The 141,286-nt window shown below is 40.9% G+C and overlaps 2 protein-coding genes across 4 annotated transcripts; one reads left to right on the forward strand and one right to left on the reverse strand.

The window, feature by feature from the left end:
* Nucleotides 1–17,109: 17,109 nt before the first annotated feature.
* Nucleotides 17,110–91,353, forward strand: SESN3 (sestrin 3). 3 transcript variants are annotated; one of them, XM_063305882.1, is made up of 10 exons: nt 17,110–17,294; nt 55,934–55,999; nt 60,264–60,461; nt 61,461–61,643; nt 63,076–63,309; nt 68,863–69,001; nt 71,773–71,891; nt 72,457–72,647; nt 81,629–81,773; nt 82,879–91,353. In XM_063305882.1, the coding sequence occupies exons 1-10, from the start codon at nt 17,172–17,174 to the stop codon at nt 82,963–82,965; spliced, it is 1,485 nt and encodes a 494-aa protein (XP_063161952.1). In that variant the 5' UTR covers nt 17,110–17,171; the 3' UTR covers nt 82,966–91,353. The 3 variants fall into 3 exon arrangements, with proteins under 3 accessions (XP_063161952.1, XP_063161953.1, XP_063161954.1); XM_063305883.1 differs by having other exon boundaries at nt 71,791–71,891; XM_063305884.1 differs by having other exon boundaries at nt 71,803–71,891.
* Nucleotides 91,354–101,265: 9,912 nt separating this feature from the next.
* On the reverse strand, nt 101,266–114,377 carry ENDOD1 (endonuclease domain containing 1). Its single transcript, XM_063305871.1, has 2 exons — nt 113,723–114,377; nt 101,266–103,855 (listed from the first exon to the last, which is right to left on the reverse strand). The coding sequence occupies exons 1-2, from the start codon at nt 114,023–114,025 to the stop codon at nt 102,743–102,745; spliced, it is 1,416 nt and encodes a 471-aa protein (XP_063161941.1). The 5' UTR covers nt 114,026–114,377; the 3' UTR covers nt 101,266–102,742.
* Nucleotides 114,378–141,286: the final 26,909 nt, after the last annotated feature.

Below are 141,286 nucleotides of genomic sequence, written 5' to 3' on the forward strand. Positions count from 1 at the left end.
AAAAGCAGCATGAACACGGAACTGCTATGCCATACGATTAATTTTTTTTTTCTGAATGTTAAGACTTATGTTATTGCTTGTCTTCTTGTTTCTATGCTTCAGTGAACCAGTTTCTCAGTCACTGATCCACTGTTGCAAGACAGGGACTGAGACAGAAACTGGGGCAACGAGAGGGATCTTGTGTGAAGCCCTTCACAACAAGACACAAACAACGGAGCAAGAATTACACCAACTTCCATAAGATGTTTTTAATGAGTTGGAGGAACGTACAAAAACTTGGAAAGTGTGAAGTGCAATTTCCAGGCTTCGTTCAGTGAGTTTGCTAAGGCAGAGTCTCTGAACCATCTGAATCTCTTCTTCCTGTTTTTTTTCCCCCAGCCTGGACTGAGCTATCATTTAGGATGTAAGCTACTAATAATCTCTTTTCTTATCTTTTGGCTGTTTGTGTCTAACATTCCTCCTGTTACTTTTCCAGCCTCCCATCAATCTCTCACTTCGGGTTAGCTGTTGGCGTGCATAGAGAGTTAAGGCTGAAACTGGCCTATGAAAATGGGGAAGTTGCAGTGAACCATTTGCTGAACCTCTGTAGATCACCAGCAGTCTGCAAACCACACTCTGAGAATCATTGCATCTGCGTGAGACAAGAAGCAGAATCCAGAAAGGGGGTTATGCAGAAAACAGTATTTTCTTTTTTAAAAAAATTAAGGGTTTTTAAGAAAAGAAGAATAAGATTTAAAAGGCCCAAAAGGAAAAGGAAGCACACGAGTGGATAAACAAGAAATTTACAAGCACCACAGAATTAGGTTAAAGTTTTCAATATTTCATTTATCAGTTTTAAATAAATTTCAAAAACTACGAATCATTGTTAAAATCCAATGAACATGAAAATATCAGCAGCAATAATCAGTGTAGTATAAATCATAAAATGAGATTAAGAATTCAGACTTTTCAATCTGAGCAATTGAGGACTTCATGTTTAGAGAAACCCAAATTCAGAGAACAAGACTTTCTTGACACCAGGAACTCTCCTCCGTATCCATACAATTTTATACTACATGACTGAAAACAGTCATCATCAAGTGTCCCAGTATTAAAATAGTACATACCCCTTATTCTAGCCCAATCCAACAATGAGGTCTTTTGTAGGCCATCTAGTCCAATACCCTGTTCAGAGCATGGGGATTAAATGGGGCTGTTCTCCCCTGAAAATTCCTGAAATTCTGGGAATTATAATCCCAACAAATTTGGAGGGCTTCAGGTTGTAGAAGGTTATTCTATAGCTTGGATTTAATGGGTTTACAGTGATGGTCTTAAATGATAATGAAGGTCATTTCACCTCCTTCCTATTGAGTAAGGCCCTGGACATTTATCTGCCTTAGCACTCTGCACTCCTGGTTCCACCAAAACTTACAAAGATAGGCAACTCACAAGAATTGGCTTTGCAAATAAGATCAATCTATTGAAACACAAAAACCTATTTTTGCTTTCCTGGAGACATTTCAGTATAGACTCATGATAACCCTCAGCATTGATCTAGCCATAATTTATAGAACATACAGCTCATCAACATTTTTAAAGAACATGGAAATGGAGTCATTCTATCCTCAGTTTCATAATGAGCTTACCAAGATTGTGGTTACGTAGAAATAAAATAAAAGAAGAAAGCAATGGTTTTGAACAGAGTTTCTTTATTATCTGATGCAAAGTCAATCTTGCAGAGAAAGTCTTCATGCAAATGTTATCTAGTACGCTGGCCAGAGACTTCCTGTCCCTGCAGCAAGTGCAAAGGAAGTGTAGAGATCCCTCTTTGCAATTTACAAAGCTGCTGCTGAGTTTGCTAGGAAACAGCTTAAGAAAATCTCAACAATATCAGATGTACTCTTCCTTCTGATTGGTTACTTTCCTGTACAACTGACATCATCTTGTTACCAGGCGAAAAACATCTGAAGCTCAAGCTTTGATGATGTTGCACAATGAGTTGGCTGAGGAATGCCAAAAAAAAAAAAGCCAAGTTGTCATGTGGCAGAGAGGTTAGAAGTTAGTCAATGAAAAGCACTTTTTAAACCTGTAGTTTAATATTAGCAGATCATTAGTACATGATCAGGAATTGGGGCATAATTAGGGGTTTTCTTGTTCATCAGGAAAGGAGATACACAGTTGGCGCCATGATGTGGCCCTGAGGAATTTTATCGAGATTGTTTGTTTGTCCATCCGGGATTTTATATTTTATATTTATATTTTTTATGATGCACTTGTTTTTATGAGTTTAATCTATTGTTATTTTAACTGAATTGTAAACCGCCCAGAGTCGCTTGGTGAGATGGGCGGTGAAGAAATGTGGGAAATAAATAAATAAATAAAATTCACACATCGGATGAGTTGGACTATAAATCCATAATCCCTGCAAGGTGGGCCAAGAAGTTTGGGATTATGAATATTGTAGTTTACACCCCCATTTGGAGATCAGTGTGTTGCCAAAGAGATAAACTATAGTGAATTAAAATATACTATCAGTGTGATAATTGCTAAATGAACTTTGGGGAATACTTCACATACTTCAAAATTAACCCCTGCATATGCAGAAATGCTCAAATTATTTACTTTATTCATATACCACCATATGGTACATGGATTCATAATACGATACACTAAAAACCAAAACAGTTACAACAGCAATACAGAAATAATAATCTTGAATTATCAAAACCTTTCATTAAATAATAATAATAGTAATGTGCACTAATTACAGATCTTAATTAAATGTCCTTCTGAACAGCTCAGTCATTTAAGGTTTTTTAAAGGTCAGGAGGGATGAAGCTATCTGGATTTCTGGTGAAAGGCTATTCCACGAGGCAGATTCTAGTCCTGAGAAACAAAATGATCTTGCTTCCCCCCCGCCTTCTTACATGGAAAACCTTCAGAATCCCAATCTGAGATAAGTGCACTGGATTGGTAGGATCTCCTTGAACTAGATCAGTGTTTCTCAACCTTGGCAACTTTAAGAGGTGTGGACTTCATTCTGAGAGTTGAAGTCCACACCTCTTAAAGTTGCCAAGGCTGAGAAACACTGTTATAGAGATGCCACTGGAGCAGAGAAGAAAAAAAAATGTTTCTGGACAAAGGGTTATTCAGTTATGCTGGGAGTTAACTTCAGTCTCTTGTTTTCCCATTCAAATCCTTACAATCTCCCAATGGCAGGCTAGGACTTCTATTGTACCACTGGCTAGGCCCACAAAATATATTTGGGTGTCTTCAGCATATCAAAGATCTCTTCCCCCCCAAAACCAATTGATTATTTCTCCCACCGGCTTCATAGAAATGTTAAGAAACCACCTTGTGGCACCCACATTGGAATGGCTGACCGGACCAGTAGACCTCTCTTATCCCACTACCACCAATTGGAGCCATTAACTCTGGTAAGAGTACAATCTCTGAAAAATGGTGTCTCCATCTCCCAGCTTGTGCAGGCACCTCACAAGGATACCATGGTCAGTGGTACTGAATGCCGAGATCTAAGGGAACCAGAAGGGATGCACTTGCCCCAACCAGGTCCCACCTCAGGACATTGACTAGCACAACCAATGCAGTTTCCATCCCATATCCTTGTCTGAACTCTTTGGAGCTGAAAAGCACCAAAGAGGATTTGAATTGGCAACTAACCTCAGACAAATTAGAGAATTATCTGACCATAGCCATGGACTACCAATCATGTTCTTTATTTTCAGATCATCATGCACCTGTTCTGCAGTGAAGATTAGATCTCGCCTATTGACAGGCATCAAGCTACAGATTACTTGGGACAAGCCCATGATTGCCACCTGTTGCCATCAAACATCCTTAGAGGATTATTACTAACCTCCCTGCCTTGCAAAACCCAGGAGAGCAGATCTCCTCAACAGTAACACTGTCACCCTTGCTCAACCAGGTTTTGCTAATCGAGGCTCACCCATGACATTCTGGATGAACATGGTCTTATTACAGACCAATCCAGCATTGACCAGCAGCAATGGTCACTGAGATTAAGACCTTCTGTAATTTTATAACCCAGCCCCAGAATGAGAGTACTGGACCAGAAATAGACATTGGCACCAAATTGCAGATCTCCTTTCCCCTGGAACTGCCTGCCCAGAACCTCATATTTTTCCTATCCATCATGAAAGATCCTTCTCTTATGACTCCACCAGATCTTATGAATTTGCCTATCTTAATTTGCACCAGACAAAGCTGTTTCCACACCTAATCCCAATCCTCTATTTTTCCCCCTCCCATTGCCTTACCTCAACCTCACTTTGCACTTATCTGGAAGGGCTGATCTTCTGCCTACCAGTCACTGGAACATGTCTGTCCCACATACAGTCTACACATTCACATTACTGTCCCGCCAGGAAGCTCCATTTCATAAGCAGGCTGCCCAAGATAGTTTGGCACTTCTTTGTCAGTTTTAGATCGTGAGCCTAGAGGCAAAAAAATTATCTTTATTTTTAATAGTGCATGTCTCTGGGGAATTAAAGGTGCTTCTGAAAAAAAATTATTGCTATAGCTGTCATTGAAAGCTATTTCTGTGTTCAGTCTTCCACACCTCATAATGGGCATCAGTTAGCTGCACTCACTTGCTTCCCTGGCTGAGTATCCAATGCTTTGAAAAATAAATACAAATAATAAACTGTGTACCTATATTTAGAACATCTTGTAATCATCAGAAATCAAGACTGACTTAAAGAACCATAACAACAACAACAATTACAAGCAATACTGAATTTTTCATATAGATTTCAAAATTCAACCATGGAACCAAACAGTCTTATCAAAAGTTCTGTTGTTGTTGTTATGGTTCTTCAAGTCAGTCTTGATTTCTGATTATTACAAGTCTAGAATGATTGGTCTTACTAGATAACCTCTTATGCCATTTTCAGAGCTGGGGAGATTACAAAACCATTTTGTGATATTTTATCGTTGTTAACTTTTAATTCCACTGATATAGATTTATCGTAGAAGCTGTCATTGTGTTCACACAACAGAGAGAATCAGAAACAAGTCAATGCAGATTTTAGTTTCTCATATGTTCAGCTCTGCTATGTTCAGCATCTCATATGAACCTAGAGAATCAGGATTCTTGACCAATCAGGATTGGCCAACCATGGGTATGTGATTTGTGTAAACATAGCTAGTTAGGTTTATAGTCTGCCTTTCTTCCAGGAGCATAAAGTGGCTTATATTTAGATCTCCTTTAATTCTGAGTCCACAATATCTTTAACAATTAGAGAACCAGTGTGTAAATGAGGGAGGGAAGGAAAGAAGGAAGAAAGAAAGGAAGGGAGATCCAATGGTGCCGAACAATTTCCCCTTGCTCAGTGGAAGGTAGTCAGTTTACAGAACTTGAAGGTATTGGAGGAAATAGATTATCTGGACCCTTTTCAGATCCTTTTCAATAATTGTTTCAGACTAGGATTTCACCTGTCAATGACCTTTGGTGGGATCAGAATTGGGGTGATATATTCATCCTACCCCTTCTTGATCCCTCAGCAGCTTTTGGTATCATTGCTCAAGGTATCAAGGTTCTGGACTGGCTTTGAGGGTTAGAAGTGGAAGACACAGTATTGCAGTGGTTCTCTTCCTTCCTTTGAAGCCAGGTCCAGTAAGTGTTGGTGGGGAGGAGAGATCTAGCCCAAGCCAAAAAGGACAAACAGGAAGAAAATAAAGAATTTCAGAGAGCTGTTAGCAGGTACAAGAAACAGTGCTACCACTTATATAAAGATGATGATGGAAACCGACACAGAAAAATAAGAAAAGTCTTCCAAAAACTCTCCAAACGCACAAGGAGGTTCCAACCTGAAATTGGGACACTAAAATAGATAATGATTCAAAGAAAATCAAAGGTAGAAAAAGTATACGGATACTCAGATACTCAGATCTAGTGATATGTCTATACCTTTAAAGATCAGAAGTGTGCAGGCAATAATTTTCCCTGTGATACTTTGTAGAAATAAAAGTTGACCTTTGAAGGAGCAGGTTATGAAGAATATTGACACAGATTCCAACTGTAATGGGTACACCACTGGAACGCCTGAAAGGCGTTCTCTCATCCTGGAGAAAGTCTATCTTTGTGTTGCTAAAGTTAACGCTGATGGCACATAATTATTAAAAAGCTACCCAGGGTCACTATTTGCAAACAGGGTAACTATATAATTTAAATTTAAAAATAAAGTCTGTGGTTCTATTTTTATTTCAATAATTTTATTTATTTACAGCCAAAAGGCCCAGAAAACAAGTCACAAGCAGAATCTAAAATTTGGCATTAGATAAAACGGTCTAACAAGTAAAATATTTGATCAATATTACATAACACATTTAAAACTCCAACTGATTGAAGTGTTACTAAAAGCTTTGTTTTTTTAGCCATAGTTAAAAATCTGGCTGTTGCCTCTGTAATTTTAGGATTTTTATCTGCAAGTAAAATTTTAACACACTCAGAAATATCTCTTCCTGGTTTTTATTTTAAAAAAGGCCAGATAACATCCTGCTGAAGACTTTTATAAAATTCAAAATACAATAAAATATGATCCACCATCTCAAGATCAATACCATTACAGGGACAAAATCTTTGAGAGATGGGGATTTTTTGAAATCTACCATAAAGCATATTTGATGGCAACACATTTAATCTGGCTTTTGAAAAGGCTGTTTTGTATTAATTAAATATAAACTATTAAGATTTTTATGGAGCTGAAAAGTATATCTGTAATTAATTCCAAAAGCTACAGGTGAACATGGAACTTTGGCTTTAGCCATTAATTCCTGTACTGAATTACCCCATAATCTTTGTTTAATACAATGAAATGCTGATGTCATACCCCTGGAAAATAAATGATCAGGAACAATGCCAATCTGACTAATCTTTTGGTTCACCTGTTTAAAACCACATATCTATAAAAGATTCATGTGGGATTTCCTGAAGCAACCCTTCCTTGTTTTTTAAAATGTGTATTTGCATCCAAAACTGAACAGTGCTTAGCCAAGCCTTTGTTTTCAAAGGGCACTGCCCAGTTTCCAGGAGAAGAATAGAGTTTGGAACACAACTTTGAACACTTAAAAGAAATATTTAAAAATTCACCTGCAGTTGGGCTGTTTTATTATTGGCAAAGGTAATCCAAATTGGAGGTCCATATAAAATTTGAGATGCAATTTTTGCATTAAAAACCTGTATTGCTGCAGGAACAAATCTCCCTCCTTTTGAATAAAAATACTGAAGCAAGGCCATCACAGTACATTTTGCTTTCAGAAGTATTATCTTGCAATGATGTTGCCAGGATACAGCATGATTAAATAAAATGCCCAAATAACTAAAATTCTCCACTTGTGTTATTGCATGATCTTGAATTTTCCAGTTGCACTTTCTAACTTTTTTTTTCAAAAACCAAAATTTTATTTTATCATAGTTGATTTGTAATTGATTTTCTTGGCAATACTTATTAGTGCCTTAAGTAGGCATTTCAAACCTAATCCAGAACGTGAAAGAAGAACAGTGTCATCTGCATATAACAAAGCACAAATTTTCCTTTTGGCTAATGGTGGCCAGCGGCCAACAACCTGAAATAATATTTTCTCCAGATCATTGACATAGGTATCAAATAGTGTAGGGGCCAGAATACGACCTTGTCTCACACCCTTGTTCATTATTATTATGTTTGTTTTTCAAATTTCACCACCGTTCATCTCACTCAAAGAGTGACTGGGCAGTTTACAATAAAACTGGAATATATAAAGATTAAAATGCAATAAAAACAATATTCTTAAAAACAAATATAAATTCCCAGATAGAGATGTTAAAAAGTTCCTAAGTTGAATTCATTTAATTCATAGGAGTCTCTTCAAGGCACTAACCACCCCCAGGATTCATTACCCTTCCTCATGCCCCAAGCAAGATGGCAGAGCCAGGTCTTCACCCCTTATATCACCTGCAAGTAAACCTTTTCTGTTGCATCTAACTTGCATTATACTATCTTGATATAGTGCCAGTATTAAATATGTGAGATGCCTGTCATGGACCAAACTCACTAATTTAGCCCAGAGTTTTTTCCCATTAACAGAATCAAAAGTGGCCTTAACATCTATAAAAGCAGCAAATAATTTGCCTTTCAGGAAAATAGAATATCTTCCTGCTAGGTAAGCTAATACAAAACACTGATCAATCGTTGATCAGCCTTTTCTAAAAGCAGCCTGAGTATTTGTTAAAACAAAGTGTTTCTCAAGGTAAGAGGTAAATTTTTCATTTAAACATCTTGCATAAAGTTTTCCCAGGACTGACAACAAACTAATTGGCCTATTATTGAGAGGGTATTCCATTTCTCCCTTCTAATATAGGGGAACTGTTATAGACCTATTCCAGCCTGAAGGGATTAAACCAGAACTATCCATTGCAGTAAATATGGCTGCTAATAAAGGGCCCCACCAAACTAGATTTTGTTTAAGAAGTTCAGTGGGTATATTATCCTAGCCAGGAGCCTTACCAGATTTTACTTTTGAAACAAGGTCAACAATCTCTTCCTGCCACACTGGTTACAACTATGGAAAGGTAAGTAACTTTGATCTAAGGTTGTTTGCTATGCTTACAATAGGCTGCCCCTGCTCCATTATTTGAAATATTTTTTCCAAGTCTTAGATGGTATACAGCAATCTGGGACTGAGGGAGCAGTGAAAGCCCTGGAAATTAAATTCCAAAAGGTTTTAGAGTTTTTGTAGAGAAAAGCATTTATTAATAATGATCAGGAATCTCTCTCTGCTTTCTGTTTCTTCTGGCATATTAGTATCTTATAATTTTTCTTCAATTCATAATATTTCAAAGGGGGCTGTTGTAAACTAGACTTTCTGTATGCTAAATATAAAGCTCTTAATTTCTTTTAGCAGTGGCACAATCCATATCAAACCAGCTGGAAGTAATACTCCCAAGTATTTCTTTGATTTGATGCAGTAAATGCTCCAGATACTATGGACATACAGTTTCTGATGAGAAAAAAATACTGTGTTGGAACCAGAGAGGCAAAAGCGAAAGTGAGTAGATTCACAAACTGGTATCTGAATTTCTGTCTGGAAATACCTAACACACATATGTCATTCTGCAAAATATTAAAGACAGTGTACAGCCTACTGCAAACCATGGAGAATTTGGGCTTGAACATGCTTTTTGGCTATCTAAGGATCAACAAATGGAGAAACAATTATCTTAGTGTAAAGAATTTGATGCCCATAAGCTAAAAGAGAGAATTCACTGAAATAAAAACAAACAATAGAATTACAAGCATAAGACAAACTTTCCCCAGCCAAGATGCCAGTTGTGTGGATTGTGTGGAAATCCAGTTGTGTGGATTTCAGTTCCCAGAATTCTTAACAAAGACTATTCAGGCTGGAGAAATCTGGGAATTTAAATCCACACATTTGGAAGGCAGCCAAGTTGGGCAGATTAGGTTAGACTGAAACTCTCATCAAGTCTCACCACTGGCCTGCTGTCTAGAACATGTAGGCAGTGGGTGACTGAATGGGGTCACATGTTGACCACTTATGCACTAAAACAGGACAATAACCTTCTCCAACAGTCAGTCTCCCAAGGCAGGCTTGTATGGAAATGTCTGCTGCCTGGGATTCTGGCTGCTCTCTGTTGGACAGCATCATATAACTTCCAGCCTGTGAAAGGAATCTGAATGTCTTTCAGCTACAGGAAGTTTCATTTGCACAAAATTAATTAGAAGGTTCTCTGGCTGTAAAACAGCTTGGCATGCTGAAATTAGGAATTGTGACTCAGCACACACCCCATCCCTGAATTTGGAGTAATCTAAAAGATTTCTAAAGCTGCTGCACTAGCATTGCCAGATATTTTAGAGCAATCGTTGCCCCATTGCCAAGATGGGTTGCTTAAGAATGGAACATGATTGATTGGGATTGTTCAAGGTCTCCCTGAATTATTTACAATGGCAAGAGACTCATTAATTTTATATGTTGTTCCAGAACAGATGTAAGGAAAAATGCATAGTCTTGATAATTGTATTTTGTAGCTTAATTGTACTAACGTTAAGCTTATCTGACACAATTCTGCCATTTTCTAGATTATATTGTAATTGTATTTTATATAGGAGGCTGTGGGGGCCTGGATGGGGAACACAGGCTTCAGCTGAACCCAGGTAAGACGGAGTGGCTGTGGGTTAATGGCTCCTCTGTATCCAGGAAATTGTCATCTTTAGTTCTGGATGGGGTTGCACTGCCCCAGACAGACCCAGTGCAGAACCTGGGGGTTCTCCTGGACTCACAGCTCCTGCTCAAAGAGCAGGAGGCAGCCATGGCCAGGGGACCCTTTGCCAAACTTCATGTTGTGCACCAGTTACGCCCTTTCCTGGATCAGAGTCCCTCCAGTCAGCTACTCATGCCCTGGTCATCTCCCATATAGACTATTGTAATGCGCTCTACATGCGGCTACCCTTGAAGAGTATCCGGAAGCTACAGCTGGTCCAGAATGCAGCCGCGCGGGCTATCTTTGGTGCCCCAGAAGGGCACATGTAATATCTTTACTGTGCAAGCTGCATTGGGTGCCAGTTTGCTTCTGGGTTGAATCCAAGGTGTTGGTTATCACCTTTAAACCCCACACGGATGGGGCCAGGTTACCTGAGGGACCACCTCTTCCCTGTTACATCTACCCATCCCACCCAATCATGCAGAGAGGGCATGCTGTGGACCCCGTAGGTAAGGGAACTCCATCTGGCGGGGTCCAGGAGGCAGGCCTTCTCTGCAGTAGCTCCTGCCCTCTGGAACATCCTACCCCCAGAGGTGAGGTGAGCCCCATTGCTCCTGGCTTCCGGAGGAGTCTGAAGACCTGGCTCTGCCACCTGGCTTGGGGCGGGGAGGGGAATAGTCATGCCTGGGGATGGCTAGTGCCCTAAAGTGCCCTCCCACGCAAGGACTGAATTAGATCATAGCCATCTGGACTTCATTTTTATCTATATTTATTAGTTACTTGTAATTGTATGTTATCTAGTGTATTTTTATATATTGTAATTATATTATGTATCTATTGTTTTATCGATTATTTTGTTGTAAACTGCCCAGAGTCCCCCTGGTGGGAGACGATGGGTGGTGACAAATTTGATTGATAAATAAATAAATAAATAAATGTTCACTGAGATATTTGTGAACATGACTTCATCTGTGAATATTCCATTTCATTCATTTCCATTAGTCTCATTTTTCTGTTCTTATATTTCAAAGCAAATAGTATAAAATATGTTTTTGCTTCTTGCTCTGTTTCTAGGGGCAGGGAAGAAGTGAAGATATCAACAGATTCCTTAAGTTTTTAAAAAGCCTTGAGCATCTCCTTACTGGTTCAAGGAAGTTTGGGGAATGGAGGGTGGGGTAGGGGATAGTAGCAAAAAATGGTATCAGTTTCCCTATATTTGAAAGGAAGTCTGTCCAAACAATATCTTTAGTCCCTAAACTATTCCATTTAAAAGATCAGATGCAATTTAAAATACTTGTGTAAGCATTTCTCTGTCTCTCCTGATAACAAGGCCTCATGGACAGTTTCATCATTTTAACTTGGTTTAACTTCTCTGTTCTTGCTGAAAACAAAATGAGTCAGGGAAGGGAGGCAGTAAGATTACTCTTACTGGCCCGATTTTTAATTTCTTAGCAAGAGGTTGAAATCCAATCAAAATAAAGCAGAGCATTCAAGTTACCATTTTCCTACTCTTCCCTAGATGAAATTTCAGCAATCCTGCAACACTCCAATACTGCCACCCTCTAATACAGCCTTTCTCAACCTTTTGACCCTGGAGGAACACTTGAAATATTTTTCAGGTCTCAAGGCACCCCTGCACATTCAGGCTCAAATAGAGGCCAGAAGTTACAAAATTGTTGTATTTGTTTCATGGGTAGGCCTGAATATATGCATTAATCATGTTCTTAAACTAAAAATAGAGAACGAACCTGACCTCTTTAATGTGAAGTTGCCTGAATCTGAAATAAATTTTTAAATAAATTATGATCTCCCAGGGAACCCCTAGTGACCTCTCATGGAACCCTGATGGAGAAATCCTGTTATAATATGATAAATGAATTTGTGTAAACCTCCTCATGAATAAACCTAAAAAATATATACATAATAGAAACTGCTGCATTTGGCAGAAAGTTTTGTTAGATGTCCAGACCTGCTGGTTTAGTCATCTCTCAATCCAGTCCGCACAGAGTATGAAAACTCCTAATTTTGGGTAGAGAGTCCATAGAACCAAGTACAGCAAAGTTGGTAGGTTGATGACTGTAGCCGCAGCACCATCTATCAAGACATCAATCTGAAAAATGTTTTAGCTTTTCAGACCCCAATTAACTTGGCAAATAAGGTGTTGACAAGTGCTCCAAACCAACAGTATAGTGAATAGCTGCCTCCCATAGAAGTGATTGGTTCTATCCAGGAAGCAAGCAAGACACAGCATTGTTTAAATCAGCCCTAATAGAAGCTCTAAGAGCAGGCTTGAATTTCAAAAGCTACTTATTGACTGCTGAAAGGAAAAACAGGAATCTCAAACAGGCAAAGGTGTGTCTGGGAGAGATAAATTTAAATTGGGTGAGCCTGTGAAGGTCAAAATTTTATTGTGCCCTCTTTGACATTTAAATGAAGTGAAAGTCAGAAGAGAAGGACTTTCATCCTGAACGTTGTTAGAAGCTGGTTCTCACTTTCTCCTGCATGGGAATGTCAAATAATACTTCCCTTTTCTATATTTCTTTTCTGTCCAGCTTCACAAAAAGGAATGAGACAGAAGTGCAGGGCAGAACAACCAGCAAAACACATTCTTGTTTGGGGGAAGGCAGCTCATTCTGCCTTAATTTGACAGATTCTACCGTACTGAGTTGTTGTTGTTTTTCTTCCACGTTACTTGATTTGCAAGATTTAAAGCATGACTGAGTGCGCATAGGGAACAAAGTAAAAGAACTCTTAACATCCAGGTCATAATATATTGTTATCCACTTCCAAATGCCTCAGTCTTGATTGGTAGGAAAGCCTTTTCTACCTTATTAGTAACCCACTCCATTGCATCCCTGATGGAATAGAAAAGGCTGGGATCAATAGGAAAGTGAGCAGTTGTGAGAAAATGCCTTTTGGCTTGTGTTGCTACAGCAAACATCCTATTTCTTTCTTGGGATCATTTCCATCCCACCTTCCAGCACTGTAAGTCCAACAAGGCAAGTAACAAAAAACTAGAAACAAAATCAACTCACCAAAATCCACACAATCAATCTGTAAGTAGAATCTTCTTCATAGGCCCCTTTGTGTCTTACCACCAAGGCTGTAATCTAGACTAGACTCAATGAGACTACACAGGAAGACTTTTTCTACCCTTTAACTCACCCACTCAATAACATCCTCTAAGGCAGTGTTTCTTAACCTTAGCAACTTTAAGATGTGTGGACTTTGACTCCCAGCATGCTGGCTGGAGAATTCTGGGAGTTGAAGTTCAAACATCTTGACAAGGTTGAGAAACACTGTCCTAAGGAATGGAAAAGGCTGGAATCAATAGGTAAGTGGGCAGTTGTGAATTAGCTCTGTTGGTCCTGCCCATCAGAGGACAGATAATGGTTACAGATGATTACAGATTCTTCCCAGATCAAAACCCAATTTCAGGTCTTACCAAATCTGGGGATGAATTGCAACAGAAATTCAAACAGAGGGAAGATAACATTCTTTTGATATTTTACACTGTGACTATCCCATCCAGGAGGTATTGTAAGTTGGCTCTCAGCATTGAAAAACAAGTCCCCATCAGCTTTGTCCTAATTATATCTTCTAACTGCATTAGCACAGAGACCAGCTACTCTGACTCAGCATTTTTCACTAACCCGACAACCTGAGGCAAACAGACCTCACATACACTCTCCAACTTTTTCAACTTCCCCAGAGCGAATATCTAATCTCATGCTGCCTTGCAGCACAGCTGTCTTGTTTCTACATGTGCAAGCAAGCTATGCTGTAGCTGTGGCTATTAATTCCTTTATTCTTTTGCCAAAGGCAATTGCTGTTCCTGAAGAAGTAACACCAGGCTCACTCATGCGGTGCATGGGATATTCTCCAAACTGCTCCCTAAATTTATTTCTCTGTTAATCTCTGTCTTTTCACCAATTAACTTTATGATAGGGCTGGACTTTCCATATTCCACAAATTAAATATTTTTTGTTCTAGGGGATGTTAACTCTTGCAGTGGGAGTGGTTTTAAAGTTATAGAAGGAAGTATGAATAACCAGGGATTACCATGAATGCCTCTGCAGGGAGGCAAAGGCTGCGAGAACAGGCAAGGAAGTGAATTTTTTTATTTTCAACTGGATTTCTTTGAGGGAGTTGTTTTTTTCTTTGCATGTGTTTAACTATATCAAGCCTGTTTAGGTTTATACCACAGTTTTTATGTATGTCCTGCCTCAGAACAACGGGGAAAAAGAACTTTAATGGCACATTTGGAGGGAGCTGTAGCAGTGGACACAAAACTGGATTTAGAGAGATGCAAATTGCCGACTTCTATTATAGACACTCTTTTGCGCTATTTCTTGCCGCTTTCTCATTTAACTTTAGGCAGGGGAGAAAGGATTTGCAAGCAGGAAATAATGGGTCATTTTCTTCTTCTTTTTTGAAGCTGTTTTTCATGGGGCACCTATGCAGCTGCATAGCTGTGAATAGCCACATGCTATTTCGAGTCTGTAATCCTGAACACCCTGTACAAACGTGTAGCTGGTTATCAGACTGAAAATGAGAACCACTTCATTTGTAGTGCTCTACTAGGACTTAGGGGAAGTACATAAAAGATCAAACACTCATGACCTTTTAAACTCACTATAACTGCCATCATAGGTATTGTTCTGGTACTTGACTGAGTGATAACCACAGTGGATGCTGTATTTATGCCTTTTGAACACCCACTGCATTTGGGAAAAATACCTGTGCAGCAAGAACCTCAGAAACAAAAAGGAATCTAGCGTAGAAGATGTGCACCCAACTGAACTTTCCTTTTAGCTGACTTTACACCTTAATTAGCCTTTGCAACCGCACAGTTGATGATGAGGTCTTGAAGAACAGAGTACATAAAACTGCCTGATTCTACAAGCTCCTGCATGTTCCCATGGCCATGCCACAGCTGGAGAGTTTGAATTGGTGAGCTTCATCAGGCAATATCCCACCTGTATTCTAAAGTGGTACAGTCCAGAAAGCAGCAAGCAGACTGTAAAGCATCACCCAGACCAACTGCTACTGCTTCTTCACCAGGCAAAAAACCTTTCCACAAAAATGAGATTTATGCCATTGTGATATTAATGCAAGAGTTGCATCATGTATACCGATGCTCTTTTGATGTGTCATCCAATGCACTCCTGGCACCCACAGTGGATTTATGCTGAGGCTGTGCTGCCAAGGAAATGTATGTTCTCTCTTCTGTACCCCAGTATGTTTTGGGCTAAATTAGTCTTTCAGGACACAGCACTTGTGAATCTCAGCTTTGTTCAGTGGCAACTGGATTCTCAGTCTCTCGGTTTTGTGTGATGTCACTGTTCCCCCTTGTTTCCTCCTGCTAGCCAGCACTGCTAACGGCAGTGATTGGGTTAAGCCCACTCAGTTGAGCCCAGTCTTTGTGATCAGAAAAGCCATGTCATTGTCTGTCTCCTCTCCTGCATTACAGGGTTCCTGTTTTTGTTTTTCTCAAGAGACGTGGGGAATTTCCCCATTAGTTGCTTTGAGTTCACCTCCTTTTACTTGAGCAAACATGCTTGAGCACTTTAAAGGTAGGAGAGACTGTGGAATCATCCTAAATCGTTGCATTCTTCCCGGATTTCAATGGCTTCAGTAAAGCCACAGTTAAAAAAAAAAAGCCCTCTAAATAATCCTTCTTGAAAGGCTTGGGCTTGTGCTTCTGTAACAAACATCCTACTCTATTTCTTTCTTGGGATCATTTTCAACCCACCCTTCAGCACTGCAAGTCCAACACAGCAGGCAACAAAAAAAATTAAAAACAAAATAAACTCACCCAAATCCACCTGTAAGTGGAATCTTCTTCATGGGGCTTCTTGCATTCAATGAGCCATCCAGATTGCAATCTCTTACCAATTTAGCTGCACGCCATGAGACAAATCACTAAGTATTTGTATATTATACTCAACCATAAGGTGGTTTGTTTTGCTTTAGTTTAGTGTGCTGTGTTGTAGCTTGTAAACCGTGGTTTATAGCTTTGTTTGTTGTGTGAATCAATCAATGCTGTTTGTTAAAGTTAAGTGTACTGTGGCTTAGCACACTGTGAACCCAGGCATAGGGCTGTAACTTGCGTTTTGTATCGCAAGCACCAAGCCAGAAAGCTTTTCACAACCTAGTGTCCTCTAGTTGCATCGGACTACAACTCTCATTAACCAAAGCTAGCCAGGCTGAGTTAACTGGGAATAAGGGCAGTTGGAGTCTGAAGCACCTGGACGTATTGTGGAAGAATGGAACAAAGCATTGCACAATCCCTCCCCCACGCCCCCCCAAAAAGATTTGGCTTCAACAATTTTCCGCTCCCATTTTTGGAAGCAGCTAAAGCAAGGATGATGCATGCCTCACAGTTCCACGGCTTTGCTTTAGGATTCCGACAGTTCCGTAAAAAGCTTTGCTTTTCCTCCTTTCTCCCGGGAGCGGCAAAAAGGGGGCGTAACCGCCTCGTGCGCGCGCTGTCCCCGGTCCCCTTGACAGAAGCGCCTGCGATTGGTGGAAGTAAGCCCAGCCTCCTAGCCTCCAGCTGGACGTGCGCCTTCCCTTCGCCCCGCCCCCTTCCTCGGCGTCTCCGCCCCTCACTCGGAGACTGCCCGGAGATGAGGACGGGAGAGCGCCGCGTCGATTGGCTCGCGCTCCGCCAGCGTTGCCACTGGCCGGTCGGGCAGGGAGGGGGCGTGGCCGGGGCGCGGCGATTGGCCGCGGCAGAGGGGTGTGCGCGAGGGGATGGAAGCCGCTGTTCCTGGGCTGGGGAAGCCGAGCGGCGCTGGAAGGGGCGGGGGAGGGGGCGGCGGCCGGAGGCGCTTCTGCTTGGGCTGCTGCCGCCGCCGCCGCCGCCGCCGCCGCCGGGCTCTGAAGACAAGCGGACGCTGAGCCCGCCGCCGCCGCTTCCCTCTTTCCCCCGCTCGGCCGCTGCACCATGAACAGAGGCAGCGGCGCCACGTCGTGCCCTCCGACGGTCCCCGGCGACGGCCACAGCAGCGGGCACGGGCGCAGCGAGTGCCGCCGGGTCTGTAGCAACTGCCGGAAAGTCCTGAGGCAGGTGGGTCTGCCCTCTCTCCCCGCCACGCCGGGGGGCTGCCCCGCCTGGGGCTTGGCTGCTCTTGCCGGTGCCCCTCCGGAGGCGCCGGACGACAGCTTCCCTCATCCACGGCACCGGCTGGGGATGACGGATTCGGCGCCTCTGGGGGGATCCGGCCGAGGAAAGGCTGAGGGAAGGCGGTCTGGCTGCTTCGCTCCGGCCACACCTCCTCGGAAGGTCTGTGATGGGGTGAGCTGGGTATAAATCTGCTTCTCAAAAAAATAACCGGTGGGTTTTTTTGTTTTTTTGTTTTTGTATCTTGGGTTGTGCATTGATTTCTTCAAAAATCTATAAATAGATGCACACAAACATATATATATATATATATATATATAAAATTTATTACAAATGCTTCTATGCTGCTTCATTCAGATACACACACACACATGAGAAATATATCTATACAGAGAGAGAGATACATATATTAGCTTGCTAGGTATAATTTTTTATGGCAATAAATGTACACTCACGCATTTACCTGTATATCTTCCCACAGTACAGGGACATAAAATAAGACACAGGTAATATAAACACCTAGTAATTTTGCATCAAATTATGTGCTGATTGCATGCTGTGCAAATTATCCATACTGTATTGTTAATGTTATGTATCTTGCATCCCCATTGTGCCTTTCCTGTATGTGGTGTTTCTGGTTTTGCCTTTTCCCAAAATGTGTTCCAGGGGTTTACTATTAAGACCTAACCCATTTAAAGGAAAAGAGTTTTTGATGATGCATAAGAAAAACAGCCATGAATAAAATTGTGCATGGTGCTCAGGAACAAATATCGTAGATAATCATGTTCATTAAAATCAGAACCTGAGTGGAGAAGAATTTTGTTTAATCATCTCTCAGTGATAACTTCATATCCAGCTAGAATATAGGGCTTTCTGTAAATAAATATGGATGTAGGAATTGAGTCTTTGTGAATGCTAGTAATCCTTATGCTAGTAATCTTTATTCTGCAGTAAAATACCAAAATAAATAATGGATAAATAAGTGTTAACACTGCAATGCTGTCTGCACTTCCATCACTGAAAGATAAACGATATTTGTTGTGTCATAGGTCCAAATGCCAAAACAGCAGATTCATGATCTGCAGGTTTTTGTGATCGTACTGTGATTCATTTAATAACTTAGAATCAGCCTTCACCAACCTAGTGCCCTCCAGATAGACCACAGTTTCTGTTATTGCCTGATACGGACTAAGATGGGGAAGGCTGTATTGAAAATTGTCAATACATATCTATATATGTATCATCTAGTATTATAAGCACTTATAAATCCCACCAATTTCAGTGGGAGACTTAACTGACATGTATTCATTTTTTTAAATAACTATGTATAATTTTTGTATTGCTGCATTTATTTTGTTTTCTACACTATTGCTTTTCTTCTGATTATTTCAACTCTGCCCTGTTTCCCCGGAGGTTCAAGACCTTGAAAAGATTCAGAACAAATACTGTGACAAAGTTCTGTTTTGTTTGGATTGTGTATTCCCCTTTCAAAGCTTTGACTCTATAGATACTGTCTCCTACTATCAATTTATCCCTAGCACATATACATATGTATGTGTATGTATGGGCATTTCACTATATTCTTCTCACCTTGGCCTTCTTTCTTCACTATATACTTATTGCTAATGAATATGCTTTGAGAAAATACTAAGGTGTTGCTTGTGATAAAACTTTTAACAAAGGACACTAAAGGACTGATATAATTTTCAGTATTGATTGTTCCTATCTTATCTATTAGAGTAATAAAATCCCTTCTAATAGAAGAATAAAATTGAAAAAGTAAGGAATGACTGTGTAGTGAGGTTGGTACAATCAGACTGTCCTCCTAAATATTGTTTTCAACAGAGGTCTTGGAGAATGTTTGTGTTGCTGACTGGTTATGCTCCACCAATGTTTTGTGATACCTTTGTTGTGTTGAGATATACAATTTAAGCGTACATTCCTTACCCCCTGCATGTCATTGGCTGGGTACATACATTACACTAGACCACAACAATGCAAACCATATTATAGCTTAGCTTGTTGTCTGAACCATCATATAGTATATGAATTGAGTTGTGTGTTCAGTAAACCATAGTTAAGGAGACTGTGGCTTAGTTGATGTATAAATATGGTTATTGTATTAATGGCAGTAAAGGTGACTTTTTCCACTTCCTGTGCCCAAATTAATGCACTATAATTATTGCAGAAAATCTATCTATGTGGTCGCTAAGAGTTAACACTGACTTGATGGCATATAATCAAATCATTTTATTAAAAACTTCTAGACTGTAATTGATTGGACGATCTATGCATACTGCCTAGATTTGTGTTTTTATGTAATCATAGAAACAGAAATCTAGGCAGTATGCATAGATTTGTCTTACCCAATCAATATAACTTGCCCTGAATTTAAATGGATCCATTATTTTAAATGTCTGGAAGGGATTAACTGTAAATTGTAAATGCCTCAAGAGACATTTCCCATTTTTTTCCAAAGAAAAAGGGTCAGAAGACATGCCTGTAATTGTCCATGTAGATGGTACATAAAGACTTATTTTAATTTGCATTTTGAAACTATCAGTCTGGTTCAAACAGTGGGCTAAGCCACAATGTGATTGGTTTTTACTTAGCATGGTTATATGATCCCAGTCACTAATGCCTTGGAAACCATGGTTTATGTCAGTGTGTTTTATGAATCAAGCCAATTCAGTAAACTTTGGTAAACCTTGGTAAACAAAATCATGTCTAAGCATAGCAGGCCTCAAAATTTTGGGGATGGTGGTCACAGCTGGAATTTCAAGAACATGGTGGGCATTCTTCCAGAGTAACTGCTTGTGAGTAGGGTTTTCTGTTCATAAAATGACTGCAGAAGGAGACATAAACCATTGTAAGTCACTGATTTAACAAACACCTTGCTACCTCACAGCAGGATCATCTATATGGCTCCTGCTATATGCAACATTTATGCTTTTCCAGCAGGTTTGTATACCTGCATCAAATCACTGGACTGTATCCTTCAACATGTTTCTGGGGTACAAAGGCATTTTTATAAGTAAAAATCATGACAGAGATTGACACTTTGTTTTCAGTATGTAAGCTTTTTATTTTTTGTAAAACAATTTACGTAGGAAGGGAGCCTGGTGGGTGCCATGGAGGGGAACTGTGAGCCTAGCGTGATGGTTTGAATCATTGTGTGCACCCATGTGCAAATTTATTCAGAAGAATGCCTTATTTGGATTGCAGTCTTTTGTGTGACAGAATATATATTGACGAGAAGCGAACACTATGTACTCACCTTGAGCTCCTGAACAAGGCAGGATATAAATCAAATAAATAAACAAAATACACTTTCATTGTTTTACCAAGTTAAGCCGAGGTAGAAGTCCTTGCAACTGCATCAGCACTGTATTCCATTAATTGGCAATAGCAGTTAATATGTTACAGTAATTAAAATGTGGGTTGTAGATAGAAGAAACTGGTTCAAACTTTGTTCAGCAATGAAATTCATTAGTGAATCTTGGCCTTCCTTTCTTTTAATTAAGCCTATTTTCCACTTCTCTGTGGAAAAAAGGCAGGGTGAAAACAGTGTTAAAAACTAACATTCAGGAAGAAAAGAACCCTGGCTGTGTATGCTGGCTTGTAAACTGGCATGAAGTTGAAGCTCTCCAATTAAACTCCTGTGGGGACTTTAGCTTAACACAAGTCAGAATCTAGGCCAAGTAATGACTGGGCACACAAGGGGAAGGGATAAGGAGGAGTACTTGACTGTAATGCTCGTTCCCAGCTCCTTAAGTGTAGTTTATAAACCTGTGGACAATCACCCAAACTCTGCTAATATCTGCTTTTACCCTTGGAGAAAACCAAACTTCTTATAGTGTATTCTTAACCATATTAACATCCTAGTCATCCATAGTTTAGCAATATTCTGATCAGTTTATCTCTTAGTGCGTGTGGCTAATTGAATGCATTAGCTGATGTTTTTTATTTGTCTAGTGCAAATGAATTAAAACTGCTGAGCTGGGCAAAAGCATCAACTTACAGCAAAAGTTTTGTTTGCCTTTGTTCTGCTCTGTGTGTGTCTGTGTGTGTGTGTGTGAGAGAGAGAGAGAGAGAGAGAGAACCCCAAGTCTCGCTTTGGCAACCTCTTTCTAATTATATTTTTGCACCATGATTTCTCTCGTAAATACGAAGAAACACGTAAGTCAGTGAGCTCAAATATTTGTGCTCTTTGTCCCAAAGCTGTTTTTCTTTTTTCCTTCCTCTGTGAGGCCAAGTGCCAGTCAAAGTTGTTTTTCAAGCCATGAAATCGTAGAATTCTCTCTTCCGTTCTCCCAAAGGGTTTGGCTCTGGAAAACAGGCATGGGGGTAGGGATAAAGCATTAAAAAAGAAAAAAAGAGCTGTGAGTGCTTTAGATTCGTAGAAACTGTATTCTATGCTAACAAATGTATGTGTTTGCTGCGTGTATGTGTTTCTAGCTCTTCACACACTCCTGAACTCTTGGATCATATTACACATCATACTTGATCTCCCCCCCCCCTTCTCTGTTGTAACTTGTGAGAAGTTTCATGGACTTGAGAAGCACAGAAAAATACAGCTGAATTCCTACCTTGGCTGAGCTCTCCCTTCAATAGAGGTCTCCTGGCTTGAATGAACTCCACCTCACAGAGGATGGAATGGAACTGTGAATCAGGTAGTCCCTGATTCAGATTTCATCTTAGAAATCAGTGTGCAGATCAGGGTAGGAAACTTGAACTATTGCTGAACTAGAAATTCCTGCATTCTCCAGTAGTGGCTAATACTTTGTGGGAGTTGTAGTTCATAAATATCTCAGTGCCACAATTTGCCTATTCCAGTGTAGATGTTCTTCAACACTTCCCCACATGAGCCAACCTGCATAATGATAATGAGCATGGAGGCATCCTATGAAAAATAAGTAGCAGTGCTGTTTCAGCATTTTGTCTTCTATTTCTGTGGAAAGTTTTATGGTACATAAATTTTGGTTCCCAGTCAAGAAACTTGGCAGGGGGAGGGGACGCTGTAGGATCATAACAAGGATCAAGACCACCACAAGAAACTATTGTTTCTAGAACCCATTGTGGAAGCTTAGAACTAAAACAATATTTTCAAACTGGCTTATAATGTGAATTACATATTCATTGTTGCTGCTTGTCAAGGTAAAATTCTCTGCATGTTTATTTGAGAGAAAGCCTTGCATACCCTAAGAATTTTGTAAAACTGCAAGCATTTTTCTCAGGAGTGTTATAGAACTGGTTTGCCATTGCCTTGTTTCAGATTTTTTTTTTTTAATTCCCCAGGTTAGCCAATATTCCTGGAATTCCAGGTGATCCTCCACGCATGTACTAACCAGGACCAACCTGCTTAATTTCTGAGATTAGACTTCTGCTTGAATCAGGCAGGGGAAATCTATGGCCTTCCAGGTGTTGCTAAAGTAAGTTTTTTAGCAGCCCCAGCCGATGTGGCCACTGATAAAACATACAAAGAGTTATAATATGGGGGACCAGATTCTCCATCATGGCCTAAATATACTTGAATCAAACATATGCTATTAGCCAAGTTTATAATTACCTTTGCAGCTTTCAGATAGCCATTACCCTCTTTCACTGTTTCATGAGGGAACTTTAGAAATATTATCCTTACCAAGATTATTTTGAATTTAAGGGCAGGCCAACTGCATCCATAGATTATCAGATCTAAAATTTACCAGTCCAATCCTGGTAATCTTTTAAAACATAGAATATATGAAATATTTGCATAAATTAGAGATAGGGTCAATCTCTACAACAGCAGACATTATAGGCTGCCCTGTCTTCCAGCTGAATTGATCAGCATTGCTTTAAACCATACCTTATGAACTTAGGGTTAGTCTTTGTTTGCCTTTTCTTGTTTCTGAAAAGCTTTATTAGATGTTTTAAAAAAGACAAGCAAACAGTAAATAAGATATTTTTAAATTTAAATTATTTTATTGGCATTATTTTTACTTCCCTTCTATTAGCAAGGAAGATATGGCAAGAAAGTAAAATGTAAAGAATACTTTTTCCCAGATTTGGGAAGTCTAATGGTAAATATCCTAAGAAGGAAAAGGCTAAAAATGTCTTGGTTAGGAAGAACTGCTATGGTAAAAATAAATATTTTGCCAGGGCTGAAGCTTCTTATATCCAAACATTCTAATAAAAAATTGAAGGCAAGATATTAAACAAGTGGCAGAGACAACTAACTTTATATGGTCTAATAAAAGGCTGAGGATCAAGTTTTTTTACAAGGCTAGAACAAACGAGGTGGACTGGCAGTACCAAATTTTAACTATTAGCAAGATAGCTGCTTAACTTGGGCTACATCTGGATTAAATCTCTTTAGGGCTAGATTGCTTTTATTGAGGGAGCAGGACTCCCAAATGGTTTACACAAATAACTTTGTGCAAAGAAATATGACCAGTGGAAAGACAATAACTCATACAGAGTGCAAGATCTAATTAATAAGGAAAAGATGAAATCTTTTGAAATTCTTTCTTTGGAGTGATCAGAATCACCACACTGGTTTCAATATCTCCAAATAAACAGTATAGTTCTAAATGAATTACAAATGTGTTAGTAGACATAGACTTGTTATGTTTAACATACTAATATGTCTCTCTTTCTGGAAACATTTATGGGGTTGTCAGAATCTAGCTGTGGCAGCAATCCCCAGTATTTTTAGCAGCAACAGTAGAACCTAGCAGGACATAATGCAAAGAAGAACTGTTTCCTAAATTATTGGGGACTAGAGCACATAGTTGACTCTGGATGATCTCAAAAAATTGTTTAGAGCTGGACATGTTTAATATTTAGTAGAAGACCAACAGAAAGTACCAAGGGCAGTAGGCTAGACTGGAAAGTCATAAAACCATCCTGGGTGAAGACAATGGCAAGCCACTTCAGTACTGTTGCCAAGTAAATCATATGGACATATCTATAAATATGCACCCAGGGAGTTGAGGTCATCTCAGAGGAGAATTTACCTATACAGCTGTTGCTGCTACTGTTATCTTAACAAAAGCTGTATCATCCACACTTTATCAGCTTTTACATGTGGACCATCAGAGGAACAAATGGGGATTCTTGCTGAATGGCTAGTGAGTTACCAGAGTATAGGTTTACCTGTCAAGTATTTCCAGTTGCCTTGATTGTTGACTTCGAAAAAGTTGCTCATTTCTTTGGTCCCCATCTGTACAATAGTAATAATCATGTCTTGCCTCACAGGGCTGTTGTGAGCATTAAAAAGTGATGATACATCTGTGTTCACCTAGTACTTTAAGGATAGGCAGGCTATAAATCTAATTAGTGAAATGAGTGTATTTGCTTCGTAAAGTAAGTTATGAAGACTGGGACAGACATCAGGCGACACTCATTCTAATAAGGTAATGTTTGGCTCCTGCCCAAAGTTAACTTAATTGTATTAAAATATATTTTTGGCCAATGGGATTTGTATATCATCTAGTATATCATTAGTACCATATGTCTATTTGGTCATGTTGTTATTTAGAATTACTCCATGTATAATTTTAGCAGTCATTGGTTTCCCATTTGGACATTACTTGTGGACTAATGCTGTCCATGAAAACTTCAGGGTAGATGGAAGAGTAAAGTACACTGTGTGCACAGTTATTAGGCAAGTGAATATTTTGACCGTATCATCATTTTTATGCATATTTTCCACCTCCAAGCTGTATAAACCTGAATGCTTATTGGATATAAGCATATCAGGTGATGTGTATTTGTGTGATGAGGAAGGGTGTGGCCTAAGGAGATCAACACCCTATATCAAGGTGTGCATAATTATTAGGCAGCTTCTTTTCCTCAGGCAAAATGGGCCAAAAAAGAGATTTAACTGACTCTGAAAAGTCAAAAATTGTAAAAAGTCTTTCAGAGGGATGCAGCACTCTTGAAATTGCTAAGATATTGGGGTGTGACCACAGTACCATCAAACGTTTTGTTGCAAATAGTCAACAGGGTCGCAAGAAACGTGTTGAGAAAAAAAGACGCAAATTAACTGCCAAAGATTTGAGAAGAATCAAACGTGAAGCTACCAGGAACCCATTATCCTCCAGTGCTGTCATATTCCAGAACTGCAACCTACCTGGAGTGCCCAGAAGTACAAGGTGTTCAGTGCTCAGAGACATGACCAAGGTAAGGAAGGCTGAAACTCGACCACCACTGAACAAGACTCATAAGTTGAAACGGCAAGACTGGGCCAAGAAATATCTGAAGACAGATTTTTCGAAGGTTTTATGGACTGATGAGATGAGAGTGACTCTTGATGGACCAGATGGATGGGCCTGTGGCTGGATCAGTAATGGGCACAGAGCTGCACTTCGACTCAGACGCCAGCAAGTGGGCAGGTGGGGTACTGGTATGGGCTGGTATTATTAAAGATGAGCTAGTTGGACCTTTTCGGGTTGAAGATGGACTCAAAATCAACTCCCAAACCTACTGCCAGTTTTTGGAAGACACTTCCTTCAAGCAGTGGTACAGGAAAAAGTCTGCATCTTTCAAGAAGACCATGATGTTTATGCAGGACAATGTTCCATCGCATGCATCGAAGTACTCCACTGCGTGGCTAGCCAGTAAAGGCCTCAAAGATGAAAGAATAATGACATGGCCCCCTTCCTCACCTGACCTAAACCCTATTGAGAACTTGTGGGCCCTTCTCAAACGGGAGATTTACGCTGAAGGAAAACAGTACACCTCTCTGAACAGTGTCTGGGAGGCTGTGGTTGCTGCTGAACAAAAAGTTGATCGTCAACAGATCAAGAAACTGACAGACTCCATGAATGGACAGCTTATGACTGTTATTGCAAAGAAGGGTGGCTATATTGGTCACTAATTTTTTGTTTGAAATGTCAAAAATGTTTATTTGTAAATTTTGAGTTGTTTGTTTATTATTCTCACTTTAACAGATGAAAGTAAATGAGTGAGATGGGGGAATTTTTGTTTTTCGTTTAGTGGCATAATAATTCTGCACACTAATAGTTGCCCAATAATTGTGCACACATAGATATGCTCCTAAGAAAGCCAAAACCTCACTTTTACTTCCTTAAATATTCAGGTTTGAGGTTTATTAACATTTTGGACTGAGCGAGAGCACTGTAGTTGTTCAATAATGAAATTCATCCTCAAAAATACAACTTGCCTAATAATTGTGCACGCAGTGTATATAGGTAGTAACTTTAGATTCTGGATTTTATAATCTCATAGTGGTCCTTTTCAGATGGTAGTATATCTCAACATGTGGTAAGCCAAACCTACTGTGTTTGGGTGGGATTCTGGATGTCTTCCCTAAAGTTCCTATCTCATAGCCCACTGTGTGTTGCATAAGTTATAAATCTGGAACAAATTATTCATAGCTATGCTGCATTGCCAACTTGATTTCTATGGTTCTCATACTCCATCTAGAATACTTCCAAGTTCCAGAAGCGGGGTAAGTGAGTTTATATATTACATAAATGTTCCACTGTGTATGCATATACAAAATGGAAGCTATAGTCTTGTGCCTCTAATCAGTATACCTCATTAGAGCATAGTTGTGTTTATGACACTACTTTCTCACATTCATACTTCATATTTTTTGCTGAAAAGTGTTAGGTATGTATCTTAAATGTGATATGAACAACTCCCATTTCCACCTTCCCCCATTTCCACCTTCCAAGGCAGACAGAGAATAAGCAATGGATAGTTGTTTTATTTAACTTTCTCACTCCTGGGAAAGTTGAGGTTCTCCATTCTTCTAATCTTGCCATTCTAGTCCAAGGGTAACCAGTGTTTACCTTGTAGCTTGTAATTCTTATTCTATCACTTTTCTCATTTTTTTTCCCCCAACAGTCCAGAGTCCTTCAATCCTTGTAGGGCACTGAATCATTTTTTTTCTAGCAAAATTCTCCAGTAAGAAGTTTTATTGAAGCAACAGGGCATATTCTCTTCAATGTCTGTGGAAAATGGATAGTCTTCTTCAGTATTGACCAGCAGTGGTAGGTGACTGCATGGCTTCAAACAATGAAGTCATCTTAGGCCACCATCAGTTTGCCAGGATGTTGTCTAACCAAGTAAAGTTGTTCTTGCCAAGAACTGAACAATTTTTAAAAATCAAGTAGGTATTGTGGGAGAGAGATACTGGCATCCTTTTATTTTTCAAGAGGCATTTTGAGTGGTTGATCAAGTAAGCTAAGAAATTCCATCATGTTTAACTGATTAAATGTCTGTTAAGAGAAGGCTGTGGTTTTGAGGAGGATTTTAAGAATGCTGCCAAATATTTTACAGTGTAGCCTTCATACCTGACTTGAAGGAATCATGATATATTTTGTTTTAGGAGTGTTTCTGTTATAGAACTTAGCTTAAATGTTCAAGTATTCACCACTAATTTGCTGCTTGTTTTCATGTTGCATCTCTGCCAAAACATTTTATGACAGCTGTAACTAGAAAATTGTTTGTGAAAGTAGCCAGAATGATTTTTTAAAAGCTATTAAAATAGATGTGGCACCCTTGTTTAATTGAGCATGTGGGTGAAAGTGAAACTATAAGAAAATAATAAATGAAAGGGTAATCAGTGGTGCAGATGTAAAGCCCCTTTATATAGAGTGGGTAGGTGTTCTAGAGTTTACCCGTCTTGATTCCCTCAGTGTTTCTAAAATCATAAAATAGGGTTATTTGGGCCACTACATCAGCTGGCTATCCTGGTTCTGTTTATACATATGTAATGAGCTTGAAAGTCAGAAATGCTTCTATTGTTGAACTGCTGCTATTGTTAGGAAGATTTTCATAGCGTTTAACTAGTCTTTCTTTTTTACCTTAATTCTGTTATTTGTTTCCTCTTCCTTCTGTTTGTTTTCATTTCCTTACCCTTGAACACTCCCATTGCTCTTCTCTGAACCTGTTCTAGTTTATTTGAATCCTTAAAGTGTGGTCTGACCAATGCAAAATAAAGTGGAACTCTTTCTTCCCATGATTTAGAAACTATGTTCAGGTCCTGCAGCTGAAAACTGCGTTTCTCCATTTGACAGCCAAACTCATATTCAGCTTCTGATCACCTATAACTCCAAGATCCTTTTTCACACATATTGTTACCAAGCTGGATATCCCACATTCTATATTTGTGCATTTGATTTCTCTTTCTTGCATGAAAACATTTACATTGGTCTCTATTAAATTTCATTTCAGTCCAGTTTTCTAAGCTATCAGGATTTCATTTTTCATTTTTGTCTTTGATACTATGAGCATTTGCACCCAAAGCATGCCTTCTGTTTCACCCAAGTCAATAATGAAAATGTGGAAGAATACAAAATCCTGTGGCACCATAGCTGATATTTTTTTCCAGCTTTATGAGGAACCATAGATTATCATCCTCTATGATTTCCAGGACTTCTGTAAATCTGCTGTGTAGGCATTCCATGGAGCCCATACTTAACTAGGTTGCTAATCAAAATGTCATGATGTATTTTGTCAGATAGCCTGCTGAAAACAAGATATGTTACATCTACAGTATTTCCACTATCTACTGATGAAGTATCTGAACAAAATATGATGTAATAATAATTGGACAAAATATATCTTTGCCAATCTCTGGGAATTACTGAATTGTGTTCCGGGTATTTACAGATCAATTACCTTACATTCTGCTCTAGAATATTTCAATGTGAGACTGACTTGTCTGTTTTTCCTTAGATTTTTCTTTTCCATTTTTGGAAATAACAGTATTTACTCCCCTTCAGAGTCTAGTACTTTGTCCTTTTTCCAGAATTCCTCAAAGGTGCTGACTGTCAGCTAGTTCTATTTCAGTACTCCGGAATATAATCTAGCTACCCTAGGAGATTTTATCTATAGGAATTCCTTGATCTTTCTATCAGGCTTGGGCTAGAATTCTGCAATTTCAACCGATTTTCTGCAGTTGTTCAATAGAATATACAGTATAACCTCTTCTCAGTGAAGACTGAGGCCAAAAGAGAAGTTGAATAAGTCAGCTTTTTCAATGTTACCTGTTGTTATTTTCTGAACTTTACTGAGCAACGGGCATAATGTTTCCTTTCCCTTCCTTTTGAACATGCCCCAAGAAATACTTTTTATAAGCATCTTCCACAAGATATAGCTTTCCTGATACCATCTAGAATCTTGGGACTTGGGCAGTTACTGTAAATATGTGTAATAAATAAATATATAAATAAAAATAAAATGTCTACAAATCTGGGGTACTTGTATGTCCTATTCCTTGGTGACCTGCTTTTCTTCCCACTTTTTTCCACTGAGTATTTAGAATCAAGTCTTTATTGCAGTCAGTGACCAAATCATATCTAATTTCAAAGAACAATTGAATTAAATAAACTAAAGTATTACAAATGAAAATAAGAAATAAACTGTAGTCAAGTAGTAGGTGTCAGTTGGCCCGTATTTCCACTGCATGTTTGAATAGACTTATCATGTATCAGTCTTTTGATCAGATTTTATATCTAACACACTAAAATAAAAGCTTTTCTCAAGTTTTCTTATTTGGAATGGTTTGAGAAATCCACATTTACATCGCTGTAAGATCTGCATAAAAAGAAAAATCTGGCAGTATTTCATATTCTGAATGTGGCACCCTGTGTTGGGTAATGTCTAAAACAGGTGTACATTCAGAAAGCTGTGTGCATATGCATCCTGTTGCATCTTAAAGATAAGCATGCGGTGCTGTTTGTTACCACAGCCACAATGCAGTCACATAGCTGGGATAGACCAGAATTGAAGACAAAAAACAGATAGAGGGTGACAACCCTCCTACCTCTGGACTAACAGCATCTGTCTTTGGAACATGTCTCTCATCCCACATAGATTTGAATAATAATGACTTGTTGTAACCATACCATTCATCTCCCAATGTGCTTACACTATTTGCTTGGATACGTTTATTTCACTCCCCTCTGGCAAGGGGAGATGGAATTCTCCATAAATTTGCCACATATAGCTTCTGATTTTTTCTAGATTTCAGTATTAAATGAAACTTTGGGAAACCAGTGAGAAGGGAGTTGCCATGGAAAAACCGTATGTAAAAGTCAATGAGCACATGTGTAAATATATGCCAACTTTCTGTTAAATAATAACTTAGTTAATGCTAAACATAAATATGAACATATTAACTGTACAGTTACTCTCTAGAAGGAATCAGTGCAGTCGAACATGTAGGTTACCCATTGTGTAGGTTTTTGAATTTCTATATTTTATGAACTTACATGTTTACTAGTTGTAAAGAAGAATCTCTGAATGGAACTAGTTTACAAACGTTCTCTCTATACTTTTTTTTAAAAAAGTATGCACAATATACAGTGCCACAAAGATACAAGACTTGGTTGTAAAAAATGAAAAAAGTACAAATAATATGTCCCCCTAAATAAACATTTTTAGCGGTGACATTTGCTCCATTGTTTAGGAAAGAAATGAAGAATTGTTTTTTGGCAGATTAGTTTCAAGCAATGCAGAATTAGTTAAATCAGCTCTTTTTTAAATACTAATTTTGAATCATGGTTTAAATTGCCTTGATTTGAATCAGTCAGCCTTAGAAGGGAAGAGGTTAAGCACAACTTTCATGTTGCTTCTCTGCTGAAAAATCACTTCCTCTTTAAGTTTATTTTTATTAATAGAAGCTACCATTTAAAGATTGTTGCACATGTCTTCATATTATGTGGACTGGACCTTGACATGGCTGTGATCGCTCATAGTCCAAAGCAATGTATATTTGGATGCCAGAAGGTAGATATAGTACAGTCAAGAAAGATTGCCTTTTATTGAATTCATGCCCTGGTTGAAAGCTGCTCAGTTTCACTTAGCAAGTCACAATGTTGTGTTCTTATTTCTTAACCTCTAAGCAGCTCTAAAAGACAGCTAACTGGTTTGGAATCAGATTGGCTTGGAAACCCCCATCTCTCAAATGGAGAAGTCGTCTTTCTCCAAACATGGGCCAAGGCTTCCAAGTAGAACAAGTCCTGAGAACTATTAAGTAATTACAGAAGAACGGACCATGTTTTTAAATAATGAACAAGAGAGACCAATGTGTATCTTTTTATGTATGTATTCAGTCCACTTCTTTCTTCAATAATCTCACTTTTTAAATTTCTGAGCAACACAAGCAAAACCTCAGTTGTGATGTGGATAAAGAACGCACAGGAAGGTGGGAATGCTATCTTAACTTGGTGTGCTTCCTTCTGCAAATGTTCTCAAAATTGTATATATAATCCACCTTCCCTTAAGATCTCAGAGATACAGATGTTATATTATGTTATAACCCTCTTCTACCCCCCTGCCCTCTTGGAGGTGGGGGGAATTTCTCTATTTTTACACAAAGTATATCCTGTGTGGTGTTTTTCAGTTACACTGATCACCAGGAGGCACTGCATGACAGTTTTTGTCCTTTATTGGGACTCTTTAGAGGTGGGTAGCCAGATCTTACTCTATGGGGTTCAAAACTTCTACTGGAAATTAAACAGATATTTTTAATGTTTCATGAAAAGCAGACAAGTGGCAGTACTTCATGACACCAAGGATCCTGTCTCGTTAGACAAAGAGCAGTTTGCTCCTAGTTAGCCGCAGCTATGGTGTTGTGTTTGTGTTTTAATTATTTGAAGTAATGAAGTATGTGTAACTCTATTTCTATTAAGCAAACATTAGAAGAGTAATAATATCATTTGCCTCTGTTTTGGACATTCCCTTCATACGTGTTTCTTACCTTTCTTCATTTTGCAATTATTTAACCTGCATGCCATAAAGCCAAGCTTTTATGCAGCCTTTAAATGATTCTACTTCCACTGTTATTGTATTAACTTTTGCTATCACAGTCATGTTATCCACTTCATTAGGTTCAAAGGAAGAATAACCATGTTGACACCGTTAGGCAGTGTTTACATATGAGTCCATAATCAGGGTTTGTTGAGATGCCAAGAATCGTATAGATACATAAACATGCTAGATTTAGGCACCCTCCTTAATAACTTCATTCTTGCTAGCTGAGGTAGGCCTTATAATACATCTTCTGATTGTGAAGGCACAGTTGATGGCTGTCGTACAGTTGAAGCTTCCTTATATGCCCAGCATGGCCTGTTTTGTCTGATGAAGATGGGCTTGAATTAATTCAGGTTGAGATCCATTAAAAATTTCCAAAACAGGATTAAGTCATTTTATCAATTGCTCATGTATTCTTATATTACTTGATATGTTTTTCATTCCTGCAGTGTTTGCACTGACCGTTTTTCTAATCTAGCCTAATCTAGCCTCAGAGTTCGTTGGGTGCTTTCCAATTTTAAATTTATTGCATAGGAGCTAATATCATCATGAATCGTCCATATGCCTGCTGGACCAACATTTTCCTTCCCAATATTATATGAAAATAAGTGAGCACAAGTGTGCCTCCATCCTTAGGAAATTGCTTGGAAGGTGAAATGAGGGATCATGTCGTACATTAGCACAAGGAACACTTGTTAGCAGGGAGCTACATTTGGTTATTCTGTATGAATTTAGAATATACCTCATAAAGTAATATAGGAGTGTCTGGTCCTTCTACAAGGATGTTGGCTATTTTGAGATGTGCCATTTTGTTTTGATACAAATCAGTATGTCTTTCTAGTTGCAAGGCATACACAGTCTTTCTTTATCCAAGCAGTCTGGGGGGTGGGGGATTGGCTCTAACTTCTGCTTCTACTTTCCACTAGGGATAAGAGTAAACAACTGAAGGGACGCTGTCATTCTAGTTGCTGGGCTGAAAATCTGGCTTTGAATGGGTGGGTCAACATGCTTTGCCTGGAAGGCTGCCAGGCTGAGCACACCAGCTCACAGTCAGTTCTCATATCTTCCCTCTCTTGCTTGTAAAACTGGGAAGTCAAGTGGATTTTTAAAAATTCTTCTGACCTTCCTAATACTGAAATATTGTATATGCAACATCCTTTACCTCGGGCTGTAGCAGAGCTGGACAACACATGCCCTCTTGTAGATCTACTGTGTGTTTCAATTGTCTAGTGTTTTAAACTATAATAACTAATAACTTACACTTGAACCTTTCCTGGGCCCAGTTTAAGAGTTCCGTAATAGCATTCATAAAAATAAATTATAAATACAATCTAAAGGGCCACACAGGAGATGGTGGTAGAGGGAAAATTCTTCATTTAACAATATAACTGAATGCCTAGGGACATAATAGTTCAGACTATACATACAGAAATCAGTTTTGCACATCACAGCAGGTCCTAACATGGTTATTTGGCATTAGCTTAGTATACTATGCAAACCAAGATATTGTGTTTCATGGTTAATCAAACTATGACTATTATAGCCATCTCTGAACCCAGCTTGGCTCATTGTCCTGACCTTGTGTTTACATGAATCAGCTCTTCTGCATGGATTTAAACAAGCACAGGCAATTCTTACTGAATTCTGAGATTAACTTATGAATAATCATCCATGTGTGTAATGCTAGATGAAATAAAAGTGTTTTATTTAGGATTTGGTGTCCCCAGATCTCAAGTTTATTAATGTAAACTTCCAAAAACCCAGGACAAATAATAGTAATTTTAGATTAAGGCAGATTCTTCATTCTTTACACATCTAGCAGAACCTGGCAGTTTTGGGTCCTTGCTAGTCTCCTAATTATTCTGTAAATTGCTGTCTTGAAATCACAGATGTAATGTTATGTCTTAATTCCAAACAACCCATTCTACCAAAAGATTGAAAAGTGTCTGCTTTAATTGTGTTGTTTGTATAATTGTTCTGTGTTTCCATGGAGATGAGTGCTGCATTGCTGTTCTATGTCTTACCTATCCTAGATCTTTCAAGCCAGATGTTTTTCCTAGGTTTTTAATATCCCAGAAAACCACTGGGAGTTCAGTGATATCCCTGGAGACGATGCATTACTTGGAAGAAGCATGTATTATTTATATATACTCTGAGCATTCACACATGGATAAATGTTGAGAAAGAGAAGAAAAACAGGAGAGCTTATGTATATCAAATGGAGACAAGAACAATAATGCTAATGAACATGAAAGAGAATCAAATGCCTGAAGTAAGATGAAGGAAGCTTTTTTCCAGCACAGTCTGCTCAGGACCAACCCAAGACATTCTGGTGCTTGAGGAGACAAGCAGGATGGTCTCTTGCTCCCATTGCATATAAAAAAACCATATAGACAGGTACACTAGTAGCAGGCAAGCATCTTCACTCATACCCAAGGAAAATAGAGTAGTTCAAGAAGCGTTGGGCCAGCCAGGCAGAACACCTTAGTCCCCCTTGCTGCCACTCACTCACTGCTCTTGTGGTTTGCTGCCCATTCAGACAAATGGTACAGTACAATATGCAGTGGTGCATATTACAATGCATGTATTATGGGCAGAGCAACACATGCAGGATAGTTGTTTTGAATGCATGGCATGAATTGTCTGCCTGCTTGTCTGTCTGCTCATTCAATTAGGCAGCTTTCTCAACAGTGTTGTCTATCATTAGTTGGGAGGAAGTGAGTAAATGAGGTGCAAGTTAGCAACAAGCCAGCACTGCTACTATATAGACATTAGCTCAGGAATTTGGATTTACCAGCGGTTCTCAAACAGAAAGATCGTCTATGTGTGGCTTCTGTCTCACCCTGACTAGAGACAGGGCTGGCCTAGAACTTGCCCTTGTCTTGCTTTGAAAGACACCACAGGTCCATCATTGATAATTATGCTGTGCTATAAAAAGAAATAACTCAATGTATAAGAAGTGCATGCGATATACTTGCTTTCGGTTTGTTGAGAGGCAGGATTATGCGCTTATGGGATCTGTAAAGGACTAGAGGGAAGAAATAAAACCAGAGCCAGCTGAGGCTGGAGAAGCAAAGGTGGTAAAGAGCACTGGCAACAAGCCCTGCAAACCCTTGGAAGACCATTTGGAATCCATCCTTCCATGACTTATGAGGCACTGGGCAGCACCAACTCAGCAGCCCTGAAGCAGCCAGAAAAGGCCTCTTGAATGCCAACAAGCTGTACACTAGTCAGAATAGTGGCAATGACCCTCTATAAAACCAGAGTAGTCTTGAGGCTGGAAATGATGGTGCAGCATCCAGTGACTCTGTGGATTAGCAAGTCAGATCTCCCTCTACTTCACTGACAGCATAACAGAGGGAAATGGCATAGTTTGGCAGAGGAGGGGGATGGTGAACCCTGAGTGAAAAGCAAGAGAGGTGTGAGATGGTCTGCTTGTTCCAACATAGGGCAGGCCTCCATCAGGCCAAGTTTATCCACAAAGAGCATGGGATTCTCAGGTAACTTACCTTTACCTGCCCCTCCTGAGTGAGGCAGTCTGCAGAACTGACTTACGTGTAATCCTGAAACCAGATCATGGACAACAGAAGCCATCATGTGGGAAGAGAGGGGGACCAACTGCCCTTACTTCCAAAATCCTACTCTTCTTCATTTTCTCCCTACTCATGAAAACCAAGGTATCCAAAAGAAAAACAATACAGAGCCCAGAGCACTGCTGTCATGTGCACATTCCAACTTAAACCAACCAAAAACGAGGCCTCTGCATTCTGGACTAATTGAAGCTTCCAGGTGGTCTTCAATAGCAGCCTTTTTCTCAGTGTTGCTTGGTAAGCTGCTTAACCTAGAGCTAGGCCCAGCAACCCTACACTGTCTTTTAAGGAACTGCAAATATTCCCTTCAGATCCCAACATGGACTTCAGAGTGCTCTTTTCAGATTACTTCATAGAAATCATCAAGAAGGAGGGAGCGAAACCAGCCAAGCCCAGGGCACCCTCCACGTTGCTGAACAAGGTCTTTGTCCTACCCAAGGAGATCATGAAATGGTTACCTATGCCTAGGATTTACAAGCCAATAGTCCAGATTTTTGAATTGGTAGTGACAGGGAGGAAGGAATGGTGCTCACAGACCCAGCAGAACATAGAATGGACCAAACAATCCCATGAAGCAGCAACTCTGGGAGCCAGGGCTGTAGCTACGCTGCCATTGCCCAAACTTTGATGATACAGACTTGTGATCACCACACAGAAGTCTGGACAGAAGCCAGATGACTAAGGCTAGCAACAAACTAGCTAAGCAGCAGAATTTGAGGCAGAATAGGGTCCACCTATAATGTACAGTCAGATTCTTGGCTTCTGGAGTGATAATTGAGGCCCTTGCAGCAAAGTCCTTCTCAAGGAACAAAATGTTTGGGGAGTTAACAAACTCAGTCCAACTAGAAAACAAGAATAAGATCAGAAAAAAAAAACTTGCCTTCAGCCTTGAAGGAGAAAAACAGGTACAGATTAACTGTCTGTGTTCTTTTGTTCTAGAGATTACAACCCAACATTTTGGGGGGCAGGAACTTCGCCAAGAACACACTCATGCCCTTGAAGTAGATCCTGCACTTGAAACTGGTTGAGAGTATAGCAGCTGGATTATGTGCTTCCTTTGCTGCTAATCATCTTTTTGTCTGAAGCCAGGTTAAAGAATTTGGTCTTTAAAGCTTCAGTGTGAAAGGCTGGCTTCTCTCCTAGTAATCTGTCTGTGGTTTTAAAACTCTGATCTCAAACAAATTGTCCCTGCCCCCAGTAGTAGGGACTAGAACACCATTGTAGAGTACAAAGTTTCTTTCTAGCCACAGAAGAGATGAAGCTTATAAAAGGTGAGCTCTAGAGCATTGCCACCTAGTCTTTACCTGTACTTTGATGCTCAGTTGTTTCATATAAGAAATTCCTGGTGCTCTGTTTCCTCTCTCATACTGTTGTTCCTTTCTTCCTACTTCAAACCACTTCCTTTGTAGCTGGCATCTACTACATCAGCAATTCATGACTGTTCCTTGGCCCCAAAGGTAGCTGTCTTCTGTCTTGACTTAGGTACCACCTGATTCCCATTTACTTTAGCCAGCATTATGTGTGAGTGTGTGCATAGATGCTTTCTCTTTTTGCACAAACACCCCCCTCATTGCGCAATTCAGACATTCCTTTCATTGTTCCCTCATCATACTACCTGAAGAAAGTCATGTCTTCTCTCCATGCATCTTACTTTATCTTCCGAAAAACTGGAACTGAAGTAAGTTGGCCATGTAGCACATCACAAATTTTTAGAACTTTTATTTATTTTTCAAATTTATTAGCATCGCCCATCTCCCCCAAAAAGGTGACCCTTTGCATGTGAATCTAGATGGGCCAGGAGTGAAAGATGCAGGTTTAGAAATATTACTGCCATTTAAATAGAAATGTGGAAGATCTGTAATGGGGAAGTCTGTGAATGGGTGATGGCTGCTGCTCCTCAGTTGGCCATTCAAGAATTGGCTTCTGATTATCAACTTTCAGGCTTCTGCTCTCTCCTGTGAAGGTTCTCTGTCTTCAGGTGGACCTCAACCCTTCAAACTGAGAAATGCTTCAAATAGGATTGTCCCTAATGAAATAGGTTTGCTGAACATTCTGTTGGTAGCAGTGAAGGCAGATGTGTGGGATTTGGGGATGGACAGATCACTCGCAAAAGAATTTTTTTAAAAAAATCAACTGATTATAGAAAGTTCCTGAGTGACTTACTTGCCCTTTGGTAAAATTGTCACTGTTTATTCATTCTTCCTTTCTGACAAAAATAGAATGCAAACTCCCTTCTCAGGAATTGGGGAGAATCTAGTTCTTGAGTGTCAGGTTTTTGAGCTAAAATATTGTTTTTGCATGTCCTACTGGTTTGCAGGATGGTCCTACTGGTGGTGAGTTTGTGCCATCACTCTCCATTAAAGTACGACACTGAGAAAAGGAGTTATTTTTACTCGATGCTTTTATGAGTTTCATGTTGTATCCTTTGATACAGACATAATTAAAATGTTGGAAAATAGTAGGCAGAGAAGCATTACAAATTATAAATGTGACCTCCAAGAGAAAGGCAAAAAATGCTAACATCCTAGATCCCTGCAATCTGTGCACTGAGTACTAATACAGCAATTTGCAACTTTAAAATATTCTTATTTAGCTATGAAATTAATTCTATATAAGTGCCTAAGAGATAGAGGGACCCAGTTCAAATTTTGGGCCCATTTAGGGGTGCATATATTATATTCCTTGTTTGTTCTCTGGAAGCATAGTGTATGAAGAGGTGATCAGCCACCATGCAGCCAGTGAGAGTCTGAGATCGTTAACCAGAGAAAAGCAGAATGGATGCACAAGCCAAGAGGCTCAGTATCAGCAAGTAGACTGTGATAGATAGCATCCTGGTCTGATGGTAGTTGCTGCAGCATTTCTTTTTATCCTTTCCAACCTAATGGGAAGTTAGAAAGAAATTATGTAAAGGGACTCAGAACTCTGTTCTTCTGTCTTGACTGTCAATTAGATAACTCTCTAAAAGCTGAACAGAACTAGATCACATTTGGTATGGGGAGAGGATGGCAAAATAGGCTGCATCTGGCCAGGGCCTGTAGGAAAAAAATCCAGAATTTTCCCCCAGTGGATCCCTATGGGAGAGGCAGTTGAGAAGTGTCTTGAAATATTGTGCCTCTCCCATTCCAAGTCCCCCTCCAACCTTCTTTATGATCACCTGATCCACAGCAGAGCTAAGGGGTTGTAAATTATTTTACTTATTTGCCATTTTTGCAAACAACTCCATCTCTGACTCTGAGAAAGGTACAGCAAAATGAAAAGACAAGTACAATACCAGAGAAAACCAGTAACATGGAACAAATTATGTAAACAAATACACAGATGGACACCCACCACCATAAAATGGAGCTAAAAACCCAATGAAATAGGGTAGATCCTACCTGTCCTTCAGATGCTCTGGGTGATCTATATAGCATTTCTTCTTCCATGTCTCGTCCCCGCTCCCCCCAGTAACAACTACTCTGTGAAGTGGGTTGAGCTGAGAGAAAATGACTGGCCCAGTAGGCCAGTGAGCTTCCATGGCTGATGGTGGACTTGGACCTGGGTCTCCCAGCTTCTAGTCCAACACCTTAAATGCTGTACCACCCTGACTCTCCAGAGTGTAGGCTGGACATGTTTTTTTCTAACTTGTTTATTTTTAAGAAATTGTCATTGGCTCATTTTGAAAAAATTACTATTAAAATTTTTTTTTCTTTGAAATGGTGCCTTTTTAAAAATAAATGTGTTCTGTGCCGGACTGCCAGAAATTAATTAATTAATTAATCAATTTATTTATTTATTTATTTATTTATTTATTTATTTATTTATTTATTTATTTATTTATATTACCTATCCCACCTTTATTATTTTTATAAATAACTCAAGGCAGGGAACATACCTACTACTCCTTCCTCCTCCTATTTTCCCCACAACAACAACCCTGTGAGGTGGGTCAGGCTGAGAGAGAGGGACTGGCCCAAGGTCACCCAGCCGGCTTTCATGCCTAAGGCACGACATTATCCTAGTGCTATGATTTAAGCGATTTTACAATATCAAATTACATACGTTCAAAGTATTTTGTTTTCTTTTTTCACCTGTGGCACGGGATGAAAGGTTGAAAGAATGTATATGTGACATCTTGCTAAAGGAGAGAGGCATAAGGCCAAGGTCTAAAGCCATGTAGCTGAATTACAGCCTACTACTGTAAAATGGAATATTTGGATAGTTACTTCTTAATTCCTATCAGTTTCAGCAGAAGATGCCAAGCAAACCTCAAGAGCTCTCCTACTAAAACCAAAGCCATCTGTAGAAATTAATGTGGAATTCTGCTGCTCCTATGGGTCTTCACTATGAGAGTGCAGCTTTTTTGAACAATTTGATTGATGCGGTACTTTATTTCATTGGCTTCTGTTAGTTGCGTATTGTTCTAAAATTTTCAGGTAGGACATATATTTACACCAAAAAAACTTTCAAAATTTGATTTTAACTTCTGAATGCAGGCCATTTCAAATGTATTCAGCAGCAAAACTCTTAGGACTTTTGGTGCGTTTGTATGGCATGCATACTTTGAATCTCTCTCTCATACTTTCTGTATTCAATCTGTTCTTGTAAAGTTTCCTTTTCTCCTGATCGTTATGAGGGGCACCCTAAAACTAGCTTCCTTCTTTTTGAATGAGAAAGACATTTTTGCATGTTATTTAGGGCACAATGGCAGGATGTTTCCACTCATGTGGATGGCGAGGGTGGGGATGGGGGGGTCCACTGAATAATAATGACAGAAAACGTGCCTGTCTCATGGCTCCAATTATTCTCCTGACATTGAAAGTTTTATAAAAGCAAGCACCACATCTTGTAATTCCATTGCCATTAAGTTACAGTAGACAGTAGTAGAATATCATGTCACTGTATTTACTCACTCATTAGAAGTTGGCTCTGAACTGCGGCTGTGGGAAGCTGCCTATTCTTGAGCAGAGAGGAATAGTGGTCAGCAGGCAGTTTTCAGATGTGGCTGGAACATATGGTCTTGCTTTGACATTGGCTGGGAAGTAAGAGGCTGTCTGTCTTAAACAGCATCTTGGATATCAAATGTCATTTTGATGAAAAGTTAAGAAATGGATAAACAAGGACTATGACTGGAATATAGAGAACATTTTTTCGGAGTACACTATCCATTTCTGTTTTCAGGTTTCTAGGGATCATTTCCCATGTTGTATGGAAGGACTCCTGAGTTTGCCAACAAATTCCCAGTCCACAGGGAGATGCAGCAAATTGAAGGTTCCTGATAATGGTATCATTGTGATGTTTATGTTCATCAATACATGATCAAACATAGTTTTGGGAGGGATTTTTTTGTCCAGTCCACTTAATTCAGTGCAGGATTTGCAGTTCAGGGTACCATACAGTATCCATGGCTACTGGATCTTTATCTAAATAGCTTCATTGAAAGAAACCCCATCAACCTTACCATTAGGCTTTTTCTCCCAGTGTTTAGATAAATGTTGCTTTCTTGCAGTTCCCACCTATCATTCTGTCCTGGCCTCTGGATCAGAACAAAGAACAAGTTGTCTCCTCCTTTATTATAGCATATTTAGATATCCTGAGACTTGTATTGTATGTTGTCTGCAGGCTAAACTTGCACAGTCCTTCCAGATTCCTCATACTTCGGCCAGGGCAAGTTGATCAGTGCCAGTCTTAAAATGTGGTACCACTTTTATGTAGTATTTTCACTCTACATTGTTACCTGTATGCCTGAAAAACGAAAGGAGAAAGTACAGACCGTGTTGGCTCAGTTTTCTTCACCAGCAGGAGCAATGTGTTATTTCTCCATCTTAAGCAGAAATGCTTCCAGACAAAGGGCCACTCACTCAAAATCAAATAAAAAATTTATGCAAGTTTCTCTCTCTCTCTCTCTCTCTCTCTCTCTCTCTCTCTCTCTCTTTCTCTTTCTCTTTCTCTTTCTCTTTCTCTCGCTCCCTCTCCCTCTCCCTCTCCCTCTCCCCCCCCCCCGACTGAAAAAGTGCTCGAAAAATACAGGAGAGTTGTAAGTGGAAGGTTATGATGGCTAAAGTTCCCAGTACAATGAATGAAGCAGGGTGATTACATGGTAAACGTTTCACTGAAAGCAACCTATGTTTTCTTGAAAATAAGTCTCATTAACGTAATACATTTAAGTTCATAAAATTACCAGATTTAATAAATAAGCTTAGTATTAAACTTGTTTGTGAGAAAAGCCTTAGGATCAACTTGATGGCAGTGATTTAGTTCCATGTGTCTCTGTTTGTTTTTTGTTTGTTTTAGATTTTATACAGCTGTCAAGCCTACAGTTTGAAAAAGAAGACTGGATAGGAAAAATGTGCCTTTCCTCAGCAGCTACATTGACCAGAGGGAGGCCCATCCCTGGTTGCAAAATTAATGTATAACAAACATGAAATTCAGCTCTTCCTATGGCAGTTTAATCAAGTTTCCTCCAGCCGGAATGAAATAGATTTTGTATGTTGGGGGAAACACTCCTAATTGTTTATATTCTACATGGTTCTTAGAAGGTCTAAAAATTACCTTCCTGGAAACCAACCTGTGGCACTCAAGATTTATTTAACTATTCTGTGAAGCATTGGTGGTTGCTTTAGAAACTTAAATATGATTCATGTCAAGGTTTATTTTGCTGCATTTGTGCTGAAAGTACCAAGATGTAAAGCTGTGTGTTACCTGTTTTTTTAATCTGTTAAATAGAGAATTGTTTAGCGAGTGAAGTATCCTGGGATTCCTTTAATTTGGGGGGGGGGGGGCGGCAGCCAGCAGCCTAGCGTTCTCAAAGGTTTGTCAAAACCATGAACTTAAATTAGTCTTCTAACTTGACTTCTCCCAAAGAATCCTAGTTGTCTACCAGTTTTGGCTTTTTTGAATGTGTGCTGAGAATTCTCAATTGGAGATAGGTGCATGCACTCACCAATCAGAACTATAGAAGAAATTCTTAGAAGAATGTGGTCAAATTAGCCTAAAAATGCATCCTTTGTCTATAACAGCTCTGAGATTACTTACTGAACCCTATAAAGATGGCTTGGTGATGGCATAGCATGTGGTGAGGTATATGTTGGTAGTATGTGCCCCTTTCTTTACATAGACTTTACCGGAACTGTTTGGTAGTTCTCCTGGAAATAAGTTGAGATAGATTGAAAGACATGAAATTTAACATTCTGTTGTTTTTGTCATTTTAGACTCCAGAAGCTTTATGGGACTAATTCAACAAATACATATCCAGAGGTCACGTGTGGGGTTTCAGTTCATTATAAAGAGGTTGGGTGGTGGTGGTGGTGGTGAGAGAAAACATATTCTGATCTTTGTCACTCCTCATCACAATCACTTCTCAGTGCTTCTTTTTTGAATAGGGAAACTTCATATTCAAAAACTGCAGCATATCCAGTTCCATTTGCCTCAGCTACTAACCATTTTGTGGTAGGCATATCTTGTATCTATTTGCACAGCAGCCTGAGTTAGAAAAATGAACACTTCCACTCATGCATACCCAAGCGATACAGCCCATGGTAATTCTTGATTTTGCTTCATCTGCAAATCATGCCCAGCTGACTAGCACTCAAAAAAAGAGCACACTTACTCAGAACCAGTTCTTCATTTTTATTCACTCCATTTCCAGTAGACGCAAGTTAAAAAGTACCTAGAGAGAATTGTAATGAACCCTAACAAAGAGAACTTTATATATTATCTAATGCAGCATTTCTCAACCTTGGCAGAGATGTGGATTTCAACTCCCAGAATTCCCCAGCCAGAACTCTGGGAGTTGAAGTCCACCCATCTTAAAGTTGCTGAGGTTGAGAAACACTGATCTAATGAGTTCCTAGCAATAGTTCATATTAAAAGAGAGAATCGTCTGCTGTTCAGTACTGGGCATGTTTTATATTTCTTAATAGCCTTCGGAGAGATTAGATCTGCTATGATATTGAGATGTCTGTTCAGTCTCCTGGAACGTATTACAAGAACAATTCTGAACTCTGATCCATATAAAAATGATCCTCCCAGGGTTGGTTGCCCTTTAGTCAGCTTCATGCAGCTTTGCACGACACCAGTCTGTGGCAGTCAGGACCTGCACTGTGGAAATGATTGAATATTGAGTGGCTGACTCTCCTGCGTAGTCTTGAAGTGCCTGTCCTATTTCCTGCTCTAGTTAATGTAAAAACAAAAAGATTACATGCAGTTTCATTATTAGAGCTACTTTATTATCTGCCAGAGGTGGGAAATGGCTTTGCAATGTTGCCTTTGGTTCTACTGCTGAATTGGAGTTTTGTCATAGGCAAAGTTAACAACGTACATTTTCTTCCTTGGTCAATATTAAATCTTCATATATTGCTGGCCCCCTCTTCCTCTGTAATCTGCCAGTGTAAATTGTTTAACTGGCTTACATATGTCCCTCTGAGATTCCAGGGCTCACCCATGCTTATTTTTGGTGTTCAAAAATAAGCGTGGGTGAAAAAGCACAATGCCCTTATGGCTTTGATCTCCCAAGGAAAAACTGGACTGCGCTTAATCGGGTTCAAACTAATCATGGCAGGTGCTGATATTGGAAAGATAAATGGGGGCTGGTGATAATCCTAATTGTGACTATGGGAACGTCCCGCAAACTTTACATCACATCACGATGAAATGTCCCCTGAGAAGGTTCCCTGGTTCCCTGCAAGAATTACATCATCTCGAGGGTACTGCTGTCCAATGGCTAAACAATCTAGATATCCAGCCATAGGCTTAGTTACTTTAGCAACTGCTCATACATAACTTAATTTATTCATAATCTTATTCATCATTTGTATTGCGGGTTTCTAAAATAATTTATTGTCCCAATGTCCTATATTTTATACACTTCCATACATGGTTTCTGTGATTTTTATGCAACAATGCTGCATTCTGCTATGCCATACGAAATAAATGAATAAATAACCAACCAACCAACCAACCCATGCTTATATACAGATCAGAAATGATCCTCAACTACATGCATTTGCATTTGCCTGTGCTTTTACCATATACTGAAGCAAACACTGAAGCTGAACAATCCTAGAATAATTTGAACCTAGCATTTCCTTTATCTCTGGAATTGGTGCCATACAATGAAGTGGTTAAGGATTAGAACTGGAGAGGCACAGAAGCTCACTGGGTGTCTTCGAGCAGGTCACACACTCCTACTATAACCTATCTCAAGGATGGTTGCAGGAGGGAAAGATTGGAGGAAGCAGTGTTGGGTTCCCCATCTCAATCTCCTGGACAAAAGGTGGGATATGAATCTTAATCATTATATAAAGAAAGAGGGCTTCCTGTTTTTACGTATTTATTATATTATAGTTTATAGGTAATAACTAGCACCTTGAATCATGTTCCATTCTGCATGTCTTTTACTGATCCTAACTTTAATTAAAGAGTCTAGCCAGGATATAGGGTCCCAAAGTCATTGGAGTTGGGAAGTCTAGATACTTGAAATAAAAATCAATAGAATCTCTGCTTGTATATATTTCCATGCCAGTCGCTTTATCAGTCTGCCCTCATCTCTGATGAACTGCATATTGTGCTTTAAACCTGAAAGTTCAGTTCAGTAACTGGTTTGAGAGATGGGCAATGAAAGCAGTTGTGATATAAGAACATTGTGCACATATGTGAAACTTGGCCAGTGATCTTGACTACTGATAGCTTTCTGCGTAATCTGCATTCTCTTTGTGACATTACGTACAGTTGGATTTCATTTTTTAAAATTGCTTTTATTAATCAAATACAAAAAAGAAAGAAATTAATGTACAAAGTTGTGGAAAAGGAAAAACATATAGGGCATATGTCCACTGATACTTATGCATATAGAAAAATTCTGCATAAGCATTTCTGTAAATGGTAGTCATACTCCAGATCCAGCATTAAAGGTAGCAAAATTCTGGCTATATTGCACCAGCCTAGAAATAGGAAGAATGTGCTTTGTTTCTTTTTAATAAATTAAATATTAATTAATATAACATAACAATTAATATAACAACAACTTTGTTGGTGAAGAACATTCACTGATGTTCTTATCCAGATTCTGAAGTGGTCCAGACCAGAATTTTGTTGCAACTAGCTGTACAATAAATAGGATAAATAGGATTGTTTTCTGTTTTGGTTCTTGCTTTCCTTTTGTGATGTGCACTTCATCTCTACATCATGCCCCTTGAGAAACATGAAACATCCTAAGGCACATGGAGGGAAGGGTTGTAAATCCTGCCTAAGTTAGTTTATCTCCTGGAAGCTCAGATGAGGCTGGTGTGGTAAGTTATGCTGATTACCAAGTTGTTTGTGGTACCTGATTATGAGATCAGCTTGCTCTATTACAATCTGTCCTGCATCATTAACAGAAACACCACTGCTGTGATTGTCTCAAAGTCCTGAAAAATCTCTAAGCAAAGAAAAGTTAAATAAATCACCTTTCATATTCACTTACAAACAGAAGGAAAGCTAGTGGATCAAGTATATTAACTTTAAAGCAGATCTCTTCAGATTATTTTTATGAAGCAAAAGATTGCATTAGAATCCTTGTAAGGTCAAGGCTAGATAATAAATCAAGGAGGAAATAGGTTTTGTAGGACCTAAAGTGTGCATACTGTGGGAAAAATCATTGTTGACTGCAATATCATGTTGAAGTGTTTATGAAGGACTGAAGATTTGTGATCAGAGTTTTCTCATCTGATAAAGTTGCATATTATTTAGATGACACAAAGTCCTTTTGGCTGACAATTGAGACCGGTTTCAGAGTTCCTCATTTCCAGCAGCATTTCATAGCAAAAGAAGGTTCATTCTATTACAGCTAACAGCCTCTTCCCATGCGGCTCCCAAGAAAATATATGTATGTATGTATAAAAATATAAATAAATTAAACTTCAGAACGAGCTTTCAAACTACTGAAAGGGAGTAGTACAAAGATCAGCAAAATTCATTTGTCAAGTATTCCATGTCATTGCTTGAAGCTGTATGTGTAATTTTTTGTTTATGCAGCTATTAAACAAACCAAGTGTATGTAATTGGCATTAAACCCACTATTATGAGGTAGGGAGTTTGTAGGGAGAAAGATGACGTGACTTTTACAAAGGGGCAGAGTGTAGTCCTTCTGTTGCCCATGCCTGTACATAACCATTTGTGCCTTACTTGTCAGGCAGTTGCCACTAAGGTAGATGACAAGGTACTGCAACTTTTTTATTTGTCCAAGTGTTTCTGTGTGTGTGTTTTTCCATATAACCTTGCAGTTACATCAAAGAGGAAAAGGATACAGTAAGGTTGCTCAGGGTTAAACCTGTCCTCGGTGTCCATGACTGCAGCCCTTGAGGAATAAGCATGTTTCTGTTTGAACATAGCTCTATTCTGGATCCTTTTGGGATTGGATCTCATAAAGCTTTGGAAATAGGAGAACAGGCCAGTGGCACCTGCAATAGTATATAGCAGCCTTTCTCAACTTTTGACCCTGGAGGAACCCTTGAAATATTTTTCAGGCCTCGGGGAAACCCTGCACATTCAGGCTCAAATAGAGGCCAGAAATTACAAAATTATTATATTCATTTCATGTGTAGGCCTATGTATGTATGTATGTATGTATTAACAGTGTTCTTAAACTAAAAATAAATAATGAAGCTTACCTCTTCAGTGTGAAGTTACCCAGATTTGAAATAATTTTTAAAATAAATCGTGATCTCCCAGAGAACCCTTAGTGACCTCTCCCAGAACCTTAGGGTGCCACAGAACCCTGGTTGAGAAACCCTGGTATATAGTGTGGAGTGTTTCTGTGCAGGGTGCAAGCATAGCCTTGCTTCCTCTCAGGATTCTCTGTTCCATTTCCATTTCCATTTCTCCAGTTTTCTATTTTATTGATTTACTATCTCTCTCCTCCCAGCACTACCACTGCTAGTCAGTCAACATTTTATACACTTCTTAATTATCTGTTTTGAAGTCCACCATCATTTTTAAAGTTTTTTTTAATGCACTCTAGCAAACTTTAATCTTCCCTCAAGCTTGTTGATTACTCCCTTTTTATATGATCCCAACTTCACAACAGATTGAGTCTGCCTTTAGTATGTTGCATGTTGCCCAAATAAATATTTATCTTTACCCTGCCTTGTTGGTTGCCCATCTCTGGCATCATCTCTCCCTCCCTCCTTCCTCCTTATCCATGTCCTCTTGCTGAGTATATTAATTATATCTACAATAACACCATAATGAACACTATATAGCAGCTGCATTTACCTGTATAATAATTCAGTGAATCCAGTTCAGGGTTAAGGACAGAGCACTATTATCTTCACTTACTCTAAAAAAAACCAACTATTGTTTGTTAGTGTCACCCACAAGGGGGGGAAAAATCATAAAAGGCAGGGTTCTTCTTGGCTCCCACCTCCATGGATATTTCCCAAAAATACACCCTTTTCAGTTTATCCTTAATTTTAAAAAATTGTTTAAGCAGCCACTACAAAACCAGCACACACTTCTGTTTATACATCATGCCTCCTTCCTTGTTCTTTTGAACCAAAGAATTGTTTTGTAATTTCTGAACATCTTAGGTTGGCATAGCCTTGTAAAGAGCTAGTCTCCAGAATAGCAGTTTTGACTGACTAGGAACCTACTATTCAGGCTACCCTGAAATCAGAAGAGATGGATTGCTGCTAAAGTTTTTGGAATAAACAGCATCTAGCAAAAATATGGACTCCTTACAGTTTCACTTGGCATGGAGATTCAGTTCATGGTGCCAGGAATTTTATTTTGCAAGTGGAAATGACTATGGAAAATATAGTCAATAGGCAGATGCCATTAATTCACCAAATCTATGCAAATGTTATTTTTAATTATGTACACTGTTAGATTCAAATGTTGTTTATTCATTTAGTCGCTTCCGGCTCTTTGTGACTTCATGGACCAGCCCACGCCAGAGCTTCCTGTCGGTCGTCACCACCCCCAGCTCCCCCAGGGATGAGTCCGTCACCTCTAGAATATCATCCATCCACCTTGCCCTTGGTCGGCCCCTCTTCCTTTTGCCCTCCACTCTCCCTAGCATCAGCATCTTCTCCAGGGTGTCCTGTCTTCTCATTATGTGGCCAAAGTATTTCAGTTTTGCCTTTAATATTCCCTCAAGTGAGCAGTCTGGCTTTATTTGCTAGAGGATGGACTGGTTTGATCTTCTTGCAGTCCAAGGCACTCTCAGAATTTTCCTCCAACACCACAGTTCCAAAGCATCTATCTCCCTTCTCTCAGCCTTCCTTATGGTCCAGCTCTCACAGCCATATGTTACTCCAGGGAACACCATTGCTTTAACTATGCAGACCTTTGTTGTCAGTGTGATGTCTCTGCTCTTAACTATTTTATCGAGATTGGTCATTGCTCTTCTCCCAAGGATTAAGCATCTTCTGATTTCCTGACTGCAGTCAGCATCTGCAGTCATCTTCGCACCTAGAAATACAAAGTCTTTCACTGCTTCTACATTTTCTCCCTCTATTTGCCAGTTATCAATCAAGCTGGTTCAAATGTACTTGGGCTCATATTTTTCTAATCCATCTCTTTCAGTCTCATTCATGTCTACTGTTCTGTTTTGTTTTTGAATCCATGGTTGGGCAATGTCATTACTGGGACCAAACCAAATGTTCCAAAAGGTTTGTGAGCTTTTGATTTCTCCAGAGCTCATGTGGTATGAAAAAAAGCAGGGAATGCTAGATTAATCCAGATGTTGCAGTTTTAAAGCCTGTATTTTAGAACTGTGTCAGGGAAAGATTGCCTTCTAAATACAGATTATTACCACCAAACTATCACCTATAATTCTGGAGCACAGAAGCAATTACTGATCCCCATTTCTGAAAATATAGAGCTGGCTGTAACCTGTATCTCATACATCTCTTCAGCCTTAAGGATAAGAAACGTATTTCTAGATTCTAAGAGAGAACACAAATAAGGAGAAACATGGATATCTTCATACAGTTCAGTATTGGCACAGCTGGAGATTAACTTTAGTTGCAATTGAAGCCAAATTATTTAGCATTGTTTAATGGTTGATGGGTAGAACTCTCAAAATGTAAACTTCCTCTCAGTCTTGTAAAATTATTCCACCTGAATAAATATGGGAAGACATATAAAGCCACACTGGTTCATTAAAAAAATTAAATCCTCTGGGATTCTCCCCCCCCCCCAATTATTATTTCACAAATGAGGATGTTAGATCTGCCATGTTGGTAACAGTGTAATACAGTATTCCATCTATGAGTAACCAGATGCCTCCAGGAATAGTGTTATCACAAGCCTAGATATGGAGACAACAGTTCTCCCACATTGTTTGACCCTAACATCTGATAGATCGGAGGTGCCATTTCAGCTGTTGTGGCTTGTAATTATTGGTAGGCTAATCCTTTCAAAAGCTGTATGACTGAACGTCTGCAAGAGGAAGTCATCCTGTGGTACCAAACTTCATATGTTAAAGTTATTCTGAACAAATCTCTCATAACATTTTTGTGACAGTTTCTCTCCTCCCTTGCAAAAGAAAGAAAGAAAAGATCTAGCTGAGCTACCTCAGTAGCTTCTCTTTGTTCATTTGTTCACATCTGTGAATGGTAACTCCAGTATCCACCTGCCTGTCTAAAGCAGTAATTTTTGTTCTATTTTGAGGAAAGTATGAATAGGAGGGTGTTTTCACTGACATGTCTGTGGTTGTGATCAGCTTTTGATCTTTATACTTGATCTGCTATCCCACACATGTAACTCAGGGCTGAGACAAGGCAGAGTAAATTAGCAGCATTACTATCTTGTTGACTGCGGTCTAAAATTGTACTAAGATTATTTTTAATGTACAGGCACTACTTGCACCATATTTTTATTAACCAGACCAGCCCCTTCTAGATGTGCACAACTAAAAAGTCCCATAATCTCCAAGATCAGCCACCCAGCGCATGTGGCTGGCCTCAACTAGGAGCAGACTGATTTAAAAACATTCCACAGAAACTTGGCTTGTACCTCTGATGAGATCAAATTAAATGCTATGTAAAATACACAAACACATTTTATATCTCTGCCTTTTCAAAAAAATCTTTTTAAGAGCCAAATTTGGGCTACAAGGATAGGGAATTTAACACTTTCCCCTATCATGAAGATCTCTGCCCAGCTGCAGAGCTGTGGTTTGTGCAAGATGGGTAAAGAAGTAAAGGTGGCTTCCTGTATGGAGTTAATCACTATGGAAGAGGTGGGTTTAATCAAAGCTGTAGCGTTATGGGAGACGGTTGAACAACCCATTTGCTCAGATTTCCTTTTTGATCTAATTGGGCTACAGCAGTGGTTCTCAAACTGTTTGACCCACTTACCCCTTTTCCTGGTATCGAATAATGTCATTAGCCCCACAGAAAAAACAGACTGTTGTTTTACACTAGCGTCTCGATCATGGCAGTCCCAGACTGGATCCTCGACTCACAAGCAATTATATATTCTCCATTACCCCCAGGATATGCCTAAATTACTCCCTTGGGGGTAATTACCCACAGTTTAAGAACCACTGGGCTATAGCAACCATTTTTAAAAGAAATTAAAGCCATGTGAAATACGCTCATACAATTCATATATTTTTTTCCTGTTCTTGTAATATCTTAAAAATGCAGTGGAAGTGCATTTTTGAAATGGGCAGCCTCCTCTGTTTTTTAAACATACATGCATACATGCATGCGCATGCCCTGGATCTGCAAACATGTTATCACTCTAACTGGCCAGGGCAGGGGGGTCTGAAGTTATGGTTTGACTTACGGCATTTGGCTATGTCCGAGAGACCAGTTCACCCTCCTGTGTGCATAAATTCTATTAAAAATAATGAGGATGGAACTGAGAGCACCACCTCTTGCATGGTGTTATGAGTGTGTGTATTTATGCTTATCTTTGCAGCATCTGCTAAGATGAATTTCCCTGCCACTGAACTAGTTTGTTGTAGCGATAACTTGCTTAGTGCTGCCATCTAATGAGTTTCCCTTCGGCTGATTTGCCAGTAGAATGATTGAGACTCATCTGTTCCAGCTGCTCGGAAGTACTTCTTACTTACCTAAACTGAAATAAATGTTGTTCTAATCCTCTGAAATGCCATATAACAAACAAGTTTATGATTCTGATCTGCCCTTGACGTGGTGTTGCATGTTTTATCTGACTTTAACTTGCAATAAAAGGTGGGAATCTGACCCTTCTTGGATTAATAGTTTGAAGGCATTCACTGTTCCATAATGCTTGCACCTTGATTTGTTCCTTCCCCCAAAAAAGAAACAATGATCTCATGTAATTTAATGTTGTATATAGAAAAAACACCTTGGAGAAAGAGGTTGAGAGATTCACAACTGCTAGTCCTAAGGCCAAATTTAGCCTCTTTGGAGTTACTAACCAAGAATGTAATAGCTTTGTCGCTATAGAAGTTTCTTGACCCTCCTGTTTAATGTTCAGGGGAGAGGAATCAGAGACCACTGCATCATCACTTCCTAAGTTTCTTTTTTTTTTCAAAGAACATTTTTATTTTTCAAAGTATAGTTAAAATAACAAAATATAGAATATAGAGAAGCTAGAGTACCGAGCTAAAGAAAGAAGAAATATAAAGGTGTAGAACAGAAAGTAGAAACAGAAAGTGACTTCCAACCTTCTCCAGTACAGATATGAATACATTTATAAATATAATCTCTTACAATTAGCTAAACCTTAATAACATTATTTCTATCAGATCAAACCATTTAATCATTAAAACCCAAAATCAAAACTTCATTTTTTTCTGACAAAGCAAGCAATCTAAAAGTGGTTGCCATATAGACAGAAATCCCAAAGTAGTATTTTCTCTTATCAACATTGTTAACTTGGCCATCTGAGCCAACTCCATCAGTTTAATAGTCCATTCTTCCACTGTAGGAATTTGTGAATCTTTCCATCTCTGTGCTCAGAGGAGGTCTCCTAAAACTGATTCTTGATGGGGAGGAAGGACCCAAATGTTTCAAATGCCAACCGTACAGACAATAGTTAACTGCTGAGCACTGTCCAAAAATAAAGCAATACAACTGAAACTTCTGATTCTTCCTCTTTTCAGTTATTTATTGTCTAGTATCTTTTTTAGAAAGTGATTCAGCGTTTGTGTTTCATACAGCAGGAAGCTGGATTACTGACAGCTCTGCATTGCGTTCTTTAATATCTTTTTCTCAAAAGGTGCATTTCATTAGAAAAACTATATTCACTTTCAAAGCATTCACTTCACCCACACCAATTTATAGTTTATATATTTTATATTGGACATGCTGGCTAGGGAATTCTGGGAGTTGAAGTCCACACATCTTAAAATTGCTGAGGTTGAGAAACATTGGTTTAGAGAGGAGAGAACAAAAATGAATTTCTCCAACTCATGGAAATAGTCCAGCATACCCAGGCAAAACGGCCAGTGATTCTGCGGGCTAAAGATAAGGGCAGTTGAATTCCAGCAGAGCTGGAAGTCATCTTGTTAGGTAGGAAAAGCTTCCGCTGAGGGAAGGTTGAGGCTGAGAAGGTGCTACATTTCAAGTTGATGTTCTGAATATTTAAATGTTCCTTTTGAACTTGAGAGTAAAGTGACAGAAGAAGAAAACACTCCAAGCACCAAAGCAAGGAAAATTTAAAATTAATAAACAGCTGTCTTATGGAACAAGCATACTGTTCTGTATGTCTTCAACTGTAGTCCAAAATATTCAAGAGTTGGAAACAATTTGCATTAATTCTTAACATGTCTGCTTTTTCTGTCCAGCAAGTTTGACAGAAACATTTTGACTTGGCAGTTCTTCACTTCCTCTTCTCTTCTCTTCTCTTCTCTTCTCTTCTCTTCTCTTCTCTTCTCTTCTCTTCTCTTCTCTTCTCTCTTCCTCTTTTCTTTTCTTCTCTTCTCTTCTCTTCTCTTTTCTCTTCCTCTTCCTCTTCCTCTTTTCTTCTCTTCTCTTCTCTTCTCTTCTCTTCTCTTCTCTTCTCTTCTCTTTGTTGGAACTTGCTGCAGCTTATTTTTCTGATACCTTCCAAGAACTGATATATTGTTCAACTGCCTTGGAGCATATACTCATATTGTTGAGATGTCAGATCCATTTCTGTGCCCATCTGGAATAAAATACTCTAATCTTACAGCAGTCTTGCAAATGGCTGCCTGTAGTTAGTGAAAATTGCTATCAGACCAGAAGGATTTCCAAATATCTCATTTTTATGTTGTCATATTACTGACATAACAATCTGTGGGCAGGTAGATTTTGATGTGAACTAAATCTGAGTTGTTTAGAAGGCTATGATTAGAAACCTTTTGAATTTCAGCCTGTTTGTTGCTGCTTCCAGCAATATATTCACGTCAAAGAATTTTTTTTTAAAGAAAGATAACAGTCATTTCATAACTAAGTACTTTGTCCAGTCATCAGGACTGAATAGCATTTGTCTCTGTGGTTGTGGTAACAGATGTGCCATATACTATGTGCATCAGGCTTCCTATCCTTAAACAAGAGCTTGGTGAGAGAACAGGATAAACAACGTTTCTGACTCGGGTTCATTCTGTTGGCAGAGAAGGAGAAATGTGACCCTCCAGGTGCCACACAAGTTAAGCTGTCAACATCCATCATCATTGACCATGCAAGCTAGAGTTGATAAAAATGGTAGTTCAGCAACATCTGGAGGATTGTAGTTTCCTCACTCCCTACAATGTAGGAGCCTACACATGATGTACGTGGAACATTTAAAGCTGTCTAATTTTGAGTCAGACAATGGTCAGTCTAGTTAGCACAGTTTTTTCAGACTAAAGGTCACATTTGGCCTTGGAGAAGCATGAATTCAAGGAGCACATTCCAACCTATGGTCTGATCAGGACAAAAAAGTAAGATTTTAATTTGATTAAATACAGTTAATGTGATTATTCCTCATATTTTAAATAATTTTCCCCTTCTATCATATTAACAATCACAGTTGGTATGGAGATCTTATCCAAGCCTGGAGGACACCTTCAATTATATACTCTTGAACTAGCCCATTGTGACTGGCTGCTGATGTCCCAATTTTGCAGAATAGGGATCTTTCTAGTCCTGCCTAGAGAGGCTGGAGATCAAACACAGGCCCACTTGCTCTAATACTTAGCTGTGGCCCATCTCCAATAAGCATAGTGATCTGTTTTTAAGAAATCAGTTTTGTATGCAGATGTGATGATGTTTGCGTCCTGTCATCACTGGGCATATCCCTTTAATATTATAAGGGAAGGTTGGGGATGAAAGAAAGAACAGAATATTGTAGCAGGCATGATTGAAGAGACATTGGGGGATTTTATTGTAACTGAAGGTGGAGATTAAGGAATTAAGCCAAAGATTTTATGGAAACAGTGGATTTTGAAAGGAATGCAAAAGGATGAGGGGGCGCTTTGTGTTGTGGAAGAGAATTTTAGCCATAAGTAGCACCAGGGGAAAGTGGACTGTTTGAGAGCAGACAACCAGGAACCTGAGGCTAGAGCTGACACTCTATAATGAGAAATAAACTGAAAGTGAACCCAGGTCTGGAATTTGGGGTAGGTGGAGTATAAGGGAATGGCATGTTGAATCATTCTACTTCCCCATTGTTTCTCTTGCAGTAAGTTATCTTTTCCCAAGCTATTTTGCCATAATAATTGGCCATCAGGATCTTAAAGTACATGGAAAGATGTGGCTGTGTGATTCCAGTAGCTATTGAGCTAATATTGCATGTTTGCTTTTAATACTGTCTTGGAGTCAGAATTTAGTCAAAAAGGAAATCTATAAATATGAAAATATATAGGTTCTTTTGTGGCACTGTGGTTTTGACAGCGCTGCAGTATGCATTTTTTTAAAAAGGGGATAGCCGACTGGACCAGATGTCTTTTTATGAATTCCTAGACCACTTGTTCCTTCTGTGATTACCTTTATCTTTTTCCCTCCTACAACATTATCCATTCTACTCATTATGCCATCTCTGCAGTTGGGTTGGAACAACAGAAGTTAAGTAGCAAGGTAGCATTCACAGAATGTCCTTTGTTCAAAATGAAGCTCACAAAAAAGGGTTTGCAGGATATGCCATGGAGGAATGTCATTCTTTGACCTCTGACATTGCTTAGTCAAGAGATATTAAAATATAGCCGTAGGTTTCATAAAAGTTTTGCAGTCGAGTTGATGCTTTACCACCTGGAAGTCTTAATATTAATGATGGCACAAGTACAGTTATGCTAAATATTGCATCTGTTACTTTCTTTTACAGGAAAAGAAAATCAGAGTATCTCTGCCTTTAACAAGAGGACCAAGTGCCTTTATACCAGAGAAGGAAGTAAGTAATTTTTCTTTCTTTCTTTCTTTTAAGAAATGAACATGAGACATCAAAGCACTGCAAGGAGATTTATCGCCCCATTGAATAATTTCCACCACGGCCATTTCAATTTCTGGAATGTCCCAACAGTTTAGAATCCCAATTTTTGAATCATACTATTGAGGCGCTGGCTTAGTCTGATGTATATGAAATCCAAAAGAATAGTTGGCTTAGTCTTTGGTAGCAAAGTTTACGAAAAATCCTATTTTTTTCTGTTGTTAATTAAAGTAGTTATTTTGAACCCTGGTATTTATATATGAGCTCAACTAGCCCCAGACGTGATGACGCAGCTAGCTCAAAGCCGAAAGGACGGCTAGCGGCCGACGGTGCTGGTGGTGAACGGCGAATCCGATGTTCTAAGGATCAACACACCATCGGAACCTGGAATGTAAGATCTATGAGCCAGGGCAAATTGGATGTGGTTATTGGTGAGATGTCAAGATTAAAGATAGACATTCTGGGCGTCAGTGAACTGAAATGGACTGGAATGGGCCACTTCACATCAAATGACCACCAGATCTACTACTGCGGACAAGAGGACCACAGAAGAAATGGAGTAGCCTTCATAATTAATAGTAAAGTGGCTAAAGCAGTGCTTGGATACAACCCAAAAAACGACAGAATGATCTCAATTCGAATTCAGGGCAAGCCATCTAACATCACAGTGATCCAAATATACGCCCCAACCACAAATGCTGAAGAAGCTGAAGTAGAGCAGTTCTATGAGGATCTGCAGCACCTACTGGACAACACGCCTAAAAGAGATGTTATTTTCATCACAGGAGACTGGAATGCTAAGGTGGGCAGTCAAATGACACCTGGAATTACAGGTAAGTATGGCCTGGGAGAACAAAACGAAGCAGGACACAGGCTGATAGAATTTTGCCAAGACAATTCACTCTGCATAACAAACACTCTCTTCCAACAACCTAAGAGACGGCTTTATACATGGACTTCACCAGATGGACAACACCGAAATCAGATTGATTACATCCTTTGCAGCCAAAGGTGGCGGACATCTGTACAGTCGGTAAAAACAAGGCCTGGAGCTGACTGTAGTTCAGATCACGAACTTCTTCTTGCACGATTTAGGATCAGACTAAAGAGATTAGGGAAGACCCACAGATCAGCTAGATATGAGCTCACTAATATTCCTAAGGAATATACAGTGGAGGTGAAGAATAGATTTAAGGGACTGGACTTAGTAGATAGGGTCCCGGAAGAACTCTGGACAGAAGTTGGCAGCATTGTTCAGGAGGCGGCAACAAAATACATCCCAAAGAAAGAGAAAACCAAGAAGGCAAAATGGCTGTCTGCTGAGACACTAGAAGTAGCCCAAGAAAGAAGGAAAGCAAAAGGCAACAGTGATAGGGGGAGATATGCCCAATTAAATGCAAAATTCCAGAGGTTAGCCAGAAGAGATAAGGAATTATTTTTAAACAAGCAATGCGTGGAAGTGGAAGAAGACAATAGAATAGGAAGGACAAGAGACCTCTTCCAGAAAATTAGAAACATTGGAGGTAAATTCCAGGCAAAAATGGGTATGATCAAAAACAAAGATGGCAAGGGCCTAACAGAAGAAGAAGAGATCAAGAAAAGGTGGCAAGAATATACAGAAAACCTGTATAGGAAGGATAACAATATCGGGGATAGCTTTGACGGTGTGGTCGGTGAGCTAGAGCCAGACATCCTGAAGAGTGAGGTTGAGTGGGCCTTAAGAAGCATTGCTAATAACAAGGCAACAGGAGACGACGGCATCCCAGCTGAACTGTTCAAAATCTTGCAAGATGATGCTGTCAAGGTAATGCATGCTATATGCCAGCAAATTTGGAAAACACAAGAATGGCCATCAGACTGGAAAAAATCAACTTATATCCCCATACCAAAAAAGGGAAACACTAAAGAATGTTCAAACTATCGAACAGTGGCACTCATTTCACATGCCAGTAAGGTAATGCTCAAGATCCTGCAAGGGAGACTTCAGCAGTTCATGGAGCGAGAATTGCCAGATGTACAAGCTGGGTTTAGAAAAGGCAGAGGAACTAGAGACCAAATTGCCAATATCCGCTGGATAATGGAAAAAGCCAGGGAGTTTCAGAAAAACATCTATTTCTGTTTTATTGACTATTCTAAAGCCTTTGACTGTGTGGACCATAACAAATTGTGGCAAGTTCTTAGTGGTATGGGGATACCAAGTCATCTTGTATGCCTCCTGAAGAATGTGTATAACGACCAAGTAGCAACAGTAAGAACAGACCACGGAACAACAGACTGGTTTAAGATTGGGAAAGGAGTACGGCAGGGCTGTATACTCTCACCCTACCTATTCAACTTGTATGCAGAACACATCATGCGACAAGCTGGCCTTGAGGAATCCAAAGCTGGAGTTAAAATCTCTGGAAGAAACATTAACAATCTCAGATATGCAGATGATACCACTTTGATGGCTGAAAGCGAAGAGGAACTGAGGAGCCTTATGATGAAGGTGAAAGAAGAAAGTGCAAAAGCTGGTTTGCAGCTAAACCTCAAAAAAACCAAGATTATGGCAACCAGCTTGATTGATAACTGGCAAATAGAGGGAGAAAATGTAGAAGCAGTGAAAGACTTTGTATTCCTAGGTGCAAAGATTACTGCAGATGCTGACTGCAGTCAGGAAATCAGAAGACGCTTAATCCTTGGAAGAAGAGCAATGACAAATCTCGATAAAATAGTTAAGAGCAGAGACATCACACTGACAACAAAGGCCCGCGTAGTTAAAGCAATGGTGTTCCCTGTAGTAACATATGGCTGCGAGAGCTGGACCATAAGGAAGGCTGAGCGAAGGAAGATCGATGCTTTTGAACTGTGGTGTTGGAGGAAAATTCTGAGAGTGCCTTGGACTGCAAGAAGATCCAACCAGTCCATCCTCCAGGAAATAAAGCCAGACTGCTCACTTGAGGGAATGATATTAAAGGCAAAACTGAAATACTTTGGCCACATCATGAGAAGACAGGACACCCTGGAGAAGATGCTGATGCTAGGGAGAGTGGAAGGCAAAAGGAAGAGGGGCCGACCAAGGGCAAGATGGATGGATGATATTCTAGAGGTGACGGACTCGTCCCTGGGGGAGCTGGGGGTGTTGACGACCGACAGGAAGCTCTGGCGTGGGCTGGTCCATGAAGTCACGAAGAGTCGGAAGCGACTAAATGAATAAACAACAAAATTTATATATTTGATTAAAAATGCTTCGAATGCTCTTGGTTGTTAAGAATGTATCAGCTGAAGTCGACTGCAGGTTCTGAATATTTATGCCATGTTAAACTTCACATTTTAAAAACGGTCTAAGATTCTGTGGCTTTTTGAGGAAAAAACTGTCGAGGAGGAAGATGGGGAGGAGGATAGATTTGAAAATAATACGAATCTGCTGCTAGGTAGTGATAGATCTTTATCTGTGCCTGCTGCACAGGAATGTCCCAGATTGTGCAGTACGAGCACATGGCACTGTTAAAATATGGGGTTTTTTGGTTTGTTAAGGAAAAATTATGATAAAACTGCAGCTGAATAGTCAGAATGTGCGAACACAGAGCAGTACTTCCTTGGTAGTGGCTTAGCAGTGATGGAATGGCTGGGGGATTTCACTGTCTGGCCATTTCACTGATGGATTTGGACAATTCTGTTTGGTTCTCATGTAACTGTGAGCCATAACGTAGTTGTTTCCTTACAGCACCATAGACCGATCCTAAGAAAGAACCAAAGGGACTCTGGCAATTTAAAACTATGGCTTTGTTGTACAAATCCTGCCTTATTTTATTTCGCGGTATCTGAACTTGGAATTCTGGCTCATCTTTGTTCTTTGCTCTACCCACTTGTTCTGGGATTAGCCAAAGAACTGGAAGAACAAGCAGATTACCTATCTGCAGGACCGACACTAGGTTTGTTCAACTAAACTCAGCTTAGCATTATGCTAAACGTCACAGGATAAACTACTGTGTTTCTTCAGATGGCCTTTGGTGCACCTGAAACTCTATCATACTGTGGCTGCTATTCTGTGTATGTTTTGGTTTTGGTATGTTCTTGTTTATTACCTTTGGGGTAATAATCTTTTAAAAAAAAAACTCTTTTACCAAATCTTGTTTAAACTTCCACACATGCTTGTCCTTAAAGCGTGTCTTGGAACAGTTATTTATACCATGTAAAATTAAATCAAATCAATAATGTCTCCCATGCTTTTGAACCTTTTCCATAGGTTATGCAAGCCAATAGTTTGAATGAACATATGCATCTGCTTGTGGAAGAATATTCTACGTCTGGTCGCCTAGACAACATCACTCAGGTCATGAGTTTACACACTCAGTACCTGGAGTCTTTTCTCCGCAGTCAATTTTACATGTTGCGTGTGGATGGTCCTCTTCCTTTGCCCTACCGGCACTACATAGCCATCATGGTAAGGCCCCTACAAAAGTCTACCTCTTCTTGATCATCTCCCGTCATAATTACATTAGTATATTTTCCACTATTGTTATAAGTTAAAGCAAGTGTCACCTTCTTCTGAACTGAGAGGGGATAACACTGTCACCCAAACCAATTGATCTTTTCCTCTAAGGGCTGGAAATCTAGCAGCTGGACCTTTCTGAAATGAAGAATTAACCCATAGGATTATGAATTCAGGCTCGAGTTAGGATCACTGTATAACTGGTCTACAGTCATAGACGGAGTTCCTTCACTCTAACAATTTACAGGGACTATATGCTTTGTTTGGTCAAAATGTGGTTGCTGCGAGCCACTTAAAATCACTGTGAGAGATACGCAACCACATAAGTCCTTTAAATAACACACTTCAAAACAAGGAACTCTGAATTATGCACTTGGAATCAATCAAAACTATAATCTATAGTTTCCAGAAACTAAATTTTGCAGTAGCTGAAATACAGTATTTTCAGCATTCATAAAGAATTTTTCCAGTAGTCACAACACTTCTACTGTAGTACACTATATTGTTGTTCTCTTAGTGGTGTTGGGAGGGTTATGACTGGATAAGAGCAGTTTTCTTAAAGCCGCAATGAATTCATGGGAAAGGCAAGATTTGAACAAATGGCTTCTAAACTCACAGCTCTCTGTCGTAATTGTTATGGCAGAGTTCACTTCTTGTACAGTACATTCATGTGGGGGGTGCACACGGCCGTAGCCGTTTCAGACTTGGCTGCACTCATGTTCTGCACAAACGATATATGTATAGTTCACGCATCTTCCTTTCTGTTAAAACAGTTGCAGTGAAATTTTTTTGTAAGCTTTTGTTGTGGAAATGCTTGAATGCAGGGTTCTCTCTTCCTTGCTGTAAAGCTGTTTTTTCTCTTATGTCTGCCATCTCTTACCATAAGAGGAACAGGGAGCTACTGGTTAGCCACCGTTGCAGCTCATCTGCCTCTTTGGGTTTTATCTGTAGGCTGCTGCCAGGCACCAGTGTTCCTACCTAATAAATACACACGTGGAAGAGTTCCTGAAGACTGGAGGGATACCAGAATGGCTGAACGGCTTAGAGTACATTCCTCAAAGACTGAAAAATCTGAACGAAATCAACAAGCTGCTTGCACACCGACCTTGGCTGGTTTCCAAAGAGCACATTCAGGTACTTTTTTTTTAGAATTGGCTGTAGAGGGCAAGCCAGATGTTCAAGCATTTGCAGGTGCCAAAATCTAGCTTTTGCTAGGATTCGATGGGAACAGGATCTCCTTGCCACTTTCTTTGGATCTTGAGCTCTGTGGCACCTTTCTGTAAATCAGAAGTTGTCACCAAGTCAAGGCACAGAAAAGCAGCCAGAAGAAGCATTTATAGATGTGGCTTCCCTCCTGTCGACACCTCCTCCTAAAGCCGTTTTTCCTGTTTGGTTGAGGGGTTTCCAGGCTCTGTTATTAAAACATCTGTCAGGCCATTGGGAAGTGTGTTTGTTTCTTTCTTTTCAAAGGAGGAAGAGGTTTGGCATCCAGGTGAGCAAAACTGCACCTATTGAAACTCCTTGCATAACTAAGCCATGTTGTAATGCATGGAAAGCGATAAGTGGCCCCTTCTGCAGGGAGCGAGACAGAGCTAAAAGAGGAAGGTGTTTATGCTTTTGACTTTCTCAGAAGAGAACTGGCTACCTCCTGTTTACAGTTTGGCAGAGAGCAGGTATGGCTTGCCTTCCTGCCATTCCACTTGAAACAGCCAGATGATTAAATTGTAAAATACCTTTAAGCAGGCATGCACAAGGCTGAGGCCACCCTTGCCCTTCCAAGGGCACACCAGGGGCAAGATTCCAGTAAGTGGCAAGGCCAGAATCAAATAAAATCCATCTTGATTTAAATTAATTTACTTTTAAATGTAATCACTTTAAATTAAATGAGTTAAATCTACTTAATATGACTGCTGCCTTTTTATTTATGATGCTTCCCTTTCACATTAAAAAAAAACGTATCACCTTTGGAAGGATACCAGCTTTGTGGATCAAACGTAGCTGGGGAACCTTTACCTATGAATGTTCCATGTGGGACATAGCCAACATGGGCATGAGATTTGTAAACATCATTTTTGCTCAAAGTCTGGGAGACAGGAGGCACTGAGCGTTTTTCATTTAAAAAAGACCCTGCCTGAGATATCAAAACATCTAATTAGAATCCTGGTTAAACACTAAAGCAGTGTTTCTCAACCTTGGCAATGTGAAGGTGTGTGGACTTCAACTCCCAGAATTCCCCGGCCAGCATGGCTGGCTGGGGATTTCTGGGAATTGAATTCCACACACCTTCACGTTGCCAAGGTTGAGAAATACTGCACTAAAGAGTCTTGTTCTTCCCACTTTGATTTATATTTTGCAGCAGAAACCTTGAGAAAAGCTCAAGATCTCTGGATTGTGCGGCAATGATTCAAGGAGATTAGACTAGAAGGCCTTCTGGCATACTTTGGTTTTGCTGCTTCCAACTCAGAAATTAAAATTCAACAGAGGAAAATACATTCTGCCTGTTTCCTGTGCCTATATCTAATATAAATTCACATATGTACTGTTTTTTCCTCTTGTTTTGTTTCAGAAACTTGTTAAGACAGGGGAAAATAATTGGTCTCTTCCTGAACTGGTTCATGCTGTGGTCCTTTTGGCACATTATCACGCTCTGGCAAGTTTTGTCTTTGGTAGCGGCATCAACCCAGAGAGAGATTTTGGTACCTCAAACGGCTACCGGCTCATATCAGTTAACAACTTCTGCGTCTGTGATCTCGCCAATGACAACATTGAAAATGCATCCCTCAAAAGTAACAGCTTTGGGGTTAGTGTTTGAAGATTGTTCTTTTCTTTTCTCTCATCCTTTTTTGTTGATGTTATAAAAGCTGGCTTGGAAGGGGAGATCATTCCTGCCTGTGGTTTTCTCTTGTGTCTATCAGTGCTGGGAATGTGGGAACCAAAATGCAAATCCCAGCAGAACTAGGATCAAGTGTTGGGTGGAGAGCAGGGACTGAAAAGTCAACAGGACATCTAACATCTTAAGTCAGTTGCAGGGCAGTGTCTGTTCTCGGATGAGAAAACATTGCTGGGATACAGATGCAGGCAAGTCGATAGGAGTTCTGAAGAAATGACCCATAGGTTGTGCCGGGGCAGGGAGGGGGCAGCATTTCCCTACAAAGAACACTCTGTTAAATTGCTGGGCCATTGTGATTTCCTTCTTACATAAAAAATATAATTGCATCCCAAACTGGAAAGAAAAATAAAAGGATTCCTAAACTTGACAGAAAATTTGCTCAGCCAGAATAATATCTCTTAAATGAAGGATAACTTCCCTTAAGTTTACTTTTGGATGTGCATGTGGTTTTGTTACACAGACTAAAAAAAAAAATAACAAAGTTTCCCAGACTGAAGGAACCATGAAGATTTATTTCATTATTTCAAACAACTAGTCATGATTGAGAGCAATTTCCCACTGCCGATTTATAGCTACACCCAGCCATCACTGAAGTGATGCAAAGCTGTCCTCATCAGTATTATTTTGGCACAACGCTGGTTGGAGGACTCTAGAAGATGCTAGTGGGGAAATGACACGGCAAGCCAAATGTTATATTTCTTATTAAAATTGATGCCAGCTGTATTTACAAAACCTTTCCAGGGTGGATCCAAGTGCTAATCAGAGATGAGTAATATTTCATGCTAGGTTTTTGACTGCAGAAGCAGTCCATAAAATCTCTAACAGCTAAGCTAGACTTTATCCTTGGCTGAAAATTTAGAAGCTAAAGAAAAAAGAAACACAAATTAATATAGAAGAAGGCTTTAATCTTTCTCCTTCCCATTGCATTTCTTCTTCCCTAGCCATCATAGACAAGTTATTGAGAAAATAGTTGAGATACAGCCATAGAGCTAGAAATGCCATCTAGACCCCTGGGTCCAAACCCCTGTTTCATGCAAAAATCCAGATTTAAGCATCCAGGGCAGATGGTTGTCCAGTCTCACTTTGAACATATCCAGTGAACGGAAGCCTACCACATTTCTTAATAATTGGTGCTGCTGTGGAGCTGATCTTACTGCTTCAACGTTTTTTCTAACACAGAATAGGAACCTGCTTTATTAAACTTAAATCCATTATTCTTGTACTCTTTGACAATAGATAATGGGTCTTGATCTTCCCGTGTGACATCCTTTCAGGTATTTGAGGGATGCAAACACACACCTCCTTGATCTTCTGTTTTCAAGATTAAACATACCCAGCTCCTTCAGTCTCTCTTCAGTGAATTTAATTTTCTTGAAACCACCTTTTCTGAACATGTACCAGCATCTCTGAATCCTTCTTAAAATGTGATGCTCAGAACTAGACATAGGATTAAAGACACTATCAGAATAACACGTAATAAAATGAAAACCTATCAGCTTGTTTCTTTTCTAAAACAAAAGAAAATCAATACTTCTTTTGATCCAGCTTGATGTTGCATTTGCAGATTTTGCAGCCAGTTCACACTGATGATTTATATTCAGTTTGCAAAAAAGTAAGATTCCAAGACCTTTTTTCCAGTTACTGTTACCAAGGCAGGTATATCAGTACATCTGAATTATTTTCCTGAAGTGAAGAATTTTGTATTTATCCTTGTTAAATTCCATTCTGTTATTTCAGCTCATTTCTAAGATCATTTTTATTTTATATATGTCTTTTAGGATTTTAGCTAGAATTTTGTGTCATCTGCAAATTTAATAAGTATTCTTTTTAGCTCTTTATCTATGCCATTAATGAAAATATTGAAGAGTAGAGGGTCCAGGACTGATCCTTGTGGAAGCCCACTTGATACCTCCTGATACTTCTTTTTTATGTAATTTTGATAGCTTATCTCTTGGTATCCCTTGATAGCTTTCTTCTTCTCCACTTTGCTGCGAAATGATTGATGAACATTCTTTGAATACAATGTTTGAGCCAGCTGTGTGTCCACTTAATTGTCATTTTGCTAATTCAAGTACTTTATCAAATGCTTTTCTAAGTCAAGATATACAATATTGTATCTGCAGCAAAGAGACCAAAACTTCTTTTTGACTTTTGGTAATAATTATATTTTCAAGGTCCTTACAGATCAATGTCTTTATGAGTTGCTCTAGAATTTTCCCAGGTATTGATGCTGGATGGCAGGTCTGTAGTTCCATGGATCTTTTTTTCCTTCGTTTATGAATAGAGGTATTTCTTCTCCAGTAATCTGGCATTTCAACTTCTCTAAGATTTTTCAAAAATAATACATAAAGTTTCAGATGGATCAACAGCTAGGTCCTTCTGTACAATTTACATGGTCCTGAAGATTTCACTCATTCAAAATACATAGGTATTCGCTGAATACATTTCTCTCAGTCTCAAGCTTTCATCCTGCCCATTCATCATGTTTGTTCACAATTTCTTAGTGAATAGATATCATCTTGGATATCTGATTTGAAGAGCATTGCTTTTTGTTGTTGTTGTTGTTAGCTGTTAAAATTCACATTTTGAAGTCCAAGATATGTGTATGACCACAGTGAGCTTTAATTTCCACTGTTCTTTCTGACTTTTCACTGAGTATTTTAATATGTCCTATTACATCAGCATTCATACTTGTTTCTACATTGCTTATTTATCTGAGGTTCTGACTTCTGACATTTTATCTCCAGCTCCCACAGGATTCAATTGAAAGTCCTTCTGATCAAGCTTACCATTCTTTGGGCAGACATATTTTCACCAATCCTTATATAATGCCTCCCATGCCTGCAGTTCATTATTCAGATAACCAAAATCATGGTCTCAAAAAACAGATCTCTCCTGTTGACCATGCAGTTGTTGGTCAGCCATCCACTTGTATTATTCTGTCCTTTTCCAATTGAAGTCCATGTCCATGAACTTAAAGCTGCTCTAGGCAGAATCATTTATACTCACATGAATTAGCACTAAGAATAATTGTCAGACTTGATATATGTTCCACCAACTATAAAGAGTAGGATGACCAGGCAGGATTAACCAACAGCTCTGGCCAGTCCATGATTTGTTTTGGTTCCTCATGATAATGAGCCTGTACTCTGACTCTTTTCTTTGCCTTCTGCAGAGCACAGTTGAATCCCTCTGTTCTTCATAGATCCATCCTCTTGTATACTGGTCAACAATGTCTTTTTTTCATTCCCCAAAGGCTAAAGGCCTGTTTATTCTCCAGAAGGCTCCAAGCTGAATTCCAGCGGTACAGAATATCATCTATATCTTCTGTATATTATTATTATTGTTGTTGTTGTTGTTGTTGCACAATCAGCCAGATGTTTAGACTGGATTTGGCATTTTTGTCCACCTATGGAGTCCTTCCAAAGGACCTGGGATAGGCAGATGTTGTTTAATAATATTAAAGGTATCATCGCAGGATGTAAACTGTTCCACGTAAAGCTGCCTTTTGCAATTGACTGATGGTGATTTTGTCAATGCCAGTAGTGTTCAAGTGGTGCTCCAGTTGTTTTGGAATTGCACCCAAGGCATCTATTACTATTGGTACTGTCTTTGCTTTCTTTTATTTATTTATTTATTTTATTTTATTTTTCAAATTTCTATCACCGCCCATCTCTCCCAAAAAGGGGACTCTTTTGCCACAGTCATTCTACTTCTATTTGCAGGCCTTTGTATTTTGTGATTTTCTCCAGTTCTTTCTCTTCTATTCTGCTGCCTCCAGGTATTGCCGTGTCCACTGTCCAGACTTTTTTGTCTTTCTTGTCAACAGTTGTTAAGTCTGGGGTGTTGTGTGGCAGATGCTTGTCCGTTTGACTTCTGAAGTCCCAGAGCACTTTAGCGTCTTCATTTTCTATTACTTTGTCTATTTTGTGATCCCACCAGTTCTTGCTTGCAGGCAAGTGGTGTTTCTTGCAGATATTCCAAGGCACCATTCTTGCTACTTTGTCATGCCGTTGTTTGTAATCAGTCTGCACGATCTTCTTGCAGCAGCTACCTAGGTGGTCCACTGTGTCTTCAGCTTCTTTGCAGAGGCAGCATTTTCTGTCTTCTCAATTCCGGCTCTATATGCATTTGTTCTTAAGGCTTGGTCTTGTGCAGCCAGAAGTAGCCCCTCTGTCTCTTTCTTCAACTTTTTCCTGCTCTTAGCCATTGCCAGGTCTCATTGTTACCTGCTTTGCCAGCTAGGTTTTTATTTTTAATTTTGCTGGCCATTGTAATACTTTGCCTTGCCATGTCTCTTTTCTATTCTTCATTTGGTCTTTCTTATAGGCTAGTTTGGTCTCTCTGGTATTTAGTAAGCCTTCATGGTGTACTAGCTTCAGTGCATCTTCTTCAGTATCCTTCAGATATTCTTCCAATGCCCTTTTTTCTTCTTCAACTGTCTGGTGTACTTGCAACATTCCACACCCACCTATGCTCCCTGGTTGTGGTGGTGGTGGTGGTTGTTATTTTGGATCATAGGGGTTGAGCCAACACAGTAGCATGTAGAATTTTTACCAAGTAGAAAAACACCTTTTATGTAAAATAGAGGATTTGTACCTGGTTACTTGTTCAAGGAACCTTCTGTACCAACTAGCAAAGCAAAAACAAAAGTCCCTCAGGATCTGGATCTATAGTTTCCAAGTCATATTTAAAGAGAAAGGAAATATCAAGTCTCAGTGGCTATTGAAATAGGTTTAGAAGTGTGTGGGCAGCACCTGGTAAAACTTCAGTAATCCGAGAAATTGCATGAGATTTGCTATATCTAGTTTGCGCCAACAACATTCATTCACTACCCCTCTCCATGCCTTTCTGTATTGGCCAACCATCCTCCCTTCCACCACATTCATATGCTGCTTCATGCATTGACTTTTGTTCTTTAAACTTCCCACCTCTTTTTGAGGATTTCCATCAACTCCAACCATGATTTTCTTGGTCTTCCACTTCCTCTTGATGCATTCACTCTTCCTTCATATATTTGCTTTGGATTGATTCTCCATCCAATTCCTCTTACAACAAAACCATCTCAATGAACTCCTTTGAGGTTGTTCACTCACTTTTATATACAATCCACATTCATTCAGCATCCACTGACCATATCTCATCTTCTCATACTACACACATACTCCTAAGTACCCTATTTTCACTGCATCCAACTTGGTTTCATGTTTCTTCTGACGTACTCAACTATTGCTTCTTGGTAACAGAATAGGCAGAAACATAGTCTTATCCACAGCCACCACACATAGTGGGAAGGGTGGTTTTGGTTGGGTTTGCATAATTTAGCCAGGAATAGAACATGAGCATCCCCCCCCCCAACTTTGAATATAAAATGTTAAAAGTAGGATGGGGAGCAAAAATTAGTTTCATCTTGAGAGAGAATCAGCAACTTGTAATGTTCTTCCAACTTGTGGTCTGTTTTAGCTCTCCGATTCATTAAGTGAGCTGGAGGCCTTGATGGACAGAATGAAGAGGCTGCAAGAGGAGGAGGAGGCTTCCCAAGAAGAAATGGATACACGTTTTGAGAAAGAAAAATCAGAGAGCCTACTAGTTGTTGCCGAAGGTATTGCACTCTCAGTGCTCCAGTGGAGCTTCTTTCATAATTCCATTTTTAGAGGTATCACTGGCGATCAATACCTGAATTCAATAAAAACAAGCTAAACAACAAAAAGTTCTCACTTGCTGGAGATCATTTAGAGCCAGTTTATACATGCAGAGAAATCTGCTGTCTTCAGACTCAGTCATTTCAGAGTATTGTAGGTAGGACATTGTTTGTATGTTCCCCTATACCAGTAATAAATCTTAAATCATAAAAAGTCTGAAAGGCTTTAGCTGATTTTTCTCTCTGACGTGCTAGCTTTACAAAAAGAAAAAGAAAGAAAATATAGCTGGAATATAGCTGGCTGGGGAATTCTGGGAGTTGAAGTCCACACATCTTGAAGTTACTGAGGTTGAGAAACACTGATTTAGAGCTAGGACAGGGATTATTTCCCCCCCCCCCCCCAATGAAGGGCTACTTGCCTTTCAGCTAATTTGTCAGAGGGCTGCATGCTGCTACATGCTGCCATCTGAGAGGCTGAATGCCCTTGCCAAAGATCTGAACTGATCACTTGCAGAGAGCTTTTGAAGTTAAGGCTGGGTGCCTGAACTTTAAGTTCTTAGACAATGGCTACCTTGGAAATGCTTCTTGTAATCATATTCATGTTATACATGCTTAAAGTCAAAGACCTTGCCAGAGCTGAGCAAATGGGTCAGAAGGTGGAAAGACGATTTAGTATTTGAATTCAGGTTAGGTTGGAGAAATTATGCTTGTGGCCCCCAGGCACTTGCTGAGTGGGGAGTTTGGCCTGGCATTTTATTTTAACTTGAAGTCTATTGGTTGAAAGGCACTTCCTCCAACAGAGTTTTGTGCCATTTCTTCAGCCTGGACATCCAGTGTTTAAACATCAACTCCCTTAATCCCCTAACAAGCATATTCATTGTTGAGAATTCTGGGAATTAAAATCCACCTATGTAGAAGGTGCCTCAGTTGGGGAAAGCTGGCCTGAAATATTCATCAGGGGGAAGAAGGCAAAAGAAAGCCAAAAGCTAGGTCTCCACATGTTGTACAATAAAAATTACTGCATTCTTCCTAGGATATCACAGAAGCCCCTCTGAAGGAGCTATCTAGGATGCACAAATTATTGCAGTGACTAACAAAATTGAAAAACTGAGCTGACTAGCTGGAAAGAGGGATAAAAATGCTGCATTTCTTACCCTAGTACTGTCATACTTTTTAAAAATAATATTTTTAAAGCAAAATATCTCATGCAGCAAACATTTTCTTATGCCACTTAGAATGGAAAAGGTAAAGGATTCAGGCTGCAAAAACAAGATATTTAGAGACTCTTTTACTGCTTGGTCTCAGCTTTTAATACCTTGGTCATTTTTTTAAAAAAATGCCATCATGGACTTCCATAAAGCTTGTTCCAAAAGAGATGGCAGGAATCAGACATAAACCAAAGAGTAATTCAAGGCTTGACAGCTTTGATTTCTTAAACTGCATTAATGAACTATTTGGATGCTTGCCAATTAGGTTTCTTCCCACATAGTTATGTTTTAATTGGCTAATGAGCCAGAATAAAGATAAAGGCGTCCTTGTGATAGTTGGGTGAACTGAAGGGTTTCTTTTTAATGGCGCTAGTAATAGACCCGGAGCAGGTTCCCCACCCTATTTCATTAGGATGCCTGGGAGTCAGCCAAGATGGGGAATCAAGATAATTTGCAAACAACTTTGCATCAGTCAACCTTCAGGAAGGGCATTTAACAAACTTAAGCCATTTCAACATTTGGTAGGCAGAGAGGAGCAAATGGATGGAGGGTTTCTTGATAAGGGAAATGTCCTGCCTTAATTACTGGTATTGCTGTTTTTCCATATTGCTCAGAATATTGAAGAAGTTGGCTTTTAGCCATAGATCTCTCTTCATCAGCTTTACCCAAATGGCTCTAAGCTACAATCAAACTAGCTAGATCTGGTTTTTCTTTCCCCCCAGAGATGTGGGCAGTGTGATTCAATCTGTATTTGTCCCTGCTGATCCAGTGGGGCTATGACTGAAATACAGCCACACTTGCCCAAGCTATGGCATTCATTGGACTGGCATCCTATTTCAAACCTAGGGGTATCTCTTCGGGCAGGGTCCCTATCCTTTGCAAGGATTTTTCCTTGTTATCAACTAAGGGCTGGTTAAAAATCTGCAGTTCTGAAGATACCTTTGTATAGAGATTATAATGCCTGAGCCATCCTCCAGTGCTGACCCAGTGAATTGGAAGTGGTTCATGGAGGTTCAGTTGATTAGTGTTCTGAACTGAATGGGGCATCACCCATTCAGAAGCATCTTTAGGAACAACTGGGTTTTATATTTTGATGAAAGGTTTAGTTTACAAATACTGTATATGTATATATTTGAAATGAATGCCCGGTTGGTGCCCAGCTATTGCCTGTTAATTCTCTTTCAGGTTGTCTTTTTTCTAGGCATGGGCTCACAGCTTCGTTTTGGACTTCAATTTCTTTAATTTACTGAGGTCTTTTTAAAAATTGTCCTAATTTATATCACACTTCAGAACAGTGTATCTGGCTGAGAACAAATCAACTATGTTTTTCCCTGAAACTGAACTTCAAAATGTTAGATGTAGCTCAGACAAGAATAGTTCCCTTTCTAAATTCAGAAGTAAAATTAGGTCAGGGGGAAGTACATGGGGAACCAGCCCAGGCTTATGACCTTGGTATTGTGTAATTGTTTTGAGATAAATCTTCTAAGGGTACATTTTACTATATCCTGCACTTTTCTTCAGTAGCATTTGATGATGAATTAGTTTCCACGGCAGATGTTTCCTGCTATGTTGAAGACCCTGGATTTGGTTACAAAGATTTTGCAAGACGGGGGGAAGAACATCTTCCAACGTTTCGAGCCCAGGTAAATTACATGAGTAACTTAGTGATGGAGAACCAAATTAAGAAGTATAGATGGCATCCTCTGTCAGTCCTGAGTCTTTTGGAGTTAGCATCCTGGCTTTTGTTCAAAAAAACTTCTATTACATCTCTGGACATAGGAATATTGTTCTATCCAGTCCAGAATCGAAAGCATGGCCTGATTGCTGCTTTCTGAGACTTACACCAGGAACCTTCTCAGCCTTACCTAGAGATGCCTGGGGTGGTCCTTGTGACCTTTTGGCATACAAACCACATCCTCTGCCATTGAGCTATGATCTTTGTCCATGGTTAATACAGAGTCAGGGTATACATTCTTAGAGAAGCATTATCGTTGGAGAAAAAAAAATCTCAAAAGATCCTAAAATAAGTTAATGTAAGAAAAATGTGTTCCAGAGAAGTTCCCTTTTTTCCCCAACAATGAATTCATTTACTGATTGCGCTTACGCTCTTTCTTCAGATAAATTAGAACAACTCTCACTGAGCTACCAATGTATAGGGCCAGGACTGCTCAGCCATAAAAAGATTTGTGGAATTCATTTCTTTTATAGGACTACACCTGGGAAAATCATGGATTCTCCCTTGTGAACAGACTGTATTCTGATATTGGACATCTCCTGGATGAGAAATTCCGGATGGTCTACAACCTCACCTACAATACCATGGCCAGCCATGAAGATGTTGACACCACAATGTTAAGAAGAGCTTTATTTAATTATGTTCACTGTATGTTTGGCATCAGGTATGTTATACATTGGCTGGGATAATGGATGTATTCAGTAGTCTCCTGACTTGTAATAGTCACACTATATAATCAGTGGATGTTGTGTATTGTAGTTTAATAGTACTTTAGGTTTGAAAAATTAAATAGGATGCAGTAGAGGTGAGATAATTATTAGCCTCTTGAGTGAGAGAACTGCAGTATACGTTAACTTGTATTCTCCTTTTTATAGATGAGTATGTATGTATAATTAAAGAACAGAAATAAACACAATCAAAAGTAACATGATGGCATTCTCTCTAGGTTAATATCCAGCCACTGTTAGTTTTTTTCCCAAGAACTGAAGAAATGCTGTAGGATCAGCAGGTTTTGTTTTTCTATTTAGGGGCAGAATAAATATGATGTTAACTATGCCTTGATATTTAATATGCTTTTAATATTTAACCCTATTTTCTCCTCCCCTGCTGTAGTCCTGATGAAAGCTGTTCTACAAATGCTGCTTTTGGGGAGAAAATAATTGGAAGGAATCTCACTTCATTATTTCTATTAGCTAATCAGACTAATGCAGCTTCACAGGAATGTGTTTTTTATCTAGACCATAGTAGGAAAAAGCAGAGTTAAATTTTCACACCATGATAAATACCAGATTTCAACCCCCCACTCTAAGCCCTCCTTCGGCCATGTTGGAGAAATACCTTGAGAACCCCCCCGGGTCCTTCTCCCATCTCTGCCAGCTCGGTGGCGAGGTTCAGGTCCATTCTTCTACCCATTCAGAACATGGATTAAAAACCTCCAAAACTTTATGAAGGGTCTGCAGTCTCTTAGTCAGACCCACAAGGACATGCAACTTACACGCAAGTAACGTTCCCAGAGGAAAGACCCCAGATACACATACAAGCAAGCTTATAGTAGTCAGGGTCACACAAGGCATTTCAAAGGGCGAAATCGCATTGGCTAATCCTCATTTGGACACTTACACATTTCTAAGCAAGTGGAAAACAACCCCCAAAAGTTTATGTTTGCACACACACATCATAAGAGTGGCATTTCCATAGCAACCTATGACAGGGTTTGTCCCATTATCTGTAGCAGCTGTCTTGGGGGGCAGTGTGCAGTTCCACTGCACCCGCGCTGTACCCTTGCATGCGCATAAGCACAGCAACCATTTGCTTATCTACTCCGTGCTGTTCCAGTTAACTTTGCATTCTAATTTATTTATTTATTTATTTATATTTCGAATTTAGTCACCGCCCATCTCACTCAAAGAGCGACTCTGGGCGGTTTACAATAAAACCAGGATAAACCCAGAATAAAAAATCATTAAAATACAATACAATAAACCATATTCTTAAACAAAAATATAATCCAAGATAGGGGTGTTAAAACGGTCTTAATTTATGGGGGCGCCTTCAGGGTGCTAGCCACCCAAGGTTGGTTACCCCTCTGCACACCCCACGCGAGATGGCAGAGCCAGGTCTTCACCCCTTTCCAGAAGGCTGGGAGAGAGGGGACCCGCTTCACTTCTGGGGGAAGAATGTTCCATAGGGCAGGGGCAACGGCAGGGAAGGCTCCCTTCCTGGGCCCCACCAGTTGACCGTCTCTCATGGACGGGTTCCATAACATGCCTTCTGTCATGAGTAAGGATGGCGAGCAGGGGGCTCCCATCCAGGCTGTAAGGCACATGCGTAGTACTGAGGAATTAGGTAGCCATTCAAAGAGACACAGATCGGGCCCGCCTTAACCTTTGGGGTTTATACGTCTGGGTTTTTCCCACGCTTCTTCAGTTTGTTAGGATTTTCTGTTATGTAGCAGTAATAAAACACTAGAGACCTATTCCTTGTCTCAGCGTGGTTCCTGGCTGTTAGGACACCTTCTCTGCCTGACTGGGTGGGACGGGTCAATGTAATGTAATGTAATGTAATGTAATTATTTGTTTTTCAAATTTTGCCACTGCCCATCTCCCCCTAGAAGAGGGACTCTGGGTGGTTTACAATAAAACGTAACAAGTTAAAAACAATAGCCATAAATAGTATGTTGTTGTTGTTTATTCGTTTAGTCGCTTCCGACTCTTCGTGACTTCATGGAGCAGCCCACGCCAGAGCTTCCTGTCGGTCGTCAACAACCCCAGCTCCCCCAGGGACGAGTCTGTCACCTCTAGAATATCATCCATCCATCTTGCCCTTGGTCGGCCCATCTTCCTTTTGCCTTCCACTCTCCCTAGCATCAGCATCTTCTCCAGGGTGTCCTGTCTTCTCATGATGTGGCCAAAGTATTTCAGTTTTGCCTTTAATATCATTCCCTCAAGTGAGCAGTCTGGCTTTATTTGCTGGAGGATGGACTGGTTTGATCTTCTTGCAGTCCAAGGCACTCTCAGAATTTTCCTCCAACACCACAGTTCAAAAGCATCGATCTTCCTTCTCTCAGCCTTCCTTATGGTCCAGCTCTCACAACCATATGTTACTCCAGGGAACACCATTGCTTTAACTATGCGGACCTTTGTTGTGAGTGTGATGTCTCTGCTCTTAACTATTTTATCGAGATTGGTCATTGCTCTTCTCCCAAGGATTAAGCGTCTTCTGATTTCCTGACTGCAGTCAGCATCTGCAGTCATCTTCGCACCTAGAAATACAAAGTATTTCACTGCTTCTACATTTTCTCCCTCCATTTGCCATTTATCAATCAAGCTGGTTGCCATAATCTTGGGTTTTTTGAGGTTTAGCTGCAAGCCAGCTTTTGCACTTTCTTCTTTCACCTTCATCATAAGGCTCCTCAGTTCCTCTTCACTTTCAGCCATCATAGTGGTATCATCTGCATATCTGAGATTGTTAATGTTTCCTCCAGCGATTTTAACTCCAGCCTTGGATTCCTCAAGACCAGCATGTCACATGATGTGTTCTGTGTACAAGTTGAATAGGTAGGGTGAGAGTATACAGCTCTGCCGTACTCCTTTCCCAATCTTAAACCAGTCCGTTGTTCCGTGGTCTGTTCTTACTGTTGCTACTTAGTCATTATACAGATTCTTCAGGAGGCAGACAAGATGACATGGTATCCCCATACCACTAAGAACTTGCCACAATTTGTTATGGTCCACACAGTCAAAGGCTTTAGAATAGTCAATAAAACAGAAAAAGATGTTTTTCTGAAACTCCCTGGCTTTTTCCATTATCCAGCGGATATTGGCAATTTGGTCCCTAGTTCCTCTGCCTTTTCTAAACCCAGCTTGTATATCTGGCAATTCTCGCTCCATGAATTGCTGAAGTCTATCTTGCAGGATCTTGAGCATTACCTTACTGGCATGTGAAATGAGTGCCACTGTTCGATAGTTTGAACATTCTTTAGTGTTTCCCTTTTTTGGTATGGGGATATAAGTTGATTTTTTCCAGTCTGATGGCCATTCTTGTGTTTTCCAAATTTGCTGGCATATAGCATGCATTACCTTGACAGCATCATCTTGCAAGATTTTGAACAGTTCAGCTGGGATACCATCGTCTCCTGCTGCCTTGTTATTAGCAATGCTTCTTAAGGCCCATTCAACCTCAGTCTTCAGGATGTCTGGCTCTAGCTCACTGACCACACCGTCAGAGCTATCCCCAATATTGTTATCCTTCCTATACAGGTCTTCGGTATATTCTTGCCACCTTTTCTTGATCTTTTCTTCTTCTGTTAGGTCCTTGCCATCTTTGTTTTTGATCATACCCATTTTTGCCTGGAATTTACCTCCAGTGTTTCTAGTTTTCTGGAAGAGGTCTCTTGTCCTTCCTATTCTATTGTCTTCTTCCACTTCCGCGCATTGCTTGTTTAAAAATAATTCCTTATCTCTTCTGGCTTTTTTGTTGTTGTTGTTTATTCGTTTAGTCGCTTCCGACTCTTCGTGACTTCATGGACCAGCCCACGCCAGAGCTTCCTGTCGGTCGTCAACATCCCCAGCTCCCCCAGGGACGAGTCCGTCACCTCTAGAATATCATCCATCCATCTTGCCCTTGGTCGGCCCCTCTTCCTTTTGCCTTCCACTCTCCCTAGCATCAGCATCTTCTCCAGGGTGTCCTGTCTTCTCATGATGTGGCCAAAGTATTTCAGTTTTGCCTTTAATATCATTCCCTCAAGTGAGCAGTCTGGCTTTATTTCCTGGAGGATGGACTGGTTGGATCTTCTTGCAGTCCAAGGCACTCTCAGAATTTTCCTCCAACACCACAGTTCAAAAGCATCGATCTTCCTTCGCTCAGCCTTCCTTATGGTCCAGCTCTCGCAGCCATATGTTACTACAGGGAACACCATTGCTTTAACTATGCGGGCCTTTGTTGTCAGTGTGATGTCTCTGCTCTTAACTATTTTATCGAGATTTGTCATTGCTCTTCTCCCAAGGATTAAGCGTCTTCTGATTTCCTGACTGCAGTCAGCATCTGCAGTAATCTTTGCACCTAGGAATACAAAGTCTTTCACTGCTTCTACATTTTCTCCCTCTATTTGCCAGTTATCAATCAAGCTGGTTGCCATAATCTTGGTTTTTTTGAGGTTTAGCTGCAAGCCAGCTTTTGCACTTTCTTCTTTCACCTTCATCATAAGGCTCCTCAGTTCCTCTTCACTTTCAGCCATCAAAGTGGTATCATCTGCATATCTGAGATTGTTAATGTTTCTTCCAGAGATTTTAACTCCAGCCTTGGATTCCTCAAGACCAGCTTGTCGCATGATGTGTTCTGCATACAAGTTGAATAGGTAGGGTGAGAGTATACAGCCCTGCCGTACTCCTTTCCCAATCTTAAACCAGTCCGTTGTTCCGTGGTCTGTTCTTACTGTTGCTACTTGGTTGTTATACAGATTCTTCAGGAGGCATACAAGATGACTTGGTATCCCCATACCACTAAGAACCTGCCACAATTTGTTATGGTCCACACAGTCAAAGGCTTTAGAATAGTCAATAAAACAGAAATAGACGTTTTTCTGAAACTCCCTGGCTTTTTCCATTATCCAGCGGATATTGGCAATTTGGTCTCTAGTTCCTCTGCCTTTTCTAAACCCAGCCTGTACATCTGGCAATTCTCGCTCCATGAACTGCTGAAGTCTACCTTGCAGGATCTTGAGCATTACCTTACTGGCATGTGAAATGAGTGCCACTGTTCGATAGTTTGAACATTCTTTAGTGTTTCCCTTTTTTGGTATGGGGATATAAGTTGATTTTTTCCAATCTGATGGCCATTCTTGTGTTTTCCAAATTTGCTGGCATATAGCATGCATTACCTTGACAGCATCATCTTGCAAGATTTTCAACAGTTCAGCTGGGATGCCGTCGTCTCCTGCTGCCTTGTTATTAGCAATGCTTCTTAAGGCCCACTCAACCTCACTCTTCAGGATGTCTGGCTCTAGCTCACTGACCACACCGTCAAAGCTATCCCCGATATTGTTATCCTTCCTATACAGGTCTTCTGTATATTCTTGCCACCTTTTCTTGATCTCTTCTTCTTCTGTTAGGTCCTTGCCATCTTTGTTTTTGATCATACCCATTTTTGCCTGGAATTTACCTCCAATGTTTCTAATTTTCTGGAAGAGGTCTCTTGTCCTTCCTATTCTATTGTCTTCTTCCACTTCCGCGCATTGCTTGTTTAAAAATAATTCCTTATCTCTTCTGGCTAACCTCTGGAATTTTGCATTTAATTGGGCATATCTCCCCCTATCGCTGTTGCCTTTTGCTTTCCTTCTTTCTTGGGCTACTTCTAGTGTCTCAGCAGACAGCCATTTTGCCTTCTTGGTTTTCTCTTTCTTTGGGATGTATTTTGTTGCCGCCTCCTGAACAATGTTGCGAACTTCTGTCCAGAGTTCTTCCGGGACCCTGTCTACTAAGTCCAGTCCCTTAAATCTATTCTTCACCTCCACTGCATATTCCTTAGGAATATTAGTGAGCTCATATCTAGCTGATCTGTGGGTCTTCCCTAATCTCTTTAGTCTGATCCTACATTGTGCAAGAAGAAATTCGTGATCTGAACTACAGCCAGCTCCAGGTCTTGTTTTTACCGACTCTATTGATGTCCGCCACCTTTGGCTGCAACAGATGTAGTCAATCTGATTTCTGTGTTGTCCATCTGGTGAAGTCCATGTATAAAGCCGTCTCTTAGGTTGTCAGAAGAGAGAGTTTGTTATGCAGAGTGAATTGTCTTGGCAAAATTCTATCAGCCTATGTCCTGCTTCATTTTGTTCTCCCAGGCCATACTTACCTGTAATTCCAGGTGTCATTTGACTGCCCACCTTAGCATTCCAGTCTCCTGTGATGAAAATAACATCTTTTAGGCCTGTTGTCCAGTAGGTGCTGCAGATCCTCATAGAACTGCTCTACTTCAGCTTCTTCAGCATCTGTGGTTGGGGCGTATATTTGGATCACTGTGATGTTAGATGGCTTGCCCTGAATTCGAATTGAGATCATTCTGTCGTTTTTTGGGTTGTATCCAAGCTCTGCTTTAGCCACTGGGTGCATCCATCTCTTAATAGCTGTTACTTGCATACTGTAAGATACACCAACAAGAGTGCTGTCTGATGTGTATTTTAGAACGTGTTACAACAGTGTTTCTCAAACTTGACAACTTTAAGATGTGTGGACTTCAACTCCCAGAACTGAAGGGTCAGCTAGTTTGGCCCTTATTCTTTCATACTCACGTTGCCAAATGCAAAAGGCTATGGCAAGAAGCAGCAGCTAATTCTGGGAGTTGAAGTCCACACATCTTAAAGTTGCCAAGTTTGAGAAACACTGCAGCATGCCAACGTTAGGTTAGTTGTGCTGGTTTGTGTTTGCTTCCAGGACCAAAGTAACTGTGCTGTCAAGGGACCTGATCCCTCATTTTCTGCTAGTCCAGAATGTGTCTCCTGTTGGTAGAACTTTGGATCTTCTTCAGGGCTTTCTCCTTCTTTGTCCTCATGGGACTGACAAAATGCTATTGAGTGGCTGAACTGCACTGAATCTTGAACCCTGACTGAACTGGGAACTGTAAAAATCCAGTAGCTTTACTGAAAAATTAATCCTTTCTAATATGCAATTAATCCTTTCTTCTAATGTTCAAGCAAAAGCAAGAATACTCATAAACAAATGATTGGAACAGCAGTTTAAAAAACATAATCATGATCAGTCTGGTTAAAATTGCAGCCTGCAACATTGTGGGCACCCAATTTATGTTCTCAGCTTTCCCCCTTTGACCCTCCAAGCTAGATTCCACGCTCTGCCCCTCAAGTCACAGCGCCGAACCTTTTCTTACTTTAAGTCTGTTTATAACCTTGTAGTTAATCAGTGGGATATCCATTTTTGTCAGGACATTCCAGTATCTGGAATTAACGAAATGCAAAATCCCGAGAGGTGTTTTCAAAAGGCAGATAATAAAAAAACCAGTCAATAATCTTAAAACCAGCTCATGCCAGTTTCATGAAATTACATTCAGCAAAACCCAGATTGGTCTAGTAAACGCCCTTTTTTACGTTTTCTACTGAAAAGGCTAAGTTAAAGCATGTTTAACCTATTGAACCAGAGGAGGCATACGCACAATACCCTAAACAGCTTAGGACATAGGAAGGACAGAGATACCACTCCCGGAAAGGGGTTTGTTTAGTGGAATGCAAGATTAGGCCCTTCCCTGAAAATACTTAGACAGGTAAGAAAATCCTGCTTAGCTGTGCAGCATTTTTAAATAGAGGGTTGAAGGTTTGAACTTTTTTTCTTACTATTTTAAGGTTCATTGATGTATTTTTTTAAAATACGTCTTTTAGCTTTCTTTTTCATTTTTAATTGTCTTGGCAGCCCTTGCAGGGTTGAAAAAAAAATTAAAATACATCGCTAAATAATCAAGATCTAAAGTGCATACTGAACACTAAGACTCATTTGATGGGTCAGCTAGTTTGGCCCTTATTCTTTCATACTCGCCAAATGCAAAAGGCTACAGCAAGAAGCAGCAGCTAAGTAGGAAATGTCTTTAGTGCCACTTTCCTACGGAACAATTTTCCACTGCAAAAATTCTCCTTGCCTCTTCAGGATTGTTCAGCAACTTGCATTCCTGGGCCAGGCATCGCTCAATGTCTGTCCTGACTTTTTAAAAGCTTTTTGCTTCTATCCTATTCTATTCCTGACATTGAATTTTAAATTTTGTTTCTGTAAAGCGCCCAGAGTCCCTCCTTTGTGGGGGAGATGGGAGGTAATAAAATTCGGCAAATAAATAAATAAATCCTCCGTCACATGACAGAAGTCATACAGAGGCCTGGCCCTGGGAACAAAACTGCAGACACTAAACTTTGTCTGTGGTGGTTCATTGCATGTCCCCACATAGCAGCATTTGTGGAACAACTTTCATCAGGAGCTCCAAAAACTCACGTTGAAAAGTGGCAAGGCTTCAGGTGGTGGCCATCTTGACTTTTTTGATACCTCCTGCAGACTCCCTTGATTGTGGCTAAATGCTCATAATGTGCATTTCGGGTGGAAGGCAAGAGAAGGGCAGCCATCTTTCTCCTGTTGCCTAGTAAATTTTTGTGACTCTGATCTGCATGAATTCCAAAGCAGAGCCCAAAATATAATTGCATGTTTGCAATATCTCTGCAACCCCACTTTCTAAACTTTTCGGATGGGTTACCATGATAGAATTGTGGGTGAAAATTTGCTGCTCAAATAACCGGAGATGAATCAGATTCCACAAAAACCTTCAAAATGATTTCCAAGAAGCAAACCTTTCGAAGGAGTTATAATCACAAGAATTGCTCCTAGTGATGTTCTCTCAGTCCCAGCAAATATGCTGGGTGAATTTGGTCCTAAGATTGTTAATGAGAATTGGCTCTTTTCAGATAAGTTTCAGGTTAATGTTTGACCGAGCTAATGGAACTAGGTCATATTAGAACTGTAAGATTCACAGTCCAGCGTTGAGGCATATTTATCCTGATGCACAGTTTCAAGGGATTTTTCAGTCAAAAGAAAAAGAATTGTGTTTTAAAAATATCCCCTGTGCTCAGAAATGAGAGATTCAGACCGGCTTAATCTTGCCTAGATATGATGACTATGATTATGGCGAAGTTAATCAGTTACTTGAACGGAACCTGAAGATTTACATTAAGACAGTGACCTGCTACCCAGAGAGAACAACCAAGCGCATGTACGACAGCTACTGGCGCCAGTTCAAGCACTCAGAAAAGGTGAGTCCCTCAATGCAAACACATCAGCACACGTTCTTTTTTGTGCATAACCCAGGAAAATGGCATTTCTGCAGAAGCAAATTGTCATATCCATATGCTGAACACACCCTTCCATTGCATTAATATTCTCCACAACCACCAAGAGTGAAACTTTGGGGTGGCCAGACCTTTCTACTCCAAAAGCTGTGGGTGGAACAGTCCGCCTTTTAAAAAACGGGGATTGGAAGGAAATTCTGTTTTAAGCCTGGGCAGATGACAAGGATTCTGTAACGTCTGGCTTTGGCAGTAACTCTGTAACGGTTTCTTCTCACATGCAGCGTTCCAGTTGATGCTGCAAGCAATAAGTGGTGAATTGGCACCCATGGACTAGTCCACTGATGTTATTTACTTGTAAAATTTATCTAAATGCCTGAAATCACCTGGATTTTAGGCAGCTTACAGAAAATAAATGTTTAAAAGAAGAGATCCAGAAAAAAATTAATTATGGCTAAAATACAAAATGAAAAATTATAAAGTTAAGAAGTGGTATCGTGATCATTCCCCAAAAGGCCTTCCGGAAGAGCCATGTTTCCACCCACTTCTGGAAGGCCGCGAGGGTGGGGCCCACGTGCACTTCAGGGTCCCAGAGGAGGGGGGCTGCTACAGACAGTGCTTACCACCAGATCTCCTGGTAGATGGGGACACTCAGCAGGTGCTCCCTCACTTTCTGGAGAAGATGTGTAGAAACTGTTGGGGAAAGGCGACCTCTAAGACACCGAGGCTCTGAGCCATGTAAGGCTTTATAAGTCACGACCAGCACCTTGAATTGCACATGGAAACCTACTGGTAGCCAATGCAGGTTGCACAGCAAAGGTATAAAACCGCATTATTTAAACCGATCAACTAAAGATGTAACGTGGCTGTACTGCTGCACTAAGCTCACATGCTGCTACATTCAGGACCTCCAGGTGGTCTTCAAGGGCAGCTCCATGTAGAGTGAGTTACAGTCTCATCCCTTTAAGCCTCATCATCCCACCTCTTGAAAGACCAAGGCACCTTTGAGAAAGGTCCTTAACACCATGCTTGTCTCTCCATGTATTACCAATCTGTTTAAATACTTCCTTAGGTCCACGTGAATCTTCTTCTCATGGAGGCTCGCATGCAGGCTGAACTGCTCTATGCCCTTCGTGCCATCACCCGTCACTTGACCTGATGGGCCAATGCCGTTGTGTGAACCAACTTCCAAACAAGACAAGCAGTAAAATGCTGCCTGTGGGGTGGCATCAAGCTATTGGATTCCGTAGTGTTGAAAGCTGAAGCTGTGTGCCTGGCAGCTGTCACCGTGCAATGATTTCTCGCTCTTCTCTGTCTGTCTATATATTTCTTGATGCTTAACTTTACTAGCGATAGCAAACATAACACTGTGGAACGCTGCTGCTGAAGTGGGTTCCCATCAAAGTATTGCTCGCCAGCCCTAACCCGGTTTGCTATCTCTGATACTTTGCTGTTTTTTCTTGCGCTCGGAATTAAAACTTTTAAAGTATGTCTTTTTGAGGTTCCAGCTGTCCCACCCAGTCTCTCCTGTAGACAGTATCCCACACGGGATTGTCTTTCTCTTCTCCCCCACACCTTCCTTTTAGCTCTTTCTGGGATATTCACATGCCATTTTCCTAAATACAGTATATGCTATGTTTTAAGCTGAATTGCTCAGCTCACTTATTCTTATGTAACTCCTAGAAATGTAGTTCTTCAGCCGTAGTTTGGAGGTCATGTGAAGTGAATGCAACTATTGTGTCTGCCTTTTTGAAGAATAATGTGAAAGCAGCTGCTGCAAAGCCTGCGGCACGCTACTGAGACACAACATTGGAACGCTTTTTTTTTCTGAATGCAGTGGTTCTTCCCATAACCATTTCAACTGTACAGGTCCAGGGATCGCCTTATTCTCTTTGGCCTGGGATTGTCTGCTTTTTGCCCCTCCAAGCGCGTGAGGTCCTTTGCAACCCAAGTCAGCAACTCGGTTAACTTGGCATATGGGAATTTTTTACCAAGTCACTTTATAACGTTTTAAAGCGTTTAACTGGTTCTTAGATCAGGCAGCCGTGCAGGGTATGCAAGTGCAACACACGCTGCCTGACCAAAAGGAAAAAAAACTATGCACAAGTATGGGGTTGTTGTTGTTGTTTTTCAAATGGGAAAGTTTGGGCTTGTGCTAAAGCACACCACTGGCGAGTTGAGACCAGCCCTGTTTCTGCTCTTCAGCTTCTCCAAACCTTGTGCATCTGAAGCACGGATTCTCTGTGGCTGCTTCCCTGAACGTTTTATGTGATGCTGCCTACTGTTGGGTCCATCTTGCCCAGCATCACTGGGTTCTGGTTGGCAGTTGTTCCATTAGAATCTCAGGTAGGCATCTTTAGGGTTGTAACGTGAGATCCCTTGTAACGTGAGATCCTTTCACTAGAGATGCCAAGGACCCCTTCTACAAGCAAAGGAAGTGCTTTCCCATGAAGTTACAGCTTTTTCCACTGCTGTTTCTTTAAAAAAATACTACTATATAAGAGTAATTACAATGGTGTTCAATTCAAGCTTTAGAAATTTGATTCCTGTTGTATTTCCCTGAGTGGTAGTGTCAGAGCAGGGTTTTTTATATATATATTTTAAAGCTATGAATCATGTTTCTGTGTGTTGTCATGAGTGAACAAAGGAAGTGCAATATTTGAGCAGAAAGGCAAGTTTTCCCCAAACTTCCTGCTGAACAGTCCTGTTCAGGATGGCTGGAGAACAGCTGTTTGTTCCTTCCCAAACCTTGTTATGACCCTTGGCTTGCTTGCCTTGAACGATCAGCTACTCTTACATTGCCAAAGCATCTATTAAGTAAAACTGGGGTGGAGCACGGATCCCCCGTACACTTCTGTGGAGCCTCAGTTCCTTCCAATGGAGACAACAGTGTGAGTTCTAGGGAAGTGAATGGCAAATGTGCCACAATCACTTTGAGTAGGTGGTTCCCATTGGCAGCTGGCCTTTTTGAAGAAAAGATGTGAATTGCCAAAAAAAAAAAAAAGATCCTGTCTCTGTGGTGCTTGAGCACACTCTTACAGTTTTAGAGCACAAGATACCAGTGTTTTTATAGCTTTAAGTGTGTTGTGTTGAATTTCAGCAAAGTGCCTGAATACTGACCCACTGAGACAGTGACTTTTCAGTTAGGGGCTCATTCCAGGGAACGTTAGTCATAGCTAAGTCCCACTGAAATCTAAGCTGCTTTGGCCCAACTGTGACTGGCTTGTCAAAGTCGACAACTTGCCCACTGCCTTTGAGCAGACTTAATCTACCAATAAATCTAAGCACTGACCAAGATTTTGGCAACAAGATTCAGTTGTGACTAACTTCTGCTGGACTTGTTTTGGTGTAGACTCCTCCCTCACCCACCCACCTACCCCTTTCCTGGCTTAAGACTGACTTCAGTTTGTTTTTCTGTGCTTTGGAAATGAACGAAGTGGGTTTTCTTTCATTCTAAACGAGCAGTAGGAAGCAATATAGAATCATTTTTTAAAAAGTGAAAGATTTTCATAATGGTTTGTTTTATAAGAGTGATTTTGAAAGTCTTTCCATGTTAAAAAAAAATACAAAAATAACCAGACCAGGGTTATTTTGTTGAACTTTGAAAAACTTAATTCTTTCCCCTTCTATTGCTGTTGTGTTAGGATGTTGTTCTTCCACCCCTCTCCCCCTTTTCAGATGTTGAAATGATTGTTCACTTTCCTATACAGAGTTTTCTTCTGTATGTCGAACTGTAAGCTATTTGTGATATCAACGTCCTCTGGGGATACATTTACACTACAGGTTTCTATCAGCTGCATCAACTGCACTGTTGTGGCTTCTCTTAAAGAAATCTAGAAATTCTAATTTGAGAGCATTTAGAGTTCTCTGTAAAACTAATTTTAAAAAAAAATCTAGTGCTTCCCCCATCCCCATCCACCCTAAGCATTATCTCCCTCTTGGTGGTACACTTTCTGCAGTTCTGCCCTTAGGAAGGAATTCGGTTGAATGGAGACAGCTGTTAAATTAGACATGCACTGTGGCAAGAGGGGGGACCATTCTGTGGGGGAGGCACCGACCACATACCAACCTAAGCTAAGTTGGCTGCTGCTTGACAAACTTTTCCAGTCCTCCCTCCTTGCAGGTGCAGATGGCACAGGAATTTCATATTCAAGGAGAGAAGTCAGCTGGTTGTTTTGCTGTGGTAAAAGTCGGGCCCGTGTTCTTCTCTCAGCGTAGGATTGCTGTGTCCAGAATCACACTGAACCAGTGGAAGAGTTGAGCACACTTGCAGGAGTCAGTGGCATTTTTAGTTTTGAGTGGGGTCTGGCTTTGAACTAGAGCCATGATGGAGATGGAGAAGAAGCTGGTGAGGTCTGGTCTCCAGCCACAGAGCAGCAGAGTAACTGCTGGAGACCAAAGGGAGGCAGAAGAGGGGACTGATGCCTTTTCCTGCATCTCTCTCTTCTGTGCTCTGTATCCTCAGTCAAATTCTCTCCTCTTTGTCGCTAGACAAGAAGGGACATCGGGAGGAACAGCAAGTGGTGGAAGGTTGAGGCATCCTTTGTCCTACTACTCTACAGATAATCTGGTCTGTCTTAACAGGAATGGTTACATATGTGATCTGGTTCGTGTTTTGGATTATAAGAGCTTTAATTTTTCTTTCAGGGGCAGGTGGGATTTTTTTCTTTTTAATAGAAGCTGGTGTTCTAAATGCAGAAGCAGTAACATCTTTCCTTGTAAAAGTTTCCTTTTATTACAACGGAAGAGTAATCTCGCCAAGAGGTAAATACTGTAGGCTTTACATTTCTAAGACTGTTTACTTTTTCTTTCCTTGGTGAAATATCTAACTTCTGGATTCATTAGTGGAAGCAAAGACTTGATTTCACTTGGTGCATTTGGCGTTCGAGGTTGGAGCCTACTCTTTGAGAATTAGGGTTTTTCCTTAGAAATACGATGTCAAGCCTAAATGTTACAAAACGTTTTCAAGGTCGTAAGTTAAGACTTGTATGACTCGGTCAAGTAGAGTGGTTAGATTTATATACTTAAATAAGTTGGAGTTATGTCTGTTTTTACATGCTGAATGTTCAGAATAGACATCCATTTTTACTTTTTTTTTAATCTGATTTATCGCTTAAGCTCACACATGTGCCAAACTGTAAATATGCGGAAAAAAGGGGGGGGGAGCACATGTGAAAGAATCAACTTTTATGCATTAAAATGTAATACAATTGTTTGTTGCATAGGCAGTTTTCTGTTTTGCTTCTGTTACTGTGGCTTTAGTCGTCAGCAGCTGGTGGCCCAAGGACCAATATCTGTCCCATTATCAGCCAAGGGGAAGGGCAAGTCAGACTGTCACTAGCAACATCACTCTGGAGAGGAGGGTTGGGGAACCTATGGCCCTCCAGATGTTTATGGACTACAGTTTGCAGCATTGTGCACGGCTGGCCATGTAGCTGGAGTTAGAAGTAGCATCTGAACAACATCTGGAGATTCAGACGTTTTCCTCCCTTGTTGTAGATCTGGGCAGTACAGTAACCTTCCCCAAATGTGGGGAGGGGAGAAGTTGGGGCTTTGGCTCTAGATAGGACATAACGAGGCCCTTAAGCATTTGCTCATTTGTTCTGCTGCACTCTTTGGGCAAGATCTAAATTGGGCTACTTCAGAATTTCTCCCCCCCACCTCAGTTTTTATAAGCTATACTGAGTTTATTTGGGGAGGGGGAGAGGTAGGTTCACAATTGCAGTTGGCCAAGAAAGAATATTTGAGAAAGAGGAAAGAATTATAACTTGAATTTTTAATTCCCAGGCATAGGAAATGCTTATATGTGGCAAAACCCAGGTACTAATCCCGGGCAAGAGTTGAGACAAAATGGAATGCAAACTCAGCTGCACAAAAGACCTCTTCAGGCTTACTTGGAAGTAACTTCCCCTGCCTAAGCAGGCATAGGACTGCAGCCCAGATCCAGTTGTGATTTTGAGGACAGGGATGGTGGTGGAAGGGTGCTTGTTTTTTTCCAGCATCTGTTTTATTCTTGTTCTCTAGTGAGATTACTATCTGGGGAGCTGTGATGAAAATTATCTGTACAGGAAACAGGATATATTCATAGGCTAAAAGGAAGCAGCTAACCTCTGCATTATGAGAACCCAGATTCTGCAACTGAAACAAGATGTTCTAATTCCATACCTACATTAAATAATGGGCTTCATTGGACTGCTTTGATCTTGGGACAGCTGGTACATCACATCAGAGGAGATGCCAAGTTCCAAACTGAACTCTCTGGTGACCTGAATGTAGCCACGTAGATTTCCAGACCTCTTGCATATTTCTATTCCACAACTAGACTCAGCTTCCGCTTTGAAAGACTGGAGGACACTCCTGGTTGTTACTGGGCATCAGACCCACTCATTCCTCCTGCTGTCTAGGGAATTCTGGGAGTTGAAGTCCACACACCTTAAAGTTGCCAAGGTTGAAAAACACTGGTCTGTGGAGTGAGGCCATTTATAATCAAATAAGATCAAATAATAAATATTTCTTTAAACCAGCCAATCACAGTTGGAACACTTCCATTTGCAAGAATGAACAAATTTGCTTTGCAGTGCCATTTGGTTTTTCAAGTTTTTTTGTAGAATGGAGGGGGGGTCATTTTAATGTAGTGGCTTATATATGCTTTTTTTTTCCCTACATACATAAAGAGGCTAGTAGGACTGCTTTTAAAAAGCATAAATGCAGGAGAGATTTAGATGGATATGACTTTTGATTCAAGATCTTTTTTTCAAGGACACAGAAATTTTTAGACTTATCCTTTGAGCTGAAAAGGGGAATCCCAGGAATTCTTTGCTATCTGTGAACACCAAACAAATTCAAAGCAAAGTTGCTCATGAGCTTTTCTGAAGTGCTGTTGCTCAGGTGTCCTTTGATCATAAAAGGTGCAGCCTGCTTTCAAAGTGCACACATTATGGCAAGGAATTACCAGGTTTGTCCCTGCAAGGATTTTGCACAGAACTGCACACAGATCTTCCACCTTGCCAGATCAGTGGTGCATATATTTCCCTCTTGAGAAGATGTCACAAATGCCAGAGATTTTTCTGACCAGGCAGAGAAATCTGTATGTAGAAGCAGTTCCTTTTTGGGCAGAAGCTGCATAATTCTTAGTCTAGGTAAAAATCTCTTCTCTCTGAGGTTTTTTTTTTTAACCTGCTTTCTGTACATGCATGCTCTAGGATGCTTTGAAATTACAGTGATCAGCTCTTTGGGGAAATGCTGACTGGGGATGATGGTAGTTGAAGTCCAACATGTCCAGAAGGATACCAGGTGAAGAAAGGTTGACTCAACCTCTGGCAGTGTGTACTGTCTCATGGTGCGCCAGGGCAGCATAGAACAAAAAAGGTGGTCAGATCTAGATTGCCTTTGCAATTTGTGCACTTCCCTGTCCAGTTTAACAGCCTCCAAATGAAGCTGCCCATTCCCCCAAGGGAGAAAGCAAGGGGTCACGTTTTGAGGCTAAGGGTTGCTCAAAATATCTCCCGTTGACATTAAGATTTTAACCAGGGAACACCCAAAGCTTAGATTCCTATAAAACAGAACTTCAAAAATAGAACTGCGTTTTATTTGTTTGTGGACTGATTGGAACCATGGAGAGCAACATATGATTCTATATATAACCAATGTCCACTGGTTGACCTCCTGCACCGTTCAGTTAGGAAGCCCAAAGAGCTTTCCTAGCAATTTCTCCCCCTTCTTTCAAGTTCACCATTTATGATTTCTGAACAAGTAGCCTGAATATAGCATTTGGAATGGCGCACTCTTCTAGACCTGACTTGTATCAGGTTGTGATTAGGTGAAGACCTGGGACAACTGGTCAGCCATACAAAGGGAGGGAGGGCCACCCAAACACTTTATTTCTCCCATCCCAACCTCTCCCCCAGTAGCCCTGCCAAATCCTTTCACATCAAGATGAAGGTAGGTATTTCTTTCCAATTTAATTTAAAAGGCAAACAATTGAGTTCACAAAAGGATAGGAATGATCAGGAGGGATCCTTCAGAAAGTCCTTTTGCTTCTCAGCACCACATCCCCCAATGGCCTTACTACAATCCCAGTGGATGTGGACCCAGTTAAAATACGTACCAAAAATTTCTCAAACAGGCCATCAGAATCGTGTTTAATCTGGACTTTCTGAGGCTTACGCTCTCCAGATGTAGTGAGACCACAACTCCCAGCATGTCTAGAGAATGGCATCTTAGCACATCTGGAGAGTGGAAGGCTGGTGTAGTCCTTGAAGTTATCTGGGACAAAAAGAAATGGTGTCTGAATGTATGCAGAGTGGCCCAATGAACTAGCTCTGAGATTGTAGTCCAGTATGTAGCATGTATAAACATCTAGTTGCACTTAGTGATTACTCCCAAAAAAATTGTCATCACTTTTTTCCTCCTGTTAAATGTAGTGTATTTCTAGAAGCTGTGATAGGCCTTTATGGTCCTTGACTTCGTTACTGTAACTTTTTTTTTCTTCACAATTTGTGAAATATAGAGCTGCAGCCAGAAGTGAGGTGGGATTATGTCCACCTTCAGTTGTGTACTGTGTTATGGCTGTACGTAGACTAAGCTTATGTTATTTAGAATTTCCACAGCTGTATTACGTGTGTGTCTATGGGTTGTGTTTGTGTGTGTTTTGGTCTGTGGGGAGAGAATGAAGATGTGTCTATGGGTTTAAGCTTTTTAGGGTTTGGTGTTTCTTATTTTGTTTTTGATAAGTGACTCGGTAACCATAACCATTTAAAACTGCCCTTTCCTGTTAATTTGAGATCATGTCTTTAGTATGGGTAGCATGAACTTATGTGTATGGGAGAGACAAATTTATTCACACCACTCTAAACATGTGGGAATGGTTGGTTAGCAGTATAAGGATCCAGTTAGAGAATTTAAGTAGCATTATCTCTTCATCCTTGCTCAAAAATGTTTAGGGAAAATGCAGGTCAGCATGAATTGATATCTCAGCTTCTGCTAGCATTTAAGAGAAACCACAGTACTGGGTGGAAAATGTCCAAGCGTGAACACCATAGGAAAGTGGTCCATTTCCCTTTTCATCCACTGTCCAAAGTTTATCCCTCGGAAGGAGAAGATTTGTTTGTGGGAAGAGCAACACCTCTATGTATTTTCAGTTTTTCCTGTAGCCAGCAGTAAGGAAGCGGACAAAAATCAAAATACATCTTTGATTGAATACAAGAATATAAACAGATGCTCCAATAGTGGATCATCTGAGTGGGCCATATTTGGCCCATCAGTTGCTTGTAACTGACCAACAGGCTTTTCCACCACATAGTTTAATGCCAGTAAAGAGAGAGAGAATGGGAGGAATGGATTTTTTTTGTGTTCATATAGTCTTGGAAAACTTTTATTCTGTTACCTCAGGACATGTTTGAAGTTATTCCAGAGCAACACACAGTTGACTGAGGTGTCCCTTTCCTACACTCCAAAATATAAATATTTTATCACAGGAATAACTTAAGCATTTGTGGGCTTTTGATTACCCTTAACAACACCAGCAAAATAAAACTAGCAACACACACCCGTTCTTTTTGAAAATGTGCAGATTTAAGACCTAACCAAGACTTTAGCTTAAGTTTTCTAACCAATATGGATATTGGACAAGCCAATCCTACTGGATCTATCTGTGTGACTCACTTTTTTTTCTGTCTTTTTTGGTTTAAGCTTTTAGTTACTCATCTTGAATTGTATTGGAGCAGATCCAGAAAAAAAAACATTTAGTGAGCTGAAACAAACGTATTTTTCAATAAAGTAATATGTGTGTGCATATTAATCTGTTAACAGCAATTCATAAAATCTGCACTTTTTATGAGGTTTTCAAAAAAAAAATCTATTTATAGGTACGGAACAGTGGGGTTTGTTTAAACTGTATAGCATTTATACTTGCTGAAATCTCTTTCATTGTTATCAGCAGGAATTTTACTGGTTCAATAAAACTGGCAAAAAAAACCCCACCTCCTGTCCTGTTTGTTCTTTTCAATTCAGTGAATGTCATAATCTGCTTTTATCATGTATTTTACCTGAAGGGCAAAGGTATCCAGTGATGATGAAAGCTGCAATGGGGAGTAGGGGGTTCAGGACAGGCAAAAAGAATTACTACATCAGCTAGTATCAGGTTGAACCACTGTTTATTAAATTAAATCTCATTGGCTGGCTTTACAGAATATCCTCAGCCTCTAACAAGCAAACTGCTTTATAGTTTAACACAGTCTTTCTCAACCTCAGCAAGTTTAAGATGGGTGGACCTCAACTCCCAGAATTCCCCAGCCAGCATGCTTCAATTCTGGGAGTTGAAGTCCACCCATCTTGCTGAGGTTGAGAAACACTGGTTTAGCAGGATGTGGTCCATCATTCTAAGATTATTGGTAGTCATTTATCACAATGGTGGCCTACTACTTGTAAGATCAGAGGAAGCATGCATCTGAATATTAATTGCTGGGAACCGACATCAGAGAAGGTGCTTCTTGCGGGCTTCCCAGGGAGACCTGTTGGCCACTTTTGAGAAACAGTATCGTACTCAAGAGACCTTTGGCCTGACCCAGCAGGGTTTTTTGCTAATTTCTGATTCACAGAGCCTAACGTTTCTTCTCCAAGCAAGAATGAATGCTATGCCTTTGGTAACATCCAAGCATTCCCCAACACTTGTGAATCAGAAGCACAGTGTCTCTCACAATGGAGATACAGTCTGTCGGCCTTAACTTGGCCTAAGTTGAAAAAACATCCCAGAAGATCTCAGTGGCAAACCATTGTTGCCCCAAGAACATACCCATCAGTTTGCAAAAGTTAGCAGCCACACATACTGCAGTCCAGAATTCATTAAATCGAAGGATGTGCTGCTATAGCTTTAAAAAAAAAATCTGTGCTACACACACTCCATTGATCATCAAATCATTTTGCATGATTCAACCGTCAGTTCCAAAGAACTAGCTGCAGCTATTGGGGGGTTTCTGTTTTGCTGCATATTTTTTGACTTTTTAAAATTAACGTGTTTGATAGGTGCGGCCAGCCCTTTGCATTGCAAGAGAAGGCATTTCAAATAGTAATCTGCCAGGTTTTAATTAACCATGATTAATTATAGCTGGATCCTGCCCTAAACCTTTTTTGGTTTGGTTTTTGTTTTTCCAAATTAACAGGCATATGCTGTTCCTCCTGTTAACACAAGAGGGCGGTGTCCAATTAGAAATGCTTGTTCCAAGCCTGGCAGCCCCTTTTCACACTTAACAAATGAAAGTTAGTTCTATAGGGCTGCAGTTCATGAAAGTTTGTATCTTTTAATAAAATGTATTACTCTGAAAAGGTACTGCCAGACTCCTAATTTTTGGTGACCATTGACTAACCCAACTCTCCTACAGTGTCAAGTTTTGTGTCCTTAATTCCTAATGCAGTGGTTCTTAAACTGGGGGTGATTTGGGCATTTTGTTGTTTATTTGTTCGGTCGCTTCTGACTCTTCGTGACTTCATGGAGCAGCCCACGCCAGAGCTTCCTGTCGGTCGTCAACACCCCCAGCTCCCCCAGGGACGAGTCCGTCACCTCTAGAATATCATCCATCCACCTGGCCCTTGGTCGGCCCCTCTTCCTTTTGCCTTCCACTCTCCCTAGCATCGGCATCTTCTCCAGGGTGTCCTGTCTTCTCATTATGTGGCCAAAGTACTTCAGTTTTGCCTTTAATATCATTCCCTCAAGTGAGCAGTCTGGCTTTATTTCCAGGAGGATGGACTGGTTTGATCTTGCAGTCCAAGGCACTCTCAGAATTTTCCTCCAACACCACAGTTCCAAATTTGGGCATATCCTGGGGGTAATGGAGGAATTTGTAATTGCTTGTTTGTGAGACAAAGAACCAGTTGGGGCTGCTGAGATGCTTGTGTAAAACAACAGTCTTGGGGGGGGGGGGGCTAATGACATTATTCAAGACTGGGAAAGGGGGTAATTGGTCAAAGAGTTTAAAAGCCACTGTCCTAATGGAATATTGTACAGAAGCTTCTTCCCAAAGCTAGACTGTTAACAGTGCAGGAGCTGGCAGTTCATAGTCTCCACAACTGATAGGCTGAAGACCAAGCCCAGCTGTTCACCTTGGCTGCACTAGCTAGAATGGAAAAACCAACATCTGGAGGCTTCCACCTTACATATTTCCCATTATGGATTGTCACACTGAGTGATGGCTTGAGTTATTATAGGTCTTCACGAACTTGATGTTTCTGACGTGCTAATTATTCATGGAGGAATAAGTCTACTAATGGCTATAAGAATTTAGGAGAACTTTCATGCTCTATCTTCCATAATTTAATCTCCAGGGCAAATATTAATGCTGTGTGTCTGATAGAAGAAGCTGGTCTTCTCTCTTGGGAACTAAGAGTTGTTCTATTTGAATGAATTTATTCTGCTAAAAAAAAAAAATTAGGATAAGAAACTTCCCACAAAAACAGAACTCCTTTCAGATTAGAGAAAGGCAAATGGGCAAAACCTCTTAGCCCTACCTTGATGTTTCTGCAGAATGAACACCGCACTAGCTGTTGCTGTGCTGTGACTCATTCTAGGGCTGTTTTAAGTGTGTGTGTTTGTGTGCATGCACGTGCACGTGCCTACAAGTCAGTGTTGACTGCTGGTGGCTGCCTGGACAAGTCCCTGTAGTTTTCTTGGCAAGATTTCAGAAGTAGTTTGCCATTGTCTCCTTCCTGGGGTTGAGACAAAGAGACTGGCCCAAGGTCACCCAACTAGCTTCATGCCTAAGGTGGGACTAGAACTCATGGTCTAGCCTGGTGCCTACACCAAACTGGCTCTATTATTCCCCTAAATAAGATGAGAAGTTAAAAACTGTCCTTCCCATTCTATGGAAGTTGCGTTAGCCCCTTGATCGTGTATCTGCCTTTTTCCCACCAGTTCCGCATCAGCGTCACTCTCATTTCTATCCTTGTTTGTGTATCAAACATCAACAAAACGTGGGTGTGCTGTGCCAGCAGAAACCTTTGTCCTGACATGCATTGGGCTGGAAAGGACTATGCCCGCAATGTCTCTAGAGCTAGCTAACAGCAAGCCCAAACTGAAGCACACAGAATATACCAGAGTGGGGAGAGGTTGATGGTCGCTCACACCAACCGCGATGCTGGCCAACCTCACAAAGCCAAAAGACTTCCTGCAAGCCAGTAGTTTGAGCATTCTTGTGCCACCTCCCTGGAAGGCTTTCTAAGTATCATGAGTTTTTGGGAAATAGTGGGTGAACAAGGGGTACCTACAGGGTGTGTCAAAAAAGCAGCCATGAGGGTGCAACCGAAGCACCATCCATTATTGCACATTTAAAAATGGGCGGAGCTTCCACTGCACCATCTGGGCCACCATCTTGACCTTTCTGACCACGCTCTACAGACATCCCTGGTGCGAGCGAAACCCGTGTCCCATCTGAACAAGTCCCGGCTCTTTCAGTAAAAAAGCAGAGACTGGAAAGGGAGAGGCCATAGACCTATTTGTCTTTACACGTAAGTTTGACGAATCCCATCCACACAAAGATGACATCTGGCTAACCCTGGCTGATTTCGAAAAGCTGTAGCACTTGGATGGGAGACTTACAAAGGAATCCTCAGGGGTGTAGGCTAGGCTGGGTAGTTGAAAAAAAATCCCAGGAACCAACTGTTGGTGTGCTGTTGCCAAGATCATTTGTTCATGTAGTCACTAGATACTGAGCCTACCCTGAGACTGCTTATGCCAGTGTTTCTCAACCTTGGCAGCTTGGAGATGTGTGGCTGGGGGATTCTGGGAGTTGAAGTCCACACATCTCCAAGCTGCCAAAGTTGAGAAACACTGACTTATGCAAACCAAATTAACTTCCTGGGGAGAATTAGGCTGGAAAACAAACCAAACATTAGAGAAAATGCTATTGCTCCTACCAAAACCAGCAATCCAGGGCAATTTTATGCCTTATTATGCTTCTTTTGCTTGTTTCAGCCCTAAGCAAGATAAGCATTGCAACCTTTAGCTGCTCCTCCCCTCTCCTGAGCTTAATCTTAACATGGTTTAAGAAAAACCTGTCTGGACTGAGATGTTTTGGCAATGGTTTGCAAGGGATCCAGTCTGGGCTGCCTCTGATTGGACAACTAACTTCCCTGCTGCAGTCCCCACCCACCTCTCTGTTCCAGGAAAGCAAATGCTCAGTTGCTTTCCTTTCTATGGGTGGATTTTACTGGACATATTGATCAAATGGAATGTCTATATACAAAGTGAATGCGTCAAAATGCATTTACATGCAGGCACACCAGTTTTAAAATTACATGTATTTGGCCAATTTTTATTTCAAAGTCTGCAGCAGCTTCCATTATAAGCCTCCCTCTCTGTGGTCTAGTGGTTACCAGCCAGGCTTGATCCGCAGACAAGGAAAACATCCCTGGTGTGAACTCAGCAGAACCTTTAAAATTATTTTCTTTCTTCACCCAAACTTTAGGAGCTGGGGATGAAACATTTCTACTTCAAGGGGCTGGAGAAATGGTAAGTTTGATAAATGGTAAGCCAGTTTGGTCTAGTGAGTTCTAGTCCCGCCTTAGGTATGAAAGCCGGCTGGGTGGCCTTGGGCCAGTCCCTCTCTCTCAGCCCAAGAGCCAATCAGGCATGGTATGAGAGTTCTGGTCCCTCCTTAGGCGTGAAAGCCAGCTGGGTGGCCTTGGGCCAGTCCCTCTCTCTCAGCCCAAGAGCCAATCAGGCGTGGTAGGAGAGTTCTAGTCCCACCTTAGGCACAAAGCCAGCTCAGTGACCTTGGGCCAGTCCTCTCTCAGCCCAAGAGCCAATCAGGCATGGTATGAGAGTTCTAGTCCCACCTTAGGCACAAAGCCAGCTCGGTGACCTTGGGCCAGTCCCTCTCTCTCAGCCCAAGAGCCAATCAGGCATAGTAGGAGAGTTCTAGTCCCACCTTAGGCATGAAAGCCAGCTGGGTGACCTTGGGTCAGTCGCTCTCTCTCAGCCCAAGAGCCAATCAGGCGTGGTAGGAGAGTTCTAGTCCCGCCTTAGGCACAAAGCTAGCTCGGTGACCTTGGGCCAGTCCCTCTCTCTCAGCCCAAGAGCCAATCAGGCGTGGCATGAGAGTTCTAGTCCCGCCTCAGGCACAAAGCCAGCTCGGTGACCTTGGGCCAGTCCCTCTCTCTCAGCCCAAGAGCCAATCAGGCGTGGTATGAGAGTTCTAGTCCCACCTCAGGCGTGAAAGCCGGCTCGGTGACCTTGGGCCAGTCCCTCTCTCTCAGCCCAAGAGCCAATCAGGCGTGGTATGAGAGTTCTAGTCCCGCCTTAGGCACGAAAGCCGGCTGGGTGACCTTGGGCCAGTCCCTCTCTCTCAGCCCAAGAGCCAATCAGGCGTGGTATGAGAGTTCTAGTCCCACCTCAGGCGTGAAAGCCGGCTGGGTGACCTTGGGCCAGTCCCTCCCTCTCAGCCCAACTCACCTCACAGGGTTGTTGTGGTGGGGAAAATAGGAGTAGGAAGGAGTATTAGGCATGTTCCCCGTCTTGAGTTATTTATAAAAATAATAAAGGCAGGATAAAAATAAAATTAATTGAAGAAATAAGTAAATGTTGCACCAGAGGACTTCTCTACAAAAAAGGGAAAGGTGTCTGTGTGTTGGGGGGGTCCCTGCTACCATTGACTACCTTTATACCCACAGACATGCACAAAAGGATAAGACTAAAATCAAACTGGTTGGCTCAAGATAATGTGCTCTTTTGTCAGGTTGCAATGATGCATGATTATTGTAATCTCTTTGATCGTTGTGAGCCGCCTGGGCAGCATACACATTTAATAGATGATGATGATGATGATGATGATGATGATGATGATGATGCACAGACATATAGCATTACATATGTCTTCAATTATTTTCATGTACACCTTTCAGGCCTAGCATCTCAATCTTCAGGGCTAGAAACTTAATTCAGAACAGTGCAGTTCTCTTAATTTTGAATGCTGTTAGTAGAAGTAACTATTTCGGAAACTTGTGGGCTAGTGCTTATCTGGGGTGGCCAAACTTGTGTTTATCCTACAGTAGCCAGACCTCAGGAGGGGCCTGAGAGCATCTTTTTTAGATGAACTAATTTTATTCATAAACTTTTGTGAACTGCAGTAGTCTGAAAAGGTGTTCCCAGGCTCCTCCTGATTGTGGGTTTTGGCAAAACGACGTATCAGTTCTACAATTTGCACGTGGGATGTCTCTCCCCCGCCCCCAAAGTGCATTAATTAAACTACAGATTCTTGCCAAACCAGAACACCAAGAAAGGTAGTTGACTGCTTGCTGCATTTCTAGAGGAGAAAATGTTGCCCCAGCTAGATTTTCACCACTTCAGCAGACGCCAGAAAGAGAGTGGTGCCACTTCAGGTCCCGTTCCCCAAAATGGACCAATGGTTGAAAACTGGTTCACCAAACCATTCAAATGATAACACAAGTAGCAGTGCTCTGTACGAAAATTCAGAAAGTGGACAATAACGAACAGTCTCAGTGCAACTCCCAATTGCGAGTTTGCATGAGTTGTGCAGGGTGGAACTGTATTCTCACTCCAGCATCCCAAAGAGCTGACTCCAAATGGGAATGATGATGGGAATCTCAACCCAGGATTTCACTGGGTTGGAGATTTACTTGCTCCTGGTACTCAAGGGCTGGATTTTTCTCCAGAAGAAAATTCCTGGCCAAGTTTAGGGCACGGGGTGCCTAAAATGACTCAAGTGGTAAACAAAAACTTAATTTTGGATTATACTGTTTCAGTAAACAGTTTAAAAGTCTGAAAAGGCCAGAAATGGAGGGGATGGGAATATCAATAATCATTACCTTAGTTGCCCCCCAAGGTGAACCCCCAAGCTCTTATAAGAGGAAAAAGCAGCAAGGAGGGGCGTTTAATTGAGTGGTCCTTGCATTTCCCAAACTTTTATTTAGTGATTCACAAGTGCATAAGACATGAGACACACTGCCTTGGGGAAATGCTGTTTATTTTCTTAATGGATGAATTTCTGTGTTGTTCTTCATCTAAAATGTCTTGTGACAGTTTAGAAACTTACATATTTTTAAAGATACCACTATAATGCAGAATAAAAATAGCAAGGGGGACTGCCAAAGATAGCAGAGCTCTAGAAATGGAATCTGCAAGAAAAGAGTTTGGTGTCTAGGCTCCTATTCCTGTCAGTCAAATCTTTCCCCAAGATACTCCACTCCACTTTCCCAGGATTGCTTCCATACATAAATATTCCTCCCTGCACACACTGCAAAATGGTTGGTAAACCCTCTGTTCATAAGTCACTAAGCAGGCTTAGCAATCCATTCGCTAGTTTTGCAGTATGTTTTCCTCCATGATCACACTCCTTGTCGGGGAAGCTGCTGCTGTTCTAGAAGTCTTCTGCAAATCCAGGGAATTGCACAGAGTTTGCATGATGAATCAGTTAATGCTTCCCTTTTTTGCATTGCTGGTGCTGTTTTGACTACATTACGATCCCCATTTCTGGAAATAAAGGCAATATGTTACTATATATGATGTCTTCGAAAGCCTGGCAAATACAAAAGGCCTTTCCTTTCTGCACAGAACATGCTGAATTTGGGCTTGGTGACCCTCCCTGGCAAGAACATCCTGAAGATTAAACATCTCAAAATAAAAATCCCTATTGTGGGTCCTGCCTCATCTCATCAGACCGAAGGGACTGAGAAAGACTTTCTATTTCTGTAGGAGAAAAGGGGTACCTTCAAGGCTAAGGTAAAGGTAAAGGTTTCCCCTGGCATTAAGTCCAGTCATGTCCGACTCTAGGGGGCAGTGCTCATCTCCGTTTCAAAGCCGAAGAGCCGGCGTTTGTCCGTAGACACTTCAGTCGTCATGTGGCCGGCATGACTAAAAGGAACGCCTTTACCTGCCCACCGAAGCGGTACCTATTAATCTACTCACATTGGCATGTTTTCGAACTACTAGGTTGGCAGGAGCCTTCAAGGCTACCATTCATGAATACCCATAAATTTCAATAAAACCTTGATTCTCTGAACCTCCATTCACTAGACTTCAAATGCAATTGTTAAAATGTTATTCCTAAATTATGGATCAAGTCCATCGTTTTTGAAGCAGCCTGGACAATTGACATAATTTACATTTATTTGTGGTAATTAACAGCATTGCATAATTATGTAACTGATATTTAATGCCATTCGCATTAGTCAATGCAGATTTAATGGGCATCTGGATTTAACAGACACACCTTCCATGCAATGGCCCATTAACTCAATGTCTTACTATAGTAAAATTTAGATAGAAATAGAATGCATAGTCAGAAAGAACTATAACCAGAGGCATTGCATGCCTGCATAGTCTCCTTTAGGGCTTCAACTTCCATCCTCTTTCACCACTGACATAATGTTGAGGCTGTTGGGAGCTTAACTGGAGGAACACAGGTTTTCATCTTTGTGGGCAACTTCAACCGTTTTCCATTGGTCACACAAGACAAAGTCCTAACCCAGTGCCTGGAGACTATGTGGATCTGGATGGCGAGGAGCAGCTCAAGCTTAATCCTGACAAGACTGAGCGGTTGTCTCTACTTGGGCACCCAAGATCTGGAGATGTTTTACCACTGACTTTCAATGTGGTTGCACTCCCGCATTCAAGACTTGTGCAGAACCTAAAGGTCCTCTTGCGCTCAACTCCTGCTTGAAGAGCAGGTGGCAGCTGTGGCCAAGAGGGCCTTTGCACAAGTACATCTAATGCACCAGTAGTGCCACTTCTGGTTCAGGAAAGCCTTCAGCCACTCATTCCTCTTGACTGGATTTCTGGATTTGTACTTTACATGGGGCTGCCCTTGAAGACCATCCAGAAGCTATAGTTGGACCATGACACTGCTGTTTTGTGAGCTGCATTGGTTACCAGTTGGCTTCCAGGTGCAATTCAAGTTACTGGTCATCACCTTTGAAGCTGTTCATGGCATACAGCCCAGCTGAGGATAACTTATTTCCAGTTGTCTGTGCCCATTCAGGATGGTCAAGCAGGGTGTGTGTGCTCTGGATTCAGTCAATTAAACAATGTCATATTGCCAGACCCAGGAAGCATACCTGCTTTGTTGTAGTACCTGCCACTTGGAATAATATTCCCCAAGATTTGTGTAACTCCCATCTTTATGTTGTGTGTGTATATGCCTTCAAGTCACTTCTGGTGACTGCCTGGACAAGTCCCTGCAGTTTTCTTGGCAAGATTTTGGAAGTGGTTTGCCATTGCCTCCTTCCTTGGGCTGAGAGAGAGGGACTGGCCCAAGGTCATCCAGTTGGCTTCATGGGACTAGAACTCACAGTCTCCCAGTTTCTAGCCTAGTGCCTTAACCACTATACCTCTCATGTCACTTAGGAAATTGTTAAAGAGCTGGTTGTTCTCCCATGTCTTGGAGATGGGGTGATTGTGGGCATGCATTATGGTCGCTTTCTTGTTGATGTTTTGTTCTTCTGGTTGGTTGGGTTCTTGTTTCTATATACTGTCTTTTTATTTGTAAGCCACCCAGAGACAGACTTTAGAACCAGAAATCAGAAAACTACAACTTCCAGAAAGAATACAGCATATGGTACCAAAATATACATAGCAGTAATCCATGAACAGTACCCAGCACTTTACATACATTATTTGGCTCAATGTAGTAAATAATCCTATGTATTTGCTCAATACTCTCCTCACCTACTCTACGTTTTTGCGGGGAGGGGGCTGAACTTGATACAGGCACTGATAGTGGGCTTTCTAAGAGGCAAGTGGCATGATACATGCCACAATGTCATCATGCAAATAGTGCTAATTACACAAGTAACATCATTTGCATGATGACATCATGGCACGTGTAGCTTCATGGTGGCTTCTACCAGCCATCCACGGCAATGACTGACTTTGTCCATGATCAAGCCCTCGGTGATTTGTTTGACTTTGGCTTAGCATCATATGTGAACCCAGCCATTGTAGTCTGAAAACCATACTTTAGGGTTTAGTCTGTTTATGAAACAAGGTAATTGTGGTTTATTCAATTAACCAGTTAAGCAACTAGAAGCTTACCACAATGTGTGAATCCAATTCATGACCAATGTGAGATCTAAAAGAGATACTAGGTCAGTCTCTTTGCCATTTGTACTTCTTCACGTTGGAAATTTATTGTCTCTTTAGCATCAAACATTAGTTACTGGGTTCCTAAAATACTGCCCTAAGTTAATATCCCTGTTACTTGCCTTGAGGACAGGAAGCAAACATAATTTATAGCTTATCTGAGTTAACCCAGGTTACATTAGTAGTAATGGCTCAGTAACTGGGGTGTTAAACAGATGGGCTGCTCCCTAATCACACGTATATTTTAAGTGGCATTAAACTTGGGGTCAGTGCATTCAGACCTCTATCATTGTACCAAGGTGACCATGACTTACAAAACAATTCCTTAAAATCTTTGAAAAACCATTCCCACCCACAGAAAAATCCTTTCCATATTCTAAAATTCAACCTTCTCTATCCAATGTCTTCCAGAGGAGTTGGATTACAACATCCAAAATTCCTACCCAGCACAGTGGAGGATTATTCTGGCTGAGAGCGATGGGGGTTGCAGTCCAACACAACTAGAGGCTGTTGGGTTATCCACAGAGCCAAAGGAATATTCAAAGCAATATTCACATTTTTAAATGCTTTAGTCAAGAGAATCTCAGATCCAGTCTGCTTCATGTTTTTCAAAAGGCTGGACACAAGCTAGGAAACCAATCAGTTCAACAGTTCCACAAGTTCAACATTTTATAAGTGCAATTTTAATTTCCCATTAAATCCCCGTTTCGTGGTTACGTAGCTCACCCATGTTCCCAGAACATTGGTTCATCACTGGCAAGGTCACCACAATAAATACGTGTAAGAACAGCTGAAGATAAGCAATATAGAGGACAAGTATTGCTTCGGAAAGTAATCTTTGGAGTCATTCTTAGAAAGCAGTCATGGGAAGAAACTTTTTGGCTAGATGAGACACAATATAGTTTAGGCCCTTCACAAAATTTGTGATAGCATCAATGGCCAACAAGAACATGCCACTGATGCCTGAAGCAATATCTTGGAGAACAGCAGGAATGGCACCCAGGACGTAAAAAGGGAAAGACACAACATCCAGGATCAGATTAACAGGGACGCAAAGAATCCTGTAGGTAACCACCAGAACATTGTAGATGTTTTTTGCAATGCCGTTCAGGATGCTGACACCCACTTGGACCACACAGATAAAGATATCCAGCAGGGCCGTGGAAATTCCTTTGACAAATGTGCACACCCCACTGATAACCTTCTGGACAAGGTACATGAGCAAATGCCACAAACATTTCACAATTTGGCTAACCAGACCGAAAACAAATTTTAGCAGTTTCAAGAGAGGGCTAACAAAGAAGTGAAAAAGCTTCTTCAGAAAGCCACTCTCCTCCTTTGCGTCGGTGTGTTTACACTGAGTTGGCTTTTTCATGTGCGGTTCTGGTTCCTTCGCCCGGACCTTCTTCACAGAGTGCAGCACTGTCTCCAGCTTCTTAGCATCCTGACGATCTTGACCACAGTTGTTTTTAAAGAGCTCAACTCCTGCAGGAAACTTCTTCTCAAGGGCTTCTACCGTTAGGTCTTCCAGACGGCTCTCAACACCTGCCTCTTTAATAAATCCCACTGACCAGGTCTCAGCACCATTATCACAGCAGGCTGCCAGCCAGAGGAATTTGGGGACCGCGACTTTGTCTTTTACTTTTTCAGCGGAAGGCACTGCTCCTGAGAGGAGATAGAGATCTTCCCCATTTTGACAGTGCGGAGCCAATCCTTGGCTGACAAGCTCCTCAACTTCCCAGTGCCAGAGCTCCTGGAAAGGAGGGGAGATTGGCACTGTGTTGGTCAGCGTGTGGGTGGCAACTTGATGATCATCCTTATGGAGGGAGCTGGGGTTTAGGTTCCCCCTCTCATAGCCAGAGTCTGCATAGTCTGCCCTGAGAGCCTGGTTTCTTCCCAGATGATCCACCGTGATCTCAGCTTCTGGCACCATTTCTTCCAGACCATTTTCAGGGTCATCGATCTGAAAGAGGGATAGGAGCAACTGCTGAATTCAGAACCCATATTTGCAACCAGAGCCATTTCCTGAAAAATATCAATCCCATCCACTACCCCCAAATAAATGGTGGGAAACAGTATTTTGGAAATCTTCACTGATGATGTTACCTAGTCAGATAATGAAACATCTGCAAGCAAACAACCAAGCTCAGAGAGCTCCAAGGACTCCACAACTTTGGAAATCATAAATCATTTCCAATATTTTGGTGATGGTTGTTTTAAGACAATTCTGGTACTGTCCTTTTAAGTTTGGCAAACTGTTTTTTGTAACAAAGCATATGTCCCGAGTTAGAACTTGTAGTTCTTGTAGCAAAATTTTAAATTCTCAAATTGAAGCTGCCAATTGCAAACATACACTGCAATTTTTGAAATCTGGAATTGAGAGTTAGCAATGGGGACAACTGAACTTTCTGATTTTAAATTTGTTTTAGTGTTATTTATTGGTCATGGACCAGTAAATTCATGAGCATCTGGTCAGTCACCTTTGGGGAAAAGAATGCTGGAAAGATTTTGAGATGACCCAAGAGAGGTTAGTACATACTTACAATATTATTTTTTTAAAGGCCGGGCCTGTAATCTCATGACAAGCTTAGCTATGATTAAGATAATGGTTTAAGGAATTAAGCCAGAAGGAGGCTTGCTTTATACAGGCAGAGTCCTTACACTGATTGATTCTCCAATCAAGCAGAGATATAAATCACATGGATCAGACCTGCCTTGCTGCTTCAGATTTTTGCAGCCTCATGTCATGAGCTGTTCCTCTGACTTCCATTCCACAGTCAGAACATTTTACATTCTGTAACATTCCATAGCATTCCAGGATATCTCAGCCAATCAGAGTAGAAGGCTTCACTGCCAGAGGCAAGATAACGTTAAACCAAGGTAGAAATCCCATCATCATTCTTAGGGAATTAATTATGAGTTTTTGTTCAGGAATGTGTTGGCCACTGAGAGGTCAGTTGTACTCAATCAAATGAACACAGTTTCAGAAAGGCAGAGCTTCATTTCCACCAAGATGTGCTCCCCGCATGGAGCATTTTATACACGACCCTTGGCGATGATTTCCAAACCACTGCTGGAACAGATTACTGTCACAGTTCTGACCAATTTGACAACTCTGGTTTCTGACAGCTGGTCTCTAGTCAATGGCATTCTGCATGTATCTACAGACCTCTTGCCTGTTGTTATTTACATTTTTCAGATCAAAATTTCACTCTTTTTCAGCATTTAGAAATGGTGGGTTTGTTTAGCCTGAACAAAACATCAAGGAAAAAATTTAGTCACAATCTTCAAATACAGGAGATACTGTCACAGAGAAGAGAGGGCAGATGTGTTCTCTGTTTTCTGGGGGACAGAATTAGAATTAATGGATGAAAATAAAAGGGAGGGTGATTTTTAGTTAGGCTTTAGGAAAAACAACTAACAATAAGAGCTCTTTGATGGCAGAATAATGCCTTGAGTAGTAGTGGGCTCTCATACACTTGAGACAATGAAGTGGATGCTTGATGGCGATCTGTTAGATACTAAGCTTTTCAATTTTCCTCCCAGTGCAGAAGATTGGCCAAGGTCCCATCAAATCAGTAATTGGTCCTTTGGATTCCTGTCTCACACCAAGCCCTGTCCGTTGCTAAGCAGAGCGTCTCTCAGTATTAGGTGGTGATAAATCTGAAGCAGCCAGTCGGTAAGTGACTTTCCAGTGCCAGAGGAGTACTCCCTCTCAGGACACCCATGAATTGGCCATGTATGCTTATCTCCAAACCTCACTTGGGAAGGGATGAGACAGTGTGCCTAAAATCTGCTTGGACCGATGTATCTGTCTTGATACATGTTCTCTCATTTCCATAGAAATGCATCTCACTGCACAGATGACTTGAACATTCTCTCCATCAGTTGTCTAGGTACTAATGGAGGCTGGAAAGCATCAAAGCTTATTCATCCTCCTTCGAACTCTTCGTCTTTAAACTGGACCAATACTGGACAGTTTTTCACACAGAAACAAACACAAAGCTGTTGTTTGAGATTATTCTCACCAAATCCCATCTCCATCATTGTTGCTGCTTCTGCTGTTGCCATTGTTTATCTCTGATCAGACCATGACTCCCTCCCTGTCCAGATCAACCAAGTACCAACAACTGAATATATAGCAAGGACTGGTGTACCACAGCCTTCCTTCCAAATCACTGGGGACATCCATCCACCCACTAAACAGAGACCAAACTGGTACAGTAGATAGAGAGCTAAGCTTGAAATGAGGGTTGTCCCCTTGGGGCTGATTCTCACATGCAAGGGTATCATTTGGACTAGCTATGCCTAATTGTTCTCACTAGCAGCCAACTATTGTGAATGCTTCTCAGTGCAGCTGGTTCACACATTCATCTGCTTGTGTATTTTGGACATGAGATATGAATGCCTGCCTGGCGTTTGGCTGTGTGATGCCCTATTCAAATATATAAGAGAGCATCTGATTTTGCGAAATGCCCAGCCTGGACGTGTGAGTCGGGCCTCTGCCACTATATGAGTCAGGCATTTCTGTTTCTCCCAGGCCAAATGAAAAAGCAGCAGCACAGAAGAGCTTGACCACTGAAAATATGCTACAGAAACAGCAACACATCTCTCCTGAGGCATGTCGCTGAAATATTTCTTGCCACTCTACATTATCTGCAACAACTCTTCTACACAACCCTTCCCTCCTAGCTACTGGGTGGCATGTTCCTATAACCGGGTCAGTTAAAAACCTGACAGCTCTATTCATACAACATGCTAAGCTTGATTAGCACTAACCTAGCTACGTATTATGCAAGGATGTTTGTTTGTTTATTTGTTTAGCTTGCTGACTAAAGTAGGGTTCAGTGTATTGTACAAATCCAGGAAATGAGTTAATTTAGTAAACCTGTTATATGATGGAGGCCTCCTGTGATCCCTGTGCATTCCTCTACCAAGCTAGACCAACAGTGATGTAAAGTGCAGCCTGGGGATGATGGGTGCTTTAGTCCAATTATTCAGAATGCAAAGGGCGGCAAATGTATACATTTTCTGAGCCAATATGCCTATTTATATCTGTCCCACCAAGGTCCCTTGTGAACCTGGATGAAATATTAATTTGCTGCTTGATGTTTTACAACCTCAGAATGATGATGCTCTCCTGGGCCTGGTTCTAACACCAAAGCCCTCCTCCCCCCCCACACACACATGTTGTCATGTCTCATCAAGAAAAGCCATGCACAGCTAAGACGGTGAACATAGCAGGGCATCAGCTGGTTCTCCAAACAGGCTTCTGAGACCAATTGGTTCCCTCAACGCACAATGCTTTCCTTGAAAGCGCCCTGTTGTAAACCAACTGAGTTGTCACAATGGGATATATTTGTTTGTGGGAAATAGCTGGCTCCCCCCCACAGCCCCAATTGCCTTTTCCATTCCCTATTCATTTTACAATCAAACATCCTTCTGTTTCGAGAAGAAGCTTGTTTGCAGACCACCACAGTCAGGGCAGAGGTTGGTACAATCCTGGCCTCCTTCAGAGGGAACATTCCCTCACCCAGTGGGAACAAATGGCTTATCAGGTCCTCAGAGAGATCATACGTAGCCAAAGAAACTTCAAGGGGGGGGGTATGGAATGAGCATATATGCCCTCTGTTTACTTCTCAATATGATGCACAAGAGGCAGAAGCAGTGCTGGGGAGAACATCCGTGGTTCACCATGGGAAAACAACTAGATCCCACCAGTGTTGTTAATCCTAAAAATGATGGGATTAAGTCAGAAGCTTCTGCAGCCATGTTAAGTGTTCTGGGACAGGGACTGTAAAGACAACCCAGGCTTTATTTTAACTCCATGGGGGGAGGGGTTAAATTTAATTACTGGCAGGGGAAGGGACCATTTATCCCAGGAAAACAGCACCGATGGAAAGTTGGCATTATTGCACCAACCCAAAAAATAAGCTAACAGCGTTGATAAAAGAAAACACCCTGCCTGGATTTGTTTCTACTTGGCGACCACTTTTAGATTATTTGCTTGTGTCTGAAACAAATGAAGCTTTGATTCTGGGTTTTGATGATTAAATGGTTTGATGTTATAGAAGTAAGATTACTAAGGTTTAACTAATGGTAAGAGATTATATCTGTACAAAATGCATTTATATCTGTATTGGAGAAGGTCGGAAGTCACTTTCTTTTTCCACTTTCTGTCTAGTTCTGCACTTTTATAGTTCTTCTTTTTTTCTTTAGTTCTCTACTCAGTCTTACCTATACTCTGTATTTTAGCTATACTTTGAAAATCAGTAAAGTTCTTTAAAAAGGGGGGGGGGTGAGTAGGCATTACATTCCCAGCCACCATAACTCAGATCCCGTCAAAAGCGCCCTCTCTGCAATTTGTACCAATGGGGAATCCCCTCACTCCCAATTGCTGGGCAGAATTATCCTCTCTCTCCTTTGTTACAATTCATGTCCCTGCAATGCTTTCCTTTAAAAGCCTTCCATGAGCAGGCAGCACATTTTATTAGTATCAGAAATGCCCCCAGGTTTGACATCACCTTGGACAAAATCCCTTCCAGTGGTCCCTTGATCTCATCCTGGTCACTGCACCACGCTGCCCAGTGACATCCTCCCCAATTTTTTTAACCAGGTGGTAATAAACAAAATTCTTATCCTTTGGCTGCTGGAGCTTGTCTGTAGCCATTGCTGTATTCCTATCGCCATCTGCCTACTCTCCCTAGATAGTGGGGCCCCAGACATAGACCCAACAATCCCATCCTCGTGGTGCCAATGATTCGGGATATAGGTTGAAGGCAGAAAGCCAGCCCTACCTGCCTAATACAGTTGCTCCCCACAGCTCTCCAGAAAAGTGCTTATAATTAAGTGTTTAAGGGGGGGTCTGCTAATTGCACTGCTAAATTAACCTCTAGCAAGCCCTCAGTGATGAAGTCAAAGTGGAAAGGAGGAGGGGGCCAGCTTGGTGCTAGAAGATGTTCATGGGTAAAAGATCCAAGCCTCAGTCCTGGCTTCCCCTGCGTAAAACAGAATCTCAAATGGTAACAAGATGGGACAACACTGGGATTGTTCTTGGAGACCTTGGATGGCTAAGTCCTGAGCTAGATGAATCCCAAGGTCAGATTCAGCACAAGGCAGTTTCTCATATTCACATCAAAAAGATGTCATCAAAAGGGACAGTCAGCCTCTTGCAGCCAAATCTGTCAGTTCGGCATGTGGCATTGCCAAGCTTTTCCCCAAGTATCTCGGGGGAGTTAACCTGTGCCACTTGGGAGGGAATGGCAGGAATTTGAGTTCTGTGCCACAACCACTGGCTGACCTTCTCACTTCTGTTGCAGCCTGACCCATTTGTGTCCCCCTCTCTATCGTAGCAAGAGGCTGCATCCTCAAAGTGGGCTCTGTATAGTCTTGGCTTCGGGTGCCGTATTTTTTTCTGCCAGAGCTCCTCCATATATGCATGTGGCCAAGAAATGAAGAGATTGAACTTCTCACTTCTGATGAATGATAGAACTAGGGCTCCCCACATGGGGTCCAGAGACCACCAATCAGGCTCCCTGGCCCGTCAGACTTATATATTTTTAATGGATTGTGGTTAAACTTACAATGCGGAATAAATGGAAACCTGCCAGCCTTCACCAGTCACTTCATTTCTAAGAAAGCTTCTGAATCCCACTGGTTTTGGGGGTACAGGGGTCTTCTGGTAGGGTTCTTGGCCTGGATAGGAGTTCTTGGTGTGTTTCACCTGTGGGTCTTCCTCTAAGCATCTCCAGTTTGCCTTCAAACCTCTATTCTGTTGAGCTTTGGGGATACAGATGTGTGATATGACATGTGAGACTCAGATCTTGCCTCCGACTTGTAGTTAGGTTTTGGGGCAAGAGATTCTTCCTTTGGGTAAATCGTTTTGGCTTAGTGCTGACTCCCACCATAGCAGACATTCTGTGAAAGCACCCAATGAATGCTGCCTCCAAATTCCAAAATGGGCTTTCCAGCATTAAAGCTGGATGGTCCCTGTAATAAAGTCTTCCTAGAGAGAACACATCAACAGATCCTGCTGGTAACACCAGCAAGACAGAAATAAGGATGGAGTTGGGACCACCATTTACCGTCCCTCTTTTAAAATTCATACACAGACTATTCACAATGGAAAAGTTTGATTTAGATGAATGGCTAGTCTAAACATTTTCCTAGATTAGCGGTGTACATGGTGCAAAGATTACTGCAGATGCTGACTGCAGTCAGGAAATCAGAAGACGCTTAATCCTTGGGAGAAGAGCAGTGACAAACCTTGATAAAATAGTTAAGAGCAGAGACATCACACTGACAACAAAGGTCCACATAGTTAAAGCAATGATATTCCAGTAGTAACATATGGCTGTGAGAGCTGGACCATAAGGAAGGCTAAGAGAAGGAAGAGAGATGCTTTGGAACTGTAGTGTTGGAGGAAAATGCTGAGACTGCCTTGGACTGCAAGATCAGACCAGTCCATACTCCAAGAAATAAAGCCAGACTGCTCACTTGAGGGAATGATATTAAAGGCAATACTTTGGCCACATAATGAGAAGACAGGACACCCTGGAGAAGAGCTGATGCTAGGGAGAGTGGAGGGCAAAAGGAAGAGGGGCCGACCAAGGGCAAGGTGGATGGATGATATTCTAGAGGTGACGTACTCATCCCTGGGGATGCTGGGGGTGTTGACGACTGACAGGAAGGTCTGGCGTGGACTGGTCCATGAAGTCACAAAGAGTCAGAAGCGACTGAACAAATAAACAACAACAAGCAGTGTACAACCAGCATTCAGTTTTCATCAAGCTCCCATCAAGCTTTCCAATCTCAGGAGAAAACAGGAAGGGAGGCAGGAGAATGATTTCCAAGCCTGGGATCTTCTCTCTGACCTCAGAGGAAACCCCAAAAATCCAATGCTCTTAAGATGGTCTCTTAAGAACACTCCCAGAAAAGTGAGATATGGATGTAGGGAGGGTAAATGTTCATACCTGGCAATCCTCAGATAATTTTATGTACACCTTGGGTGAGCCAGGAAGTTGATATTGGTCCTCTTTCCTCTGCATTGATTCTATCAGTATATCAGGCTTATTGTTTAATTCCCAAGTACTGTAGTTGGCTCTCTAATTTTCCTGATGTTCTTCCTTCAGAAACCTTAGAGTACTTCACCCTTCCTTAGCCATGAAGAAGGATAGGAACAGGATTGATGCTTTTGACTTTGGTGTTGGAAGACTCCTGAGAATACCACGCATAGCCAAAAATACAAATAAATGGATCATTGAACAAGTCAACCCAGAGTTGGGGCAGAAAGGACCAGGCTCAAATTATCCTACTTTGGACACATTATGCAAAGACTGAGTTCTATGGAAAAGGCTCTAATGCTGGGAAAGGTGGAAGAAAAGAGAAGAAGAGGATGACCAGCAGCAAGGTGGATGGACTCCGTTAGAGTGGCGATGGGTGCAGTGTTGGGAGATCTGCAGGGCCAGGTCAGGGACAGATCATCCTGGAGAAAAGCTATCTAGGTGGTCACTAAAAGTCGACACTGACTTGATGGCACATAATCAATCAATCAATCAATCAATCAATTCTTAGCCAGAAGTTTTCCGGGCACTGGATTACAACTACCATCATCTCTTGCTGGCAAGGGCAACCCCTAAAGGGACCCATGTTTGGGGAAATCTGAATTATAACATCAGACTCACCGTCATTCTTTTTCAGCTAATTTGCCTTCCCCAAAATGAAAGCACACACCCATTTCACGCCTCACTTTCCCTCAAAGGAAAAGCTGTGTCTAACCTGTTCCGTTTTTAGAATGCACCAGGGCTACTCCTTTACTTTCATGACTGTCTTAAAAAGGGCTGCAACTCAGAGATAATTAGCAAATTGCAGAGAAGGATTAGCACTGAGTTTCCTAACATTCCCGTCACATTTCCTTTCCTTAATCCAGGTGTCTGTATGCAGAAACATTCAGTCATATCAGATACCTCCTATGGCTGGATTGATACAGCCTCCTCAGTGAGGACTAGGCTCTAGATTCATCTTTGCTTTGTCACACTTGACCAGACACCTGGATACCGACTTTCTTTCTCAAGGAAGCTTTGTAACTGATTACATTTATGCTTACGCATGTAAAACTATGGATTCTGCAATGGGAAATGGGTGTAGGAGGTTGAAACAGCAAATAGCTGCTCTTAGAGCTAAATCTGTATTTCATAAAAGACTTGAGCTTGCATCAAATGATTAGAACAACCTCACCAATTAAAGGTAAAAGCTATTGATTTTTTTTTTTTTAGTGACTTCAAGTCAGTGTTGACTCTGGGCAACTGCCTGGACAAGTCTCTGCAGTTTCCTTGGCAAGATTTCGAAACTTTGAATTGCCTTCTTCTTCCTAGGTTTGAGAAAGATAAGCCCAAGGTCACCCACTGGCTTTGTGCCTAAGGCAGGACTAGAATTCATGGTCTCTCAGTTTCTAGCCTGGTGACTTAGGGATTTTTTAAAAAAAAATTAAGGCAGAAAGTATGACGCCTTTATGGTCTTTTCAGAATTCCAGAATGGATGTTGTTCTTTTTTCTGCCACCCCCAATAAAATTTAAAAAGAAGTGAGTCAAACTTAATTATAACTTCCTCCCATACTGGTTAAAGGGCTTTCTTTCTCCCTCCCCCCCCCCCACATCTCTCTCTTTTTGTCCTTATAACTATACTTACTGCAGTGAACATTATAGAGGCTTTCCTTATTTTAATTTGCGAAGCAATCACTCTGTGTAATAAGCAAACTTAACTGTGCACTTAATAGGATTTCACATAGCCATTCGGCCATTTGATAGTGGTAAAACGCCACAGGCACACCATACCCGGCTAATGTGTCCCATCAAAAGCTATAAATAACAAGATATGCATTTTAAAAAGTCGGTGCATACCGCATACAATCAGGAGACCTCAATCGAGGAGAACAAAAATGTATTTATACATAACAGCATGATCTTTGTAAAAAAACACCAAGCTGCTTTTAAAACCACGGTTTACTCAGTGCACAGATCACTGATCTAGTAAGGAAAAGTCTTCTCTGGAGGTTGTTGAAGGTATGCAGAATGGATGGAATGCACATGTGTGTTCACACAGAATCACCAGGCATGAAACTCTTGCAGTTCACCACCCCATGAAGCATGCCTTTGGTCTACAGTAGACTCCCCTCCCCGCACCCCCATTGTAGTAGATTACACCGCATCAGGTTTTGCCGGCCTGCTAACCCTCCAGGTGTGATGGATTTTTTCAACTCTGATAAGGCCCACCCAGCAATGCCAATTTATGGGCACCAAAGTCCAACTTATATAGAGACCCAAGGAAGGCCCATTGAGGTGGCCAAAAAGGGGCAGGAGTTGGCAGAGATTTGGTGGATGAGTTCACTGGGGAATGGGGGTGGGGGGAGGCTTGCTTTGGTTGAGGAATGCAGGGGACATTCACCAGGAGGTAGCTGAGCCTGACTGCAGCTCTCTTCCTAGGCTACTGTCCATGGTAAACGTGGCTTTGCTGCCAGAGAATTCAAAGGGGCTTAGAGTTGGATTCTACAGAGGTATCTTCCAGGACCCACCAGCCCACCTTGTCCAGAAACGCATTTCCTGCAACGGCTCTTTGCAGCAGGCAGTCCTGGGCTGGGCTGGGATGAGGTGGGGGAAGGGGGTTCACTGACTGCCTACCGACCCAGCGCATCCCCCCTTGCCCCCGAGTGGCACATCCTTCCCACGACATCCTACCGCTCCATGCGCTCCCGCCCTCCGGGCTGCTCTCCCCACGAAGCGGCCTTCCCTCTCGCCCTCCGCCCCGCGCCCCGCGCCGCCGCCGAGAGACTCACCTGCGGCTCCACCAGCCAGCTCTCCTCCTCCTCCCCGGGGGGTCCCCCTTCGCTGTAGCGGAAAGCCGAATAAAGTGGGACTCTCTCCTGCGTGCTGTAGAGGGTGGCGAAGCGCGGCTCCCGGCGGTACTTCTGGCAGATCTTGGCTGCCCGCTCGTCCAGGAAGCCCTGCGGGGGAGCCTGTTGGTAGAAGAAAACGTCGCATTCTGCAAAGCCCGCGTCGTCGTTGCCCACCACCCGGCCGTGGGTCGAGGCGGCCCAGGCCAGCACGGCGAGCAGACAGGCGGGGAACGCGGCTCTCATCTCGGGCGGGGCGCCGATCCCGGGCTGGCGAAGGCGCGGGGCTTCTTTCCCGAAGCGGGGCACGGCGCGCGAAGGGGCGCTGCTGCGGAGAGACGCTCCCGCGGAGAGCCTCGCGATCCGGGCAGGCGGCCGGGAGGGTGTGAGAGGCGGAACCTCCGCGCGGGCCGTGAAATACGAAGCGCGCCCGCTGCCAGCCGCCGCCCCTCCCCAAGTCTGCGGGCGCCAGTGGCGCCTGCACGTGAGGAGCGGGGCTGACTCACGCGGGGGATGAGCAGCCTGCGCTCTGCATACGCTCCGCGGCCTCGGGAAATCCTGCAAGGAGCTCCCGTTCTTTTTCACCCTTTCTCTCTCCTCCGCCCGCACTTGTCTTCCTGTCCTGCGTCACGGGGTGGCCAGCAGCTCGGCCTGTCTTTTGGCTCCAGGCCGCAACTGGTCGTCAGAACTGAAGGAGGAGGAAGGACAGAAGGCGGGGAATGCTGCAATGCAGTCGGGATCCCCTGACGGGAGAGGTTTCCGAGGATTCGGCAAGAAAACCCTTCCTGTCGCCCAGTAGCCGCTCTAAATGAATGTGCGGCGACGCCGTGCTTCAACAGCCCAGGAAGTCCATGCCGTTTTCACACAACAGGCTTTACCCGGTTATGAACCCGTTTCCTTGGTTCACACAGTACCTGAGCCATAAACTAACCATTCGGGCTGCATAGACACCATTCCATAACCCAGCCTTCCAAATGAATGAATGAATGAACCATCCATATAACCATCCTATCCAATTTTAACCTGTGCAAATGTAGCTGTCAAACCTTGACCTCATAAATCATGTTGTATGAACAGTCACTGAATCCCTGGATTTAGGCGTTACCGTAATTGGCACAGTCTGTTTGCATCCTTTAGGAAACCCACATTTAAGAATGAACATGTGTGACCCAGCCATTGTGGTCTGTAAGAGGCAGTTTATGGTGGAGGATGTGGCCTGAACCCAGCCAACTGTGCTTCTTTTATTAATCATGGTCAAGCAAATCATGACTTAGCATGGTGTGAAAGCCTAGTTAAAACAGTAGAAAGGGTTGAGGAGAGAGTTTAATCCACAGATCTATGAGGGATTTCTTGCACTGGATCCTGGAACACAAAGCCTTTAATTTGACTTTGATGGCAGAGTTCTCCAGATCCCTGGGAATGATCTGCTGGAGCAATAGAGGCCAAAAGGGGTCTTGGCATAAATGGGTCCTCATCAGTGGAAAAATCAACCATGTGTATGTTCTTCTGCAGAAGTTCTGTGTTGGGCACCATTAGGACATACTGGTAGTCCACGCTTAATTACCCTAATTGGGATCAGCAACTCCATCACTAAGCAAAGCAGTCATTAAGCAAAACATTACATGACCACCCCACTTAGCAATGGCAGTTCTGGCAGTCCTGGTTGCAGTTGTTAAGGGAATCACCTGAGGTTGTTAAGCAAGACATCATGTGACCATGACTTGTGACCTCCTGCCAGCTTCCTCATTGACTTTGCTCGTCAGGAGCCAGCTGGGAAAGTCCCAAATGGCGATCATGTGACCGCGGGACACTGCAGCCGTCATAAATGTGCAACGGTTGCAAAGCACCCGAATTGCAATCACATGACTGCAGGGACACTGCGACGGTCATAAGTGTGAGGACCAGTCACAAGTCACTTTTTTCAGCACCATCGTAATTTTGAATGGTTGTTAAGCAAGGACTATCTGTAAATTGAAAATAAAACTCCCTGTAACTTAATGTAGCTTTTCCCAACCTGAAACTCTTGAGATACTTAAGACTTCATCTCCTATCATCCTCAGCCAGAATAGCCAATGGCAGTAGCTTGGAGAAGGCAATTGTGATACTTTTGTGAACTGTAATGGTGGGACCACCCTGGGATTCTGTGTGCAGTTTGATAGCTCTGCTTTGAAGAGAATATTGCAGAACTGGGGGAAAAAATACAGAAAAGGGTACCCCAAACTATCGTTCAGTGAAGGAAGGTACAGCATTTGGGGGATTTAGCTTAGAAAAAAAGAAGAGGGATTGATAGCGTTGAAGAAATGAGGCATTGCATGAAGCAAGTGGATGTTTGGATAGAGGTCATCCTCAGAAGCTCATTCTTCTGTCTCATCCTTTATGAGAAACAGATTCTGTAGAAAAAGTGTAATGATTTTCACCAGCCTGGATGGCTTTAAGGGGGAACCAGACAGATTCATAGAAGACTATTAATGCTACCAGTTTGTGCTGGCTTGAAGAATGGGAGCTGAGGCCCTATACACACAACAGGGTGAGACTGGGAAAAAATGTAAGTCATCTTCCAGTGATCCTAAATCAAGGAATAGAAATCTGTCTAAGACCAATTCATGCAATGCTTTTATTACACTGAAAACAGTAGTTACAAAGTAGAAATTCAGTAAAAGCAAAGTATTTCATGGATGAGCTCAAAATATACAGTATATCTGCTTATTACCTCTGGATCCTAGACACCTACTGTATACCATTCTTGTTTTCATGATCTGATTAGGTGATTTACAGATACATATTATACATAAAAATTATAGTACTTGAGTTGACAGAAAATTATGCCAGAATGAAATTTGTTACTCCGTTGATGTTCCCTAGTCTATCTCTATTGTATATTTTTTATGTATTTATTTATCAGTCAAATTTTATCGCTGCCCCTCTCCCCCCAAAAGGGATACTCCGGGCAGTTTACAATAAAAGCAAAGTTTAAAATTCAGTACAATTATAAATACAATAATAATGTGTATATACCAAGTTGTTACTGAATGGAGCTGTCCGGACTGATTTTGCATATGCAGTGTGTGATAAGCAAAGTGATTGATTAATTCCCCCTACTGTGCTGTCTTCCCTTATCAGTTTGTCACCATTCAATGGGAAAAACATTCAGTAACCACAGGACTACAGTAGGTATGGAATCGGTTTTCCTGCAGGACTCCATCCTTCATATCTAAATGCCTTCCTGTACTGCTCCACTTATACCCAGTTCTGCCTTAATCTAAGTTGAGTAACTGAAAAAAAAAATGGAGTCATGAAGGAAGCTGTGTCACAAGCAATACTTAATTTATGACTTCCCTTCCTCTCCTTTCAGTATATAGGGAATATTGTGAGTTCCAGATTCCTGCACGTCCTGTCTGAGAGGTGATGGCAGGTGGGGGATGGAAAGGATGGATTGCTCCCATTTTTCCATCATTCCTCTATTTCCACTATAAAATCAAAGCACTTTACACATCTGTCACTGATTCGGCTAGTGCTACTGCACAATTCCAGTACACATTTACTGACACCTTGTGTGTCATGACCTCGTTGCAAGGCACAAAGAGCCTCACAACGTAGATCATGATCATCAAGGAATAGAGGAAGAAGATAATTAAACCAGGGATTAAAACAAGCACCCAAAGCACCCACACCCATGGACCCATATACAGCTGAAAAGAAGGACATCGGATGAGCAGAGATAAACCGCACCTGGTGCCCTGGAGGACACACCAGAATCAAGAGGACAAGAGAAGATGCCAGGAAAACGCCCATGCAGCCATCAAGGATCCCATCAAGAGGGATTGGGACAATAGAGGGTGGAGGAGCCCGGGGCCCTACAAGAGGGTATAAAATGGGCACCTCCACACCACACCACCCATTCCCGTTTTTCGTTCTGTCAGCCACCATTCCAATAAACCAGAAATCCTTAATACCCATCCTTAATACCCAGTGAGTCTGTGTCTTATTGCGAAGCGAGACTGACCCTGACATTGTGCCTTCACCATTCCAACATCTATACACCATTTTATATTAAACAGGTTGAGATATTTGCAGTAGGGACACATTTACATGCAATTATAGCAGAGTTGCCAAAGAAATTCAGAGGAACCCCCTAATAAAAAGTGCATCTCTACTGTTCTTGCACAAATCCAAAAGACCACCAGCAGAGGACTCCAAAGAAGATTACAGCAGATAAGACCAGAAGATAGTGGGGACTGGAGGGCAGGAATACATTATGCCTGTAACAGTCAAAAAGTGCCTTCTTAGTCCCATCTGCTACTGATCCCCTGACTTAAACTCCAGGGTAAACTCAAGCATAATAAATTTTACATACTTTTGGTTGTTGCTGTATGCTGTTGGATTAAGAGGGAAAACACTACTTTAATGCTAATACAGCTAAGGATGATTGAACTCTGCCTCACTCATGGACTGAGACGAGGGCATAACACCATGGGAACACAGCAGAAGAAACATGGTGTCAGGGCATTTTTGTGCCACGGAAAGGTGCAAATGGGGAAAGTGGCACTATACTTGCACTTTACCCACAACAGTGGCAAAGAAGACTCACAGCTGTTGACGAAGTGCAAACAGGTATGCCTAGTTCTAAAGTAATTCTAGACTGGTCCTCATGGCTAAAATCTTACTCAGATCACAGGGTGCTTTTCCAATAAGTAATTCAGAAGGTTGGCTGAAATTGCAACTGTATTCCTCATCAAAGCAGGTGCAGATGAAAAGAAATGCTTAATAAGGGTTAATTAATTGGTGCCTGATGGAGCCAGGTCAGGTCAGGCATGTGTGTTCATTGCTCAGAATTTCATAACTCAGTAACTTGCATCCTGATGACTCAGCCCAGCAGTGTGCGTTGCCTTCTTTAAACAGCTGTTCTGTTAGAAATAACATCATACGATACTTGATCCTTATTGGCAGCTTCCTTTTTATTTCGCCATTTTGTGTTGCAGCCACTGAATAAGAAATGTGCAACATCTCATTGATAGGTTTCAGCAGCAACGTGACCACTACCAAAAAGGCTATGTTCCTCTTGCTAATCCTCCATGTCAGGGATGGTCTACAATTTCGATCATGCAGCTACATCATCTGCTAGTCCCATCACACCCTTCTATATGCAGCCAATGCAACATCACTATTGAGAATCATGTGGGAAGTTAAGTCTGTGATTAATTTGGTTTCCTTCTGTGTCTCTGCACCTGATAAAGCCCTGGAGCTTGTAATAATTTTGTGGCAGGTAGAAATTCAGTCTACAATGTGTCATCACGCCTTCCTTCATTATGCCTGTGCTGGAAAAATGGAGCAGATATGAGAATTATGAGAGACAGTGATTGTCTTAATTGATCAGTTATAAACATTCAGCAAACATGGTAAAAGTCCTTCTGGATTGTGGTGGGCAGCTTGGAGGATAGGATCCAGTTGTTCCTCTTACATGTTTCTTGGAATAGAGGTAACCCAGGTTTGTGCCCATCTTATGATTGGGTTCTCCAGGATTCAGGGATTAATACCAAGGTACTGATCAGGTTTTCTGCAAACTTTCAAGCTTCACAGTCTACAGTTCGGTGAGATGTCTGCCGGAAACCTGATCAGTAGCTTGGTATTAAGAAGTCTGAAGAACCCAAAATGCTCTCTGTTTAAAAATCAGAATCAAAACAGCTCCATGCATCTATGTAAAATAAAGGGCACATGAGATATTTGCAGGAGGCTTCAAGTAGCCCTAGGCTTCCTAGAAGCAATGAAATAGCTGCATCACTGAAGGAAGAGCTGGCCTGTCTGGCAATCATGTTCAAATCTTCTGGCCAGCTCCCTAGAAATTATCATTCTGGGGAGTGGGTGGAGACATCTCATCTTGCCACTCACCCACGTTCATGCACCTGTGACTGCTTGTCCTTTGAGACTTAACAGCAAGCTTGCTTTAGTCATATGGATTTGTGGAACCTGATCAGTACCTTGGTATTGATTGCCCAAAGCCTGAAAAACCCAGCAATTAAGTATTTGCTTTAGTCTGTTGTTCGATAAACAAAGACATGCAATAAAATGCTTTCATTCTTCAATATTTCAGCCAGGAAGCCCTAGCTGGACCCATCACATTTTGTACCCACAGTGCCCACATGGATTTTGTATCCATACTGTGTCTATATCTACTGAAGATGCAATTCTCAATAACTGTTAATGGAAGTTTTTTTTTTTTCACCTCCCTGTTGGCCTAGTATTTGTTTCTGCTTCTTTTCTAAAGACTTCTGGTACTTTTGCTAACCTTGGAACTTCCTCAAGTCTGCTGATATTTCTCTACCTCTTTTCCTTCCTTCCCTCTTTCCTTCCTTCCTCCCTCCCTCCCAACTCAAGGCAGAATATACACAGCATTCTCGTCTCCAAATTTTCCCCACAAATACTACCCTGTGAAATAAGTTTGGCTAAGAAAGAATAATTAGTCCAGAATCACCAGTGAACTTCCATGGCTGAGTGTAGACTTCAGTCTGGATCTTCGTTTCCTAGTCCCTAATTTTAACTGCTGTACCACAAGGGCTCTCGGCAGATGTTGGGATGAGATGTTGCCATTCGGGATAGTAGCACTCAGGCACCTGAGATGCTTTAAAACTGAATTCTTACAATGAACAGGGTGTTGATCTGATGACCTATATAGCTCCTTCCAGCTCTGTAAGTTCATGAGCCTTTACTCTTTGGGCATAGCTTCTTCTCCAACAGGATCTTTATCTTTTTTTTTAATTAATTTTTATTAAAGAGATTTTTTACAGAGCAAAAACAATACAAATTTGAAGAAAAAAAGAAAAGCGTTAAGTGAATAGGTAAGAAATAAAAGAAAGAAGACAGAAAAGAAAGAAAAAGAGGAAAAGAAATATAAAGAAGTATCTTCCAATCTTCTTTACAGCAGTTATAAATGCATTTATATTTTATATTTTTTTCTCTATAGTTATATCGTGGCTCCCTACTTCCCATACTCTACCCTTTCTAATCATCAAACTCATAATTCACACGTTCATTTTTTTTCCTGTTTTCAGCAAAAATCCATCAGTGGTTTCCAGTCACTGACAAATGTAGTTGCTGTCTTTTCCCTAATCAAGCAAGTCAATTTTGCCATCTCTGCAAATTCTGTCATCTTCACCAGCCATTCCTCCATTGTGGGTATTTCAGAGTCTTTCCATCGTTGTGCATATAATAATCTCACTTCCCACAGGATCATAGAGGAGAAAGTCCTTTTGGCTTTTAAAGCAGAGCAGGTTTTAAAAAGGTCAAGTTACTGCAGACTAAAGGAATGCTGGCGTGTAGCTTTTTGCAACACTTCAAACAGGAGCAGCATCTTGCTCAAGAAATCATCATAGGCACGAATACAGCTCAGTAGTCTTTTTCACTCTGATCTTCTCCTGATGTGTTGGGTTTTAACTCCCATACTCTCCAGCTGTCCTGGCTAAGGAATATGAGAGCCATAGTTTGTTGCAAAACTGGAGAAGGCTAGAATAGGGTAAGCTTGTCTCTTTCCCTCTTTGAGATATTACAGCTTATATTTTGATATGACTTCTGCCAAAACCCTCCTTCCACACAACCAGAACTGTAAGATACAATCACATGCAGGTAGTTCTCACTTACTGACTACAGTTACAACAGCACTGAAAAAGCAGCTTTGCAACTGGTCCTCAAACTTGCGGCCCTCACTGCATCCCCGTGGTCACGTGATCGTCATTTGCGATCTTCAAGCTGGCTTCCGGCAAGCAAAGTCAATGGGGAAGCCAGCAGGAAGTTGCAAGTCACAGTCACATGACATCTTGCTTAAAGACCGCGGGTAATTTGCTTTAACAGCCAGAACTGATGTGTAAGCTGGGCATGCTCATGTGATGTTTCACTTTATGACTGCATCGCTCAGCAGTGGAGTGGCTGGTTCCAGATGCAGTCAGAAGTGAGGTCTACCTGTAATGCATGGGATATGTTGAATTAGCTCTCTCTCTCTCTCTCTCTCTCTCTCTCTCTCTCACTCACACAAACACACACACAGAGTATTACTCTTGAAAACAATCAACTAAGAGATTTGTGGAGCCTTTTGATAGGGATCTGAACATAGCCAAGAGGCCTTGGGGAGCCAAGAAATCTGGCAACTTCTTTCTCTACTTTGTTGGACCATCTGACAGGTGATGCCCATAGAAGCTGAGGAGGCAGCTGAAAATAACTCTCCAAGATGAGTTTTTTGAATATTTAATGTCAATTAGATAGCCCATAGGAAATGGTCACTATCAGCCTGGGGTTTACTTTGAAAAGGGAACATTAAATCAATTAATCTACCTGAAACTACACCCATGTCAAAGGTACTAGAAGTGGCCCAGACCATAACATGAGCTCACCTAGGTAGTCTTTGTGAGTTGCCTCATTTAACAGAAAAGACTAAGTTGCTTGAAATGTTAATTACAGAAAACCCAGAGTGATTTGATTTAATACCCTTAAACTGACAAATCAGCAGGGATATCCTCCCATAACTCCCAGGCATGCCATATTTCATCATAGCTCCCTGCCTGAAATCATCTTGCTATGACAAAAATTAGCGTTTGGATGTAACTCACGAAGGTTTCTGACTTTGACCACATAGCATTTACTTGGGGGGCGGATGTGTATCCTCCTCTTTGCAGATGGATGTGTGCACTTATAATCAGGATTACACATTTTTAAAAGACACAGCAGAAGCCTGCCTCATTCCTGTGTCCAACTTGCCTCTTAAAGTTCCTCTTATCAGACAACTTGTGATTTCCATGCATTGCGTTTCCTAAGCTGACATCGGAGAGGACAACGCAGCTGATGTCCCAGTGGACAGTATGGGCAATGGGAACAATAAAGCCAGCTGGAAGTTCTCTGGCTTTGAGCCCAGAATGTCCGTATTTTCACTCTGCGTTATCGGCACAAAATTGCGCACGTGGCAGGGTTCTGTTTCGTTTAAAGACAAGTGCCCATTTCTAGAGAGGTCACCTTGGAGCAAGAAAAGTGCCACTCTTTCTCTCTCTTTTTTTTAAATATATTTTTTATTAAAAGAACATTTTACATTAGATTAAAAAACTATGGAAACATAAAAAGGAAAGTAGGAAAAATATGAAAGAATAAAAGGAAAAATGAAGGATAACAAAAGAAAAAAGAGAGAAAGATATCTAAATAAGCAGCTTCCGATCATCTTTGCAGCAGTTACAAACACAGTAATTACCATTTCTACCCTCCCAAATTACATATCATGGTTCCATTCGTCCCATAAACAGGCCACAAAGCAATCCACAAAGGGATTCCAGTCTTTTATTTTTTAAAAAAATATAATTTCATTAATATTACAATAATAAAAACTAATACAAAATAAGAGAAAGAGAAGAGAAAAAAGAATAAAAAGTGTAGGAGAAAAAGAAAAAGAAAGATGAAAAAGAAAAGAAAGAATATAATAAAGAAAAAGAAAAGAAATATATAAAGAAGTAACTTCCAATCTTCACCATTAGAAGTATAAACAAATTTAGTAACTTCACCCCCTATAAGGTTACAAACAGATACAGTATCCCTTCATCCCATGTCCCATCCCTTATCTATAAGCAAATCCATAAAGCATCAACTTTTCAATCCTCTTGTCAGCAAAAAGTCCATAAAGATTTGCCAGAACTTTGCAAAAAAAAAAAGTCTTATTTTAACCTTGATCAAATAAACCAACTTTATAGTCCTTCCTTTTACTTCTAAGAGTCTTAATCTTTAATTCAATCAAATATTGTCATAGGATTTGAATTCTCAATTCTTCTTTATCCCATCGCACAGATTTCTTCAAGTCTTTAACTAGCCTCTTTTGTAGATCTGATAAGAAAACATTTTCCAGGTCATCCTCTTTCTTTATCATTTGTAGTTCCCTTTTAATTTTTAAAACTTCAGCCAGTTTCTTTTGTATATCCAGTAAACTGTCCTTTTCCAAATCATTCTCTTGGCTTGTCATTTTTGTTCCATTTTTGGTTACTTTCTCTGTCTTATCAGATAAACTTTGTTCCACATCTGTCATTCCTCCATCATCTTTTGGAAATAGTCTATCCATAGAAGCAGACATCGTTACTGACAGTGTTGATATTGTAGTTACTAATTTCTGGCTCCATTCTTCAAAGATCTCCTTTAATATTTCCAATGTTATAACATTTTGTATCATTTTGTAAGTCCCACTATTAACTCACATCAAGAACAGGCTTGTATTTTTTTTCCTTCTGCTTAGAATTTTTAGTCCTCTCTAGTGTCCAGTTTCTAAAATCATAAAGTCACTTATCTTTGTTATGGTTTACAATAGCCAGGATAGCCAAAATAAGTCTGTTTCCCAGAAGAAGCTATTTATTTTTTATAGCCAATTCCAAAATCTTATAGTAAAAGTCAGTATTTCAAATTTATCTAGACCTTTAATCCATAACTTTCTTAGATCAAAATTGTATTTAGCTTTTTGCTGTTTATTTCAAACTCTTAAACTTATAATTGTTTTTTCTTTTGTTCCAAGTTGATGATAAAACTCACCTGATGACTTTTCAAACTTGCCTTTCTGAAGGTCTCTAATAGCTTTAAGATGGTTAATAGGCAATTTCCGAAAGTGATTAGAAAGTGAGGTTTGCAAACTTAGTGTCATTTAAAAGGCTCTGCTGCGGTTGCGGGCAAGATGGCTAATCCCTTAGTCTGCTGGCACTCAAACCCACAGAAAACCTGTGGTCTCCTCATGAGGAGCAGCCATCCGGAACACATGTAGGCTCCAAGGAACCAGTCCCTTGGTCTTTGCCACATTCGTTGGCTCCGCTTTCACAGTGATGTCTTCAGTTCACCGTACCTTCCCCGGAAATCAGTTTTTAGTCTTTTATAAAAGTAACTGTTGTTCTGTGAAAGTGCCACTCTTTCTCACCCCTTTGTTCGAAATTGTTCCCCCAAGGCCCCCCCGCCCGAAGTCTAGACATGGTGAGAATCTGAGAATCAGTTTGGTGTAGTGGCTAAGGTGCTGGACTAGAAAGTAGGAGACCGGGAGTTCTCGTCCTCGCTTAGGTATGCAAGCAGGCCGGGTGACCTTGGGACAGTGACTTGGGATAGTTACCACAGAGCTGGTGGTGTGGAGAAAGTAAGAGGAGGGAGCACTACGTACATTGCCTTGAACTGTACGGGAAAAAAAAAGAGAGAGCAGGCTCCTTTCCAATTTTTTCTGTCCTTAGTCACATTCACTCCACTCTTTCTTCTAAATTATACAAAGTTTTGTTATCGTTATTTTCTCACACGGTGTACAGTTTAGCAGAGTAGGTACATGCTTAATTTCAGACAGATGACGTTTGCACTGAGTATCACTTACCAGTGGGAAAAATGACCACCGATCATTCTCCTTAATGTGGGATGGGGTGGGATAGGGCTGGTTTAAGCACTTGTTGCTCTTCCATCCTATCCCAAAATGGCCATGGAAGCAACGCCCAGCAACTGAAGGGGAGGATGCAGGTCAGAAGCAGGCAAAAACGGCCCACCGGAGCTGAGCAGGTCACAGCCCTCTGACCACATCATTAACAGATGTCAACGAAGCATGCTAGATTGTGTCCATTGAAAAAACGGTGTCAAGAGCAGAACTTTGAAACTGGAAGAATGAACTATGACTTTAGGCAGCCTCAGCTCTGGGCTGGAGATGAAGGCAACATCATGAGGATGTGGCGGACAAAAACAGCTTCTGGACCGTGTCATGCCATAGTTAGGAGGACATGAGGCTGACCTTCTTGAACTGGAAGAAAACTATACTAGTATAAAGTTGGCTGTCCCCATTCCCAGTCCCTAGTTGGAGAAGACTTTAGCTCTGGCCTTCAAAAGGAGATGGGGAAGAGAAAATGGTCACTCAGTCCTGGGAAAGTAGAAAGTGTGACAGAGAGACTCTAACCAGCCCTTGCCTGACCTTGTTGTCATTAACAAGGAGCCCTGAAGGTTTTGAACAAGCTTTCAAGATTCTATTAATGTATCCCAATACAATAATTCCAGGCATTCCTGCAATCCCTGCAGTGTCTGTTTCTTGACATGGCCTACCTCAAAATGAAGATGTTATTCTGTCTAAATTGCCTCTGTTCTAAATCACTGCAGCCCACTAACTTCCTTCAGGAGGACAACAAAGCTTAACAGATTTTATACACCTTGAGGCTGCCTTTGGATGTTGTCGGAAGAACCTTGATACAGCGAAGGTGGACTTAAACTTGTTTAACTTGCAGGTTGGGATGAGATGAAGGCAACATCAGATATACATAAGCACATCTGAGCAAATCATTGCACAGAGATGAAATACTTCAGATGACATACAAATTGTTAACAAATAATTATATATATAAGCTGTTAGGAAAAGTATCATGGGACACATTTCTTGTGCCACCGGATTCCAGTTCATTTGACGATCTATCTCTTAGGCATGTAGATCAGCCACCTACTGATGAACATTCCCATTTAATGGGAATTCTTATCACATTGCAGCCATACATAGCACTGATAATGTTGATCTCCATTTATGTGCCACCGCCCGCCTATCTAAGAAGGCTAGCTGGATACCTGCCAAAGTCTTGATATAACAACAGTTGACTTGGGCCGGTCACTCTCTCTCAGCCCAACCCACCTCACAGGGTTGTTGCTGTGGGGAAAATAGGAGGAGGAAGGAGTATTAGGCATGTTCGCCGCCTTGAGTTATTTATAAAAATAATAAAGGCGGGATAGAAAACAAACAAACAAACAAACAAATAAATACTAGCAAAAATTTGGAAAATTTGCCATGAGGTTATAATGAAAGCCAGTCTGGTACAGTAGTTCTGGGCTAGAAACTGGGAGACCAAGAACTCTAATCCTCCCTTGGGCACAAAAGGTGGCTGGGTTCAAGCCACTCTCTCCCTCAGCCAACCTACCTCATAAGGTTGTTGTTGTGAGGAAAATAGAAGGCAGGTACATGCACACTACCTTGAGCTGATGGTTGAGCTAAGTTGAGATGGCAGGATAAAAATCTAATAAATAAATAATCTGTTCTTTTTGTCTTCCATTAAAAAACGTTATTTAACAATGATACAGCATATACAGATATACAAAGATAGATGATAGATAGATAGATAGATAGATAGATAGATATGTATATTCATTTCCCTCTTTTAAGAAGCACATCAACAGTACTATGTGCTTGTATTATTATTATTATTATCATCATCATCATCATCATCATCATCATCATCATCATCATCATCATCATCCTTTTATTTAGTAATTTCTTCTTTATCATCCTAAAATGCAGAAGATGGAATAATTCAGTAATTTTAAATTCCTGAAGATTCCATTTGTAACTTTATTTTTATTTATTTTTCAAATTTCTATCACCGCCCATCTCTCCCAAAAAGGGGACTCTGGGCGGTTTACAATAAAATCAGAATTAAAACATAAATTACAATATAATAGACCAATAAGTAAAGATAAAATAGGTATAAAATCCAAGCGGTGAAGATCTTATTTGTTGGGGAGAGGCCTATGGTACTACCCACCCCCAAGAAGAACTGGTGCCCCACCCACCCCAAGCGAGGCGGCAGAACCAGGTTTTCAAGTTCTTCTGGAAGGCCGGGAGCGAAGGGGCCTGCCTCACCTCTGGGGGCAGAATGTTCCAGAGGGCGGGCGCCACTGCAGAGAAGGCCCGCCTCCTGGACCCTGCCAGATGGAATTCCCTTACCGACAGGGTCCGTAGCATTCCTTCTCTGCATGACCAGGTGGGACAGGTCGATGTTAAGGGGATGAGGCGGTCCATCAGGTAGCCTGGCCCCATGCCATGTAGGGCTTTAAAGGTCATAACCAACACCTTGAATTGGACCCAGAAGCAAACTGGCACCCAGTGCAGCTCACGCAGCAGTGGTGTCACATGTGCCAATCTTGGGGCACCAATAACTGCTTGTGCAGCCGCATTCTGGACCAGTTGAAGCTTCCGGATATTCTTCAGGGGTAGCCCCATATGAAGCAGGTTGCAAAAGTTAGAAAACACTTCCTAATAGCAACAATGAAATAATTATCCAGAGACACAGTGGTCTTCTTTCACTGGATAAGTTTAAGCAGAGACTGGAGACCCATCTGTCATGACTACTTCAATTTGGATTCCTGAATGCAGCAGTGGGGTAGACTCAGTAATTTAACTAGCCCCTTTCAACTCTATGATTCTATGATTTGTGTAAACCTGTAGACAGCAGCCTTCCTCATTTTGATTCCTTCCAGGAGTATTACTTTTCAGCTGCCATTATTTCTCAGCCACCATGCTGAATAGGGATGATAGGAATCCAATACCAAGCAAACATCAGATTGGGAAGTGCTGCCATATAGGATTGGGCTATTAATTGGTTAATATTTTGAAGAATAAGATTATGATTCTAGCTGATGTTTAAGGAACTCATATGCTATTGCAGGGATGGAGATAAACATTGGTTAGATGGGAGAAAATGTGGAATTCCAAAATGGTGGTCACAGTGGTGCAATGAAGTAATTTTGGATTCTAGATTTTGGAGCTATATTTGGGGTCCCTGTCTAGAAGGAAATGAGTATTACTTCAAAATGTAGGGCTGACCTACACAACCATTTCTTGAGGGCAGAAATGTATAATGTCATCCTCTATTCATCCCCAGTTCAATGAGAAGACAATTTTCACCCATCTTTTCCTACTGTGCATCAAATGTAGTGTTTTCTGACTTGAGCTGGTCAAGCGGTGCTGTCTAATCTGGTTCACCTGTTTCACTTTCTTGTAGACAAACGCCTCCAAGTCAACTGGTTAGTGTGCCCTGTGGCAGGAACACCCCTTCCTCTCTAATCACTGGTCACGGCCTCCACTGACATTTTTTTTATAAGTTTACTATGAAATGGTGAAAAATGGGGCTTTTCCCCCCTCTTTTCAAATACGTTAATGAAACAGTGATGCCGTGGACCTGTTTTGTTTTGTTTTGACAAGTTCACTAAGGGAAGTGACACAGTGGGCCTCTATTTTTTTTAAATGTCCATTGATGAGGAGTAAGGAAAGAATGAAAGTGGTTTTTTTTTAAGATGAAATTGACAAGAATTTTGCCACTTTCCATTCTAGCTCAAACAACAGAAAGCATGGTAAAATTGTGTTTTCATTATTATTTTTTAACCAGAAAGAGTAAAGAAGCAAAGGAATCCATCAATTGGGAGAGTAGTAAATGTAGTCTTGAGAGAACATCACACTATCACTGTGGCCAAAGAAGAAGGCATAAGCAACTTCTTAGCTGGCTTCATTTCCATAATTTGTGCATGAGAATATAGCAGCTTAAGGTTACGGTGTGGAAAGGTCTATAGTAAGCCAACCTTGCTCCATTTAGGGACCTCCTCATATGCCCAGTAAACTTCTAGACATCTGCTCCAAACTCCTCCCCGGTTGGTACCACTGTCCCCTACCCGCCATTGCATTCAAAATATTGGCCATCCTTCACAAGATGAATGGAGTTGCTGTGGTATCAGAAGTTGTAAGTTTTGTGTTCTTGTGATGTAATGAGATATATATTTTAACAATTAGTTATTCCTGTCCTTTCTACTCATGGTTTTGCAAGATCAAGCAGACGTTGAACAATACCAGTCAGCAGTAGGAATTCTTGCTTGACTGCCATGGCTTGCCAGCACAGAGATCAGCCTGGGCATGGGGCCAGCCTTTGAATTTTGGAAGGATCGTGGGGGAGGGGAGCATAGCAGGCACACCACATGGGCCATAAAGCTGCCAAACTTTGCTGCTGGGTCAAGAATCTGCTGAGATAGCTTTTTTCCCACCTGGTAACACTTCCCAGTTGGTTTTGCAGAACAGCAACTTCAAGGATTATGCAAATCAGCACTCTCTGAACCAGCAATATTTGCCAGTTCCAGGCTGTAATGGATCCCAAAATATGCAGCACCTGATCTATTTGATCTGCTCTGATCTATTCCCACCCAGCAGCCTTTTGCAAGTTCCTGATCAAATGAAGTTGCATGCTTTTTCTGCTATGTAATGGTCTTCCACTCCAATCCCCTGAACACATCTCCTACCTTTGCATGCTTACAGATCAAACCAGCAATGGCCAAGCTGGGAATGATAGGCTTGCATTCAAAATAGATATGTAGGAATTCAGCTTAGGGAAGGATATTCTAAGATAACATTTCATGAGTTAGGTACTCCATGTGTTTGGAAAACTGATCTGGCAAAAGAGTAGGTGATACCAACCACTCCCTTGGAGAAATGTAGTTATATTTCCCACAAGTATTCAAGGTGCTTTGGAATCTGGGCATCACTGGCTTGACAAGCAGATGCTGATTAAAACATGATTCAAAGGAATGGGATGTGGGCATCAATCACAACTGCCTCATTCATGTAGCAATCAGTCAATCAATCAATCAAGGCGGGATAAAAATTAAATAAATAAATATTAAGACATTTATACAGCAATATTAAGGCACACAAAGCAGATAGATCCTTGCCCTAGGTGTTTCAAGAAGAAGGAAATAAGAAAGAAATGGGGAATCCTTGTGAGACAAATCCTTCTAGAGTGTACTTCAGCATGTTTATCGTTTACAATAAGGACTAGAAGAAGGGTAAGTGATGAGATTCAAGTTGTGGAGCAGAAGGAGATCAGATGCCATATGTTCCAGTGAACAAGTGGATCTCCAGGCAGGGGAATAAGGAAAAGGTCAGATGGACTAATGAGAAGGACCTGCAGAAATCAGGACGTCTAAACTTCACCAAAAGATTTGAAACAACCAGACAAAATGTTGACTGTGGCTTCCGTGTAATTATTGCTACAGAATTAGTTAGCAAGACCCTATCTTCCTGTAATAAGTTACAGTAACAAGATACTGAAAGAGGAAACACAATTCACACAGTATCTGTATGGATGTTCTTGAAGTCTGCTATGGCAACCTTGATCACACTTTTTTGTTGGTTTTGTTGTTCTCTGTAGAAAAAGATGTTTGGGACTGTTCCAGAGAAAGGCAGTGGGGTCTCCTGCAGAGTTTGAACAGCTTCACTTCCCTTTACTGCCAGTCATAGACCTGATGGGACAGAAACCATCAGGGATGAATAATAAGGTTCAGTCAAGAACAAGGGCATCAAAAGGCTCCTGGAAATGTGCCCAAGATCAGACTAATAAAACCTGCAGGATTTTTTAAAGTGCTGCTCAAGGATCTTGCATGGAAAATGGAGTCTGGAGAAGGAGGAGATAATCCAGAGAAGAAAGTCAAGTCTTATGAAAAAGGATGCGGGGACTGGGCAGGTTTAGCCTTGAGAATATCGAAGGAAGATATGACAGCATTTTTCAGTATGTGAGAAAATGACATGTGAAAGGAGGTCAAGACTTCTTAACCCCAGAATGTAGGACAGAATAAGGGTCTTAAATAACAGGGTGGCATTTGTGTCAATCATTAAGGGAAACTAGAAATTTCAGGGAGAATAATTTGATAGTAGAACCAATTACAAATGTTGTGGCAAGCTCTTCTTGCAAGCAAGTTAAAGACCCATCTACTGGGAACAATTTAATATGGACTTCAGCTTGGAGGGTTGGAATTAATACCCTAAATGACCTCTTCAAATCTATTTTTCTGGTTTTGTCCAGACTGAGTCCCAATCCAAATGCATTATTTCTTATTTCTATATTTCTATAGATGTAGACAGGGGCAGGAACTAATGGCTAATCATACCTATACAGGTAGTCCTCATTTAGTGACTGCCTTGTTTAGCGACCATTTGCAATGGTGAATGAAAAAGTAAATTCATGACCAATCCTCACATTTACAATCTTTGCAGGTCTGTAAAGCAAAGAAAAGCTGAAGTAAGATCATAAACACAGTTGTAATTTCACTTAGTGACTGCTTTGCTTAACGACCAAATCACCGGTCCCAGTTGTGGTCACTAAACAAGGACTCCCTATACATAAGCTACGAAATAAAAGCACTATTATATATTATATAGTAGTGTCCATGAAAACCCTTGCATACCACATACCTTTTGATGCAACCAAAGTAGATTTCATGTTGTGACAAATCCATTCTTTTACTGTTGCTAAAATGAGTAAGAAATCTCTCCTAACTTCCGCCAAAGCATGACTGGGCTTGCAACTTCTGTATCATTTCTACCATGATTCTGGAAATGTCAGTAAAGAGAAATTTATAAAAGAGCAGGCTTTAAGTGGCTGAAACAGAACGGGTTGGATTGCTTCTTTTCTCCCCTCTTCCTCAGACACACTTCTGCCTGCCCCATCCAGAACTGGCAAATAGGCAAGAAAAATAAAAAAAAACTGTGATAAGGACTACACCTTCTACTTCACTGCTCTGGTATGAATAGCTGCATATTTTTCCTGGGTGGATGAATTTATTTAAGGATTATACTAAGAAAAAGAACTGTATTAGTCCATTGCAGGAAAGCAACTTATCATCAGAGAATTCTGGGCCATAGTTTTGAGACGTGTATAGTGGCCTAAGTTATGCAGATCAAGAATTTGCAGCCACTTTGTCAAATGCATTAAGCAGCCTAATACATTGGTAAGTATATATATATATATATGAAAACAGAGGCATAGAAATGTCCATCCTGTCTTTCTAATGCATATATATGATGACTTAAGGTTGTTGGATGATACAAGAGACAGAAGTAGAAAGAGTGGAACTTTATAGAGGACACAAAATGAATGAGATACAGGGCTTGGATTCTGAATCCAGGCAGACACCACATTCCTAGACTATGAAAAGAAAATCAACATTAAGTAGCAACAGTTTCTACTAACCCAGTATGGCTTGTCTGGTTTCACTTAATGCAATGTATTAAGCCAACAATTGCATTTAATTTAGTAATCCATAGTTAAACAAGCCATCACTTATTTCTTATTTATTTTTGAATGTATATTCCACCATCTCTTCAGGAGCTCAACACAGTATACACTGCGTGCCTTCCCCCTTTTTTCCTGTAAGAATCACATGGGGCAGGCTGGGCTGAGATTGATTGGCTCAGAGGCACCTAGGAAGTTTCCATGGCTGAAAGACTTGAAGTTGATCCAACACCCTAAATCAGTGTTACTCAACCTTGGCAAGTTTAAGATGTGTGGACTTCAACTCCCAGAATTCCCTAGCCAGCATATCATTGTTATTCTGGGAGTTGAAGTCCACACACATCAAACTTGTCAAGGTTGAGACACACTGCCCTAAATGTTATGCTACACTAGCTTAACACAATGGATGGACTTGGAGTAAGAACACAGATCCATCTAACCAGGATCTTTTATTGTAGCCTTCTCTATCTGGTATCTGGGGAGGAATAGATCTGGGAAAGGTGGAGCTATGATGAATCCCAGCTGTTCTCCAGGTTCTAGATAGGGGTCTATTATTAAACTGTGATTTTTTCCCCCTATTTTTAATTCCTTTACAGGAGGAGAAAATTATAAGAGTAAAAGCACTTATCTGACTTTTGTAGGTCTCTTGCCCAGGGATCTATGTGGATGGTACAAAAGGCACAAACTCCAAAATTTGCTGAAGCTGATCAAACCAGAAATTAAATTTCTTTGTGCAGAATGCAAGATTTTCCCTGGCAGTAATTTGTACTGTCCACCCAGCTGCCACTGCGGCCATATAAAACTTGTCTTTGCTAGTGATCTATCATTAGTATATTCTCGGCTGCTATGTATTTCAATTTTTGTAAATTAATGTATGTTTCCATTTTATCTTCTTTTTAATTTTGTTTGCTGCCTGGAGTCACTTGTTGGTCATACAAATTGAATAATTAAATAAGTATTAAATAAATTACAGCCATGGCTGGATCATGCTATAAATTACCAGAACAGAAATGCTTATCTTTAATTGAGGACACTCAAAGGCTAGGAGAAATGACAATTTTTGTGCACATTTCCCCATCATACTTAAAAACTCAACAGCAGCAACAAAAGTGTAGTTCTGGGGCTTTAACCGCAGCCTCCAATAACAAGATAAACCAAGCTGTACAAGCCCCCTCTGCTTTAAGGTCTGTCAACTGAAAAACAACACCTCTGTGTCCAATTACATTTCACAATAGGTAGATGCTGGGGAAAAGGTAACAGGGAAAACTTTTATCTCCTCAGTCATTTTTGGAAACTTAATGCTGGACCTACTTGATTGTTATCTAGCAGAGCAATTCTTATATTATTCGTAATTGTTATGGATTTCCGGATCATTGCAGAACTCCAGTCAGAATATACATGATCTTTGCACAACAGTACTGAGCTGCTTTTAATGCATTCCACATGATTCCCAACGTCCTTTTGCTTACAGCAGCCTTTTTCAAATTTTTCCTGGAGGAGCCCTTGAAATGTTTTTCAGGCCTCGGGGAACCCCTGCACTTTCAGGCCAGAAGTTACAAAGTTATTATATTTGTTTCATGGGTAGGCCTGTATGTATGCATGAACAAGGTTCTTAAACTGAAAATAAAGGATGAAAGTTACCTCTTGAATGTGAAGTTGCCCGAATTTGGAATAATTTTTAAAATAAACCGCGATCTCCCAGGGAACCCCTGGTGACCTCTCGCAGGACCCGAGGGTGCCACGGAACCCTGGTTGAAATAACCCTGGCTTAGAGAAAGTTCTATGTTGCGACTGTCATACACAGATAAATGTTTGCAGTTATTGATCAGCACAAAATGTCACGTTATTAAATGCATCCTTCTGTGTCCTGCCAGCTACCAATTTGTCCCTGTGGATACTTGCCATCAACAGAAAATATTCAGCATTGAAAATGGTTGTGCAAACTAATGGTAACTTGAGGGGGATTTCTTAAGACGAGCCATGCGTCATACAGCTTATTTGGTTGCTATACGTGATGTCGCCTAGTGAACTACAACAGTGTGCCTTTCAGGGTTGTTGTGCGATTACTTCAAGCCTGTTAAAACATTTTGATCAATCAAAAGAAGGCCGGAATAAATCTAACAGGATATTTTTACAGTAAAACGTTACAGGATCCGTTGGTCATTGACGAGTAATGATGTCAGGATAGCTTCTAGTTTTTCCTACACAACTTTTGCAAAGCTTTTTCCAACCTGATACATTCCCATGCACTGGATTTGCATTATGGATAATTCCTAGGATGTTTTGCCAAATTTTGTGAATTGAAGTCCCAAATGTTTGGAGGTAACGTGGGTGAGAAGAAGCATTTATTTGGAAACAAACACCCCCCACTTTCTTTTGATGTTGTTTCTGGTACAAAGTCATGCCACTTTAACAATGAATATATAGTTTATTGAAGCTGCAATGCTCACATTCTTACCTTGGATTAATGCTGTGGAATAATGGAATTCACTGGTGAGTACGACATGAAGGCTAAAGAGTGCAGCCATCTGCAAAGTGTTAGGAAACTGTGTTTTGTCAACACACAGGGAGATACGATGAGAATCTGCATAGTTTCCATGTGAGCAACAGGAGTACTTTCAAACATTATTTCTTTTTTCTTTTTCTTTTTTATTATATAAAATAAAAAAAAAGGTGAGAGAGAAAAAAAGCAGCAACCCCCCCTCCCATGAAGTTTCAAATAGCAAATCATTCAGTTTAATTTTTAAACACAACATTACACCTTGACTACACAAAGTAGTACTTCTATTACATCAGTAGATAGCCAGCTCATAAACAGGAAGGGAACATGTATGGGTGACTCAAGACTGTGAATAACTTAAAAGTATTACTTGTACTTTCAAGTACCTATTATATATGAAGATATGGATATGGCTTTAAGAATGATATAGTTATCTTTAAGTACAGGTAGTCCTTGCTTAGAGACCATAATCGGTACTGGCAACTCGGTTGTTAAGCAAAGTGGTCACTGAGTGAAACTGCGACTGTGCTTATGATCCTACTTCAGCTTTCCTTTGCTTTATAGACTTGCAAAGGTCATAAATGTGAGGACTGGTTGTAAAGTTACTTTTTCATTGCTGTCATAACTGCAAATGGTTACTAAACGAGGCAGTCATTAAACGAGAACTACCTGTAATATTCATTTTTGCAATATATAACTTTCCCCATAAAATCAGTGGGATTTTTAACCATCTATTTCTGTCATTTGTGATTTGAGATGTTTTACAAAATGGTATCTTCACAGCCACAAATGAGGAAACTTTACTTGGTTAATAACTATTCTCAGATATTGAAAAGCATCCAAGCAATAACCAGAATCCCAAAATATTATAAATTTCCATAGAGACAATAGAACCTATGGGAAGTATATGAAAGGAAGCTGTTATGCTGAGTATGATAATATGTCTGCAGTTTAAAATCTCAACTAGCTCTAAGAAGCAGTGGGAAAATACTGACATCTTACAAATGAAATTCTCTATAATTCAGTGAATGATGCAGAAGAATTGCAGCATCTATATATATATCTTAAGTTTACCTGAAATTCTCTAGGGACATCTTGTGGCTCATTTCCAGAAAACAATAATAAGAGAAGACATATTTAATAACTAGATATTTTATTTTCAACTAGCTGTTGAATAGCACTGTGGAAGCAAAATTCACGTTATACACTAACAAATCAGACTATTAACATTCATTAAAGAAAGGGAGGTGGCATTAGAAAACCCATTTCACAGAGACACTAGGCCTTGGTTGATATCCTCACAAACAGTCTGTTAAATGTCTTCCTGCTTCCACATTAGGATAAATATGCTAAAGAAAACTTCTTCACAAGGTAGCTTTCAAAAATGTATATAAGTGCCAGGTATGGGGAAAAAAATCATCCATGAACTTTGAAACAAATCCTCAATCTTTTAATAATCTGTTTTTAAATACAATAGAGTCAGAATGACTGGATTGATATATTACAATAAGCAAACATGTTTTACTTGGTTTTGGATTAACATGACCTGTGAATCCAGCCAATTGTATTTGTACTTAGTAAATCATTGCTAAATACACTATGGCTTAACAAAATGTGATATACTGTCATTCTTACTGAAACTTAGTTAGGCTTCTATTGTGGCTTATACTATCAATTTTATTTTCTGATTTTTGCCTCTCAATCTGATATTGTGGCCAAGGTATCTCTTTTCCAATGTTGTGTTAAGTTTATTCTGTGTTCAACATATTTTAGTAAATTGTTATATTTTTGTTTATGTTTTCTGGGATTATGCCAAACAGAAATATCTGCAATTTCAATTCAAATTTTGTTTTTAATTCTTTTGTGTATTTCTTTCCAATACGTTTGAATTTTTTTGCATGACTACCACATGTGATAAAAACATTCTCTGTTTCCACATTTGTTGTTATATGCTTTAACTTGGCAGTCGTAGATGGAGTTATATACCATCTGTGGAACTTTTTCCCTTACATGGTACCATCTTATTGATTTTTTCCACAGTTCTTCCCATTGATCCACTGTAATTACTTCTCTTAAAATTTGCATCCATTTTATCATACAGTTTTTAATGGGTTCTGTCTCTGTGATATATTTCAGCAACAGTTTATAAAGGCCATCTAGTCCATCCCCATGCTTATTGCAAGATCTGCTAAAGCATTTTGAACAGATGGCTCTCCAGCCTTGGTTGAAAGACCTCCAGTGAACATAACTTCAAGGCATAACCAGTTGCACTGCTTGACAGTCTTACCATCAGAGACTTCCTCCTAAAATCGATCCCAAATTAACTTCTAATTTCAACCCAATGGTTCTGGTCCTGCCCTTTGGGACAACAGAGAACAAGTGTACTTTTTTCCATATCACAGCCCTTCAGATATCAGAAGTCTGCTATCATCTCTCCCTCAATCTTTTCTTCTGCTGACTAAACATACCCAGTTCCTCATAGGACTTGGTTTCCAGACCCTTCAACATCTTGATAGCCCTCCTCTGAACTTGTTCCAGTTCGTCAATACCATTTTTCAACTATGGTGCCCAGAACTGGACAGATATTCCAAGTGAGATCTGACCAAGGGAGGCTGGGACAATAACTTCTTGTGATCTGGACTCTGTGCTCCTGTTTAGGCACCCCAAAATAGCATTTGCCTTTTTAGCAGTTACACTGCTCTGCTAGCTGATGTTCAACTTGTGATCTAGTAGAATTCCCAGATCATTTTTACATATACCGCAGCCAAGCCAGAGTCTTCCCCATGCTTTAATGGTACCTCCACAGAGGCAGCATTTCTCCGTTAAATTTCATCCAGTTTCTTTCAGCCCACTGTTCAAGCTTCTCTAATTCTATTTGAATCCTCTCTTTCTCTTCTAAGAGCTAACTCTCAGTCCCTTCATCTTGGTTGTTAGTAACACAGCACGAGGCTAGAACACACCTCTGTGGCACTCCACTTGATATTGCTCCATGTAGAGCTATTTATACATTTATGTGCCCAGCCAGCCAATTATGCATCCATCTAACAATTGCATCATCTCTAGCCCATATTTTGTTGTTGTTGTTTACTCGTTCAGTCACTTCCGACTCTTTGTGACTTCATGGACCAGCCCACGCCAGAGCTCCCTGTCGGTCATCAACACTCCCCCAGGGACAAATCCATCACCTCTAGAATATCATCTATCCATCTTGCCCTTGGTCGGCCCCTCTTCCTTTTGCCCTCCACTCTCCCTAGTATCAGCATCTTCTCCAGGGTGTCCTGCCTTCTCATTATGTGGCCAAAGTATTTCAGTTTTGCCTTTAATATCATTCCCTCAAGTGAGCAGTCTGGCTTTATTTCCTGGAGTATGGACTGGTTTGATCTTCTTGCAATCCAAGGCACTCTCAGAATTTTCCTGCAGCACCACAGTTCCGAAGCATCTATCTTCCTTCGCTCAGCCTTCCTTATGGTCCAGTTCTCGCAGCCATATATTACTACTGGGAATACCATTGCTTTAACTATGCGGACCTTTGTTGTCAGTGTGATGTCTTTGCTCTTAACTATTTGATTGAGATTTGTCATTGCTCTTCTCCTAAGGATTAAAGGTCTTCTGATTTCCTGACTGCAGTCAGCATCTGCAGTAATCTTTGCACCTAGAAATACAAAGTCTTTCACTGCCTCTACGTTTTCTCCCTCTATTTGCCAGTTACCAATCAAGCTGGATGCCATAATCTTGATTTTTTTGAGGTTTAGCTGCAAGCCAGCTTTTGCACTTTCTTCTTTCACCTTCATCATAAGGCTCCTCAGTTCCTCTTTGCTTTCAGCCATCAAAGTGGTATCATCTGCATATCTGAGATTGTTAATGTTTCTTCCAGCGATTTTAACTCCAGCCTTGGATTCCTCAAGCCCAGCACGTCGCATGACGTGTTCTGCGTACAAGTTGAATAGGTAGGGTGAGAGTATACAACCCTGCCGTACTCCTTTCCCAATCTTAAACCAGTCCGTTGTTCCGTGGTCTGTTCTTACTGTTGCTACTTGGTCGTTATACAGATTCTTCAGGAGGCAGACAAGATGACTTGGTATCCCCATACCACTAAGGACTTGCCACAATTTGTTATGGTCCACACAGTCAAAGGCTTTAGAATAGTCAATAAAACAGAAATAGATGTTTTTCTGAAACTCCCTGGCTTTTTCCATTATCCAGCAGATATTGGCAATTTGGTCCCTAGTTCCTCTGCCTTTTCTAAACCCAGCTTGTACATCTGGCAATTCTCGCTCCATGAATTGCTGAAGTCTACCTTGCAGGATCTTGAGCATTACCTTACTGGCATGTGAAATAAGTGCCACTGTTCGATAGTTTGAACATTCTTTAGTGTTTCCTTTTTTTGGTATGGGGATATAAATTGATTTTTTCCAATCTGATGGCCATTCTCGTGTTTTCCAAATTTGCTGGCATATAGCATGTATTACCTTTACAGCATCATCTCACAAGATTTTGAACAATTCAGCTGGGATGCCGTTGTCTCCTGCTGCCTTGTTGTTAGCAATGCTTTTCAAGGCCCATTCAACCTCACTCTTCAGGATGTCTGGCTCTAGCTCATTGACCACACCATCAAAGCTATCCCCGATATTGTTGTCCTTCCTATACAGGCCTTCCGTATATTCTTGCCACCTTTCTTGATCTCTTCTTCTTCTGCTAGGTCCTTGCCATCTTTGTTTTTGATCATACCCATTTTTGCCTGGAATTTACCTCCCATGTTTCTAATTTTCTGGAAGAGGTCTCTTGTCCTTCCTATTCTATTGTCTTCTTCCACTTCCGCGCATTGCTTGTTTAAAAATAATTCCTTATCTCTTCTGGCTAGCGTCTGGAATTTTGCATTTAATTGGGCATACCTCCCCCTATCGCTGTTGCCTTTTGCTTTCTTTCTTTCTTGGGCTACTTCTAGTGTCTCAGCAGACAGCCATTTTGCCTTCTTGGTTTTCTCTTTCTTTGGGATGTATTTTGTTGCCGCCTCCTGAACAATGTTGCAAACTTCTGTCCATAGTTCTTCCGGGACCTTATCTACTAAGTCCAGTCCCTTAAATCTATTCTTCACCTCCGCTGCATATTCCTTAGGAATATTAGTGAGCTCATATCTTGATCTGTGGGTCTTCCCTAATCTCTTTAGTCTGATCCTAAATTGTGCAATAAGAAGTTCGTGATCTGAACTACAGCCAGCTCCAGGTCTTGTTTTTACTGACTCTATTGATGTCCGCCACCTTTGGCTGCAATGGATGTAGTCAATCTGATTTCGGTGTTGTCCATCTGGGGAAGTCCATGTATAAAGCCGTCTCTTAGGTTGTTGGAAGAGAATGTTTGTTATGCAGAGTGAGTTGTCTTGGCAAAATTCTATCAGCCTATGTCCTGCTTCATTTTGTTCTCCCAGGCCATGCTTACTGTAACTCCAGGTGTCATCTGACTGCCCACCTTAGCATTTCAGTCTCCTGTGATGAAAATAATGTTTCTTTTAGGAGTATTGTCCAGTAGGCGCTGCAGATCCTCATAGAACTGCTCTACTTCAGCTTCTTCAGCATCTGTGGTTGGGGCATATATTGGATCACTCCGATGTTAGATGGCTTGCCGTGAATTCAAATTGAGATCATTCTATCGTTTTTCGGATTGTATCCAAGCACTGCTTTAGCTACTTTACTATTAATTATGAAGGCTATTCCATTTCTTCTGTGGTCCTCTTGTCCACAGTAGTAGATCTGGTGGTCATTTGATGTGAAGTGGCCCATTCCAGTCCATTTCAGTTCACTGATGCCCAAAATGTCTATCTTTAATCTTGACATCTCACCAATAACCACATCCAATTTGCCCTGGCTCATAGATCTTACATTCCAGGTTCCAACGGTGTGTTGATCCTTAGAACATCGGATTCGCCGTTCACCACCAGCACCGTCGGCCGCTAGCCATCCTTTCGGCTTTGAGCTAGTTGTGTCATCACATCTGGGGCTAGTTGAACTCATCCTCTGTTCCTCCCCAATAGCATTTTGACCATCTTCCAACCTGGGAGTCTCATCTCCCGATGGTGTACCGACATATCTCTGGTTGTTCTGATCCATTTAGTTTTCATGGCAAGAATACTGGGGTGGATTGCCATTACCTTCCCCAGGGATCGCATTTAGTCTGACCTTTAAA

Source organism: Candoia aspera, chromosome 5 (genome assembly GCF_035149785.1).
Source record: "Candoia aspera isolate rCanAsp1 chromosome 5, rCanAsp1.hap2, whole genome shotgun sequence".
Lineage (NCBI taxonomy): Eukaryota > Metazoa > Chordata > Lepidosauria > Squamata > Boidae > Candoia > Candoia aspera.

What these genes read in the sequence shown, in the direction of transcription:
- ENDOD1 (XM_063305871.1), bottom strand. Translation starts at nt 114,025, where the DNA reads ATGAGAGCCGCGTTCCCCGCCTGTCTGCTCGCCGTGCTGGCCTGGGCC. An exon ending in GCTGGCTGGTGGAGCCGCAG is followed by an intron (nt 103,856 to 113,722) that starts GTGAGTCTCTCG and finishes TCCCTCTTTCAG; the next exon opens with ATCGATGACCCTGAAAATGG.
- SESN3 (XM_063305882.1), top strand. Translation starts at nt 17,172, where the DNA reads ATGAACAGAGGCAGCGGCGCCACGTCGTGCCCTCCGACGGTCCCCGGC. An exon ending in GGCACTACATAGCCATCATG is followed by an intron (nt 60,462 to 61,460) that starts GTAAGGCCCCTA and finishes TTTTATCTGTAG; the next exon opens with GCTGCTGCCAGGCACCAGTG. An exon ending in TTCCAACGTTTCGAGCCCAG is followed by an intron (nt 71,892 to 72,456) that starts GTAAATTACATG and finishes TTTCTTTTATAG; the next exon opens with GACTACACCTGGGAAAATCA.